Consider the following 125981-nt stretch of genomic DNA (forward strand, 5'->3'; position numbering starts at 1 on the left):
AGCTTCTTCCAGGTCTCCCACATGGGTGCAGGGGCCCAAACACTTTGGTCATCTGCTGCTGCTTTCCCAGGTGGGAGCTGGATCAGAAGTGGAACAGCCCGGACTAAAACTGCCGCCCATATGGGATGCTGGTGCTATAGGCCAGGGCTTTAACCTGCTGCACCACAGCACTGGCCCATTCCCAATGTAGAGTCCCTTCATGACATCTTGTGTCTGTGAGGTTGGGAGGGAGGTGGGGCAACACAGTCATGGCTCTCCACCCAATCCCCACAGCCTTTGATGCTGGGCTGAGGGTCACGGGGATGACTGCAGTGTGGGGCTTGGTCCTTGCCACCAGGCCTCCCCAGTGGACAGGGCCTCACAGCCTGTATGCACTAGGAGCTGGGGCTCAGCGAAGGGCTGCTCTTAAAGGGCCACTCTGCTGCTTGGATCTTAGTGTACAGGAGCCCTCTGCTGGCCTGGGCACTGCATGGCTGTGCCTCCCACGTCCATCTGAGGTTAGATGTGAATACGCCTGTTGTTCTTGTGTTCTTAGAAGCGGGCACTGTCCTGCACGCTTGCCAAGACTATTTCTACAGAGTGGTATGTGCTGGCTGAAGCTTAGCTGGGTCCCTGGTCCAGTGGAGGCTGTAGGCGGGAGTCTCCTGAGAAAGGCTGGGACAGCAGGGACTGTGGAAAGAACTTTCTGGTCCTGCTTCCTTTAAAACATCACAATTAGTACTTTTAAAAAACCAATCAGATTTTATTATGTAGTTATTTCCCAAGCAGAGAAATGAGTCAGATATCCCAATTAGTTGTATTGATTGGGGAAAATACTCATGACCACTTCAGAGAAATTGACAACATCTAGTACAGACAGATCATATCCACATACTTGAATCCATACACATGAAACTGAAGATCATCAGAAGCATTTCACTGAACTGGGTGATCTGTACAGGACTGGCACCCACCTGGCCCTCAGAAACCGGCAAGAAAGTCAAAGGTCCCGTCCCCTCCACCGACTCGGTTCCTCCCTTGCTGCCCAGGCCTCACTGTGGCTGCTGAGTCCTGAACCTGAAAGGCCTTACTAGATGAGTGCAGAGCCTCAGGGATCTGCACCTCTGCAGGGAGAAAGTGGTTTTCAAAGCAAGAGTCCAGAAGAGGACAATCTAACTGACAAATACTTTAGTGACAAAAAGGTCTTAAGAAATGAAAGGAGCCTCGGGCACTGCTCTCCCTCTGCCTGGCTCTCTGGCCCTGGCAGCTGGTGGAGCCGGGCCCTGGGTACAGATGTGCCATAGTCCAGAAGTGACCGCGTCAGTCCGCTGAGAAGAGGGCATCACCCGGAACTCCACGAGGCTGTCTTGGCTCTGATCCAAGTCTGCCCTTCAGCCTGGGCCGGAAGCACCAAACAGCAGTTCCTACTTTTCTGCCAGCCTCTTCCTCAAGAAGCAAAACGAAACTGCGTCACAGTCTGTGCAGGGAAGACGGGCAAGGGAAGGCCAGTGCCAGGCCGTAGCTAAAGGGCACAGTCCATGGGCAGCCCTCAGGACCGGGTGATCTTGTCAGGAGGCATGAACCCTGTGTCCCCAAGGGTCCTGAGCGCTACCCGGCCATTGGGTCGGATCACCAGGTGGGTGATGCTGCCGTTGTTGAGGGAGAGCCGGAGCCAGCCTTCGGGAGGGAACTGCAGCGCCCTGGGGGAAGGGGAGAGAAAGACCGTGCTGGAGCAAGGGCCGCCGGGCAGCACAGTGGGGTCTTGACAAAGCTCGCAGCTCCCCTGACACCGTCCCTGCCCTGAGGTGGGGAGCTGGCTAGGGTGGAGACTGACGGGGACAAGGGCTCAGCCTGTGAGATGCACTGGCTTTTCTCAGTGCATGTGGCCATTCCACAGGGCCGTTTCTGAGAACACCCAGTGGCTTCGCCCAGGACCACACAGCTGTAACCCACAGCCTGGCAGGACGTCCCACGAGCATGCTCTCATGGTGCCTTCCCATACAGCTGGTGTTCACTGAAGAGCGCAGTAGTGTGCTGCCTCCTCTGTCACTGCGCAGCCTTGGGCCTCAGGAAGCTGGTGTGGCCGCCTCCCAGCCCTTGCCAAGTCTGGCAACCGCCCTTGCGCCTCTTAGAGCCTCTTCAGGGTTATCCCCGAGCAGCTTGAACCACCACGGGCCTGAATGGCACCATCGCTTTCTTTATCACACGTGACAGGCAAGCTACAGTCCCAAATCCCCGTGATCTCTGGTGCACCTTCAGCGTTAGGACCACTTTCTACGGATAATGAGCTGTTGACATCAGTTCAGAAAGCATCGCATGGCTCCCTGTCAGAGGCACGGCGGAGCAGACAGCCCTGTAGCTACCCCCTCTAGCAGTACCTGTTCTTGTTGGGGGTGTGCCTGCACCTCTTTCCCACCAGCAGTTCTATCTGGTCTGCAGTAGCTGTGAGCTGAGCCAAGAATCCTGGCTCCCCAATATCCCTGCACTTCCGGGGGCTGCCAGTCTCCTGACCACACTTCCTGAGGGACCCCACACACAGTGCCCCACCAGACTTGTCTCACGAGGTATTAAACACACACACGCAGTGGGGGATAAGGTTCCACCTCATTTCAAATTTTGCATCTGGTGAGATCTGCCGGTTTCACAACGACCCCCGTGCATGGCGCCTGCAGCTGTGGCCGCTGCCCCAGCACTCCTCGAGAAGTGACCGACCAGGGCTACAGCCAGGAAAGGGCAAGCTGAGTTTAGAATGTTTTGCGGCACCATAAAGTGGCGAGTGGAGGCAGGTACAGGACACAGGCGTGCCCCTCCCTCCCCAGCGCCTGAACCACAGTGACAGTCTTGGGGAACGTGCCCACGGCAGAGGCACAGCCACACAGAGAAATGGGTGAGAGCCCCTGTGTGGCAGTTCAGTGCCCAGGCAGGACACAGGACCAACCAGCATCAGGCAAACTCCACCGCGATGGCTGCTGCCGGCAGATCCACCAACAGATGGTGATGGCACGGGGGTAAGCTGGGGACACATAAGCAGCTCACCCAGCCTCCTGAGGCATAACTACATCCTAGTGGCAGGTGGCAGCGCGCGCGGGGAAAATCCTTCAGAACCAGCTGCCCAGTCTGTCTGTGCTACTCTCAGCCCTAACACAAGATCCCAAGGGACTCCGAACAGACGACCAGGGCTCCTCACACACAGCCCAGCACGCGCCAGGCTAGCAGCTAGGCCCAGGGAAGGCTGCCTGTGAATGCTGTCCTATTCTCGCTAGGTCAGAAATGACCCTAGACTGAGCACAGCCTGGCGGTGCCTACCTGCACACGATATAGCGGATGACGTTGGCGTGACAGATGAAGATCTCGTAACTGTCCTCTTCCTGCCTGGCGTCTGCTCGGTGGATGTAGTTCCGGAACGCAGCCTCGATCCGGGCTCCGTCCTCATAATACTGCTGGGGGCAGAGCAGGGAACTGTCAGTGTGGACACACAGAGACGATGCTGGTATCAGGACAAACCCCTCAGAACCCAGGTGGGTCACGGCAGCTCATGGCCGGCAGGCATGCCCAAGAGGCAGAGACTCCTAGGTGGAGGGGCTGTGGGGCTGCTCGCTGGGGAGGTGTTTTTACCACAGCTTCTGGCTTCCAGTGAGACACGGGTGGGTCGGGCTCGATGGGGGCGCCTTCCCGAAGCAGGTCTGTGCTGACCCTGCAGACGCCTGAGGGAACCCAGGGAAGCTCAGGGTTAGTGACCCCTGCCGTGGCCAGCTCGGCTGGAGGGCCTGCTGCGAACCACCTGCTGCTGAAGCAAGCGCAGGCCCAGCTCCCAGCACTCACCTGGCAGGTGCTTACTGATGATCTCGGTGGTTTCTACTGCCCGAGTCATGGAGGAGTGGACAATTTTATTAAACTTCAACCCCAAGCTGGCCAGTCGGAGCCCAGTTAGTTCAGCCTGTTCACGACCTTCAAGGTGAAATTCAGAATTATGTGAGGCTGGGTACCTGCCTGTACTTACTGCACAAATCCTGAAGCCCTCATTAAACACGGACCCTAGAATGAAAAAACATGCATCTGATGACATGAATGACAGGAACCAGGCCAGGCAACGCAGCACAGCAAGTTACGCTGCTGCTTGGACGCCGGCATCCCATACCAGAGTGCCTGCTCCAGTCCTGGCTTCTCCACTTCTGATCCAGCTTCCTGCTAACGGACCTGGAGGCAGCAGGTGGTGGTTCAAGTACTTGGACGCCTGCCATGCATGTGGGAGACCTGGATGTTGTGCAGGGCTCCTGGCTCTGGCTTGGCCCAGCCCTGGCTAACGCAGGCAACTGGGGGACTACAGTGGCAGATGGAAGATGTTTCTCTCTTCCTTCCTCCCACCCGCCCTCTATCATTCTGCCTTTCAGGCAAATTAAAATAAACCAACTTCAAAAACAAAACAAGGCCCAAACGTGATGACTTGGAGTTTGGGCAGGCCCCACTGACTGTTTCTGGATCTCTAACACCATTCTTACTCAACTATGTCCAAAGTCTAGCTTCAGCTCCACCATGAGCCACCAGCTCTGCGACTCTGCAGCTGTCAGCGCTCAGGTTACTCCGCAGCTGTCAGCGCTCAGGTTACTCCGCAGGGACCAGGGCACACACTGAGGCTTCCTCTCTACCGTCCTCTAGCATCTAGTAAAACACCCTCGGAAGTCAGTTCCTGCCGCATGCTGTGACATCTGTGCAGGCCCTGCACTTCCTGTTTCTACTCAGGAACCAGAAACGCTTTTCAGGGGTGGAGCACAGTTTGTTGGAAGCAGACTTAAAGGTACACCAACAAGTAACATCCCATTCCCAGTTGTTTTTTTTTGACAGGCAGAGTGGACAGTGAGAGAGAGAGAGAGAGAAAAGTCTTCCTTTACCGTTGGTTCACCCCCCAATGGCCGCCGCGGCCGGCGCACCGCACTGATCCGAAGCCAGGAGCCGGGTACTTCTCCTGGTCTCCCATGGGGTGCAGGGCCCAAGCACTTGGGCCACCATCCACTGCACTCCCTGGCCACAGCAGAGAGCTGGCCTGGAAGAGGGGCAACCGGGACAGAATCCGGCGCCCCGACCGGGACTAGAACCCGGGGTGCCGGCGCCTCAGGTGGAGAATTAGCCTAGTGAGCCGCGGCGCTGGCCCCATTCCCAGTTTTTAAAACGTGCGCTCTACTCGGGCCACCCTGTGTCTCTGGAGCATTTCTCCTGCAGACACTTCCATGCGGGGCACACACATTCCTGGCAGCACCTCTGATAGCACAAAACCACAGCTACCGACCCACCCACTGGTGGGGACAGGTGAGGTGAGTCTTCCCCATTCAACCCACTTTATGACGCAGATGCACACAGACCTGTGAGTGCGGAATGGAAGGATCTTCGGCAGCGTGATCAGTCTAAGAAAATACAGAGGCACAAGGTGTGCGACTTTCAGACTACCAAGGGCAGGAAGGCAGAAGTTCCTGCTGGAATATGCATACACTGGACCCTGGGCAAGCAACACCAGCACAACACATTTTAAAAGGACATATGAAAAACTTGTTTCCTCTCCGAATTCAGCTTCTACTTACTGATACTGACTATATCAGAGTCTAGGTGATGGTTCTGGACACAGGTTTGAGGCAGCTGTGTCCTAGGCACCTTCAAGAAGGCCGGCCAAGGGTGGCTGGGAGGGGTCCTGGGGGCATCTGAGACCTGGCCACCTACCCAGCGCGGTCAGAGTGCGGTCCTTTTCCAGGGAGCCGTCCACATGATACTGAGAATGCCTGATGAGGAAGATGTGCCGCGTGGCCTTGGCTTTGTAGTGGTCCAGCCTGGACGCCAGTTCTTCTTCTCCAGACTCCACGTTCCTCTTCCGCAGGTTGATCAGAGACAGTGGTTCTCGCCTAATGTTGAAATACAAGATGATAGATCCTGGTGACCTCTACTCCTGAGATATCTATGAGTATTTCTGACAAGACAGTATCTCCAAGCCATCAGACTAATGGAGAAGAGTACAGAGGAGAACCCAAGGCCCTCAGGACCAACTGCAGAAAAGCCAGTTTGCAGAGCACAGCTCCACGCCTCACCCCGCAGAGCTGGCCAGGACAGGGTGATGCAGTGGTGGACAAAGCGATCGAGCAAGTCTCTTGTGCAGCTTATGTTTAGGAAAGAGGCTGACCCTCAGCTGCAAAAAGAAACAGAAAATGCCAGAACTTGATGACAGTAAACAAAGTGTCCACAGGGTGGGTGGTGGGGTGCTGAACAGCCTTGCTGCGATGTCCAGTGGCAGCCACTAGTTATCTGGCTACTTAAATTCAAAACACGTTCAGCCAGCTCAGGTTCTATACCCAAGTTCAAGTCACTGCAGATAAAAAATATTGACGGGGCCGGCGCTGTGGGTTAATGCCCTGGCCTGAAGCGCCGGCATCCCATATGGGAGCCAGTTCAAGCCCGGCTGCTCCACTTCCTGTCCAGCTCTCTGCTATGGCCTGAGAAAGCAGCAGCAGATGGCCCAAGTCCTTGGGTCCCTGCACCCACTTGAGAGACAGGGAGGAAGCTCCTGGCTTCGGATCGGCACAGCTCCGGCCATTGCGGCCATCTGGCAAGTGAACTATCGGATGGAGGACCTCTTTCTCTCTCTCTGCCTCTCCTCTCTCTGTGTAAATCTTTCAAATAAGTATTTCAAAAAAATCTCAGAAAAAATTGCTTCCGTACTGAGCACGCACAAAAATTTTTCTTGTCATTCTCAAAACACAGCGTAACTATTTACATAGCACAGATGTTATATTATGTATCACAAGCAACCAAGAGGGGAAGGCACTGAGGCATAGCAGATTAGCCGATTCGGGTGCCTACGTTCCCATCTTAGAATGCCTAGTTCAAGTCCCAACTCCTCTGCTTCGGATCCAGCTTCTTGCTAATGCAGATGATGGCTCAAGTGCTTGGGACCCTAGCACCCACACAGGAGACCCGGACGGAGTTCCAGGCTTCTGGCTTTAGCATGACCCAGTCCTGGCTGTCGCAGGCATTTGGAGAGTGAATCTTGTGGACGGAAGATCTCTCTCCCTGTCACTCTACCTTCCAAATAGATGAAAACAAACATTTGAAAAAAAACTGTTAAGTGTACAGTAGGATGTGTATAGATTATACTATAGCATTTTATATCAGGGACTCGAGCATCCTTACATTTAGGTACATGCGGGGCTTCCTGGACCTAACCCCCTGCAGGTAACTGCGGATCTGTGATCAAGATTCAACCGAATCAGAATTCTTTTCCTCAGCTGCGCTACTCCCACTTCAAATGCTCGGGGCCACACGTGGTGGCAGCCGTCACACTGGACAGACAGGAAGCATCTCCATCACCGTGGAGTTCTGATGGACTGAGCTACTGAGCTGTGAAGGAGCTGATCAGGTAAGGGTGGCTCTCGGCAGCGAGGCTAACAAAAGTGAAACAGGGGAGAGCTGAGAGTGTCACAAATCAAACCTGCCAGAATTCACTCGGCGGAGACGGCTGTGGGGCTTGGAGGTGTGCTGTGACTTCTGTTTGGGTTGTGCTAACCTGGCAAAATTCACACTGGCAGGGGAATCAGGGAGTCTGGGGTTAAGCCAGCGTCACTTAGGAGCTACAGGAGAGACGGAAGGCAAGGAACACATGAGATCGCCCTCCTCCAAGGGGCTGGAGACTTAACCAAACGAAGCTCTAGAACTTTCCAGCATGGCCAGGTGAGGCGAGACCAGCACTGTCCTTCTAGGACTTGCTGCAGCTGCTCTTCATCCGCACAGACGCCAGCTCGGCGCCGCAGGGCTGAGTTCTGCTGCTACTGCACCAAGTTCTCTTAACCTCATACGAACCTTTCCTTACAAAAGCCTAAGAAGTTCAGAACACTGGAGTGCCGTGTAATGACAAACGCAGACAAGTCCCCGCGGAGGGACCTTTTACAAAATACCTGGGCAGCACACACACAGTCACCAAGCCAGTCCGAGAAACCGTCCCGGCCAGGAGGGGACCCGAGGCCACTCAGGAAAGCCCGGCTTCAGTTAGCAGCCGGGTAGCAGCACCGCCTTGTGCGCCCCCCAACCCGAGGGGCGCGGGAGCAGCGGACAGCGGCAGCGGTGTGGGTCCGCTCACAGCCAGGCGTTCAGCGGCAGCCCCGCACCCCTCCCCTCAGAGCAGCACAGCGCGCTCGGCCGGCCCGTGACGCACCGCGCGCGTCCCGTCACGGGCCGATCCTGTCACAGCACCGCGCGCGTCCCGTCACGGGCCGATCCTGTCACAGCACCGCGCGCGTCCCGTCACGGGCCGAGCTGTCACGGCGCCGCGCGCGTCCCGTCACGGGCCGATCCTGTCACAGCACCGCGCGCGTCCCGTCACGGGCCGAGCTGTCACCGTGCTGTGCGCGTCCCGTCACGGGCAGAGCCTGTCACGGCGCCGCGCGCGTCCCGTCACGGGCCGAGCTGTCACGGCGCCGCGCGGGCTCCAGCCTCGGCGGCAGCAGCAACAGGTGAGGCGCGGCCCGCGCTGCGGCCGGCCCGATGGGCCCACAGGCTCCCCCAGCAGAACCGCCAGACACCGCTCTGGGTCTCTCAGCGGAAATGTTGAACGAAGCTCAGCAGCCGCGTCTCAAACGCCGGACGACCACGCACGGCCGCGGCGCCGCCGCCTCCACGCCGCGCCCGCCCTCGAGAGGCGGCCGCGGAGTCCCGGCGCCCACACCGGCCCTGCCCTCCCGCCGGCGGAAACCGAGAGCGAACCGCGCGGGGCAGCCGCGCCCAGAGGGACGGGGCCGCGACGCCGCCATCGCGCGCACCTGTCCCAGTTGGAGTCCCAGACGCCAGGGGGCCGCGCGGCCCCGGCCCACGCCGGCGGCTCGGCCGCGCGCGGCTCCGCGTCCCCGCCCGCCCGCGGCTTGCCCACCGCCACAGCCGAGAAGAGCACGGCAGCCGAGCCCCCGGCCAGCCCGCAGGCCGCCAGCTGCAGCGCCTGCCGGAACGCCATGCCGCTCCCGCGCCGCCGCGCAGACGCACACGGCCCCGGCGGCCCGCCGCGAGCCACTCGCTTCCGCGGGCGCCTACTTCCGGCTGGCGGGGCGAGCGGAAGTCCCGCCTCCGCGGCGTCGCGGGCGCGGACGCTGAGGCGCGAGGGAGGGCGCGGGCGCGGGCGCGGGAGCTGCCGCGCGGGCGCGCCCCCGCCGTTTGTAGCGAGCGCGCGCCCCGCGGCCCTGAGGCCGCCGCCTCTCCCACCGCGCGGCCTGGCGCTCGCGCTCCCCGGGCGTGCGGCTCCGGCGCCCTCCTTGACCCTTCCGCGCCGCGCGGCTCGGGTTCGCTCCGCGGGTGTCCGTGGCGGGGCGCCCCGAGGGGAGCAGACCCCGCCTGCGGCCGCCGCGCACTTGCTCCTCGCCGTCGCGGGCCGGGCTGCGGGCCGGGCTAACAGCGCATGGGGTCGCACCCAGCGGCGGGATTTTAGGTCATTCTGAACCGTTTTTAAGTTGGAAAGGGACAAGATGTGGTTCCCAGTGTAAGTGATTGAGTTTGAGGAATCTGTTCCACTTTAAACCCAGACTCTGTTTAAACATGGCGTCTGGGACTCACACGTTTAAGTCTTTTTCCAGAAGGTTGTTTACTAAGATGATAGTGAAAAGACGAAGCAAAGACACCTGAAAGGATGTGGTTGACTCCGCAAGAACGAAACACAGCAGAGATCGGGTAAGACTTTGAAAGCTGGAATCGGATACTTCTCGACCTGGACACAGAACACCAGTTGCAGGTGCCGGAGGAAGCAAGTTGGCTCCTGTGAGCCTGGGAGTCTTGGAGGAAAAGCGCAGCCCCACATCTGCGGAAGTCCGCACAGGAGGTTGCCCTCCATCGTGCACTGCACTAGAGACATTTCATTGCAGAATCAGAGGACCCTGGATTTGAGATGCAGTATTAAAGGTGGGATTGTATGCAGCTCACCTACTGAATAGTCAGTGTCCAGCCCCCCTCTGCCATTTAGCCAATAGAATGTCGGCCACCAGGCTTACGTCACACTTCATTATCACCATCATCCTTCCCTTGGCAGGAGCTTACACGAGCCCTTTCTGTGGAAACTGACAACCCCAAAGAGGAGAGCTCAAGTTGTGTGTGTGTGTGTGTGTGTGTGTGTGTGTGTGTAAGATTTATTTGAGAGGCAAAGTTACAGAGAGAGGGACAGGAAGAAAGGTCTTCCGTCTGCTGGAACACTCCCCAGATGGCCACAACGTCCAGACCTTGGCCAATCAGAGGCCAGGAGCTTCCTCTTGGTCTCCACATGGGTGCAGGGGCCCACACACTTGTGCCATCCTCTGCTGCTTTCTCAGGCCATAGCAGGGAGCTGGATCAGAGGAGGAGCAGCCGGGACTCAAACTGGTGCCCATATGGGATGCCAGCACCACAGTTTCATATCACTGATAGATATTCAAGTGGGGAAGACGGAAAACTGCTGTGCTCTGTGCTCTTCTATGTATCTGGCAACACTCAGTAACTGTGTTAAGCAAACTGAGTGAATGAAGATTGTGATAGGTCAGATACGTCAAGAATAAGAATTCACATTACTTAAAAAAAAAATCTGCCCTAGTTAACTGCATTTTTTAAGAAAGATTTATTGGCCGGCGCCGCAGCTCACTAGGCTAATCCTCCGCCTAGCGGCGCCATCACACCGGGTTCTAGTCCTGGTCGGGGCGCCGGGTTCTGTCCCGGTTGCCCCTCTTCCAGGCCAGCTCTCTGCTGTGGCCAGGGAGTGCAGTGGAGGATGGCCCAAGTGCTTGGGCCCTGCACCCCATGGGAGACCAGGATAAGTACCTGGCTTCTGCCATCGGATCAGCGTGGTGCGCCGGCTGCGGCAGCCACTGGAGGGTGAACCAACGGCAAAGGAAAGACCTTTCTCTCTGTCTCTCTCTCTCACTGTCTACTCTGCCTGTCAAAAAATAAAAAAATAATAATAAAAAAGAAAGATTTATTGATTTATTTGAAAGGCAAAGTTATAGAAAGAGAGATAGAGAGTGAGAGTGAAATTCCATCTGCTGGTTCACTCCCCAAACGGTCACAACAGCCAAACATGTCCCACAATGGGTGGCAGGGGCTCACGCACTTGGGCCACCTTCTGATTTCCCAGGTACCCACCTGCTGATTTTAAAGGCGCGGGATCAGAAGTGGAGCATATGCAGGAGACACAACCATTGGCAGTGACAGGCTACTCCAGCTCATAAAGCCAATTCATGAGAGAGACTTCCAGACCCAGGACAGGCAGGGCCTGTGCCTCTGGTAAGCAGGAAGTAGCTATAGAAGATACGATTCTATGCCTTTCAACGTCACCTGAAGATTAAGGTCTGGAATATCTGAGGGGGGAATGATACAGGCAGGCAGACAGGATGATATTGATTAGATTTGTGAGCTGGCACCACCCCTTCACCCTGCCCCTTTTCATGATCTCATGCTCCTCCCTGACCGCACCTGTACACCTACCTGCCAATCAGCCTGCATAACCACGCCCCTTTGGAAGTGAATAAAAGGCATGGAGCGCCTGGGCCCTCTCTCATTTGCTCCACGCCAAGAGGCCTGGGTGGCTTTTTGGCCGCCCCTGATGCCTGCTTCTCCACGCGGCCCATGTGCTCTCTCTCCCTCTGGTCTACTCCCTGGAAAAGCCTGGTAAACTTCTAAGCTCCTTCTCCCTCTTATAAAACCCTCACTTTCCTGTGTATTTCTTTCACTGAGTAAATTCTAAGAACTTAAAAAAATATAAGTGGAGCAGCCAGGACTCAAATTGGTGCTCATATGGGATACTGGCATTGCAGGCAGCAGCTTAACCCACTATGCCACCATGCTGGTCCCTAACTCTACATTTTTATGTTTTCAAAGTTTATTTGAAAGGCGGAGTTACAGAGAGAGGAAGAGGTCTTCTATTTGCTGGTTCACTCCTCAAATGGTCACAACAGTTGGGGCTGGGCTGCTCACATGGATACTAGCATTGGTGGTGGTGGCTTCACCCCATGTACCATGTTGGCCATGTACTGTGATAGTCTGAGAGGATATATGATTAGGTAGCGATGAGAGTGACTGAGGAACCCAACAGACTGTACCTGAACCCAAGAGCCATCTCTTACTAGCTGAGGTCTTGCCTCAGTTTCCCGATTTATGAAATGGGGAGAACAATAGCACCTGCCTCATAGGACTGTGGTAGGACCCAACAGTACTAAGTCGTGATAGTTTCAGGAGAGCTCCGGCACGAGTGCCCTCAGCAGGTGCTGGCACTGGCTGCTGTCTGGACTCCACTCTGCAATCTGCTTCTGAAACTCCTGAAACTTCTGAAACTCCTCCATGGCCACATGGGCGGGACCAATTGGAAAGTGATAAGTTAGAGGTACAGCTGGGCTTGCCTATATCAGCGCCAATTGTAGGAACATTGGTTATTATTATTATTTTTTTTTTGACAGGCAGAGTGGACAGTGAGAGAGAGAGAGACAGAGAGAAAGGTCTTCCTTTGCCGTTGGTTCACCCTCCAATGGCCGCCGTGGCTGGCGCACCGCGCTGATCCGCTGGCAGGAGCCAGGTGCTTTTCCTGGTCTCCCATGGGGTGCAGGGCCCAAGCACTTGGGCCATCCTCCACTGCACTCCCTGGCCACAGCAGAGAGCTGGCCTGGAAGAGGGGCAACCGGGACAGAATCCGGCGCCCCGACCAGGACTAGAACCCGGTGTGCCGGCGCCGCAAGGCGGAGGATTAGCCTAGTGAACCGCGGCGCCGGCCTGGAACATTGGTTATTTTTGCAAATGCCCTAAATTTGTTTTGGGAACTACCCCCCACCCTATCCTGGTGTATTCTAAACCAGAAAATCTTGAGTGATAGCAAGGACGTAGTATTTAGACATCCAATTCACAGCATCATCATTCATAACAGCCAAAACCTGCAAACAATGGTGTGTTGGCACAGAAGTTAAGATGCTGTGTGGGACACTTGTGTGTCATATGGGAGTGCCTGGGTCAAGTCCTGGCTCTGCATCCGACCCAGCTTTTCTACTAACGCACACCCTGCAAGGCAGCAGTGATGGGTCAAAAGCCAGTGACAGATGAACAGATAACAAGAATGTGGTATATATACACACTGGAGCATTCAGCCTTTTTAGAAGGAAGGAAATTCTGTCAAATGCCACAACATAAATAGACCTTTAGGATATTGTCCTTTATGCTGTTATAACAAAATACCACAGACTAGGAAGTTTATAAATAATAGCAATTTATTTCTCACAGTTCTGGAGACTGGGAAGTCCAAGATCAAGGTGCCACTGGGGAGGGCCTGGTCTCTGCCTCTAGGCTGGCACATTACTGCTGCATCCTTGAAGGGGAATGCTGTGTCCTCACAGGGTGGCAGGGATGGAAGGGCAAGACGGGAAATCTTTTCAAAGCCTCTTTTATAAGGGCATTAATCCATTCATAGGAGACTTAATAATGTCTCAGAGGAACTACCTCTTAAGACTCTGTGATGAGGATTATAGTTCAACATGAATTTTGGAAGGGACACTACCTTCAAACCATGACAGGATTATCTAAGGGAAATAAGCCAAGTCATGAAAGGGCAAACACTGGGATTCCACTCACAGGAGGTTTCTAGAGTCAAATTCATAAAGACAGAAGGTGAAATCGTGGGTACCGGGGCTGGGGCAGGGAGAGTAGGGAGTCTGTTTAATGGGACAGTTTTAGTTTGGGAAAGTGAAGAAGTCCTAGAAATGAAATGAATGGTAGTGATAGTTGCACATCATGGCAACTGTAGTTAATGCCACTGATGAGTGCAATTAGGTGGCAAATTTTATATGTATGTCACCACACACACAAATCTGGCTACTCTTTTCTCCCAAAGCAACAAATAACAATTGTTCTGAGAAGTTAAAATCACCACTGAAGAAGCGCCATTATAGTTTTGCGGTCCTAATTGGGTACTGTCGTGTTGTAAGTTTCTGATGTCAGCTACTCTCTTTTCAAAACACAAGATTCTAACACTGAGAAGCTTCTGCATCTGTGACTTTAGGGCATTCCAAATCACATGTAGTCAGATAAAGTCCTGACCAGGTGGGTTCATCCCTCTCCCACACTGTACATGATGTTCTCCCCAGGCCACTGTCACTTCCCCAGAGAGGCCAGGTAGGCGTACCAGAAGAGAGCCACCAGGTTGGCAAAGAGCACCCGGAGCTGCCAAAGAGAAGTCAGACAAGCTGGGTAAGTGGGAGCCACGCCCATGTTTGTCAAGCGCCAGTCACCCAGGACAGAGCTCATGGTTCAGTCTTGCACATTAGATGGCCCATCCACCTACCTACCCATCCACTGTTCTACTCACTGACCTTTGAGACTGCACCCAGCACTGAAGAGAAGTCCCTGGCCGGGAGGGGTAAGGGGTCAGTGTTTACAGGATCGTAGGGGAAACAGTGACACCAGGAATCACAAAAGCAATGCCTGCCCCTTTCCCTCCCAGCTCAGCCTCTCACCCCAGGCCTGGCCATCGCTCAGTGCTGCACCCTCCCCAGGGAGTGCACCTAACAGTAGCCCCTTCCAGACCCATCGCCAACCCACTGTGCGGTGTGCTGCTGCCAAGGTCTGACAGGCTTGGCCCACCTGCCGTCAGCTGAGTCAGTCTCGGCTTGAGTGTGGCAGCGCTGTTGGTCTCACCAGTCACTGTGTCCTCAGTCTACAGCAGTCAGGCACACACTAGGTACTCAGTAAACATCTGACGAATACATTCTGTGTGTGAAGCACTCACCTGCAGTTGTCCAGAATGGAAACTCTAACTGTAGCCCCCAGCTACTGAGACAAATTCTGTTCCCTTCTTCCACCCAGAGACCCATGTTTGCTCTCATTCTTTGTCTGCATGACTTGGAATCCATGGCCCCAGCCCCAGTTTCCTTACTCTGCTGCTAGGCAGTGGCACGCCCCTTCTCGATGGAAGAAGCTCTCTCCCTGCCTTCTCGCCTCCCCTGGGCGCTGACCACGTGCCCCAGACCCCTGTCCTTGAGGGTCTTCAGCCTTTGCCCAGAAGCCTTTCTGCACCCCCAGTCGGCGCATTCTCCCGTTCTCCACAGAACCACATTCACTCCTTTACTCCCCTCATCCCACAGGAGAGAGAAGTCTGCAAGTTCCTGTCAGCTCTCCTCTGTCACATGGAGGGAGGGCCTCTGTGTAAGCGCCACTGTGCACCAACGGAAGGAGTCCCACTTTCTCAGTGTCCTCGGGGGTCTCTACAGGACCACCTCTTCTGGACATACACGCCCGCCCATCACACTAGCAGGTGCACTTCTGTACATAATGTGGCTGCACTTCTAGACTTAAAACACCCTTTCTCCCCCGCCCCTCTCCTCTTCACAAACTTCTGGAGAATTGTCTAGACGTGTAATTTCTTGCACTTACTTCCCACTCAGGCTTCAGTTAGCAGCAAACTGGCTTCAGCCCCCACAGAGCCACTGAAATTGCTCATGGACAGTCACTGCTAAGGGTCCATGTTAAAGCGAGTAGAGTGAGGCCTGTGTTGTGGCAGAGAAGGTAAAGACGCCACCTGTGACCCGGCGTCTCATATGGACACCAGTTTGCATGTCTCTCATGTCCCAGCTACTCCACTTCCAATCCAGCTCCCTGTTAATGGCCTGGGCAAAGCAATGGAAGATGTCTCAAGTGTTTGGGCTCCTGAAACCCTCATGGAAGACCTGGAAGGAACTCCTGGCTCCAGCCTGGCCCAGCCGTAGCTGTTGCAGCCATCTGGGGAGTAAACCAGTGGATGGTAGATCTGTCTCTCCCTCTCTCTAACACTTTCAAAATAAATTAAAAAAAAAAAAAAGCAGTAGAGACCTCTCAGTTTCTATTTTTTTTTAATTTATTTATTTGACAAATAGAGTTAGATAGTGAGGGAGAAAGACAGAGAGAAAGGTCTTCCTTCCATTGGTTCACCCCCCAAATGGCCACTACGGCCAGAGCTACACTGATCCAAAGCCAGGAGCCAGATGCTTCTCCTGGTCTCCCATGCAGGTGCAGGCATCCAAGCACTTGGGCCATCCTCCACTGCCTTCCCAGGCCACAGTAGAGAGCTGGACTGGAAGAGGAGCAACCGGGACTAGAACCCAGCACCCATATAGGATGCTGGCGCCGCAGGCGGAGGATTAACCAAGTGAGCCATGGCACTGGCCCCGTCTATTTTGTTTTTAACTCCCTGCAACTCCTGCCACTGCTGACCAGCCCTCTTCTTCATACCAGTAGGTTCTCCTGGTCTGCTATTTCTTAGTATGTAATGGAATGCTGTGTCTGCGTGCATCGGTTTGTGTATACTAATGGGTGGTGTGTACAGTTGCCATAGTATATGTACACGTGGATATGTGTGCGTGATACACATGTATTGTGTCTGTGTATAGGTGGTGTGTGTGTACTTGTGTGTGTGGTGTACACAGGTACTACAGTGTATGTATTTGTGGCACATGTATATTGTCTGTGTGTACAGGTGGTTTGTATACTTGTGCAATATGTACAGGTGCTGTAGGACAAGTGTGTGCATGTGTGTCTACTCATGCATGTAGTTGTGTTGAGGTGCTTAGTGTACACATGTGTGATGTATGTGTGTTGTCTGCATAGGTGGTTTGTGTATACTTGTGTGTATGGTGTGTACAGGTGTCAGAGTATATGGATGTGTGTGTATGTGTATTTGTGGTGCATGTGTGTTGTATCTGTGTGTATGTGTGGTTTGTGTATACTCTGTGGTATAAACAGATGCTGTAGTGTATGTATGTGTACATGGGGATGTATGTGTGTACACATGCATTGTGTCAGTGTGTGTACAAGTGGCTTGTATATACTCGTGTGTGGTGTGTACAGCTGCTGTAGTACACGTATGCATGTATGTATGTGCACACTGGGTCGGCCTCTTCTTCCCATCCTTCCAATGAGTTCTTTGCCAAGCGACTGCTGCCCTGGGTTTCCTGTAAACCAGGCAGGTTGTTTCATGGTGTGCAGAAAGTGCTTGACACAGCAAGCTGAGGCTGCTGTCCATGGATAGCCCTGCCTGGAAGGGTGGCTCTGGGCTGGCTACGTGAATTTTGTGAGGCTCCCGGTTTCCCCCTAAGGGTAGCTCACTCTACCTAAACTGTGTACACAAACAATGTGGGAATCTGCAGCCTGTTTTTCCTGCAGTGAAGGAGGCTGAAATTGGGTAAGTGCAAGCAGAGATGCCTGCTATGCCGCTCCCAGTAGAACCCTAAGGGCTTCTCTGGCTGGAACCCAGCCTAGGTGCTGCCACAGGAAGACTATGTCTGTGCAATCCGTGTAGGAGGGCAGATTGGAGTCTCGACCCTGCCAGCCCTTCTCCTTAAGGGTCTACCAGTGTCTGAGCTGTGCAGAAACACTGGCCCCTGAACCTTTCCTGAATGGTAACACTACAGAACTTATGAGCTTGGTGTAAGGACAGGAGATGACGGTGAGGCTCATAGCAAACTGGGCACTAGGGGCAGCACCCACACAGGCCTTGGGGGTTCCTTTCAGAACCTACTTTCCTCTATTCTCCACTGGCCTGGGAACAGATCCTATCTAACGCTTCCTATCTGCCCTTCACCAGCCGCCTCCACAGTGGCCCCTTTGTACCCAGAACCCCTAAGAAGCTCTCAGGCCTTCAACCTCTCCAGACCAGGCTCTGTCTCCTTCGAGAGCCCTGGCCCCACTCTGCCCTAGAGCCCCTGCAGGCCCCTCCGGTGTGGCTTTGTGGCTGCAGGTGAGACATAGCATCTGCCCCTCCTTGGCTTCTGTCCTGTCTGTACCACACAACTCCTGCCTGTGTACCACGCTGGGATTTGCAAGCCCAGGGACCAAGAGGTATCCCCGGCCCAAGAGCTCTTTAGCAGAATTTGCTGAACCACTGAGTATTGTATGAGAAATGCTTAGGATACACCTGTTGTCATTGACTCATGGTTGTAAGCAAAGCCCGGGTATAGACCAGGAGTCTGGAAGTGGGGGTGAAAGCAAGGCTTAAGAAACATTACAGCTTGATGGAATAAAGCAAAAACATGGCTGATGGGAAACTAGCTCTAGTGGAGCTGATTCCTGGGCCCTCACTCACCTGCAGAGGGACGTAATTGATGTTAATGAACTGCAAGGGCGTCCACACTTTCCAGTTCATCAGCAGAGCTCGCCAGAAGCTGCTCCTCGTCTTGGCAGCAAAGGTGGACACATCCTTCCCCTGCAAACAAGGGGGAGTGCATGGTAAGCAATCTCAGAACTGCAGTCATGGGCACCAAGCCCTCACACAACGATTTTTCAACGGTAGCATTTGACTTTATTCCACTTGTATACAGACAGCACATACATGCACTTAATCAGCACGGAGCCATGAGGAAACAACCATCCAGTTGGAAAACCAACAGTAAGAACAGTGAGGCAGTAAATTGCTCCCACTGTCGTAGGTGATGTTTACCAAGTTTCATGCAACCAAACTGGTGGTGTGATTCATGGGATTTAAACAGTCCGATGGCCGGCGCCGCGGCTCACTAGGCTAATCCTCCACCTTGCGGTGCCGGCACACCGGGTTCTAGTCCTGGTCGGGGCGCCGGATTCTGTCCCGGTTGCCCCTCTTCCAGGCCAGCTCTCTGCTGTGGCCAGGAAAGTGCAGTGGAGGATGGCCCAAGTGCTTGGGCCCTGCACCCCATGGGAGACCAGGAGAACACCTGGCTCCTGCCATCGGATCAGCGCGGTGCACCGGCCGCGGCGGCCATTGGAGGGTGAACCAACAGCAAAGACCTTTCTCTCTGTCTCTCTCTCTCACTGTCCACTCTGTCAAAAAAAAAAAAAATAAATAAAAACAGTCTGGTAGCAAAAGCCAACCCCCCAGCCCCCAGCCCCCAAAAAAACAAAGGAAATGAACATAATCCATCGAAAAGCATGGGGTGAGAGCTGCAGCACAGGCTAGGCCACCGCTTGGGACGCCTCATCCCCTGCGGGCAGTGTTGGCTCGGATCAGCTCTCCAGTGATGCACATCCTAGACGCAGCAGGTGATGGCCAAGAACGTGCGTCCCTGCCACCCGCAGGGAGGACTGCATGGGATTCCTGTTCCTGGCCTCGGCCTGCCCTAGACCTGGCTGTTGTGGGCATTTAAGGGAGTGAATCACCAATGGGAGACATCTCTGTGTGTGTGTGTGTGTGTGTGTGTGTGTGTGTATGTCACTCTGCCTTTTAAGCAAAAAAAAAAATTCTTAAGACTTATTTTATTTGAAAGACAGAGTTAGAGGGTGAGACAAACTGAGAGATCCTCTATCTGCTGGTTCAGTCCTCAAATGGCTACAAATGGCCCAGGTCTGCCCTAGGCTAAACAAAGTAACCAGGACTCCAAACTTGTTTCCCACATGGGTAACAGGGGCCCACGTGATGGAGCCATCATCTACTGCCATCTCAAGCACATTACTAGGAATCTAGATGTAAAGTAGAGCAACCAGGACTTAATCCAGCACTCTGATGCAGGTACTGAAAGCAATGGCTTAATCTGCAGCACAAGGCCAGTATCCTCTACTTTTAGAAAGTATTTCTCTTTCAAATTTGAAAGAAAATATGAAAGTAATCATACTGGGGGTAGGCGCTGTGGCATAGCGGGTAAAGCCGCCACCTGCAGTACTGGAATCCCATACGGGTGCCAGTTCAAGTCCTGGCTGCTCCACTTCCGATCCAGCTCTCTGCTATGGTCTAGGATAGCAGTAGAGGATGGCCCAAGTCCTTGGGCCCCTGCAACCACATTGGAGACCCGGAGGAAGCTCTTGGCTCCCATCAGCACAGCTCCAGGCATTGAGGCCAACTGAGGGGTGAACCATCTGATGGAAGACCTCTCTCTCTCTGCCTCTCCTTCTCTCTGTGTAACTCTGAATTTCAAATAAATAAATAAACCCTAAAAAAAGTACCCATACCTCTTTGTTTAAAAGGATTTATTTATTTATTTGAAAGGCAGAATGAGAGAGAGCAAGCGAGTGAGCTCTTCCATTCCCTGGTAACATTCCCCAAATGGCCACAGTTGGGGCTGGGCCAAGAAAGCTGTCAGAAGCCTAGAACTCCATTCCATGTGAGTGGCAGGAGCCCAAGTACTTGGGCATCCTCTGCTGCTTTCCCAGGTACAAGTAGCAGGGAGCTGCATCAGAAATAGAGCAGCTGAGACTCAAATCTGCGTTCCAATACGGAATGCCCATGTCTCAAGCAATAGCTTAACCCAGTATACCATAACACTGGTTCCACACATTTCTTTTTAAAATTCTTTTGATTTTCATTTTATTTGAAAGGTAGAGAGACAAAGAGACCTGGCCGGGGAGGGGGGTGGGAATCTTCCATCCAATGGTTTACTCCCGTGCGGCAGCTTTAACTGCTATGCCAAACTCAATGTTATCCACAATTCTAACATGTGGAACCCTTTGCTTCCTCTTAATTTAGATTTGCTAAAGACTTATTAACCTGAGGCTGACGCTGTGGCATAGCAGGTAAAGCCGCCACCTGCAGTGCCAGCATCCCACATGTTCTGGTTTGAGTCCCAGCTGCTCTACTTCTGATCTGGCTCTCTGCTATGGCCTGGGAAAGCAGTGGAAGTTGGCGCAGGTCCTTGGGACTGTGCACCTGTTTCGGGGGCCAGAGGAAGCTTCTGGCTCCTGATGGGCGCAGCTCCGGCTGTTGCGGCCAGTTGGGGAATAAACCAGCGGATGGAAGATCTTTCTCTCTCTGCCTCTCCTCTCTCTGTGTAACTCTGACTTTCAAATAATCTTTAAAAGAAAAAAAAAAGACTTATTATCCTAGTCCCCTTAGGGTCACTTGAGACAATAATCACTGTTTTCCTTAAGTTACAAAAATTTAAGATGCTGTTTCAAAATAAAATCTGAGAAGCATTACTTGCTATGACTGGTAAAAACAAATTACTTTCAGGACTGAACATGACATGAACACTCTGGCCACTGCTCCTGGAGACAGTGAGGATTCAAAGGTGCAGTAAGGCAGGACGGCTGGACAGTTCAGAGTGGCCACGGCTGGTGACAAGTGAACATACCTCCAGTGCATCACAGCTGATTTCTAAGTTTATGCTCATAAATTATCCTCTTTAGAGCACTTACAGTGTTCCAGGAACTGAGTCTGGACAGACTTCTACAGCATCATGATAGGGGTCTTAACTCTGAGTGCTACAGATCATTTGGCAGTGTGGTTAAATCCATGAACCCTCTTCTCAGAATCATGCCTTACAATCTTTAAGATTAAATATATGGGACTACACAGGAATCAATTATACTGAAACAGTCATCAAAATATTCAGAAGACAATTTCATGACAGACTAATATAATGTTTCTTTATTAACATCCAGGGAGAAGACCTGGCAGGTCTTAGTATTAGTATTTCAAGGTATCTTAACAATTGATACATGCTATCAAAATATCTGTGATTTCCACTGGGGATAAACAGATACCGCTAATAATACTGTAGTTTGCCTCCTACATACATCAAGGAAAACATAAAATGGTTGAATGTAATGCAAAGTTCCCAGGCCCTCTGAATTCTACTGGGTGTCAGGCTAAGAATTCTCATGCTTAGTGAAGGAGCTGCAGTAATGCTGTCAGACACGAACCTCCAGAAAGTTCATGACGAGGAAGAACAGCAACAGAAAGGCTGGTGCAAAGAGCAGGCGGTCCAGGAGAAGCCTCTTGACCCCTGCCAGGGGAACCTCAGAAGGGATCCAGGATTCCATGAAGAGGTAGAAGAAATGGCTCACTGGTCCTGTGAAGAAGAACCTGAGGCCCCGATGTGGCATGAGCTTCCTGTGGGTCTCTGGCTGTGCCCCTCTCTGGAACAGTGTCACCCTCGAATCTCAGCTCCTACACCCTGCCTCCCTGGTGTTTCGCAATCCCCCCACCCCCACCCCCCGCAGGCTCCTATGGACTTTCTAGGACATGTTTTCTTTGAATCTGCTGCAGCATCCTTTTTTGTCTCTCACAGACCAGAGTTCTTCTTGCCAGGGTGCTGTCTCTCAGTGCTTTCCCATGAGACTTCACGAGCGCGGTCTGCTCCTTCTGAGCACTGCCCACTCCAGTGGCCTTTCTGACTGTCCTAGGCCAGCCGCTCTCCACTCTAGGCCTTGCTCCATTTTCTGCATACCATTGTCAGTACCTCATTTATTTGGTTATACAGTGCCCTCTTCAGCACTAGGAAGACTATGTCTTTTCATGGTTGTGGCCACAGGGCCTGGCTGCAAGAAGGCACTAAGAAATAAAATAAATGTACTTGGGGCCTGCCCTGTGGCGTAGTAGGCTAAGCCTATGCCTGTGGTGCTGGAATCCCACATGGGCACCAGTTCAAGTCCCGGCTGCTCCTCTTCAGATCCAGCTCTCTGCTATGGCCTGGGAAAGTAATGGAAGATGACCCAAGTGCTTGGGACCCTGCACCCATGTGGGAGACCTGGAGGAGGCTCCTGGCTTTGGATCCTCTCAGCTCCAGCCATTGTGACCATCTGGGGAGTGATGGAAGACCTTTCTGTCTGTAACTCTACCTCTCAAATAAATAAAACCTTTAAAAATAAGCTAACAAACAAAAAGGTGGATTTTATTTTTAAAAAAAAAAGAAGAAGAAGAAAGAAATGTACTTGTCCCTGGTTTTAGAGCTTTTCACCAAACTCTCCAGGGTAACAAGCAAGGGTAAAGCTTGCTGCTGTCCACTGATTTGTATGGATTGATACTCTTTCATTTTAAAGTGTCCTGGGAGAGAAAAGAACCCAGTAGACCTGCTGTTCTGAAAAACTAAGCAATACAAAGAGAGACGGAGACTCAGGCGTCTTTCAACTTCCAACACTGCAAGTTCTCAACAAGCAGTTCTCAGTTCTCACCTTGCTGTAGGACATTGCATGGCCTGTAGTGGGCACTGTTCAACAGGGAAGAGAAAGTCTGGGGAGAACAGTCTAACTGGATACGGCCTCCTAGGTGATCTTGTTTCACACACCCTCCAGTGAGGAATTACTGCTTCCAATGCATTTTGGAAAAAAACTGATGACTCAAAGCAGCATGCTTGTAAGTACAAAAAAAGTCTTTGTGAATTCTCAATTAAAAAAATATTCCAGTTGTAAAATACTTCAAAATAGCTCAGCTATAACACTAATATTGGCCAAAGGGCTCAGGGTAGACTAAATTGGCACAACTCAATGCTTTCGCAATTCAGAAAGTGGTTCAGAAACCGCACGGTTCTCAGGATCCGTGAGTATTTCTTTTCTGGATGTTTACAATATGAAAAGAACAAGCTAGTCATATCTGAATTGACCTCTTCCATAAACTCAACCTATGAGAGGCTTTTCAGAGTCTTTGATTTTTGATTCAGCTGAGAAATATGCCCTCAGATCTCTCTCTCAGCCCAACTAAGATGGCTATCCCTACAGACGCAATTCAACATAAAAACTAATTCTACTCACGGATATATATACTACATAAACCATACAAGCTGTTCTGACCCTCCCCCCATGATGATTCAATGCTGTTTTTAAAATTATTTTTCCAAATTAGATTATCCCAAACATTCGGTGTACTTAGTCTGTTACAGAGTAAACCTGCCTCTTTTATGGCACTCACCCATAAATTGCATATCTGAGAGGCCCAGTGACATCTAGATTTTGAGAGTTGTCTTTTTTTCGCTTCTTCTCAATCATCTGAGCCAAGAAGTTCGAAAATGCTGACAGAATAGCACTGTGGACAAGGACACAATCAGGAGACATGGACAGCTGGTCCTTTCCCACACGTGCTCTGAGGTCACGCTCTGGACTGAAGCCGCTGCAATGGCAAGTGCCTACATCAAAAGGCAGGGACAAAGATTCTCTCTCTCACACACACACAGGTGAGGGCAACCAGCTGGTGGACTGTATGTCAACATTCTGGTTATGCGAGATACCCCAATTTTCTAAAAAGTTTGCCATCCCAGGAGTCAGAAAGGCATGTGGTAACAGAAAGGGATCAGGAGGGACCCTGATGTGGACATTCTTCTGTTTTGCCTGTGGTGACAGATACAGAACCACGGGAGATAAAACTGCACGGAAGTAAACACCTTCACAAGGGTACAGGAGAAGTGAGGAAACCCAAATATGACCTGTGGACTAGCCGTGCGAGCTGTGACGCTGCGCTAAATTTTACAGAATGCAACCGACGGGAGAAACTGGGAAAAGGGTACAAGGCTCTCTCTTGCATAATTTCTTACAACTGAACCCGAATCTACAATTATGGCCCTAAGAATTTCCATCAGAAGCGGCGAGAGGCCCAGTGGCTCCCTCCAGGCCTTGGTCTGTTGCCTTCCGAGAGGCTCTGAGACACAAAACGCACACAGGGCCTTCCAGATCTGACCCCCGCTCCCCGCCCCAGGTCCTCCGCGCACGGCTCGCTCCTCCCTCGGACTTGGCACCCGCAGCTCCCTCTACGCGGACAGCGACTGCGTCCCTTCCACGCACGGCCTGTTCACTGTCGCCCCCCGCAGAGGAGCCCGCCCAGCCGCCCTCTCTCCGCCAGGCCCTCCGTCGAGTCCCTCGCCACGACACCGGCTGCGGGAGGCACCACACGCAGCCGGCACGGGCCGGCCGACGGCAGGCGGGGACGGCCTCCAGCGACACAGCCCGACAGCCCTCCGTCTGCCCGGGACCCGACCCACAACGCTGCGGGCCGCGACTTGGTCCTCCCTCTGCGCGGCGACGCGCCCACCTGGTGGCCGCTTTGGTGAGCACCGGGTACAGCCGCAGGAGGAGCAGGTAGCTGGCGAGTGCCCGCCGCGGGAGCGCCTCGGCCCGCAGCCTCGACGCCGCCGGCGCCATCGCCACCATGCTCTGCGCCGCCCCGGGCAGCCGCCCGCGCCTCGGGTCAGCCCGGGGCGGGGCGGCCCGACACTGCCCACAGCGCCGCCCCGGACGGACCCCGCGCTGCGCGGCGCGCGCCTCCGCACACCTTCTCCCGGGCCCTCGGGGACCGCCCCCTTCCACCGCCCCCCACGCGGCACCACCCATTGGAGCCCCGCGGGCGCCCGCGCCTGCTGATTGGACGGCGGGGCGCTTCCGGAATCTCGCGAGAGTAGGTGGGAGCGCGCCAAATTTCTCCCGGGAAACTGAGACGGTCCTGAGCCGGAGCGATGGTGCTGACGAACACCGGGCGGCGGCGCGCGGAGCCCAAGGCGGACGGCGAGGCCAGTCGGTGAGGGCGGACCCGGTCCTCCGGGGGTCATGCTGGAGGTAGCCGGTGTCTTCCGGCCTGAGCCCTCTGGCAGACGCCGGCCCCTTCCACGGGCTGCCGGGCGGTGTCCGCGCGGGTCGGGGCCGGCGGTCCCGGCGTGGAGGGCTGCGGGCGCCCCCCGCCCCCGGTGCGGGCCGAGGAGCGCTTTCCTGCGCGGCCCGGGTCCGCCGCCGCCGGGGCGACCCTTTCAGGCGCTGACCTCCGCGCTGACCTTCACCCTGTGCCCGCCTCCGCTAGCCGCGGCTGCGTTCGGGGAGGGTCGGGCTGGGGGCCGCGGGGCCGGGGCGACCCGGGCTGCTGTGCCCTGCGCGTCGGGGCCTCGGCACGGCCGGAGAGGCGGACGGCGCTGGGCGCTGGAACTGGGGCTTGTCTCCCCGACGCGCTCGTGGGCCTTGCAGCTCGCGGACGGCGCGGGGCTGCACGGTGGTGAGAACCCTGGCGACAGCCTCGGCTTCCGCCAGAGGTCTCGTGCTTCACACAGCCGCTGGCGGCGAGGGGCAGGGCTGTTAGCCGGGCCTGGGATCTGCTGTGAGGGGGCGATCGGAGCAGCCCCTGCGAGCGGTCTGCGGGGACCTGGAGCGCTGTCTGTGGCGATGCACTGGGACTGCGTTTTCAAATATTGCACTGTAGCTGGATAAAAAGCGAAATACAAAGCTTAGAGAACAGTCTTGAGAGGAGGTGTGGTCCAAGAGAGTGTTTATAGTCCCTTTAATCCAACGCACCTGATTTAAGGATATGTGGGGGACTGCAGTACACAGGACTGGTACTTCGTTCTGTCTTGATTTTTTTTTTTAAGATTTACTTATTTATTTGAAAGAATTACAGAGAGGAGAGGCAGAGAGAGGTCTTCCATCCGCTGGTTCACTCCCCAATTGGCCACAACGGCCAGAGCTGCACCAATCCGGAGCCAGGAGCTTCCTCCGGGTCTCCCATGCAGTTGCAGGGGCCCAAGGACTTGGCCATCTTCTTCTGCTTTCCCAGGCCATAGCAGAGAGCTGGATCCCAAGTGGAGCAGCCAGGACACGAACCGGCGTCCATATGGGATGCCAGCACTGCAGGCGGAGGCTTTACCCATTATGCCACAGTGACAGCCCCCTGTCTTGATTTCTTTTTTTATTTTATTTTATTTATTTATTTTTTGACAGTGAGAGAGAGAGACAGAGAGAAAGGTCTTCCTTTTGGCATTGGTTCACCCCCCCCCATGGCCGCCACGGCTGGCGCGCTGCGGCCGGCGCACTGCGCTGATCCGAAGGCAGGAGCCAGGTGCTTCTCCTGGTCTCCCATGGGGTGCAGGGCCCAAGCACTTGGGCCATCCTCCACTGCACTCCCTGGCCATAGCAGAGAGCTGGCCTGGAAGAGGGGCAACCGGGACTAGAACCCCGTGTGCCGGCACTGCTAGGTGGAGGATTAGCCTATTGAGCCGCAGCGCCGGCCTCCCTGTCTTGATTTCAAGAAAGATCTAGGCCTCAAGCTGAAGCCAAGTTCTCTACCAAGGCTTGGAATACAGTTTTCCTGTTTTTTTTTTGTTTTTTTTTTTTTTTTTTTTTTTTTGACAGGCAGAGTGGACAGTGAGAGAGAGAGACAGAGAGAAAGGTCTTCCTTTGCCGTTGGTTCACCTTCCAGTGGCCGCTGTGGCCTGTGCACCGCGCTGATCTGAAGCCAGGAGAAGAAGAAGTGAAGCCTGTGATTACAATGGGCCCACCCAGATAATCCCCATCTAAAGATCATATTTTTTTAAAAGATTTATTTATTTATTTGAAAGAGTTACACAGAGAGAGGTCTTCCATCCACTGGTTCACTCCCCAAATGGCTGCAATGGCAGGAGCTGTACCAATCCAAAGCCAAGAGCCAGGATATTCCTCCAGGTCTCGCACACGGGTGGAGCAGCCAGGTCTTGAACCAGCACCCATATGGGATGCCAGCTCTGCAGGCGGCGGCTTTACCAACTACACCACAGTGCCGGCCCCTAAAGATCATCTTAATTGCAAGTTATGTTTCTTCACTTATGGGAACATTCACAGGTTTTAGGAATTAGAACGTAGATCTCTTGAGAGATGATATTCTGCCTTCTATGAGTGGCTTTAAGATCCTAATATTGGAACATGGTCATTCTGTTCTTCAAATAGAGGTGGCCCAGGAAGACTCTGGCACAGGACGGATTTTTCCTGAACAGTTCTCTGTCCACTTCTGCATATAAATTAGGATTTGGTGAAATGTGGTAATTTAGGACCTGAATTCTGTATGGACTTGATTTACCTCTTTTAAATTTTTCTTTAGTCCTATTTTGGATATGTAGATGACTTCCTTTTTTCTCTTCCCCTTAAACCTGCGATGAACATCTGTATGTAAAAGATTGTTTCCTGAAAATAGGTTTAAATTCTTAGAAGTAGAATTGCAGGGCCAGATGATAAAGCAATATTTTAAAAACACCCACCTCATGGAGAAACCAAATACCATCAGAGAAGGGATAGTTGTGTAATTTTAAGAATTGTGATACCCTTGGGCCGGCACCGCGGCTCAATAGGCTAATCCTCCGCCTGCAGCGCCGGCACACTTGGTTCTAGTCCCGGTCGGGGTGCTGGATTCTGTCCCGGTTGCCCCTCTTCCAGGCCAGCTCTCTGCTGTGGCCAGGGAGTGCAGTGGAGGATGGCCCAGGTCCTTGGGTCCTGCACCCCATGGGAGACCAGGAGAAGCACCTGGCTCCTGCCATCGGATCAGTGCGGTGCGCCAGCCGTGGCGGCCATGGGGGGGTGAACCAACGGCAAAGGAAGACCTTTCTCTCTCTCTCACTGTCCAGTCTGCCTGTCAAAAAAAAAAAAAAAAAAAAAAAAAAGAATTGTGATGCCCCAGGAAATACATCAAGGAGCTAGAACCAGATGCTGAAAAGTGAGGGGTGGTGCGAGGGAATGACTGGCTCTGAGCAGCTGGGAAGGGAAGCGCTGTGAGACCTGGGGACTGATGCGGGACAGCTCACGTTGCTGTTGGGAAGAGTTCACGAGCAGGTTTTAGGGAAGCACTGCCCAGGAGCAGTCCACCGAGAACGAGAGCGAGTCTGGCTGAGGCCGAGTGAATCTGGTCACTTCTACATAGGAGTGCGTATTTATGTCTCTACACTGTCCACCTGCTTGTCAGTACCTCAACACTTGCATGTTTTGTCTGCTCACTACTTTATAAAGGTTATTGATTTGTACTGCAACAAAAAGACACTGGATCTTAGTTTTGTTTTGTTTTGTTTTTTTTAAAGATTTATTTATTTGAAAGTTACACAGAGAGAGAGAGGGAGAGGTCTTCCCCAGTTGGCCACAACAGCCAGAGCTGCACCGATCCGAAGCCAGGACCAGGAGCTTCTTCTGGGTCTCCCATGCAAGTTCAGGGGCCCAAGGACTTGGGCATCTTCTGCTTTCCCAGGCCATAGCAGAGAGTTGGATCCGAAGTGGAGCAGCCAGGACCTAAACCGGCGCCCATATGGGATGCTAGCACTGCAGGCGGCGGCTTTACCCGCTACACCACAGTATCGGCCCCATGATCTTATTTCTTAGCATGCTTTTTTTATATTTGAAAGGCATATAGACAGATCATCCATCCTCTGGATCACTCCTCGAATGCCCACAGCAACCTCAGCTAGGCTAGATTTATTTTGTTTATTTGAAAGAGTTACAGAGAGGCAGAGAGAGAGGTCTTCTATCTGCTGGTTCACTCCCCAAGATGGCCACAATAACTGGAGCAGAACCTATCTGAAGCAAGGAGCCAAGAGCTTCTTCTGGGTCTCCCATGCAGATGCAGGGGCCCAAGGACTTGGGCCATCCTCCGCTTGTTTTCCCAGGTGCATTAGCAGTGAGCTGGATCAAAAATGGAGTAGCCAGGACTTGCACTGGCACCCATATGGGATGCCAGCACTGCAGACTGAGGCTTTAACCTGGTATGCCACAGTGCCGGCCCCAACTGCAATCTTGACAATAGATAAATTATAATCTTAACATTCATCCAGGTGCAGCCTATCAGTTTTAAGCTTGGGTGTTCATGCCAGGGAGTTTCTGTTCTGCCAGGTGGAATGCAGTGTTATGTTATTGTCTGAATTTTGGACCATAGTTGAAGACCAGAGTCTCACAGAGTGGGGTGCTTTCTCAGGATGGAGTCTCAAGTGCTCTAAAATGGCGTCCCTGCTGTCCAGGGGCTGCTTCAGTAACACATTGCATAGCTAGAGAACAGTGTCACAACCTGGGAACTGACATTGGTTCACAACCAGATTGACATAGGTACAATCAGTTGACCTTATTATTAGGTTACAGATCTTATATATATATCAGTTTTATGTGCACTCTTATACACATGTATACATTTAGTTTTGTCAAAACACTACATATTGCATTACAAAGCATGTAATTTTGGGGATTGGATTTTTCACTCAACATAATTCACTTGAGATACATTCAGGTTTTTTGTATCAGTAAGTTTATTCCTCTTTTTTGCTCAGTGATATTCCAGGTATGGATATATCATAGTTAATTGTTTCCCTGCTGAAGAAGGTCTGTGTTCAGCTTTGGGCTATTATTAATGAAGGTGCTGTCAATGTTCACACACAGACTTTAATGAGAGCATGAGTTTAACTCTAGAATACATGACTGAATGCAGTGCTGGGTTTTGTACATTTTTAATATCCAGGAGGCAGTACTTAGCTGTGATTGCTGTTTTTGTTAGTGTTCTAGGTACAAAGTTGAGCTGATTTTAAGGGGCCTGCCCCAGTGTGTCTTTCCTGTAAGTCCTATAATTTAATGTGCCTCTTTTTGCCTAGTTTTCAAGCTTTTCAGGATTCATGTACCATATCATATCAGAAACATGTGTATCAGGTGGGTCGGCAGTTCAGAAGCAGTTGGCAACATGAGTGGTGAGATCCAGTTCTCTTCGCAGGGATGACGGCCCCTCTTCCTCAGTCTCCGCCCTCAAGCGCCTGGAACGGAGTCAGTGGACGGATAAGATGGATTTGCGGTTTGGTTTCGAGAGGCTGAAGGAGCCTGGTGAGAAGACAGGCTGGCTCATCAATATGCATCCGGTAAGCACTTGTGCGCTTCTTCAGCCTTCTCAGCAAAGCAGCTGCACCTGTGTGATTCCGTGTGTGCTTATGGTTTTCCAGTGCTTATCTGAGAGCAGGTAACCTGTTGTCTAGCTGATCCAGGTGCAAGAAATGATTGTAACTCCTCTTTAACATGATTAAGAGCTGCACAGAGACCACTGTGGGAAGACTGGAGCGAGGGGTGCCCTTGTGAGCTATCAAAGTAAAGCAGTCAAGGATTATGAAGGAGAACTTGAGAGAAATCTCTGAAGGCGGTAATATTATAGCTCTGATGAATGAAGCTAGTGGTATTTATGCAGGAGTGTAGTAGCAATCTATTTTTGAGGATTTTGTTTGGAATTTTTAAATCTATTAATATTTTCACTTTATTTGAAAGAGAGACAAAAAGAGCCATCCATTGGTTCACTCCTCCAGATGCCTACAACAACTGGGCCTGTGCCAGACCAAAGCTAGGAGCCAGGAACTCAATCTGGATCTCCCATGTGGGTGACAGGGACCCCAGTACTTGAGCTGTCATTTGCTGCCTCCAAGGTGTGTCAGCAGGGAGCTGGATCAGAAGCAGAGCCAGGTCTAAGCATTTCACCATGGAGTGTGGGCGTGCCAAGTGGTGTCTCAAGCATTGCACCAAATGTTCAAGCTAGATTTTATTTTCAAAGTGCTCAGCTTTCCAGAGTGGGAGGAAGGGGGTGGGGGCTCTTACACTGTGTAGAGGATAATCTTTTGCCTATTTTGGCTGATTCTCTTGTAGACTGAGATTTTAGATGAAGATAAACGCTTGATCAGTGCAGTGGATTACTACTTTATCCAAGACGATGGGAGCAGATTTAAGGTAAGCCACTGAACCCAAGAAGCTAAGACCAACTTGTGATGAGTTCTCTGGGTCTAAGATGACAGATGTTCATATAATTCTGCCACTGTCAGAAAAGGAGTGGAGGCTTCTAGCACACATCAGCCTATGGCCTGTCAGGAAATGTGGGCCTCTGGGAGAAAATCGGTCCTCATTGAAGATGTCCTGTGAGAAGTTAGCTCAGGAAATCTCTGCGAGGCAAGCAGTATAATGTCTCTTAGATTCTTGCTGCTGAGATATGTGCAGATCCCAGTTTCCTAGTGTGCCGTCTCACGGATCGTAACAGCACTGTCTTCGCTCTTCTCTCAGTTTTTTCTTTCTCATCACCTGGTTGGGTTGGTGTCTTGCAGGTGGCCTTGCCCTATAAACCTTACTTCTACATTGCAACCAGAAAGGTGAGTGTTTCATTGAACCAGGTCAGGTGATCTGTGCCTCCTGTTGTGGTAGATTTTGGGACTTGGGAATAGACAAGGAAGGAAATTGATCTTACTCATGGAAATTCTTTTCATTCTGATCCTGATTCAGGGTTGTGAGCGAGAAGTTTCTTCCTTTCTCTCCAAGAAGTTTCAGGGTAAAATTGCAAAAGTAGAGACTGTTCCTAAAGAGGATCTGGATTTGGTGAGTATCACCCAGATTTTCTGTGGGTAAACAAGGCCGGTATCCCATGTCCATGGCTTATCTGTGAGTCCTTATTCCCTTGTTTCTCTTACCAGTAGTCTTGTTTCTCTTGAACTCATGAGTGTGATCTCTTTACTTTATAGCCAAACCACTTAGTGGGTTTGAAGCGAAATTACATCAAGCTGTCCTTCCACACTGTGGAAGATCTTGTCAAAGTGAGGAAGGAGGTTTCCCCTGCTGTGAAGAAGAACCGGGAGCAGGACCATGCAAGCAATACGTATACAGCTATGCTTTCCAGGTGAACTGTTCTGTGAGCAAAGCAGCAGCTGGTCCAGAACGACAAGACGGATAGTCAGTGGGAAGCAATAAAGTGACTGTTTTTTTTTAAAAAGATTTATTTATTTATTTGAAAGTCAGAGTTATACAGAGAGAGAAGGAGAGGCAGAGAGAGAGAGGTCTTCCATACGCTGGTTCACTCCCCAATTGGCTGCAACAGCCAGAGCTGCACTGATTTGGAGCCAGGAGCTTCTTCTGGATCTCCCACACGGGTGCAGGGGCCCAAGCACTTGGGCCATCTTCTACTGCTTTCCCAGGCCACAGCAGAGAGCTGGATCGGAAGTGGAGCAGCCAGGACTTGAACTGGTACCCATATGGGATGTCAGCACTTCAGGTGGAGGCTTTACTGTGCCACAGCACCGGCCACAACAATAAAGTGACTTTAACAATGGACTCTGTTGCATGTGCACTTTTGAGCAAAAGGTGGCTTTCTCTTTTTTTTTCTATTTAAAAGAGTTACAGAGGGAAAGAAAGAGAGCTATCTTCAGTCTGCTGGTTTACTGCTCAAGTGGCCACAATGGCTTGGGGCTGATCCAGGCTGAAAGCCAGGAGCTCAGTGCCCCATCCGAGTCTCTCTCAGATGTGTGGCAGGGCCATGCACTTGGGCCATCTTCTGCTGCTTTCCCAGGCGCGTTAGCAGGAAGCTGAAAATTGGAGCTGGCACCTGTGGGATGTTGGCATCAGAGGGGGTGGCCTAACCCTCTATGTCATAATGCTAGCCTCCAGGTGGAAACTTTTATAGATTGTGTCATATAAGCAGTGGCATCCCATGTGGGTGCCAATTTGTGTCCTGGCTGCTCCATTTCTGATCCAGCTCCCTGCTGATGTCCTGGGAAGAGCAGTAGAAGATGGCCCAAATGTTTGGACCCCTGCCACCCACGTGGGAGACCCAGAAGTTCTTGGCTCCTGGCTTCAGCCTGGCCCACCCCTGGCTGTTGTGGCTGCCTGGAGAGTGAACCAGCGGATGAAAGATCTCCATCTCTCCTTCTCTGTAATTTTTTCCTGAAAATAAATAAATCTTTACAAAAGGTAATAAGACAAACTGTGGCTTCCCAGATTGTATTTTACATGTTAGCCCTCCTTTTATTACATAGAGGTTGGGTTTACAACAAAGAGATTTGAAAGAAGGAATGATTTAACCCTCATTCCACTGCTTAACACAGTTATCTACGAATTTGTTAAATGCTGAGATTTCCAGAGAACTTTGACTATTGTACAGAAGAATTTAGTGTGAACACCAAATACCATTAATCAAATGTTTAAGCATCATTGATAAACATAAGAGATTAAGAAGAGAAAACTGAATAATTGCTTGGGTGGCTTCAGAAGAACTAATGTATCTCTGGCAACAGAAGATGGGTGTGGGACCCTGAATGTTCCAGTAGTGCTTCCTCCACCCTCCCTCCGCACTGATGCTACTTCTCAGAATATTGTGAGTAGGAGGCTGGCGCTGCGCAGTGGGTGAAGCTGCCACCTGCACTGCCAGCACCCATATGAGCTCCAGTTTGAGTCCCAGCTGCCCTGCTTCCAATCCAGTCCCCTAATGTGCTTGAGAAAGCAGCAAAAGATGGCCCCAGTGCTTGGGCCCCTGCCACAGATGTGAAAGGCCTGGATGTTGCAGCCATCTGGGGAGTGAACCAGCATATGGATTCTAACTCTGCCTTTCAGATATATAAATAAATTCTGTAGTTCTTAAATTTTTGAAAAAGATTGTTTTAATTTACTTTAGAGTTACAGAGAGAGAAGGAGAGAGGGCTCTTCCATAGTTGGCTAACTCTCCAAATGGCCACAACAGCCGGGGCTGGGCCACACCAGAGCCAGGAGCTTCATCAAGGGCTCCCACACAGGTGCAGACCCAAGTACTTGAGCCATCCTCTGCTGCTGTACCAAGCATATTAGCAGGGAGCTGGGTAGGAGGTGGAGCAGCCGGGATTCAAACCATTTCCCGTATGGGATGCTGGCATCACACAAGGCAGCTTAACCCACTGGGCCACAACACCGGCCCCGATCAGTAAAATCTTCTAAAAAAGACATTGTAAGTCTGAGCAGAAACTGAGTCCCCAGAGGCCTTAGCGATCTGTAAAACTCATTGTCTACCTTTTTTTTTTTTTTAAGATTTTTGTTTTGTTTTGTTTTGTTTTGTTTTTTGACAGGCAGAGTGGACAGTGAGAGAGAGAGAGAGAGAGAGAGAGAGAGAGAGAGAGAGAAAGGTCTTCCTTTTGCCATTGGTTCACCCTCCAATGGCCGCCGCGGCCGGCGCGCTGTGGCCGGTGCACTGTGCTGATCCAATGGCAGAAGCCAGGTACTTATCCTGGTCTCCCATGGGGTGCAGGGCCCAAGCACTTGGGCCATCCTCCACTGCACTCCCTGGCCATAGCAGAGAGCTGGCCTGGAAGAGGGGCAACCGGGACAGAATCTGGCACCCCGACCGGGACTAGAACCCGGTGTGCTGGCGCCGCAAGGCGGAGGATTAGCCTAGTGAGCCGCGGCGCCGGCCTAAGATTTATTTTATTGTATTTATTTGAAAGACAGGGTTACAGAGAGAGGTAGAGACAGAGAGAGGTCTTCCATCCGCTGGTTCACTCCCCAATTGGCCACAACGGCTGGAGCTGTGCTGATTTGAAGCCAGGAGCCAGGAGCCTCCTCTGGGTCCTCCACGCTGGTGCAGGGGCCCAAAGACTTGGGTCATCTTCCACTGCTATCCCAGACCATAGCAGAGAGCTGGATCGGAAGAGGAGCAGCCAGGACTAGAACTGGTGCTCATATGGGATGCTGGTGCTTCAGGCCAGGGCATTAACCCGCTATGCCACAGCACCGGCCCCCATTGTCTACCTTTTTACCACCTTAATAATCCTTTTAATACTGTAGCTTAATGGGCTAATAGTAGAGTGAATAGTGACAGGTTTACTACTTGGATATAAGAAAAACCAATACAGAGATAGTTAATGGGGGCCGGCACTGTGGCGCAGCGGGTTAAAGCCCTAGCCTGAAGCGCCAGCATCCCATATGAGTGCTGGTTCTAGTCATGGCTGCTCCTCTTCTGATCCAGCTCTCTGCTATGGCCTGGAAAAGCAGTAGAAGATGGCCCAAGTCCTTGGGTCCCTGCACCCACGTGGGAGACCAAAGAAGCTCCTGGCTTCGGATCAGCGCAGCTCTGGCTATTGTGGCAATCTGGAGAGTGAACCAGCAGATGGAAGACCTCTCTTTCTGTCTTTACCTCTCTCTCTAACTCTTTCTTTCAAATAAATAAATCTTTAAATTTTTTTTTTTAAAAAAGAGATAGTTAATGTTTGTGTCATGTCACTGTATGCTGACATGAGAGCCATTCTTGTGGCTGTTAGCCTCACCTTGTCCTCCCTGCACATCTGCAGGGAGGGCCTGGTAATCATCTTCCTTGCTTTTGTGATCATGATGTGGAAGCTGTGGAAGGGTGAGCTACATCTCTGGACATGACAGAGACCCCTGCATGGGCTGAATAAAGCTGGGGTCTGCTCTCTTCAGCCCTACATGGCAAAGGCTCCTGAATGGGGCCAGTGCTGCAGTGTAGCGGGTTAAGCCACCTGCAATGCTGGCATCCCATATGGGTGCAGGTTCAATTCCAGCTGTTCCACTTCTATTTAGCTCTTTGCTAATGCGTGTGGAAAAGCAATGGAAGATGGCCCAAGTGCTTGGACCCTGCCATCCATATGGGAGACCTGGATGAAGCTCCTGGCTTCAGTCTGGCCCAGCACTGGGTGTTGCAGCCATTTGGATAGTGAATTAGCAGATGGAAGATCTGTCTCTCTTTCTCTCACTCTGATTCTCACTCTGTGACTGCCTTTCAAATAAAATACTCCTTGAAAAAAAATAAAAGCTGAGTAACAGTGGACCGTGGTGCACACAGGCTGTATTGGGTACTCTCCTGACTGGAGTATAACTTAGGTTCTGTAAAATGTGCCCATTTTGAATGTGCACCGAGTTTCCTCATGTCTGTGACCTGTTGCTCAAGCAGGATGATAATTCAGTGCCCTAACCACCTCTGTTTGCTGTTTGTGTTTACTCAGTGTGGACTCTGGTGCTCGAGTCTCTTAACAAAACAGTTGAGTTAGCTGCTCTGTTTCCTAGTGTGTTGCAAGGGGGTGGTGTGATTACTGATGAGGAGGAAACCTCTAAGAAGATAGCCAACCAGTTGGACAACATAGTGGACATGCGGGAGTACGACGTCCCCTACCACATCCGCCTCTCTATTGACCTCAAAATCCACGTGGTGAGTTGTCAGGGAGCAGGCTGCTGCTCACGCGAATTTCATAACAGCCGGGAAATGATACCTAGTGATAGTCCACAGAGAAACAGATCCCTGGATGTAGAATTCTGACCTACTACATGTTCTACAGGCCCATTGGTACAATGTCAGATACCGCGGAAACGCTTTTCCAGTGGAAATCACCCGCCGAGATGACCTTGTTGAACGACCCGTAAGTGCTGCTTACGTTGCCTCCATCTTAAAATTTCTCCTTGTTTTCTGGAGAGATCAGATTCAATGCTGAGAAGTAAATCTAATTCAAAGGTTTGTTTGCCTCTTTTTTTTCCGACCTAAATGGTTTATTAGGTATGAATTTTACAAACATTACTTGAGTTAGCGGTATTGGTACAGCTGGAGGGTATTGCGCCTTCTCCAGGCTGCGTGGCAAAAACCACCAAAAGGGTGGTGGAACTTGTGGCCCTTTCTAAGGCCATGACTCCTGTGGCCTGCAGATGCCAACCGATGCATTTCACTGACTTGGAATGGGCATCAGGATTTCTTCTGATGGCTTTATGGAATGGGTCAATGAGAATAACCTCAAAGAATTTGTACATGGAATCTTCACCAACCCAGCAAGAATTCAGGACTCTCAGAGCTCCCCAACTGCACCCAGCTTGTTCCTCAGCAACAGACTGAAGGCTTTGTGCAAACGTTAGCTGATTAACTCCCTGATGGTCAGGCTTGCCGTAGGTTGCACCCTTTAGAGCTGGGTGCTTGTGTCCACTGCAGCGCACACAAGTCCTGTAGATGGCATAACCTTGTTTGGCCTTGCAGCTCAGTCTGCGTGTCTTGTCGGGCCAGGTGGGGCGGGAGAGAGCTGGTGGTACTTGAAGGAGAATGTGCGTCATAGCCAGCTGCTCCTTTCTCCATAGCTCCTGGATGTACTTGGACGCACCCATCCTGGCTCACCGGATGGATGCCAGAAGACAGACAGGCTTCTTTTTCCTTAGATACTCTCTGGAAAAATTGTGGAGTTGGAATTATTTTTGTCAGTTTCTGACCTGAGAGTCTAATTTCCTTTTCCACCTGTGCTTTCCCTGTAACATCAGTATTTGAGCTGGGCTGGACTTGAGCAGTTGAGGGAAAGCTTTGACTTCTAATTAGGTAGATGATAGTGAAGTGACTTGCTGAAAAATAGATTTATAACTCAAAAGCCTCGACTCAAGTGTGGCTTCATGATCTTGGGAAAGTCTTTGTATTATTTTCTCATTTCCAAAGTGAGGATACCTGCTTTATGCCGCAGTTACCCATAGAGTTATCCTGATGGTTAAAATGAGGTAATGGGTTTTAAAGAGCTCTGGACCAAGGTGTTTTGTAATTCAAGCCTAGCCTATAGGGAACTGTTCTAGCCATTGTCTCTTATGCATTGATTTTTTTTTTTTTTTTTTAATTTAAAGATCTTCTACTGCTTTCCCAGGCCATAGCAGAGAGCTGGATCGGAAGTGGAGCAGCCAGGTCTCAAACCGGCATCCATATGGGATGCAGGCGCTTCAGGCCTGGGCGTTAACCCGCTGTGCCACAGCGCTGGCCCCAAGGGTTGGTGTTTTCATTCCAAGTCAATCCCACGACACCTGTCCTAGCTCTTTCAAATGGAGGCATTCAGCTCTTGCTTTTGGCAGCTGGAGGTAGAGAAGGCCAGTGGTGTGTGTCCAAACCTTAGCGTGACTTGTTGCCTGTTTAATGCTGTGTTCTGTTCTCTAGGACCCTGTGGTTTTGGCGTTTGACATTGAGACAACCAAACTGCCCCTCAAGTTTCCCGATGCTGAGACGGACCAGATTATGATGATTTCTTACATGATTGATGGCCAGGTGTGTTGGGCGGCTTTTGGGAAGTAGGCTTCCTGGGACGAGGACTCTGCCTAGTCCCCGACTGTAATGTGTACCCCATGGTTAGTGTTTGTTGGGTCAGGAGAGTTGGTGGCATCCAGGAAAGTTGACAAGCCAGTTGTGCCCTTTCCTTCCTGATAGAAACCTGACATTCCCAGGTCTCTTCCCGAGACACCCAGGGGCCTCACGCTGCCATGGAGCTCTTTGTAGCAAGAGTCCCAGGCAGTTGCTGGGCAGGTGTGTCCTAGCTCTGCTGTCTCTGACTTGTGTCTGTTGATGAACTTCACCAGGGCTACCTCATCACCAACAGGGAAATTGTTTCAGAAGACATTGAAGATTTCGAGTTCACTCCCAAGCAGGAGTATGAGGGGCCCTTTTGTGTCTTCAATGAACCTGATGAGGTAAAGAGACATTACTTGGGAAACTGTCCCCAAATTTTGAGACAGAGTGGGAAGAAAGGACGTGCTCACCCTTTAAGACCAGCCTTTGACTGAATCAGTCTGCAGCTCAGTGCGCTTCACCTCTTTCATGGTGGAGAGTGGGACAGCACAGGGCAATAAATGCTGACAGGAGGTTGCTTTTTCTGAGTTTTAGGAGAGGAATTAGGGAATGGCATGAAGAAGAGGGAAAACAAACCTCTGAATGCTCTGATTTGTTGACTTCAGGTTCATCTGATCCAGAGGTGGTTTGAACACGTCCAGGAGACCAAACCCACCATCATGGTCACCTACAATGGAGATTTCTTTGATTGGTGGGTCTTAAGTCTTGTTTGTGAGTAACTAAAAAGTGGTAGGCAAGGGATAGGAGGAGCTCTGGTGGCGTCAGCGGGTTTCTATTGTGATTGAGGGAAAGATTGGTATGGGGCTTCCTGGGTTTATTCTGGGGTATCCTGGGAACAGTCTTCCTTGTGTCCAAAAGAGGAATGAAAGAAGAATTCAAGACTAACTTGTCCCTGTTGCTTGTCTCTCCTCCTCCATCCCTAGGCCATTTGTGGAGGCCAGGGCAGCGGTCCACGGCCTGAGCATGTACCAGGAGATTGGTTTCCAGAAGGACAGCCAGGGAGAGTACAAGGCACCCCAGTGCATCCACATGGACTGTCTCAGGTAGATACCCAGGGTGCACCTGGCTGCTGTCATCGTGGTCTCGTGAGTGAGAACTGAAGACGTCCTTCTTGGGCAGGCCAGGGCTCTCGACATGTCTCATGGGGCAAGGGTGACCTCAGGAGCAGCTCTGGGTCACCTGAGAGGATGGCCACTACAGTCTGGCAGGGTGCAGACACGTGCTGTGTGGTTGGCAGCTAATCGTTCATTTAGTCAGCAGACACGTACTGAGCGTCAGCCTGTGGGGAGTGGGCAAGCCACACCAGAATGAAGCACTGCGGTGGGCTCGCCAGGCTGATCTCCCAGGACAAGTGGTTTGCAGACAAGCTAGGGCACTGCAGGAGGAGGGACAGTGTGTGAGTTACCTCGGGTGCCGGAGGTCATGGTTTCTGGGGTGCAGGCACCTCTGGCTGGGAGGAAGGATGGATGTGGCGATCTGGAAGGCTGCAGAGGGGCGTGTCTTGGATTACGTCTACCATGATGGGGTGCCATTGGAGCATCTGGAGCCTGACCACAGCTCTGGCATTACCAGCACAAGGGTTGGGTGGGGGGCCAGGAGGCCAGGACTGGGGAATGCTGGCGTGGACTGGGAGCTGAGGAGGCAGAGAGACGCTGGTTCTCAGGGCTGGGGTGGTTGTCTGAGGGTTTCGGTGCTGTCAGTAGAGACTGGGGATTGGCCAGAGGACAGGTTGGAGGTGCAAGGTGATTGTGCTGGGATCATGGTGGCCTGGAAGCCCCCACTCATGTTGAAGGACCCTCAAGACCAACTTTGGGCATGTGTTCTAGAATTGGAGTCACCGGCATGTGGGTCTTGGTACGAGGCCTGGTAGTCAGTGGACTCTCAAGGTGGGAAGTAGAATGACAGGGTCTGAGGGGCTGCAGGCCACAGATCCACAGGAGAGGGCACAGAGAGGCTGCAGGAGGTGGCCAGTGGGCAGCAAACGTGTCCTTCGTGGGGCTGACCATGAAGGCGGAAGGGTAGGGAGGAGTGGAGATGGGTTCCAAGTGGAGGAAGGCAGGCCTTCTGAAGAAGGGACGATCTTGAGTGTTTCTCTACTAAAAGAAGAGAAAAGGCCCAGTGTGGTTTATATGACAAGGCCTCAGGTTTCCTATCCACCTGTCATTTTGTTTCTATGGAACAAGAGGCCAAGTCCTTTCCTAGGGGGAGGGGAGTGAGTAGGAAGAGGCCCAAGAACAGACACTGACATTTCCTGGTTTTGTATGTGTGGATGCCTCTGTGAGATCAGCTGGATCCAGATGAGGGTTTTTCTTGAGGGCCTTTGTGTCAGGTCTTTGGGTACCTGTTAGGATCCTCTGTCCATTTGTGCCAGTTCCCTAGGGTTCTTGGTCCTTCATGTTAAAACCATCTCTGGGGGCTGGCACTGTGGCATAGAGGGTAAAGCTGCTGTCTGCAGTGCCATCATCCCATATGGGTGCCAGTTCAAGTCCCAGATGCTCCACTTCTGATTCCACTCCCTGCTGTGGCCTGGGAAAGCAGTTGAAGATGGCTCAAGTGCTTGGGCCCCTACACTCTTGTGGGAGACCCGGAAGAAGCCCCTGGCTCCTGGCTTCAGATCGGCACTGCTCTGGCAATTGGGACCATTTGGGGAGTGAACCAGTGGATGGAAGACACACACCCACCCCCGCCTCTGCCTCTTATTATTCAAATAAATAAAAAATAAATCTTTTAAAAAAAGAACCATCTCCCGACTTTGTTCTCATTCTCCTCCCAGGTGGGTGAAGAGGGACAGCTACCTTCCCGTGGGAAGTCATAATCTCAAGGCGGCAGCCAAGGCCAAGCTGGGCTATGACCCTGTGGAGCTGGACCCCGAGGACATGTGCCGAATGGCCACCGAGCAACCCCAGGCATGTGAGCCATGTCCCTACTCGTGCAGCTGCGAGGTCACCCAAGTGCTGGACAGTCACCTGGGACAGGGGTGCCAGTCTTCTACCCTTGGCCTGCTCCAGCCCATTTGGTCTGCATCTCCAGGTCACATTTGCTGTCCTGCACCTGCTACCTAGCTGTGAGCCTGCATCCGTGGCAACGCCCTGCCTCCTCACTGCTTCACTCACTTCCTTGGACTCGGGTTGATGGCCCTACTATCTGACGTTCTTTCCGCAGACTCTAGCCACGTATTCCGTGTCGGACGCTGTGGCCACCTACTACCTGTACATGAAGTACGTCCACCCCTTCATATTTGCCCTCTGCACTATTATTCCCATGGAGCCTGATGAGGTTGGTATCCTCCGGGCTGTGCTGTGCTTCTTGTGTCGGTGCCCCCTTCTCTGAGCCCCTGCACCCTTCTGAACAGGCAGGGCGGTTCCAAGAAGGCTGGTGCTGGAGGTGTGATGTCCTCCAGGGACCCAGGCTCTCTTGTTAGAACTGTAGACGGCAGAGCTTAGTGTTTGTTGTTGGCTTTTTCTTTCACATGCATTCAGGTTTCGGTGCCTTTCTGGGTCCTGGGCTTTGCTGCACACAAGACTCCGGCTGGGCTCTTGGAGAGGCAGCTGGATTTTGGTTGAAGCCTCGTTGTCTCCTGCAGGTGCTGCGGAAGGGCTCTGGCACGCTGTGTGAGGCCTTGTTGATGGTGCAGGCCTTCCACGCCAACATCATCTTCCCCAACAAGCAGGAGCAGGAGTTCAACAAGCTGACAGAGGATGGCCATGTGCTAGACGCCGAGACCTACGTGGGGGGCCACGTGGAAGCGCTGGAGTCGGGGGTCTTCCGCAGCGACATCCCCTGCCGGTTTAGGATGGTGTGCCTCCCTCCTGGGTCCTCTAGGGTTCTGCCTGTTCCCACTCTGGCTCTGTGGTGGGACCCAGAAGCCAGAGGGGCGGAAATAAAGTCCTCCTCCCCTTTGTTTCCTGGGGACCCTCGCACCCGGTGTGGTTTATCTGGCCCAGCCTTCCTTTGGGCTTATCTGGGTCAGGGCTCTGCTTTGTCCACTTCTCTGGCCCACGCCGCTCTGCATGTGAAGCAGGAGGTACAAGGTACATTTCCCCCTCTGACCCGTGTCTCGTTTGTGACAGAATCCTGCTGCCTTTGACTTCCTGCTGCAGCGTGTTGAGAAGACCTTGCGCCATGCCATTGAGGAGGAGGAGAAGGTGCCCATGGAGCAAGTCACCAATTTCCAAGAGGTAACCCTCAAGAGGCAAGGAGGGTGGTCTGCTCGTGCGCCTGTCCTCACAGACTGCTGCTTCCGTAAGGTGCTTATGTGCAACCCCATGGTGGTGCTGTGGATGTGGCATGGGTGACAGGCCTCTGGTGCAGCAGCCATTGTGGCTGTGCTGAGTAATGTTTCAGGTGCTGCTCTTGAAGGGCACTGACGGGGCCCCTGCCTTGTGGCGGAGCAGGTTAAGCCACCACTGTGATGCTGGCATCCCATGTGGGTGCAGATTGAAGTCTTGGCTGCTCCACTTCCAATCCAGCTTCGTACTAATGGCCTAGGAAAGCAGTGGAAGATGGCCCAAGTACTTGGGCTCCTGCACCCACATGGAAGGACCCAGGTGAAGCTCCTGGCTTTGACCTGGCCCAGTCCTGACCCTTGTGGCTATTTGGGGAGTAAACCAGCGCCATAAGACATCTCTCTGTCTCTGTTTCTCCTTCTCTCTGTGTAACTCTGTCTTTCAAATTAAAAGAAAAGAAAATGCACTGAGGGACACGTGGAACAGGAAGCGCAGCCTTGGCCTGTGTGGCTCAGGGCTTGCTCTCTGCTTCAAGGCTTGTGGATGGAGTTGCATACAGAGACGATAGCATCCATTCAAATGATAGTTAGAAAGCATTTACAAAGTCCTGTCATGACTGGAAACGCATGTTTTGTGATCTCCTCCTGGGGATGTGACACACCTCAGGTCTTGTTGGGCACTGCTCAACACTCCAGTATAGCATGTTCAGTGATTCTGGTTGTTTAATAACTGATGTTAAGAAACGTCGTGTGGGGCTGGTGCTATGGCGTAGTAGGTAAAGCTGCTGCCTGCAGGGCCGGCATCTCATATGGGCAGCAGTTCGAGTCCCAGCTGCTCTACATCTGATCCAGCTCTCTGCTATGGCCTGGGAAAGCAATAGAAGATGGCCCAAGTGCTTGGACCCCTGCACCCACATGGGAGACTCAGAAGAAGCTCCTAGCTTCGGATCAGCCCAGTTCCGGCTGTTGCAGCCATTTGGGGGGTGAACCAGCCGATGGAAGACCTCTCTCTTTCTGTCTCTGCCTCTCTGTAACTCTGCCTTCAAATAAATAAATGAATGAATAAATAAATAAATCTTGAAAAAAAAAAGGAAACGTCTTATAATAGATTCACTAGGCAGAATGCAAATAATGTATGTCCATGCTTTGCAAAGGTGGAGTTACAGAGGCAGAGAGAGAGAGAGATTCCATCTGCTGATTCACTCCCCAAATAGCTGCAACAGCCAGAGCTGAGCTAATCCAAAGCCAGGAGCTTCCTCCAAGTCTCCCACATGGGTGCAGGGACCCAAGGACTTGAGCCATCTTGCACTGCTTTCCTAGGCCATAGCAGAGAGCTGGATCGGAAATGAACAGCCGGGACTCGAACTGGCGCCCATATAGGATGCCAGCGCTGCAGGTGGCAGCTTTACTACACCACAGCACTGCCCCCCCCCATTTTTTTTTTTTTTTTTTTTTTTAAGATTTATTTTATTTGAAAGACAGTTACAGAGAGAGGTAGAGACAGAGAGACAGGACTTCCATCCGCTGGTTCACTCCCCAGATGGGTGCAATGGCCTGAGCTGTGCTGATCCAAAGCCGGGAGCCAAGAGCTTCTTCCAGGTCTCCCACGTAGGTTCAGGGGCCCAAGGACTTGGGCCATCTTCTACTTTCCCAGGCCATAGCAGAGAGCTAGATCGGATCAACTAGGACTAGACCCGGCGCCCATATGGGATGCCGGTGCTTCAGGCCGGGGCTTTAACTCACTGTGCCACGATCCATGCCCCCCCCCTTTTAAATTTTATTTATTTATTTGAAAGTCAGAGTTACACAGAGAGAGGAGATGCAGAGAGAGAGAGAGAGGTCTTCCACTCGATGGTTCAAAAGTGTGTTTTTTCTTCCTATTTTTAGATTTTTTTGTCTTCCTTATTTTTAAGTATGCTCATTTTTGTGTGTTTAATCCAGGGGTTTCTTTTTTATTTAAAGTTTCTCCTATGTCTGCTCCTCATCATAGTGAGTGCTTCTTCCCCGTGCTCTGGGTTTGTTGGAGTGTGAGCTCACGTCCAGCAAGGATCCTCCTGCAGACTCTTGGGGCCCTGAGTAGCTGTTTATGTGTTAGTACCTGGCTCCTCAGGAGCATTACCAACCGGCTGGGGGCCCTTTTTATTTCGTTCCTTGACTTGAGGGTTCGTAGACCAGGTGGAAATATCAAGTAAACAATAAACCTATCCAAGGGTCCCACAAGGAAGACTTTCTTCACCCTGACATGGTTCTTGGCAGACAAACTCATTCTAGGGTATCTTTTTTTTTTTTTTTAATATTTATTTGAAAGGCAGAGAGGGGGGTCTTCCGTCCACTGGTTCACTCCCCAGTTGGCAGCAACAGCTGGAGCTGGGCTGATCTAGAGCCAGGAGCTTGTTCCAGGTCTCCTACCTTGGGGACAGAGGCTCAAGGATTTGGGCCATCTTTGGCTGCTTTCTCAGGCCATGGCAGAGCGCTGGATCGGAAGTGGGGCAGCTAGGACTCAAACTGGCGCCCATATGGGATGCTGGCACTGCAGGCAGCAGCCTTACTTGCTACACCACAGCCCCAGCTCCTCTAGGGTATCTTTTAGGGACATGGCTTTTGAGAGTCCTGCCTTTATCAGGGGTCTGTGTTTTCTCTCCCTGTTGTGTGTCGCTTGTCTTCCTAAGCAGGCACAAGAAAGTGCAGAACAACAGTGCTTAGATTGCAAGCATAAGCTACTGTGCTCAGAAATGCTTGTCTGCAAGGCTGCCATCATGGGCTGGCACCTGGGAGCTTGGGTTTCAGGAGGTTTCCTACTATTCTCTACGAAGGTTCGCTATACTTGCGTTGTTTGTAGACACTGGGGTTTATGTTTTTTGTTTGTTTGTTTGTTTGTTTTTTGACAGGCAGAGTGGACAGTGAGAGAGAGAGACAGAGAGAAAGGTCTTCCTTTTGCTGTTGGTTCACTCTCCAAAGGCCGCCGTGGCCGGCGCGCTGTGCCTATCCAAATGCAGGAGCCAGGAGCCAGCTGCTTCTCCTGGTCTCCCATGGGGTGCAGGGCCCAAGCACTTGGGCCATCCTCCACTGCACTCCCGGGCTACAGCAGAGAGCTGGCCTGGAAGAGGGGCAACCGGGACAGAATCCGGTACCCTGACCGGGACTAGAACCTGGTGTACCGGCACCGCTAGGTAGAGGATTAGCCTATTGAGCCGCGGCGCCAGCCTGGGGTTTATGTTAAGCACCTGCTTTCCTGCTGGGAGTCTAGGTTTGGGTATGTGCAGGCTGAGGTGGCTCCATGACAGCCACCAATGAAAACTCTAGGCACTGAGTCTAGAAAGTTTCTCTTATGAAACATTTCACGTGTGTTGTCACAATTTGATAGTGGAAGAATTTAGGCATGTACTTTGTGACTGTGCAGAGGACTCTGGGAGCCTGTGCTGGCTCCCTCCTGACTTCACCCCTGTACCTCTTTGCTTTGCTGTTTCCTTCCCTGTGAGCCCTTCCAGTGAGGACTGCGAGCTGCCCTTCCCAGAGCCCAGGGTCCCACCAAGTCAGCTCCCTGCTCTCACTTTCATTCTGCTCATTGTATTTCCACGCTGGGCTTTTTCCCGCGTAGAGGATCCGTTCTCCATTTACAGGAGTAGTTTCCTATTTTCTGCAGCATTTTGAGATGTTCAATGTCAGGGAACAACTCAACCCCTGGCTGGGGACAAGAGTTCGTCACTGGTGTGTGAGATGTGCCGGAGAGTCTCCTGCAGTGTGTCAGAGCGTGGGCTTTGGGGTAGAAAGGCGAGTCTCAGGAGCCCATGTGAACCTCTCGAACTTTCTCGCCCATCAAGGACTGCCACAAGCACACACCAACACAAGGACAGTGACTGCTGACGCTCCGGCTGGGTCTCAGGCTTGCCAGCCCACAGCCACCACTCTGAGTGTAACCGTTACCCGTTGCAGGGGTCACAGGCTGGGACACATGGCTCCAAGCCTGTACACAGTTCTCTACCAACCTTGACCCCCCTGTTTGGGGGCTGAGGCACTGCTTCCATGGGTCTCTCCTTTGTCTAGGTGCTGCTTCTACAAACAGGTACCTGGGCCTGGAATGTGGCTGTCATCTCTCTGAGACCCCTGGTGCAGCTCCTCCTTGGTTCTTTCTTGTTCACTAACCTTTGTTTATTACCCCTTTCCCCATAGGTGTGCGATGAGATTAAGACCAAACTCACCTCCCTGAAAGATGTTCCTAACCGAATTGAGTGTCCCCTTATCTACCACCTGGATGTGGGGGCTATGTACCCCAACATCATCCTGACAAACCGTCTACAGGTGAGCCTTAGCTTCTCACATCGGAATCTATGTGAACCCTGATCGCTTTCTGACTCTCTGTCCTCAATTGTAGCCCTCTGCCATGGTGGATGAGGCCACCTGTGCTGCCTGTGACTTCAACAAACCTGGAGCAAACTGCCAGAGGAAGATGGCCTGGCAGTGGAGGGGCGAGTTCAGTGAGTATCAGCCACCCGGGCAGGTGCTTATCGGGAATGTGGCACATCTGTCCCATATTCATTTCACCTGAACTGCCGCCTCCTTCCAGTGCCTGCCAGTCGCAGTGAATATCATCGGATCCAGCACCAGCTGGAGTCAGAGAAGTTTCCCCCGTTGTTCCCAGAGGGACCTGCTCGGGCCTTTCATGAACTGTCCCGTGAGGAGCAAGCTAAGTATGAGAAGAGGAGGCTGGCAGGTGAGTGCTTGGGCAAGGCCACAGCTTTACAACATCACACCTGCTGCTTACCTGCTGCGCCCCACAGCCCGAGGTCAGCAAGGTAGTTGTCTGTTTTACTTATTTATTATTTATTTTGTTTGAAAGCAGAATAACAGCGAGAGGGAGATAGAGATGGGGATCTTTCATCCACTGGTTCATTCCCCCAAAAATGGCCACACAACAGCCAGGGCTGGGCTAGGCCAAAGGCGGGAACCTCGAACTCCGTCAGGATCTCCCATGTGGGTGGCAGGAGCCTCAGGACTTAAGTCATCGTCTGCTGCCTTCCCAGATGCATTAGCAGGAATTGAATCAGAAGCAGAGTGGCTGGGACTCGAACCAGTGCTCTGACAGTGGAATTCCAGGATGCCGTGTCACAAGAGGCAACTTAACCCACTGTGCCACACACTGGCCCCTGGTTGTCTGTTTTAGATTGCTGTAAATTATGTTCTTTCTGTAGGTTGTCCTTTAACAGGTCTTGCGAAACTAAGCTCTTTTTACAGGGTCTTGGTAATTCAACTCTTGGTATCCAGGGGCTGTCCTTTTGATATGATGTGAGAAACTAGCAGCACATCTGGGTTTTCTGTTCCTTTATGTTAATATGTGTCAGCAATCGTGTATCCCAGCTGGCTGTGTGTGTGGGAAGTCTCACATCCTCCTCCACCACTCTCAATTGTACTTAGATTACTGCCGGAAGGCTTACAAGAAGATCCACATCACCAAGGTGGAGGAGCGCCTCACCACCATCTGCCAGCGGGAAAACTCTTTCTACGTGGACACAGTGCGCGCCTTCCGGGACAGGCGCTATGAGTTCAAAGGACTTCATAAGGTGAGGTCTGAGTTGCTTCAAAAGGTGTACCTGTGAGGACAGAGCAGAGTTTAATATCTGAAGTGAGGATCTGCTCGGCTCTGTGTAGACGTCCTGCGCTCCCTGGCTGGGATGTGCTGGTTTCACTTCTCAGAGTTGGCATGTGTGCTCGTGCAAAGTGCATAAGTACTTGTAACTTTGAAAAGTCAGTGGCCAGAAAGGATGTAGGTCATCATCTGTTCTGAGTGATTGTTTTAGAAGTCGTCATTTAGAGCAAGGATCTGGGCACTACGTCTGGGTGGGCCATTTTAGTGACTGAGTTGGAACCTGGCTAGCCCCCGTGTTATCTAGTGCTTCCCTGCACTGCAGGAGGTGAGGCCATCCCACACCCTCCATGGCCCTCACACCTGCGGGATTCACTATCCTGCCTTTTTGTTTGCTGACCTCTGATTTAAATGAATGTCAAGGGACATGCTGCTTGCTGGTCAGAACTCCTGTGAGGGTCTCTGCCTTACGTACGGCAGTTCTGGGTAAAAGCGTATGATTCTGGACCATGCCTTGGTGGTTCGCAGGTGTGGAAAAAGAAACTGTCGGCAGCTGTGGAAGTGGGTGACGCAGCTGAGGTGAAGCGCTGCAAGAACATGGAGGTGCTGTATGACTCCCTGCAGCTGGCCCACAAGTGCATCCTCAACTCCTTCTATGGCTACGTCATGCGCAAAGGGTATGGGCTGCGGTGAACACTCACCGAGTGAAGGAATGGGGTGCATGGGGTAAGGGGGGGGCGCTGTTCATCTGGTTTTAGGAACACTGGAGAGTGCAGACTTTGACACAAGGGAAGATGATGAAGAGTGATGTGGGGCTTGAGTAGAGGGGGCCATGCTGACTTGGAGGGCCTGGGGCATGCAGGAGACATGAATCTCCAGAAACACCTACTCATCTGAGCTTTCTGGTTGCAGATGAAATTTGGTAATTTTCATTGAACCCTTTCAGCATTTTCCTGATCCAGGCCAGGAGCCCTGAAGTAGGGATGGAGACAGTTCTGTCTTAGCTCGTCCTGTTTGACGAGTTAATGGCCACTTCTGTCCCCTTTCTTTTTTCTTCTGATACCCTGCGGAGGGAGGCTCGCGTCAGCTCTGCCCATTATAGGCGGTGACTCTCCCCAGGGCTCGCTGGTACTCCATGGAGATGGCTGGCATCGTCTGCTTCACAGGGGCTAACCTCATCACTCAGGCCCGGGAGCTCATTGAACAGATCGGGTGAGTACCACGTGCAGAGTGGAAAGTCCCCGGGCTCAGGATTGATTGCTGGGTCCTATTTATGTTCGTGCCACGGATTTGACATTTTTTAAAGATTTATTTACTTATTTGAAAGGCAGAGTTACCAAGGGGGAGAGAGAGAGAATCTTCCATCCACTGGCTTATTCCCCAAATGACCATAATGGCTGGGGCTGGGCTGGGCCAGGCCAAAGCCAGGAGCAAGGAGCTTCATCCGGGTCTCCCACATGAATGGCAGAGTCCCAAGCACTTGGGCTGTGTTCTGCATTAGCAGGGATCTGGATCAGAAGTGGAGCAGCTAGGACTTGAACCAGCACTCAAATGGGATGCTGGTGTTGTAGGCAGACACTTAAACTGCTGTGCCACAACACTGGTCCCTGGATTTGACACTTGATTCTCATAGGGAACGATGTGAAGCCTATTTCTGTTTCTCTGAAGGAGGCCCTTGGAACTGGACACAGATGGAATATGGTGTGTCCTGCCCAATAGCTTCCCAGAAAATTTTGTCATCAAGACAACGAATATGAAGAAGCCCAAGGTGACCATTTCGTACCCTGGGGCCATGTTGAATATCATGGTCAAGGTGAGTCTGGGTCCCCAGCCAAGGGGTGTGATGGGGTGTGTCTCATCCTGACCTCTGCCTTGGCCCAGTACACACGCTCAGAATGGTGTCAGTAGCCCTGTGAGAATACCTCACACTTTATACTCACCTTCCTTGACCGTTCTGTCAGGATCTCCCCCTTCGGGAACTGGCCAGGTTACCACGAAGGAAGAGTCGAGGAGACTGAGGAAGGTCAAGCTAAACACACTTTCTTGATACTCTAGGCGACTAGGAGGAGAGATCGCTCAAGCCTACTCCCCGCGGGCACAAGGCACTACGGACCAGGGAGAGAGGCTGAGCAACCCCTGGTCTACAGCGTCTGAGGGTCCCCTTATATACAGTTTCTAGAGGCTAGCCCCACCCACATTCTGACCCCCCAGGGTCCCATCGTCATGGCAATGACAGTTTGTGGTTAGGCAGTCTGTTTTCAAATCTTACCAGCTACGGTGGTTACCTCTCTACTTTTCTTTCAAGCTGTCGTACTACTGCGCAGTTACTTTCTTTTTTTTCTTTTTCTTTTTTTTTTTTCTTTTTTTGACAGAGTGGACAGTGAGAGAGAGAGACAGAGAGAAAGGTCTTCCTTTGCCGTTGGTTCACCCTCCAATGGCCGCCGCGGCTGGCGCACTGTGCTGATCCGATGGCAGGAGCCAGGTGCTTCTCCTGGTCTCCCATGGGGTGCAGGGCCCAAGCACTTGGGCCATCCTCCACTGCACTCCCTGGCCACAGCAGAGAGCTGGCCTGGAAGAGGGGCAACCGGAACAGGATCCGGCGCCCCGATCAGGAATAGAACCCGGTGTGCTGGCGCTGCGGCTCACTACGCTAATCCGCGGCCAGTTACTTTCTTTCAAAGGGCGCTACAGTTACTTTGTTTCAAATGGCGCTACAGTTACTTTGTCCATGAATGGTTCCCTAACAGTTCCGACTGAGGATCTGGTCAGACGCCTTCTAGGGAGCAGCAGGCAAGTTCTGCTTTCTCCTGCAGCAGAGCCCCAGACTTGTCTTGCCTTATTTTTTTCAAAGATTATTTCTTTGTTTGAAAGCAGAGAAAGGGAGAGACTGGATCGCTCTCCAAGTGCCTATAGCAGCTAAAGCAGGACCAGGCCTAAAGCCAGGAGCCTGAGCTCAGTCCAGGTCCCCCATGTGGATTGCAGAGACACAGCTACTTGAACCAGGCAGTCCATCCCAGTGGCTTCTTGCTGCTGGGCCAGGTGCCCACTCCCCTTGCTTGTTATTCAGCTGAGGTTATTTGGGTGTTTTTGGAGACACACCAGAGGGCCTACCCACTCTTGTTTTGTTCTCAGGTGTAGGATGCGGGGACGTTGCTGGATCCGCAGGTAGAGGTGCCTCTGCACTGTGCAGTGCCTGTGTCTCCTCCACACTCTACTCTAGGCAGGAAATCCACACCCAAGGAGAAAGAACTAAGCTTCCTCTCCTGGAAGAAGGACTATCGGCAGTCTCTGAACATAAAGCCACCACAATAACTAATATTCTGAAGGAGATATTTTGAAACTATGCTAATAGCCAGTCAGTTGCTCCTTACACTCTAACCTACTGATTTTAGCATTTATTGGTGGCTCTCATTCACAGCAACTTTTTTCCCCTGTGGCAGTTTCTGTTCCCGCAGGCCTTCTGCTTGTATTAACTTGAATTCTGTAAGGAAGAGCTGTCACCCTTCTCCTGTCCCCTCACTTGTCTATTTGCTTATTCACAAGCATGGATTCATGGGTGCTCATTGTATCTTGGAGTTACAACTCAGTGCACTTGTGACGCCTGTTGTCACTCCAGTGGTTCCTGTGACCACTGAGGTTCCTTCCCATGTGTGCTCTTGGGACATACCTTGTTCTGTTTACTGCTTTTGTTTTTGGAGCACTTTCTTCTTTCCTGGTTTATAGGCTGTTGCAGCCCCAGAGTCAGGCAGCTCTCCATGGAGCCTGGGTTCCTTTTCCTGGAAGACAGCATCAGAAACCAGATGAGGTGCTGGCTGTGCTCACGGCTCCTGGGGGTTGTCATAGCTTCTGGTTGCTCACCGTAGTTTGAGCTGGGAAAGATGTGTCTAATTAATCCTCCCACACACAGACACTTTCTTTATATTTCTGAATATTTTGTGTGTGTATATCTGCAAATGTATTTTTTTTAAGATTTATTTATTTATTTCAGAGGCAGAGTTACAGAAAAAGGGAAAGACAGAGAGCCAGGAGCTTTTTCAGATCTCTCCTGTGGGTGCAGGGGTCCAAGCACTTGGGCCACCTTCCACTGCTTTCCCAGGTTACCAACAGGGAGCTGGATCAGAAGTGGAACAGCCAGGACTCGAACCCCGGACCTACGTGGGCATATGGGATGCTGGTGCCTTACAGGGACGCTTAACCTACTACACCACAGCTCCAGCTCCTGCAAATGTGATTTTTTTTTTAATATTTTATTTACTTATTTGTAAGAGTTATACAGAGAGAGGAGAGGCACAGAGAGAGAGAGAGAGAGAGAGAGAGAGAGGTCTTCCACCTGCTGGTTCTTTTTCCAGATGGCCACAACGGCCAGAGCTGCACTGATCCAAAGCCAGGATCTTCTTTCCAGGTCTCCCACGTGGGTGCAGGGTCTCAAGGACTTGGCCATCTTCTACTGCTTCCCCAGGTTACCAACAGGGAGCTGGATCGGAAGTGGAGCAGCCAGTCTTGAACCGATGCCCATATGGGATGCTGGTGCTTCAGGCCAGGGTATTAACCCACTGCGCCACAGCGCAGACCCTGCGAATGTGGGTTGTTTTTTTGTTTGTTTGTTTGTTTTGTTTTGTTTTTTTGACAGGCAGAGTGGACAGTGAGAGAGAGACAGAGAGAAAGGTCTTCCTTTGCCGTTGGTTCACCCTCCAATGGCCGCTGCGGCGGGCATGCTGGCCGGCGTATCGCGCTGATCTGAAGCCAGGAGCCAGGTGCTTCTCCTGGTCTCCCATGGGGTGCAGGGCCCAAGCACTTGGGCCATCCTCCTCTGCACTCCCAGGCCACAGCAGAGAGCTGGCCTGGAAGAGGGGCAACCGGGACAGAATCCGGCGCCCCGACTGGGACTAGAACCCAGTGTGCCAGCGCCACAAGGTAGAGGATTAGCCTATTGAGCCGCAGCACCGGCCACGAATGTGGTTTTAAACACATGAGTCTATTGACATATCTAGCCTAGTCTCCATTTCTTATTAAATTCTTTCTTCTACAGTGCTAAGCCTGTCACTGATTTTCTCAGTGCATTTATTTAACTCTAGTACACATGTGAAGTAGGAACAGAATCCCTGACAGGATGCCATCCCTCTGAGAAAAACATTTTCCAGCTGCTATACGGCATAGGCAGTTATTTTGGCTGTTAGACTTACACTGGCTGGCTGGGCTGGCTGGGACAATATACAAACCAGTTGGTTGGTTTGTAAAGTTGGCTATTCCCTTCCCTACCCTTTTCTACCTGGTTCTATATTCCACCCATGGATAATGCAGTTAGATTATTTTGTTCCCATGGCATCTCTCGTGGGAAACCCATTCCCCTTCCCTCCACATCCTGGTTGGCACCTAATTCATACATAGTAAAATTCACTCTTTATGGTGCACAGCTCAGCTTGGACAGACCCAGAGCGTCACGTTCTCCCGCTGCAGAGCAACACAGAACAGCTGCGTCCACCCAACATTTCTCATATGCCACCCATCAGCGCCTTTCCCCATCCCAACACCCAGCAACCTCCAGTGTGGCTTTTGTGCTGTAATACTCCCTTTCCAGAATGTCCTAAAATGGAAATGTAAAATATGTACCTTTTGGGTCTGGCTGCTTGGACTTAGCAAGATGCACTCAAGAGTCACCGTGTGGGTGTTTCAGAACTCACGCCCTTTCTGCTGCAGAGTCGTGCCCGTCGTGTGGAAGAGCCGCAGTCTGATGGTCTGTCCACTCTTGGGACTCAGGTGGTTTCCAGTGTGGGCCATCAGCAGTGACGCTGTCCCTTATCTCTTGTTTCTCAGGAAGGCTTCACCAATGACCAGTACCAGGAGCTGGCAGAACCTTCCTCTCTCACCTACGTCACCCGCTCTGAGAACAGTATCTTTTTTGAGGTTGATGGACCCTACCTTGCCATGATCCTTCCAGCCTCCAAGGAAGAAGGCAAGAAACTAAAGAAGAGGTAGGAGTCTTATAGCCTTAGTAGTCTAGCAAGGGTATAGATTAAGAGGGGACTCAATATCCCAGGCAGCAGAGTAGACCAGGAGCCAGGATAGAAACCAACTTGGGCTCTTCTCTTTCTTTTTTTATTATTACTATTTTTTTTTTTGTCTTTAATGACTCAATTTGGAAGATGTGCCAGCCCATTTTCTGCCTGCTGTATCCTGTCTGGTGGGCAGTCACTTTTCATTTTAAGAGGCATCAACTGGAGAGTGGAATGACCTTTGTTGCCTGATGGACAGTAGGAGGGAGGGTACGACATGTTGAGGAAGGCAGAAGACAAGACATCAAATGCCCCAGGCTTTGTGTCCCTGCCAACCTGTCTTCTTTTCTAGATATGCCGTGTTCAATGAAGATGGCTCCCTGGCTGAGCTAAAGGGCTTTGAGGTGAAACGCCGTGGGGAATTGCAGCTGATTAAAATCTTCCAGTCCTCCGTGTTTGAGGCCTTCCTCAAGGGCAGCACGCTGGAGGAGGTGTACAGCTCTGTAGCCAAGGTGGCCGACTACTGGCTGGATGTGCTGTATAGTAAGGTAAGGGCTCCTGGGGAGGATGGTGCCAGGTGGACTCCGGGTAAGCTTCCTTAGCCCCTGCACCCTTGGAGTTCTCCTTCAGTGTCTGTTTCAAGTGGTAACTCTGCGACAAAAACATTTTTTAAGGTAGCACGATTGGCCGGTGCCACAGCTCACTTGGCTAATCCTCCGCCTGCATCGCCAGCACCCCGGTTCTAGTCCCAGTTGGGGCGCCAGATTCTGTCCCAGTTGCTCCTCTTCCAGTCCAGCTCTCTGCTGTGGCCCGGGAAGGCAGTGGAGGATGGCCCAAGTGCTTGGGCCCTGCACCCGCATGGGAGACCAGGAGAAAGCACCTGGCTCCTGGCTTTGGGTCGGTGCAGCGCCAGCCATAGCGGCCATTTAGCAGGTGAACCAACGGAAGGAAGACCTTTCTCTCTGTCTCTCTCTCTCACTGTCTAACTCTGCCTGTCAAAAAAAAGTAGCACAATTAAAAATTATAAGCAGTGTCTTTTAACTGCTGTGCCAAATGCCAGCCCCTGACTGTTAAAGTCTTGCAGGTCCTATAAATGCACACACAGTTACACTGTAAATGGCAATGCTGGCTTAGCTTTCATGATACTTCCTCAGGATACTTGGTAATTCTTTTGCTATTCTGTGGCTGTGCTCTAAGGCTGCACGAGTCCATCAGTCGGCACAGCTTAGTTGATCGTGCAGTCTGCTGTTGATTATCAGTTAGCGTTGGGTTTCTGTCGTGAACAGTGTTGTGTTGGACATCTTGGCGCACAGGGCTTTTCCTGCTTGTGTGTGATTATCTAGGAGTAGGCTTTCCGGGTGAAAGGAGCACTGGAATATTCTGAGACTTTTCCTGGGTTTCTTTGCTTCATGGGCTTCTGTTTCTTGGCAAGTTGCCTTGCCCTGTTCGAATCAACCCAGACGAGGAAGGGCACACCGGGGGGATCTAGAGTCATCTCAGGATGCTGGGAGGCAGTCGGGAAGGGGTTGGCGAGGGGTGGGTGGCAGCTGCTCTGGGCCTCACTGTGAGCGCCACTGGGCACTCTGGTTAGTGTATCGCTCCTTTTCTGTGGCTTCTCCTGTCCCTTGTCTTCCTTTTAGAAGATAACAATCACCTGTTCCTCCTATCTTGTGCAGTGATTTCTCCCCTTTCTGTAGTATTAATGTTTTTGGTGTTTTTTTTTTTTTTTTTTTTAAGCACCAGACAATTATTTCTTAGTTCTGAAGGCTGGAGAATACAAGATCAAAGTGCCAGTCAGTTCAGTTGTTGGTAAGGGCTCTGCTCCAGTTGGAATGTTAGTTTAGATACCAGATGTTCCCCAAAAGCCCACTTGTTTAAGGCTTGGTCTCCTGGGAGCACTGTTGGGAGGTGGGCCTGGTCAGAGGTGCTTCTTGCAAGAGAATTGATTATGAAAGCCTGAGTTGGGCCCAGCTGCTCTCTCTGCTTCCTGGTTCACCGGGTCACCATGGGATCCTTTCTCTTGTCAAGCTCTGCCATTGCCATACACCAGCCTCAAATCAGTGGGGCTGCCCAGTCTGGAACTTAAGCCTCCAAAACTGAACTGAATGTAAATTCTCTCTCTCAAGATTTATTTTATTTGAAAGACAGAGGGGGAGGGGGAGAGAGAGAGAGAGAGAAAGGTCTTCCATCCACTGGTTCACTCCCCAAACAGTTGCGACGGCTGGAGCTGAGCCAATCTGAAGCCAGGAGCTTCTTCCAGGTCTCCCACATGAGTGCAGAGGCCTAAGGACTTGGGCCATTCTCTGCTGGTTTCCCAGGCTCATTAGCAGGGAACTGGATCAGAAATGGAGAGCCGGGATTCAAACCTGCCCCGGTATGGGATGCTAGTGCTGTAAGCTGGGGCTTTAACCCACTGCGCCACAGCACTGGCCCTAACTTTTCTCTTTCCAAAGTTGGCTGCCTCAGATGTTTCATTATAGTGATGCAAACCCAACTAGCATGGTCTCTTTTTCTGGCTTACAGACTGCTACTTTCCTACTGTATCCTCACATGGTGGTGGGGAAAAAAAACTTTGGCTTCTCTTCTACTTCTTAATGAAGACACTGTTCTTATAACAAGGTCTCCACCTTATACTTTATCTAAACCTAGTTATCTCCAAATACCAACTCATCGGTGGTTAGGGCTTCAAAATATGAGTTTTATGGGGATCTAAAGATTCAGTCTGCAACAGGAGGTTTTTTTTTTTTTTTTTTTTTCTTTTTTAAAAATATTTATTTATTTATTTATTTGAAAGTCAGAGTTACGCAGAGAGAGAGATCTTTCATCTGCTGGTCACTCCCCAACTGGCCGCAGTGGCCGCAGCTGCGCTGATCTGAAGCCAGGAGCCAGGAGCTGCTTCCGAGTTTCCCACATGGGTGCATAGGCCCAAGGACTTGGGCCATCTTGTACTGCTTTCCCAGGCCACAGCAGACAGCTGGATTGGAATTGGAGCAGCCGGGTTTCGAACCGGTGCCCATGTGAGATGCTGGCGCGTCAGGCCAGGGCGTTAACCTGCCATGCCACAGCGTCGGCCCCAAACAAGAGGCTTTAAAAAGTATTTTAGTTAGGGGCCAGTGCTGTGGCAATAGTAGGTTAAGCCTCTGCCTATGGCACCAGCATCCCATATTGGTGCCAGCTGCTCCACTTCCAATCCAGCTCTCTGCTGATGGCCTGGGAAAGCAGCAGAGGATGGCCCAAGTCCTTGGGTCCCTGCACCACATGGGAGACCTGGAAGAAGCTCCTGGCTCCTGACCTCAGATCAGCCCAGCTCTCGCCATTGTGGCCATTTGGGGAGTGAACCAACAGATGGAAGACCTCTCTCTCTCTGTCTCTCCCTCTCTGTCTGTAACTCTGCCTCTCAAATAAATAGATCTTTTTTTTTTTTTTAATCTTTCTCTTTAAAAATTTATTTTAATTAAATATAACAAAGTTTAACATTTTAATTCAGTAACATTTAAATATATTGACAATGATGTCTTGCCATCACCACCAACTTTTTTTATTTGAAAGTCAGAGTTACGCAGAGAGTGGAGAGGTAGAGAGAGAGAGAGGTCTTCCATCCGATGGTTCACACCCCAGTTGGCCACAACTGCACTGATCCGAAGCCAGGAGCTTCTTCTGGGTCTCCAACACCCAAGGAGTTGGGCTGTCTCCTTACTGCTTTCCTAGGCCATAGCAGAGAGCTGGATCAGCAGAGGAGCAGCCGGGTCGCGAACCAGTGCCCATATGGGATGGCAGCACTGCAGGCCAGGGCGTTAACCTGCTCTGCCACAGCTCTGGCCCCTCGGCTTGTTTCATTCTCACTTTCCATCCCTTAACCATTTTAATCAGTGGTCCCAGAAGACAGTATTTCTCTGAAAGACAAAAATTCTAACAGCCACAAAATGAACACATAACACTGGTAAACATCAACAACGATGACAACAGGAAGAACTACAATGATTGTCTGCTAGAGGTTTTGGGTAGTTATATTGTTTGATCTTTACATCAACATTGCTGGGGCCAGTGCTGTGGCACAGCGGGTTAAAGCCCCAGCCTGAAGTGCTGGCATCCTATATGGGCGCTGGTTCTGGTCCTGGTTGCTCCACTCTCTGCTCTCTGCTATGGCCTTGGAAAGCAGTAGAAGATAGCCCTACCTTTCTCTCTGTCTCTCTCTCTCACTGTCCACTCTGCCTGTCAAAAAATTAAAAAAAAAAAAAAAAAAAAAAAAAAAAGGCCAGCGCCGCGGCTCACTAGGCTAATCCTCCGCCTTGCGGCGCCGGCACACTGGGTTCTAGTCCCGGTCAGGGCGCCGGATTCTGTCCCAGTTGCCCCTCTTCCAGTCCAGCTCTCTGCTGTGGCCAGGGAGTGCAGTGGAAGATGGCCCAAGTGCTTGGGCCCTGCACCCCATGGGAGACCAGGATAAGTACCTGGCTCCTGCCATCGGGTCAGCGTGGCACACCGGCCGCGGCAGCCATTGGAGGGTGGACCAACAGCAAAGGAAGACCTTTCTCTCTCTCTCTCTCTCTCTCACTGTCCACTCTGCCTGTCAAAAAAAAAAAAAAAGAAGAAGAAGATGGCCCTAGTCTTTGGGGCCCTGCTCCTGGCTCCCGACTTCAGGTCAGCTCAGCTCCAGCTGTTGCAGCCATTTGGGGAGTGAACCAGCGGATGGAAGACCTCTCTCTCTGTCTCTACCTCTCTCTATAACCCTGTCTTTCAAATAAATAAAAAATAAATCTTAAAAAAAAAAAAAAAAGAACATTGCAGGAAAGATACCAGTCTAACTTTATAAGTGAGGAAATTTGATCTTGGAGGGATTGATTATGCCAGAATCGCACCTTTATTAAAATGATGGAGAACTGTAAGAACGCAGGAACAGTTAGTGTAAGAGCTCATGTACTTTCCTCTATGCAGAACTGGGCTGAACCCAGGAGCTCTGGTTTGGGAAGTGACAGGATATTCAGCTGTCCGAGATCTGAGAAGCAGGCTCTCAAACTTAACCCTGTGTTAGTTTGCTGTGATTATTGTAACAAAATGTCCCAGCTGATTGGCTTAAGCAAGAAAAATTTATTTTCTTACAGTCTGGGGAGTGGAAGTGCAAAGTCAGTATGCTGTCAGAGTTGGTGCCTCCTGAGGCCCCTTGCCCTAGCTGGCAGATGTCCACCTGCTCACCTGGTCTTTTCTCTCTACCAGTGCATACTTGGTGTCTCTTTGTGTCTTTCTTGTGACATCCGGCACATTGGCTTTAGGGCCACTCTAGTGTCAGATCTGAGTTTAATCAACTCTTTAAAGGCCCTGTCTCCAAATACAGCCACTTTCGGGCGTACTAGAAATCAGGACTTCAACACAGAAGTTTTGGGAAAATATAATTTGGTCCATAACAGGTCCTGATACAGTCTTTGATACAACATGAGTCAGTAGATCTCACCTTGACCTTAGTCTCAAATTCACTTTGTTCTTTTTTTGATTTATTTATTTGAAAGAGTGACACACAGAAATCTTCCATCCACTGGTTCACTCCCAAAATGGCCACAACAGCCAGGTCTGGGCCAGGCTGAAGCCAAGAGCCAGGACTCCGTCCGTGTCCCTCCTGTGGGTGGTGGGTACTCAAGTATTTGAGCCGTCATCAGGCATGTGAGCTGGGGCACTGTGTCAGAAGAGTAGGGGTTATGGGTGTCCCAAGCAGCAGCTTAACTGGCTGCACCACAACACCCACCCCACAGGTCCGCCTTCTGAGTTGCTGAGCCACAGCGGGTGACTGCCAGTCCTGGGAAATGTGGACTCTGCCTGGTCAGACGGTCCTTCTCTTCCTTGCTTCTTCATTTAAATCATTCCTCCTTCCGTCCTTCCCTGAGCATCCTCCTAGTCTCCTCCCTTGTTTGGCTGCTTCTCTGTGCTAGTATTGGCGCTTATTGCCTCATAAATGTTTCTTGACATTTTGTGCAGGTAATGAAAGCTAAAGTTTTCAAATATTGCCATGTGGTAGCATGAAATGGCCCTTTGAAAGTACAGAGCTTACTCTGACCAGCTGCATCCCTCCCTCAGGCTGCCAACATGCCTGACGCCGAGCTGTTTGAGCTGATCTCTGAGAACCGTTCCATGTCTCGGAAGCTGGAAGATTACGGAGAACAGAAGTCCACATCCATCAGCACAGCGAAGCGCCTGGCCGAGTTCCTGGGAGACCAGATGGTCAAGGATGCAGGGCTCAGCTGCCGCTATATCATCTCCCGCAAGCCCGAGGGCTCTCCTGTCACTGAGAGGTGAGAGCTTCCTTACGGATTTGGGTGCTGGTTTTGAAAACTTGTGCCTGTTGAAGGGCCTCTGGCGTCTTGCCACAGCGAGCAGTTTCCTTAGAAAGAATGTGGGAGAGTTAGATGTTGAGCCAAGGAAGGGTGGGTCTTCAACTCCTGCAGATCAAGTACTAGGAAGGCCTTGCTGGGGCCTCCAGTTGTTGCCTGGAGAGGAAACTGGCAGGGTGTGCAAGTGGAGGATGTGTGATTTACCCACCACGTGGCACTGCCCTGCACTGACCTCACACACTGCATTGTGTTTAGTACCAAGTTTGAGTCTAGCAGTCAAAAATCGATGAATGTGTTTGTAGGCAGTAAAATGCATGGGAGTTCAGAGTACTGAAATGCAGCTGAAGGTTCCAGCACTGATTGGCCTTGAAGGTACTGGGCCAGATAGCAGGCTGCAGGCTGACATGTAGAATTACATCTGTGTGGAATTTGAAACCATGGAACTGCTATCTTTTATGGTCACACACATGCTTGCCTGGGGCTAATATACATCAGAGTAAGGGTCATGTTTACTCGTTGAGGGGGGGACAGGTGGGAGGCTGTACAGGGCTTCAGTCACCCTCATCTTATTTTGCATAGGAAGTAAAAGGAGAACACTGGAGCTTGATGGAGCTTGGCAGATACACAGATTTTTGCTGTGTGCTCTCTAGGTTTCTTTATAATTTTTCACAATAAGAAAACATTTCCTGCAGTGAAACAAAGAAATATTGGCACTTGCCAGTTGCTTTGCTAGTGACATGAAAATTGACTCACTCTTCCAAGAATGCAGCCTGGCTCTTCTGTATTTTATGCAATGAATAGCATCTTAGAAATGGTTACTTACATATGTAAGTGAATATGTAATGTATATGAGGACATTTGTAAACCGCTGTTACCAGGGGCTAAACTCTAGACACAAAGTAAATGGCTAGCAGTGGAGGGACATGCATTAAATGACAGTGTTTTATTACGATAGAACATTGCATAGTTACTGAATGTTGCAAGGCACAGTTTGTACAGCACAACATTAAATTTAAATGTAGGTTACAAAACCTATGTCCATGTACAGTTAATAAGAATTGCAACTGGAGGCAGATGTTTGATGCAGTGGTTAGGACACTGCCTGGGATGCCCGTATCCTGGATTTGAGTCCTGTCTGCTTCCAGTTCCGGCTTCCTGATATGGGCACCTGGGCAGGCAGCAGGTGATGACTCAAGTACATGGGTCCCCACCACCCCTGTGGGAGACCGGATTGAGTTGCAGGCTCAGTTTCAGCTATTGTGGGCATTTGGGGTGTGAACCAGTAGATGAAACATCTGTGACTGTCTCTATCAGATAAATTAAAAACTAGCTTTTTTAAAAAACAAAATTATAATTGGATTTAGGGTGATTTTTTTAACGTGAGTTTTGTGCTGCTTTTCTCGTCCAGGGCCATCCCACTTGCCATTTTCCAAGCAGAGCCCACGGTGAGGAAGCACTTTCTCCGGAAGTGGCTTAGGAGCTCTTCCCTTCAGGACTTTGATATCCGGACAGTGAGTGCCAGCGTTCCTTCCTCCTCTGGGAATCTGGCAGTGGGTGGGCGTTTGGCCAGTGGGGGGACAAACCCATCCCATATTGGAACCCCTGGGTCCTTGCTCCACTTCCAGTTCCAGCTTCTTGCTAATGTGCACCCTGGCAGGCAGCAGATGGTGGCTCAAGAAATTGGGTCCTTGCCTCTGTTGTAGGAGACCTGGATGGAGTACCTGGCTCCCAGCTTCAGCGCCAGCCGGAGGCCATTGTAGGCATGTGGGGAGTAAACCAGAGGATGAGAATTTGGCTGCCTGTCGAGATCTCTCGCTGCCTCTCAGATGAATCAGGTTTTTTAAAACAGAAAGCTGTTTAACAAATTGAATACAGGTTTTTCGTTTGTTTTGTCTTAAGTTCAGGAGACAAGTTAGACCGAATATACCCGGCTCAAGTCACTTTGCTTGGAGTCTTCACTCTTGACTTCCTCCCTCCTAATACATTAAAGGGGAGGAAATCATAACATTTTAGGGCACAACTGAAAAAGCTGAACATCGGGGAGGCTCTTGGACTGACTACGACTAAGGTGCTGACTAAGCCAGCAGGGTGCTGGCTCAGCCACCTGCTGCTTGCGGTGCCCCTGGGAGTCACGTGTGTGCTCTGCCTGTTTCTTCCTCTCTGAAACAGGCACCTTGTTTCAAAAGTAAATAAAACACAAAGTGTTTAGCAATGCTCAGCATCAAGTTTTGATTTGTTTTGTTTGAAGATTTATTTGAAAGAGAGAGAGAGGGAGAGAACTCCATCCACCGGCTCACTCCTCAGATGCCTAGGACAGCCAGTGCTAAGCTAGGCCAAGGACAGGAGCCACGATCTCCATCCTGGTCTCCCATCAGAGTGGCAGGAACCCAAGCACCTGAGCCATTATCTGTTGCTTCCCAGGATGCATTAGATGGAAAACAAGTGGAGGAGCCAGGAATCGAAAGGCACTCTTATGTGGGACACAAGTGTACCAAGTGTCCACTTGACCCTCTGCCCTACAATGCGGCAGGCAGCTGCAGCACAAATCGTGGCTGCCATTGCTCTTTTCTCATTGCCCTTTCCTGCGCCCTCAGATTCTGGACTGGGACTACTACATCGAGCGGCTGGGAAGCGCCATCCAGAAGATCATCACAATCCCTGCGGCCTTGCAGCAGGTGAAGAACCCAGTGCCGCGTGTCAAGCACCCTGACTGGCTGCACAAGAAGCTGCTGGAGAAGACTGACGTCTACAAGCAGAAGAAGATCAGTGAGCTCTTTGTTCTTGAAGGCAAGAGACAGGTAATGGGGCTCAGTCCAGCAGAGACCACAGTGCTGGGCTGGGCGAATCCCCGAGGCACTCAGGGTGCTAAGGCCCTCGAGCCACGGTCTGTAGTTTTGTGAGATATTTAAGTCTATGAAATGATTTTTTAGAAGATTCATTGTTTATTTGAAAGTCAGTTACATTGAGAAAGGGAGAGAAAGAGCCCTGCCGTCTGCTAGTTCACCCCACAATGGCTGCAGTGGCCGCAGGAGCCAGCGCTGAGTCAAGCTGAAGCTGAAGCCAGGAGCCAGGAGCTTCTTCCAGGTCTTCCGTGGGTGCAGTGTTGATCACTGTGAAGGGTATCATTTACTTACTTGAAAGGCAGAATGACAGGAAGAGAGTGCGAGAGGCAGAAGTCTTCTAGTCACAGACTCACCCCCTAGGTGGCCACAGCAGCCAAGCTGAGCAGAAACTTCACCTGGGTCATCTCCCCACACAGATGACAGGGGCCCATGCATTAGCAGGAAGCAGTACAGTGCGGGATGCCAGTGTCACAGGTGTGGCTTGACCTGCTGTACCCGCCAATAACGGCTCCTGAGGTTGCGTTTCTGTTCCAGGGAGAACGTGTAGATCCAGGGTCCTAGGAAGTCTGTCATTCAGGGCAGGCCAGGTGGTGCCGCCCTAGCAGCAGCTGCCCATTCTGGGATCAGCCCCAGTCCAGGCTCACTCTGCTCACTGTCTCCCATCTTCCTGCACACCCCCGCTCTCCCACCTGCTCACCAGTCTCCATGACGCCTGCTGCTCGTCTCAGAAGGCAGACAGTGCGCTGCCCTGGCTCAGCCTCTGCTGGACACGGGGCGATGCTTGGGAAGAAATGGCAGAGGGCTCATCATGTAGAGCTGCTTGCAACGTGGCTTCTTCAGAAGAGACATTTGATGGGAGCCACAGAGTGCCAGGAGGCAGAAGTCAGATTTTATGACTGATATCAGAAATGACAGCCTGTCACTTTTGTTAGAAATCTGTTCCTCAAAGGCCAGTCACTGCATCCCACCCACAGTTGGTGGGGAAGTGGGACTCTCACAGGGTGTGAATGTCAGGAGGTGGGGGCATTGGACCATTTTGGAAGACTGTATGCGCAGGTGACCTCAGTAATACTTGACCTCAATAATTAGGTGAATACAACATGAAATATTTTAGATACCAAAACCAAGTAAGTTTGGTAACCTCAAATGTGGAAACACGGAGAAGTAGGAACTCTGCAGTGTGAGGTGGAAGTAACCAGGCAGGGCCAGAGCTGTGGCATAGTGGGTAAAGCCGCTGCCTGTGGTGCAGGCATCCCATGTGGGCGCCGATTCATATCCTGGCTGCTCCACTTACAATCCAGCTCTCTGCTATGGCCTGGGAAAGCAGAAGATGGTCCAAGTCCTTGGGCCCCTGCACCCTTGTGGGAGACCCAGAAGAAGCTCCTGGCTCCTGGCTTTGGATCGGCATAGCTCCGGCTGTTGTGGCTATCTGGGGAGTGAACCAGCAAATGGAAGACTTCTCTCTCTCTCTCTCTCTCTGCCTCTCCTCTCTCTGTGTAACTCTGACTTTCAAATAAGTAAATACATCTTTAAAGAACGTAACCAGGCATCTTTGGTGAGTAGGAGCTGTTCATCTGCAGAGACCCACACATCAGCTGGTTTGTGTGGAGGAATACCTCCTGGCAGCCGGGAGGCGTGGGCCTGGCAGAGATGCTGAAGGGACAAACAGGCTGCAGGAGGGTGTGCACGTGTGCTACTGCTTATGCAAGGTTGAGCTGGGCCTTGGTACGTGGATGTGCAGTAGAAATGTCGGGGATGGAGCTGCTCCCCAGCGCAGGGCTGTGCCTCCTGCGTACAGCCTTGTGCTTCTTATGAAAAGGGGCGCTAGGAACCAGTGCTGGCACAGAGGGTTAAGCCACTTCCTGCAGTGCTGGCATCCTGTGTAAGCACCAGTTTGAGTCCCAACCGCTCACCTTCTGATCCAGCTCCCTGCTAATGTGCCTGGGAAGGCAACAGAAGATGGCCCAGCTACTTGGGCCCCTGCACTCACGGGACAGATCCAGATGGAGTTCCAGGCTCCGGGCTTCAGCCTGGCCCAATCCCTACCGTTGCAGCCGTTTTGGGAGTGAACCACCAGATAGAAGACTTGGAGGAGGGGGTTTCTCTTATCTCTGTAACTATACCTTTCAAATAAATAAACTTAAAAATTAATGCATTTCAGGTGGTGTACTTACGTCGGATTTTTAGAAGTAGAATTCACAGGGACAAGAACTTGAGTTTTTTTGTTTTTTTTGTTTTTTTGGTTTTTTTTAAATTAATTTATTTATTTGAAAGGCAGAGAGAGAGAGAGAGAGGTATCCCATCTGTTGGTTCACTCCCCAAATGGCCGCAATGGCCGGAGCTGGGCCGAGCCAAAGCTAGGAGCTTCCTCCAGGTCTCCCACGTAGGTGCAGGGGCCCAAGCACTTGGGCCTTCTTCTACTGCTTTCCCAGGCCAAAGAGGAGAGCTGGATTGGAAGTGGAACAGCCAAGTCACGAACAGGTGCCCATATGGGATGCCAGCACTGCAGGCAACAGCTTTACCCACTAGCCACAGCACTGACCCCAAGAACCTGTGTTTTAAGGCTCAGTTGTGTCTTTCTAGGTTATAACAGCACAGGTTCCTGAAGGCAGTCCAAGGCCAGGTGCTCCTGACATGGAGGACTTTGGCCTCCCAAAACTGCCCCCTTCAGCTGTCCCTGTTGCCACCAAGAGGAAGCGAATCCTGTGGGAGAGCCAGGAGGAGTCCCAGGACCTTGCGCTGACTGTGCCCTGGCAGGAGGTCCTGGGGCAGCCACCTGCACTTGGAACCACCCAGGTAAGAAGCCGGGAGGCTGGGCTGGGGTGGAGGGTAGTGGTCTCTCCCAGGAACCCTCGCATGGGTCCTGAACCCTGGAGAGGTGGTCACAGAGCACTGGGAAGTGCAGAGGCTGAGAGAGCTGCTGTTGCACCATGTGCCATCCTTGTCTTCCTCTGTCCAGGAGGAGTGGCTGGTCTGGCTCCGCTTCCACAAGAAGAAGTGGCAGCTGCAGGCCCGGCAGCGCATGGCCCGCAGGAAGAGGCGGCGTTCAGAGCTGGAGGAAGGTGCTTCGAGGCTCACAGCCGTTCGAGACAGGTCTGCGACAGGGCTGGGGAGCTTCCTGCGAAGAACTGCCCGCAGTGTTCTGGACCTTCCATGGCAGATTGTACAGGTAGGACACCCTGAGAGCAGCATGTGTCCAGCTGGCCCTGGGCCTGCTGCCAGGGGGTGGGGGTGAGGAAGCGAGCTTTCTAGCTTTCTGCCCAACTGGGAGACCTGAGCACTTGTGCTTGGGACGGGGCTGATGTGTCGTGTGTTCTGCATTTCCTTCAGATCAGTGAGACCAGCCAGGCTGGCCTGTTTAGGCTGTGGGCTGTCGTTGGCAGTGACTTGCACTGCATCAAGCTGAGTATTCCCCGTGTGTTCTACGTGAACCAGCGAGTGGCCAAAGTGGAGGAGGGGCCTTCCTATCGAAAGGTAAGGAGGGCGTGGGTGTTGTAAGTCGCTGTAGTCCCCTGCCTGCAGCCCCTGAGGTGGTCTCTGCATGGCAGAGAGTTGGCCTGGAGGGCAGGCTTTGTAGACCCAAAGGTGGTGTTGTACAGCCTCGAGCCTCCATCTCCTGAGGATCATGGTGGGGTTTTTGTGAGAATTATTCGGAAGTGATGTCCTTGAGCACTGGGCACAGGGCCTGGGCTGGGGTGAATGCCCAGACATGGGAGCTGCTGGTGTTGTCCTAGGGAACTGGTGCATCTTTCTTTGTCTGATGTCATGCAGCTGGGAGTGGACTGGATAGACACTGTAGAAGCTACAGACTGTCTCCATAGCCCTTCTGTGGGGATATAAATAAATTTCTCTGTGGCCTTGCCAGGCTTCTTCCATATAACAGGGTGTTTTCTTTTTCTTTCTTTTTTTTAGTATTTATTTATTTATTTGAAAGGTGGAATTACAAGAGGTAGAAAGAGAGATGTCTTCCATCCACTGGTTCACTCCCCAGGTGGCCACAATGCCGGAGCCAGGCCAATCCAAAGCCAGGAGCTGGGAGCTTGTCTTTCTCCTGCAAATGGCCACAATGACCTGGGCTGGGCCCACGAGGGTGCAGGAGCCTAAGTACTTGGACTGCCCTCTGCTTCTTTCCCAGGCACATTATCAGGGAGATGGATCAAGAGTGGAGCAGCCATAGCTCAAACCGACACCCATATGGTATGTCGGTGCTATAGGCCGTGGCTTAACCTGCTGCACCACAGTGATGGCCCCAAGTGCAGGTTTTAAATGTGCGGTTCCGTTGGTTTTGATGGAGAAATAAGCCTGTGTCTCCCACACTCTGTCGACTCAGAGCGCTCTTCTCCCCCTCCCTCCATACAAGCAGTGGTCTGATGTCTGTGTTCCTAACTGAGATGCGCGTGGCTTCCTAGAGCTTCAGTTAGTAGCATCCCAGAGTGGACTCTTTGGGCAGTCAGCATGTTTTTTAGCTCAAATGGTCCCAAATGGCACTGCAGGATCCCTGCAAGCTGGCCCCCAACTCCTTGACGTGCTTCTGACAGTCAGCACTCCTTGGATTTTGGCCACTGAGATGTCCTAGGCTAGGTTCATGGAAAAATGGCATCAAGAGATAAGTTTATATTGGGGCAAAAACTTTAGAAACCGATGTGTAATATTTTCATAATACACGTTTTCCATTAACTTTTTGAAGACCTTGCGTACTTTGCCTTCCATAGACGTGGAATTTGCCATTCGTCAGGGAAGTCTCTGCCAGTCTCTGTTGGAGATTTTGCTGAAACCAAGAGCAGGACACAAGGGTGTTGCTTACCTTCAGTTCCTTCAGAGACAGGGCCAGGAAGCATCTATAAAAATCATAGTGTGGGGCCTGCACTGTGGCGTAGTGGGTAAAGCCACCGCCTGCAGTGCTGGCATCCCATTTGGGTGCCGGTTCAAGTCCTAGCTGCTCCACTTCCTATCCATCTCTCTGCTATGGCCTGGGAAAGCAGTAGAAGATGGCCAAGTCCTTGGGCCTCTGTGCCCATCTGAGAGACCCAGAAGAAGCTCCTGGTTCCTGGCTTTGGATTGGCAAAACCTCTTCCATTGCAGCCATCTCGGGAGTGAACCAGTGGATAGAAGACCTCTCTTTCTGCCTCTGCCTCTCTGTAACTCTGCCTTCCAAATAAAAGTAAATCTTAAAAAAAAATAGTGCATCTATACTAATTGTTCCCATTTGCCATTCTTTTCATTTTTTAAGATTTATTTGTTTGAAAGACAGAGTTACATAGAGGCAGAGAGAGAAGTCTTCCTTCCGCTAGGTCACTCCCCAGATGGTCACAATGGCCAGAGCTGGACCAATCAGAAGCCAGGAGCCTGGAGCTTCTTCCAGGTCTCCCATGTGGGTGCAGGGGCTCAAGGACTTAGGCCATCTTCTACTGCTTTCCCAGGCCATAGCAAAGAGCTGGGTCAAAGTGGAGCACCCGGGTCTCAAACCAGTACCTATATAGTATGCCAGCACTGCAGGTGGCAGTTTTGCCTGCTACACCATAGCACTGGCCCCTCCTTTGATTTTTATATCTACTCATTTCATATTACTAGAAAATCTGAAAGTCTTGATTATTATTAATGATAACATTTATATATAGGCTGGCACCACGGCTCAATAGGCTAATCCTCCCTCCGCCTGTGGCGCCGGCACACTGGGTTCTAGTCCCAGTCGGGGCGCCAGATTCTGTCCCGGTTGCTCCTCTTCCAGTCCAGCTCTCTGCTGTGGCCCGGGAGTGCAGTGGAGGATGGTCCAGGTCCTTGGGCCCTGCACCCACATGGGAGACCAGGAGAAGCACCTGGCTCCTGGCTTCAGATCAGCGCAGTACGCTGTCCGCAGCGGCCATTGAGGGGTGAACCAACGGAAAAGGAAGACCTTTCTCTGTCTCTCTCTCTCTCACTGTCCACTCTGCCCGTCGGGGGGGAAAAAAAAACACCTCCATATATATATGTATATATATATTTGCTTTATGTTGTATATAATAGTTTTTAAAATTATATCACATTACTAAAAACAATAAAACTAAGTTTTTTTTTTTTAATTTGACAATTAGCAGGGAGAGAGAGAGACAGAGAAAGGTCTTCTTTCCATTGGTTCACCCCCTAAATGGCCACTACAGCCGGAACTACGCCGATCCGAAGCCAGGAGCCAAGTGCTTCCTCCTGGGCTCCCATACAAGTGCAGGGGCCCAAGCACTTGGGCCATCCTCCAGTGCTTTCCCGGGCCAAGCAGAAAGCTGGACTGGAAGAGTAGCAACCAGAACTAGAACCCAGCACCCATATGGGATGCCGGCGCCACAGGCAGAGGATTAACCAAGTGAGCCACGGCACCGGTCCCTAAAACTGCTAAGTTAAACACTATTTTTGCTTTTGTTTGGGCCTTGAGTTCTCTTTTCAGAAGTATTCTGGAGGGGCTCGTGTTGTAGTACAGCAGGTTAAGCTGTAACTTACAGTGCCCGCGTATTGGAGCACCAGTTCAGCTCCCGGCTGCTCCACTTCTGATCCAGCGCCCTGCTAATACACCTGAGAAAGCAGCAGAAGACGGCCTCTGCCGCCCACTGGGACACCTTGCTCTTTTCTTCCACCTGACCCAACCTGGCTGTTCCAGTCATTTAGGGAGTGAACCAGTATATGGAATAGCTGTCTCTTCTTCTCCTCCCTCTCTGTCACTCTGCCTTTTGAATAAATAAATTTTTTAAAATAAGTATTGTGGAATTGCAGTATCACATTAATAAACAGCTAGGTTGGTTTTTTTTTTTTTTTTTTTTTTAACATTTGTTTATTTGAAAGAGTGACAGAGAGGTAGACACAGAGAGAAAAACCACTTTCTGTCCTCTGTCCTCTGGTTCACTTCCCAAATGGCTGCAACAGCTGGGGCTGGGCCAGACTGCAGTCAGAAGCCAGGAACTCCATCAGGGTTTCCCATGTGAGCGAACACCAAGAAGTTTCTATGTCTCACCCTGTTTCCCCACCCTGTACATATTGGTAACCATTTTCACTAGTTTCTGGTTTATCTTCTTAGCTGCTTCTGTAAAAAATGAGCAAATACAGCTATAAACTTTGTTACACATAGAAGTGTACTATATACATGATTCTGTACTGTGTATTTTTTGAACACAACAGTTTTATTGTACAAGTCACACCAAATCAGTGCATAGAAATGTAGACCTCAAGGTTTCGTGGCACTGCACTGTGAATGTGGCTAAGCTTACTCTGCTGCTCACCTACTGGTGGACACATTGTTTCTAAAACTTCGCCTGGCCCAGCCCCAGCTGTTGAAGGCATTTTGGGAGTGGAACCAGCAGATGGAATCCATTAATCTCCCAACCTCTCTCTTTCTCTTTCAAATAATTTTTTAAAAACTTAAATAGGAGCCAACACTGTGGCATAGAAGGTTAAGCCACCATCTGTAGTGTCAGCGTCCCATATGGGAGCCAGTTTGAGTCCCTGCTAATGCACCTGGGAAAATAGTGGAAGATGACCCAAGTGCTTGGGCCCCTGTACTCATGTGAGAGACCTGGATGAAGCTCCTGGCTCCTAGCTTTGGCCCCAGACCAGAGGCTCTCTCTCTCTCCCCCCACTTCTCTGTATTTATGCTTTTCAAATAAATAAATCTTACGAAAATAAATACTAAAATAGAAAATAAAATGTGGGGGCTGGCGCCATGGTATAGTGGATAAAGCTGTGGCCTGCGATGCTGGCATCCCTTATGGTCGCCAGTTCAGGTCCCAGCTGCTCCACTTCCAATCCAGTTCTCTGCTATGGCCTGGGAAATCAGTGGAAGATGACCTAAGTCCTTGGGCCCCTGCGCCCTTATGGGAGACCCGGAAGAGGCTTCTGGCTCCTGGCTTCAGATTGGCATAGCTCTGGCCATTGCGGCCATCTGAGGAATAAACCAGCAGATGGAAGACTCTCTGTCTTTTTCTGCTCTCTGTAACTCTGCCTTTCAAGTAAATAAATAAATCTTTGGGGAAAAAAAAGTGTCCTAGGGTCAGGTATTATGGCACAGTGGTTAACATTCCACTTGGAATGCCCACATCCCATATCGGAGTGCCTGGCTTCAAGTTCCTGTTCCACTTCCAATCCAGCTTCTTGCTAAAATGCACTCTGGGGTGGGGGTGGGGGCAGCAGGTGATGGCTCAAGTATTTGGGTCCTTGCCAACCACATGGGTGACCTGGATGGAGTTCTGGGCTCTTTGCTTCAGTGTGTCCCAGTGAGCATTTGGGGAGTTTCTCTCTCTCTCTCTCTCTCTTTCTCTCTCTCTCTCTCTCTGCCATTCAAGTAAATAATAAATAAAATAATAAAAACTATAAAACTATGTCCAGAGGTTTTAGCTGAGCTGGCCTTCAGTGGACAGTGGAATTGCTGAGGGCAGCGGAATGCCGGTAGACAAGGCATTTACCTGAACACAGTACACCACTCAAGCTGTGTAATGAGGTCAGATCACTGCGTTGTCACCAGGTGAACCGAGTCCTTCCTCGTTCCAACGTGGTCTATAATCTCTATGAGTATTCGGTGCCAGAGGAGCTGTACCAGGAACACATCAACGAGATCAATACTGAGCTGTCAGCACCAGATATTGAGGGTGTATACGAGACTCAGGTAACTTTCCCCAGCCACACTCAGCACTGAGGCAGGAGAAGAGAAACCCACATGAGGGATGGGCTGGGGGGCTCCACCCTACAGGTAATCTGCCAGGGGTGACCTGGGGGAGGGGACTGTGCCAAGAGGACACAGCCTCCTGTCCCAGGACCAGCCGGCAGCGCTACAGGCCTTCCCCCAGTCAGCCCGTGCTGCTGTCCGCCCCCCTCTTTTAGGTCCCGTTGTTGTTCCGGGCCATTGTGCAGCTGGGCTGTGTGTGTGTGGTCAACAAGCAACTGGTGAGGCACCTTTCAGGCTGGGAAGCCGAAACTTTTGGTCTGGAGCACCTGGAGATGCGTTCCCTGGCCCAGTTCAGCTACCTGGAGCCAGGTACAGCCCACCTCAGCTGCCCCAGCATGAGACTGCCTCGGGGCCTCTCAGGTGACCAGCCGCCTTCCTTCCGTAGGGAGTATCCGCCACATCTACCTGTACCACCGCTCGCAGGGCCATAAGGCGCTCTTTGGGATCTTCGTCCCCTCACAGCGCAGAGCGTCAGTGTTTGTGCTGGACACAGTGAGTCTGGCCCAGGGGCTGCGGGAGTGCAAGGGTTGGGGCAGGGTCTGGGGAAGCAGGACGCTTCCTCCTAGCAGGCTGCCCAGCTCTCCTGGCCTTGTTCCCGTGAGTCCCTGAAGTCACTGAATCAGGAGTGGAATGGCACAGGTGGGAAATCACCCCTGCTTCATCCTGAGTGGGGCGGGAGCTGACACAGCTGCGTTCTTCCAGGTGCGCAGCAACCAGATGCCAAATCTCAGTGCCCTGTATTCAGCGGAACACAGCCTCCTGCTGGAGAAGGTAGGCCCCGAGCTCCTGCCGCCCCCTAAACACACCTTTGAGGTGCGTGCGGAAACCGACTTGAAGACCATCTGCAGAGCCGTCCAGCGCTTCCTGCTTGCCTACAAGGTGAGAGCCGTTGGGGTCCTGCTGCCTCAGGACACACACATCCCCAGGGCTGGATCCACCCAAGTCCTCTCTTCCCTTTTGTCCCTTCCCAGGAGGAGCGCCGAGGGCCCACCCTGGTGGCCATCCAGTCTAGCTGGGAGCTAAGGCGGCTGACAGGTGAAATTCCCGTCTTGGAGGAATTCCCGCTGGTACCTGTCCGCGTGGCTGACAAGATCAGCTATGGAGTCCTGGACTGGCAGCGCCATGGCGCCCGGCGAATGATCCGACACTACCTCAACCTAGACACCTGTCTGTCGCAGGCCTTTGAGATGAGCAGGTGAGCTCAGAGACCAGGCACCAGGCTTGTCTGGCCCTGGTCAGCCCCATTGTGGCGGGTGAGTGGTTTTTGGGTAGGGCAAGCCTGAGCAGTCTGTGGCATGTGGGCCAGGCTGACCCTGTGCCCCTGCCTAGGTACTTCCACATTCCCATCGGGAATCTGCCAGAGGACATCTCCACCTTTGGCTCTGACCTCTTCTTTGCCCGCCACCTCCAGCGCCACAACCACCTGCTCTGGCTGTCTCCTACAGCCCGTCCTGACCTGGGCGGGAAGGAGGCTGACGACAGCCGCCTCGTTATGGAGTTCGATGATCAAGCCACCGTGGAGATCAACAGCTCAGGCTGTTACTCCACAGGTGAGTGTGCAGTGGAGGGCGAGGCACGGAGCCGTAGCTGGTGTTTCTATCATTTAGTGACATTCTCTTGAGGCAAGAGCAGCCAGGGACTGGCTTAGCTCAATTTGTGGGTCAGAACCTGAGGCTGCAGGGGTTCTGGAATCAGAGAGCCAGGGCCCTGGGGGAGCCGGGAGGCCAGCGCACTTGGGGAATGAGTGCCTTCCCCTGACCCTCCTTGGTCGTACTCACTGTTCTTGGGGCGCTGTTGGCTGGGATCAAGACCTGGGAGATGATACCACTGGAGGAGGCCCAGGTGTGTGGCTGAAGTGTGTCCCTTGCAGTGTGTGTGGAGCTGGACGTGCAGAACCTGGCCGTCAACACCATCCTTCAGTCTCACCACGTCAACGACATGGAGGGGGCCGACAGCCTGGGTGTCAGCTTCGACACGGTCCCCCAGGCCTCCTTGGAGGAAATGGTCACGGGCAATCAGGCCACCAGCACCCCAGCCAGCTACGACGAGACAACTCTCCGCCCCAGCACGTTCAGGTGCTGCCCAAGCCCTCTTATTCTCCCCAGCACCTCCCTGGAAGGCACGGGAAGCAATCCTGTTCCTGCTGTTGTTTCAGAAGCTGTCTCCCAAAATAGTCACTGCAGCTTGAAACTGCCAACCGGCCAGGTTTCCCCCCTTTAGTCCTTGTTTTTGTGGCCCTACACACATGTCCTTCCTCGTTACAGGCAAAATCAATCTAGGTCCCACCTCTGACCATCCAACAACCAGCGGTATAACCCATGGTTACTTCTTGGTGTGGCCAGAGGTGTGTTCTCAGGCTCTCTCCAGTGAGCTGAGCTTGTTGTCAGTACCTGCTGCTTGGGGCATAGCCAGGGGCGATCCTGCTGACACTAGTGGCGGTGTGAGCGGTGGAGTTTACGGGAATGCTGGACACACTCGTGCTCTCAGTCCGCACAACAGCCCTGCAAGTGGTGCCATGATGCCCCATTTTAGAGATGAGGAAACTGACGTCTGAGGGTAACCTGGTTGTGATCATGCCTCAGTTGAGAGTGGAGGTTGGCATTCACTCAAGTCTGTGAGTCTAGAACATTCCTCAGTCATTGCTCTCCAAGAGGAAGGAGGGGACTCAGCAGAGCCTGGGTGTTCAAACAGGCAGGGAGGTGGTCGGGGCCAGCAGAAGGTCTTGGCGTAAGAGCAGGTAGTTCAGGGTGGCGCAGTGGCAGAACAGGTGAAGCTGCTGCCTGTGGTGCTGGCATCCCGTATGGGCGCTAGTTCGAGTCCTGGCTGCTCCACTTCTGATCCAGCTCTCTGCTAAGGCCTGGGAAAGCAGGGGAAGATGGCCCAAGTCCTCACCTGTGCAGGAGACCCAGAAAACGCTCCTGGCTCCTGGCTTCAGATTGGCCTGTTTCTGGCCGTTGCTGCCGTTTAGGGAGTGAACCAGTATAGGGAAGACCTCTCTCTGCCTCTGTAACTCTTTCAAATAAATAAAGAAATCTTGGGGGTGGGGGGGGGCAGGTAGTTCAGTCCTGAAAGGTAGACAGAGTCGGGAGTGTATGGCAAAATGAGGAAAGGGACTTCCTAGTATGGGTGAGGCGTCCTCCCAGGCGATTTACCCAGGGTGTTTATGAAGAAAGTTTTAGGGATGTGGCGCTGGCCTCTGTGCTGCCAGTCCCAGTAAAGTTCCCAGCTCTCCACCAAAGACCAGTGAGAGGCAGTGAACTGGGCTGCAGTTCCAGAACACCTAGCAGCTCTGCCTGCTGAGAGATGCAGGGGCCTGGATAAAGGTGTCTACTTGTGTTGTTTGTTTGTTTGTTTGTTTTGTTTTGTTTTTGCTTTTGTTTTTTTGACAGGCAGAGTGGACAGTGAGAGAGAGACAGAGAGAAAGGTCTTCCTTTTGCCATTGGTTCACCCTCCAATGGCCGCCGCGGCTGGCGCACTGTGCTGATCCGATGGCAGGAGCCAGGTGCTTCTCCTGGTCTCCCATGGGGTGCAGGGCCCAAGCACCTGGACCATCCTCCACTGCACTCCCGGGCCACAGCAGAGAGCTGGCCTGGAAGAGGGGCAACCGGGACAGAATCCGGCGCCCCGACCGGGACTAGAACCTGGTGTGCCGGCGCCGCAAGGCGAAGGATTAGCCTAGTGAGCCGCGGCGCCGGTGTGCCATTTTTTTTTTAAGAAGTCTCCATTTATTTATTCTATTTTCATTTGAAAGACAGAATTACAAAGAGAGGGAAAGACAGAGAGGTCTTCCACACTGGTTCACTCCCCAAATGGCCTCAATGGCCAGAGCTGGACCAGGCTAAAGCCAAGAGTTTCATCTGGAACTCCCACGTGGATGCAGAGCACTTGGGCCATCTTCCCCTGCTTTCCCAGGCACATTAGCAGAAGCTGGATCAGAAGTGGGGCAGCCGAGACTCGAATAGGAGCCCATGCGGATGCCCGTGTGGCAGGCAGACGCTTAGCATTCTACACCATACTGCCGGCCCTACATGTGCCTTTCACAGGATACTTTCACCTGGTGGGAAGGCCCAGTCATCTGACTTGAGACCAGAGTGCCCTCAAATAGGGAACTTGGTTATCCTGGGAGATGGACCTTGCGCTTTAGTCGGGCCGTGTCCAGTGTGTGCTGCATGGCTGCTCTTGTGTTCCTGATATTCTGGATTCTTCAGAGGCAGGCAGTTCAGTAGCTCACTGCAACAGGAAACAGGTGCAAGGATCCTTACTTAGAGACCCGGGGCAGGGAGGGCAGTCCTCGGTCTCTGGGCCACACAAGACAGGAATGAGGGAGGGGGAGGTACAGCTGGCAGGCTGAGGGAATGGTGGGGCCCAGTCTGTAAGGTGGGTGAGGGGCTGCTCGGTCCTCCTGAGGGTTCGGGTGCCGTGTTCCTCGCTGTGCACCTCGCCCTGTGCTCCACCCACAGGGCAAGAGTGCCCAGCGTGCAGTGAAGTTTCATGGAGTTGCGTTGAGGCCCAGGCTAGTTTGGGGTGAAGGGATGGGCTTTGGGGGGCAGCTGTTGGGCTGGTGGAGATTCCTCCTGCCTGCCTTTCAGGATTCTGAAGAGCATGGTGGTGGGCTGGGTCAAGGAGATCACACAGTACCACAACGTCTACGCCGACAACCAGGTGATGCACTTTTACCGCTGGATCCGCTCGCCGTCCTCCCTGCTCCATGACCCTGCCCTGCACCGGACACTGCACAACATGATGAAGAAACTCTTCCTGCAGTGAGTGTGCCTCCCCCGGGCTGGGTGCTAAGTGGATCTGCCCCTGGATTCATGGCGCCTGGCAGTTGAGAGGACCGGGGAGAACTTTGCCTCCACTGTTGCCTTGCCTGTGCGTCCTTTCAGAGTGAGGCCACATCATGGTTTGTTCTTTTTTGCACAAGTCATGGAACAGTATTGTCATGCACCTTGCTTGTTGTGTTAATCGAGTATCTTGGGATTTGTTTCTGGCTGTTCCACAATAATGGACGTTTAGGCTGTGTCTGGCTTGTGCTCTTGGAAATGACACATCAGCAAAGGGCCTTGCGCATAACGTCATGTGGGTATAGAAGTATCACGGTTGCCAGGCTGATGGAGATGGTGATGCAGCAGACCAGTGCCAGTTAGAGCACAGAGGCTTGTCACTGTCCCACCCCAGCCTCACGTGGCTCACTGCCCACCTGCTGGAAAGAGCCAATTTACTCTTCCTGTCCTTGACCCATGTTTCTGTAGTTTTGTTGGTTTTTTCTGGTTAAAAATTGAATGAAAAGTAGCTATCTTTCTGTGATAAGAACTTGCATTTTTTCTTCTCAGTTTTTTATTACCCTTTTGCCTTCATTTATGGCGTGTTTTTTTTTTAAGACAAATCTACCTTGTTTTTGTTTCGTTTTATTAGATTTGTTTATTTATTTTGAAAAGCAGAGAGAGATAAGGAGAGACAGAGATCTTCCGTGTGCTGGTTCACTGCCCAAATGGCTTGAACAGCCAAGTGTGGGCCAGGCTGAAGCCAGGAGATCCATCCTAGTCTCACATGGGTGATGGGCCCACATAATTGGGCCATGTTCCACTGTTTTCCCAGGCATATCAGCAGGAAGCTGAGTCAGAGGCAGAGCAGCCAGGACTCCAGCTGGCACCCCAATATGGGATGCCAGTGTCGCAAGCAGTGGCCTAAGCTACTGCCCACAACATCAGCCCTCATGGTGGTTTTCTGCCACATAGAGCTTTGTTTTTCTTTACCACTAGTGGTTTCTAGCTGTATTTGGGAGGTTTTTCTACTTAGGAATCTTTGGATTTTTTTCCTCCCGGTGTTCTCTGGCTTCATGTGCATCATGGCCCCTCCATGCTCCACAGGCTCGTCGCTGAGTTCAAGCGTCTGGGGTCTTCAGTCGTCTATGCCAACTTCAACCGCATCATCCTCTGCACAAAAAAGCGCCGGATTGAAGATGCGATTGCCTACGTGGAGTACATCACCAACAGGTGGAGTGAGGGACAGCCCTGGCAACGCAGCCTGCCATGACTTTGGAGAGATGCCAGAGTGTCCCTGTAGCTAGACCGGGGAGGCCCTTAGGAGCACAGCGGGTATCAAGGACAGCGCGACAACAGCGTAGGAAAGCGTGACTACCGCTGCCCGAGCGTGGTAGCGAGTTGCAGACTGCAGATGTGTTGCTTCAGCTCAGAAGATTTAGGGCACTGCCTTGGGCGAGAGGGCTCCGTCACATGTCCGTGTACACCGTGTGCTGGGCACCGGTAACAGCAGTGCAGGGTGCTCGGTCTATGTAAAGCTGCAGCTATAGCAGCTGGGTGTTGTGGTTTCGACTTTTACACAGCAGCCACTGCCTGCTTCCCCAAGCCACGTTCCTGAGACTTCTTCTTGGGCTGGCCGTGCTCATCGTACGCCAGGTACTCCCATTTGTGAATAGGAGACAAAGCAATAGCAGAGTTTCTTTTCCTTTTGTAGTTTGTAACGGGAAGTTCACACACCCAAGGTGCATTTACACTGACCGTGAACGAAGCCCTTTTCTAAGAGAGAAATTAGGAATTTTTTTTATTAAAGATTTTATTTATTCACTTGAGAGGTAGAGTTACAGAGGGAGAGACAGAAAGGTCTTCCATCTGCTGGTTTATTCTCCAAATGGCCGCAACAGCTGGAGCAGGGCCGATCTCAAGCCAGAGCCCGGAGCTTCCAGGTCTCCCACATGGGTGCAGGGGCCCAAGCCCTTGTGCTGTCCTCTTAGGACACAGGCCACAACAGAAAGCCGGATCAGGAGAGGAGTAACCGGGACATGAACCGTTGCCCATATGGATTGCCAGCACCGCCAGCAGAGGCTTAGCCCACCACACCACAGCATTAGCCCCGAAGAGGGAAATTTCTAATGGAGGCACAGAGAATCTGGATAGACACAGTCTGCATGTGAGTGCAGGAGCAGCATAGGAGCTGCAGACACAAACCAGCGATAAAGCATGAAGCACACTACTGAATGGGAATGGGGGTAGGAGGGAGATTCTTATCCCTCATCAAAGCACATGTGGTGGAGTAATTTGAACACAGACCACCATTGTCCTCAGGCCTGCTGCTGCCTTGTGTCCAGAGTGTGGTCCTTGGATTCCAAGATGAGCCTTTGCTTGTGTCAGTATTGCCCCGGCTGTCTAACAGGCTGGCTTCCCCAAAATAGTGTCTTCCACATAGCACGGGGCTGAGAGCGGTGGGAAGGGTGGCCTCGTGTGCACGTGGGCTGTGGGCACAGCTCCAGGAGGGCCCAGGTTGTGGCACTGAGAAGCAGGCTGCTGCTCAGGGCAGGGTCAGGGAGAATTTTAAAGCTTTCTTGGAGGAACCTGGTTTGAGTTACTTAGCTGCATTTTAAAATTTCTGTTATTAAGGCTTTTTCATTCCTTCTTCCATTTCTTGTTTGTTTTCCTTTTTAAAAAGTGAGCCTGAGGTGCAGTGCAGAGGATTGGGTTAATCATAGGAAGGCTGCCTTGACTGAGGAGTGGTAAGAGTGAAGTAGCTAAGAGTTTGATGATAGGGACCAATGTTACTAATGTCACCTGTGGCTGATGAGTGTGTAAGGCCACAAAGCAGGGGCTGTTAACCCACTACCCTCCACCCACCCCCACCAGAATATGTCCAGGGCAGACGTTTGGCCTAGTGGCTAAGACACCTGCATCTCATCAGAGAGCTTGAGTGCTGGCTGCACTCCCAGTTCCAGCTTCTTGTGGGAGACTGATGGTGGTTCAGATGAACAGGTTGTTCCTACCACATGGGAAACCCAGATTGAATTCCTGTCTCCTGGTTTCACCCAACCCGGGGTGTTACAGGCATCTGGGGAATGAACCAGTGGATAAGAGATTTCTGTCTGTGACTCTTGAATAGTTTTAAAAAAAAAAAGAATGTGTCCAGTTTTCCATTGTAATGCTCAACTCTGCTGGTACAACTGGTGCCCTCGTGATCGTGGCCAACCGCTTGGTGTTATGTTTGCTTTCGCTGAATCCACCTCAAGCTCACTCTCAAGTGGGGGTAAATTAGAGGCACGAAAGAACTGGAGAGCAGGGGGGGTGTTGATTTCACTCGGGCCATTTCTGTGTGCTTCTTTGTAGTATCCATTCCAAAGAGATCTTCCATTCCCTGACAATCTCCTTCTCTCGATGCTGGGAGTTTCTACTCTGGATGGATCCATCCAACTATGGTGGAATCAAGGGGAAAGTGTCGTCCCGTGTTCACTGTGGACAGGTGAGAGCTGGAGGTGGGATTTGAGACAGGGCCTGCGCTCTGAGTTCTCGGGCCCTGGCCAGGTACAGGTAAGCCTGATTGTGCAAGAGCAGGTGGTGCCACCTGTCTCCTTCTCTCATTAGCTGATCAGGGGAGAATGGGGTGACAAGAAAGTGAGAAGTCTGAATAAAGCTGATAATGTGACCAGAGGAGGCTTGGCCCAGGTGGATGAGGCCAGAGTAAGTGTAGACTGAGAGGTTCTGGCTTCCCTTGACTGCTAGGAGGACAACATGCACACACTTAGAAAGAGGGGGAGGGACAGTCCCTGAGAGGCACCTGCCTGGGACTGGGCTGTGCCTGGGGTCCAGTGGAACTGTAGCTGAGAGCAGGGGCGGCATTGAATTTGGTGGGATGCGTGCATTGTGAGGTCAACACATCAGCCAGCTCATATCACATCGTCCATGAGCAGCAAGGGTGGGGCAGGAAGTCAGGTAAGTGCCCTCCACAGGAGCCCTCACCGGGACCAAGAGGAGGCTGCAGACAGGCAGGGTGTGATGGGCACCTGGGCCTAAGGGTCCGAGAGCTTTCCCGGAGCTGCTGAGAACTGTGGGACAAGGCTGAGTCTGCCAGGCGCCAGCCGATCCACAGGCTGTGCTTGGTTGAGCACAGCTACTGATGGAAGGAAGGAAGCACAGGCTGTGAAGACAGCAGCCCTGGGCAGGGGCCTGGCAGCTGGCAGTGTGCATGTGAGAAGGGGATGCCCCCAGCAGGAACACGGAGCTCACAGGAAGGACGTCGGCAGTAACCGTGGGTCAGTGATAGGATGGGAGCCTCCCAGAAGAGGTTCCTAAACCAGGGGAGTTCTGGTTCTGGTTGATTTTTCCCGCCTTAGGAGGTGGAGTTGAATTGTATAGTGCGTCCCTGTAAAAGCAGAGAGAGTCACCGTCACCCATGTTCTGAGCATTTTTGAGCACTAGGCGCCTCCCTTGGTTTTTTTGTTGTTGTTGTTTTGTTTTGTTTTGTTTGTTTGTTTTGTTTTTGACAGGCAGAGTGGACAGAGAGAGAGACAGAGAGAAAGGTCTTTCTTTGCCATTGGTTCACCCTCCAATGGCTGCCGCGGCCGGTGCACCGCGCTGATCCAATGGCAGGAGCCAGGTACTTATCCTGGTCTCCTGTGGGGTACAGGGCCCAAGCATTTGGGCCATCCTCCACTGCACTCCCGGGCCACAGCAGAGAGCTGGCCTGGAAGAGGGGCAACCGGGACAGAATCCAGCGCCCTGACCGGGACTAGAACCCCGTATGCCGGCGCCGCAAAGCAGAGGATTAGCCTAGTGAGCTGCAGTGCCGGCCCTCCCTTGGTTCTTGGAGCAGCCTGCAGGATTTACTTAGGTCCAGGAAAATGCAGCGCTGGTGAGACAGACACATGGTGCAGTGCTGTGTGCCAAAAACAGCCAGGATTGTCTGTGTTGTAGGAAGACGCTCAGGAAGGGGAGACAGTGGAGGACGACGAGGAAGACGACTCACATGAGGAGGACGGTGTGGAGGAGTCTGACGTGGAGGACTTACTGGAAAACAACTGGAATATTGTACAGTTTTTGCCCCAGGCAGCCTCCTGCCAAAGCTACTTCCTCATGATTGTCTCAGGTGAGCCTTGCGCACTGGGAAGAACAGCTTGTACTCTGTCTCAGCAGAGCCCCTGATGGTTAATAACTGGCTCCGGTACAGTGTGTCACAAGAAGGGACGGCTGGAAGTCAGGTCTGGGACTACCCCGCAGACGAGAGCTCAGGAGGCTCAGCCCAGGGCCCCTGCAGCCACTGTGCCTTCTCCCTCCCCTGATGCCTCTCACCCTCGGGGCGGAGAGGAGTCACTGTGCCCCCTGACAGCCTCTCAGCTGCTTTAGTAATGTAACCACGTGCATTCCTGAACACCCATGTGTGCGTACGCAAAGTGACAAAGGACAAACCCAGGATGCTGAGTCAACTGCCCACTGACTGGTCTTTTTTTTCTTCTGCCAAATAATTCCTTCCACGTCGCCTTTTTTTTTCTTTGAAAGACACGAAGACAGAAAGAGCATGCTTCCGTCTGCTAGTTCACTTCCCACGTGTGTACAGCAGAGGCCGGTGCTGTAATGTAGTGGGTAAATCTGCTGCCTGCTTTGCTGGCATCCCATCTGGGTGCCAGTTTATGTCCTGGCTCTCCACTTCCAATCCGGCTCCCTGATAATGGCCTGGGAAAAGCGGCGGAGGATGTCCCAAGTGCTTGGGCCCCTGCACCTACGTGAGAGACCAGATGAAGCTTCTGCCTTCTGTCTGGCCCAGTGCTGGCTGTTGCTGCTATCTGGGGAATGAACCAGCAGATGGAAGATCTCCCTCTCTCTCTCACTCTCACTCTTCCAAAATAAGTAAATAAATCTTTTTTTTAAAAAAGGGGGCCAGCGCTGTGGCGTAGCGTGTTAATGCCCTGGCCTGAAGTGCCAGCATCCCATATGGGCGCCGATTCGAGACCCGGCTGCTCCACTTTCAATCCAGCTCTCTGCTGTGGCCTGGGATAGCAGTAGAAGATGGCCCATGTCCTTGGGCCTCTGCACCCACACGGGAGACCCGAAGAAGCTCCTGGCTTCAGATCAGCGCAGCTCTGGCTGTTACAGCCATCTGAGGAGTGAACCATCTGAGGGAAGACCTCTCTCTCTCTCTCTCTCTCTCTCTCTCTCTCTCTCTCTCTCTGCCTCTCCTCTCTCTGTGTAACTCTGACTTTCAAATAAATAAATAAATCTTTAAAAAAAAATCTCCCTCATAGTTGGTAGTGACCCTAGCATCTGAGCCATCACCTGCTGCGTCTCAGGCTGTGTTTTCGCAGGAAGCTGGATCAGAAGCAGAGGAAGCACTCCAGTATTGGTTGTGGGTGTCCCAAGTGGTGGCCTAGTGGCTGTGCCAGTCACCAGCCCCTGATTATATTTTTATTTGGGGCTCCTTGAGTCTTTTTTGAAGATTTATTTATTTATTTAAAAGGCAGAGTTACAGAGAGGCAGAGAGAGAGGTCTTCCGTCCACTGGTTTACTCCCCAAATGGCTGCAATGGCCAGAGCTGCACCAATCCACAAAGCCAGGAGCCAGAAGCTTCTTCTGGGTCTCCCACGCAGGTGCAGGGGCCCAAGGACCTGGACCATCTTCCCAGGCCATAGCAGAGAGCTGGATCAGAAGTGGAGCAGCCAGGACTCAAACCGGCGTCCATATGGGATGTCAGCATTACAGGCAGCAGATTTACAGATTTACCCACTGTGCCACAGCACTGGCCCCTGCTCCTTGAGTCTTAACTTTCCAAGTTATCTTCTGAAATGTTGTGGGCCTCTGAGCATGGGATAGATTTCTTTTTAAAAGATGTATTATATTTATTTGAAAGAGTTACAGAGAGAGGTAAAGACAGAGAAAGAGGTCTTCCATCCACTGGTTCATTCCCCAGATGGCCACAACGGCCGGAGCTGTGCCTATCTGGAGCCAGGAGCTTCCTTCGGGTCTCCCACGTGGGTGCTGGGGTCCAAGGACTTGGGCTATCTTCCCTGCTTTCCTAGACCATAGCAGAGAGCTGGATCAGAAGAGGAGCAGCTAGGACTTGAACTGGCGCCCATATGGAATGCCGGCGCTTCAGGCTAGGGCTTTAACCCGCTGCGCCACAGCACTGGCCCTGGGATAGATTTTTGAGAAGTTTGCTAATGCCAGGAGTCCGGCTGTGGCTTTTGTGGGGAGCCATTGTTTCACTTGCTGTCCATCATGGAGGTTCCTATTCTCTAGCAGTGAACCCTGTCATTCCCATGTCTCTAATTGTGGGCTCATCCAGTGGCATCACTAATGGGGTATCTCAGCCCAGTCTGTCTGGTGGCCTGAGCAGCCACAAGTTCCCCCCAGAATTGTCTGGGCAGAGGGGCCAGTTAACATAGCTCAGGGGCTGGCGCTGTGGCTCAGTAGGCTAATCCTCCACCTGTGGTGCCAGCACCCCGGGTTCTAGTCCTGCTCGGGGAGCTGGATTCTGTCCCGGTTGCTCCTCTTCCAGTCCAGCGCTCTGCTGTGGCCCGGGAGGGCAGTGGAGGATGGCCCAAATTCTTGGGCCCTGCACCCACATGGGAGACCAGGAGAAGCACCTGGCTCCTGGCTTCGGATCAGCGCAGTGCGCCAGCCACAGTGCACTGGCCGCAGCAGCCATTGAGGAGGTGAACCAACAGAAAAGGAAGACTTTTCTCTCTGTCTCTTTCTCACTGTCCACTCTGCCTGCCATTCATAAATAAATAAATAAAAACATAGCTCAGGGCCTGTGGCTTCTGCCTGCCTCTCTCCACAGCATACATCGTGGCTGTGTACCACAGCATGAAGGATGAGTTGAGGCGCACTGCTCCAGGGAGCACCCCCGTGAAGAGGAGGGGGTCCAGCCAGTTCTCCCAGGACACTGAAGGGGCCGCTGGAGCCCTTCCTGGTGAGCAGCCCTTGTCTCAGGAGGCCCCTCTGTGTGCCACAGACCCGGTCCCACTGTGCGCCCTTCATGTGCGAGTGAGCAGGGGCGTTCCACAGCACCGGCTGGGGACCCAGTTCCTCCCCTTGGCATTCTTACCCCTTTCCAGGAATGATCACATTCTCTCAGGATTATGTGGCAAACGAGCTGACTCAGAGCTTTTTCACCATCACCCAGAAGATCCAAAAGAAAGTCACGGGATCTCGGAACTCCACCGAGCCTTCAGACATGTTCCCTCTCCTCCCTGGTTCTCACCTGCTGCTCAATAACCCTGCTCTGGAGTTCATCAAATGCGTGTGCAAGGTGAGGATGCCGGCATGTGTGTAAAGTATGAGTCACTCATACTTTCTTACATTTACCGTGTCGCTGTCGTGTAGCCCCAGTTGAGGCGTTAGCTCACAGATGAACAAGACAGGAGAGTCCCTACCCTTATGGGAGCCTCAGTTACTGTGGGACACACATTCACCAAGCAAAAGGACCCATTAGCTCAGAGAGCAGGTGTTGTGAGGACAGAGGCCTCTGAGGGTGATCAACGGGAAGAAAGTCAGGGCAGAGGGCCCCGCACAATCCTAGCAGCCTTGGTGTTGGGCGTCATGAGCTCGCTGAGTCGGGAAACAGCCCCGGAGGGCGGAAGGTGCTCAGAGGTCACATGACGCTCGTGGGCCAGGCCCAGACCCAGAGACCAAGTGAGACGAGATAAGAGCTTGCTGGGCTGCTGATGTGTGTGGGAGCAGCTAAGTCCACGGAGGGGATCGTGTTACCAGATAGCCGCCCTGCACTTTACTGCCCATTCTGTTGCCTAACCTTCCCGCCAGCAGCGCCGTAACGCCCAGATCAAGTGGCGGCCTAAGATCTGATGGTGGTGAAGAAATGCTTTTAGTTTACTATTTCAGTTCCTCTGTTGACTTTAAAGTGTTTTAAAATTTGTTTTCCTTATGGCATAAAGGGCTGTACAGTTAACTCTTAATGCAATTGTACGAGTTTTCCTAGTGGCTGGAGCTGTATCCACCCCGACATTTCCCCCACGCTGCCCGTGTGGTCAGCCCTGCTGCAAGGCTCATATTTTTTTTTTTTTCTTATCAATTAGGTCTTATTTATTTATCTTACATTTATCATGCCATGATTTCATAAGGAATGGGTTCCAGCAACTCAGGCTCCTTTCCATTGGTTCTGACAAAGTGGGCTTCTCTGGGTGGAGCAGGTTGACGCTTTAGTTGAACCCAGGTACCCTTCTCTTTGGCTTCCTTCTTTTTCTGGTCATTTTCCTTCACACGTTTCAAGAAGCTATCTCGGCTCTTACAGTGCTTAATGTGTTCAATACGCACATTTATTCTCTTGGCAAGAATCTTGCCCTTCACTTGTTTGTTTACAACAATGCCAACAGCATGCTGGGTAACATTGTGGACTCTTCCAGTTTTTCCATGGGGACATTTATGGGGCATTCCTTTTTGAACAGTACCCATTCCCTTGATGTCCACAATGTCACCTTTCTTGTAAATGCGCCTGTGTGTGGCCAAAGGAACAACTCCATGTTTTCTGAAAGGCCTGGAGAACATGTACCGGGTACCTCGCCTCTTTACCTTTGTGTTCGTCATTTGGCGAATTACTGAAAGGTGGCGGCTCCGGCCGAAAGGAAGGCAAGGCTCATATTTCTGCATGAGGACCTCCAGTTATTCCAGAAATATTTGTTGCAAAGATCATCCCTTTTCCATTAGATCATCTTGGTGTCTCTTTCAAAGCTTAATTGGCTGTGTCTGTGCAGGCCTATTTCTGGATATGTATTCTTTATATTTGGAGAGTTTAGTCTGTACTATTTTGCTGAGGATTTTTGTGTGTCTGCTCATGATAATACCAGGGTGACGCTGACTCGTAGGGTGAGCTGGGTGTCCTCCCTGTGGTTTGCAGGAAGATCTCACATAGAGTCTTGTTCCTTCCTTAAATGTGTGGTGAACTCCTCACTGGAACCTAGTGGGATACTCTCACTGTAGAGAAGTCCACTCTCCCCAGGCCTTGTTGACTGAAATAGTAAGTCTGGTTGGAAAATCAAAATAGTTCACTCAGCTGCACACACTGAAATCTTAACCTAGGGATAACCAGTCAGTTGCCTGAGTTGGCTATTCCATAACCAGAGTTTGGTTATAGGATTTTTTTTTTTTAAGATTCAGTTATTTGAAAGAGTGATGACAGAAGTACAGATCTTCCATCCACTGATTCACTCCCCAAATGTCTTCAACAGCCAGGTCTGGGCCAGGCTAAAACCGGGAGCCAAGAACTCCATTCTGGTTTCTTCCGTGGGTGGCAGGGGCCCAAGCACTTGGTCCATCTTCTGCTGCCTGCATTAACAGAAAGCCAGATTGAAACTGGCACTCCAGTACGGGATGCAGGTGTTGTAAGCGGCAGCTTAACCTGCTACACACCTTAATGCCTGCCCCATGTTTTGTACGTTTCTTGTAGGGTGAATACATGCATTGAACCAGGTTTAGATAGATGGATTTGTGTGATTATTAATCACATGGGAAGTTAAATACCTGGTACTAGTTTTTTGTTTTTTGTTTTTTGTTTTTTTAAGATTTATTTTATTTATTTGAAAGATAGAGTTAAAGAGAGAGAGAGAGAGAGGTCTTCCATCCGCTGGTTCACTCCCCAGATAGCCACAACGGCCGGAGCTGCGCCGATCCAAAGCTAGGAGCCAGGAGCTTCCTTTGGGTCTCCCATGTAGGTGCAGAGGCCCAAGGACTTGGACCATCTTCTGCTGCTATCCCAGACCATAGCAGAGAGCTGCATTGGAAGAGGAGCAGCCGGATCTCAAACCGGTGCCCATATGGGATACCAGCGCTTCAGGCCAGGGCTTTAACCCACTGTGCCATAGCACCGGCCCCATACCTGGTACTAGTTAACAGTTTTGCTAACGGATGAAGGAGGTACTTCACATTTCTACCATGTTACCTATATGCAGGGAGAGGCAGACAATGTGGTCATTCATCGCTGTTCCTGTGGTGTCCCAAGACACAAAGCTCACTCTTTTTTTTTTTTTTTTTTTTTTGGACAGGCAGAGTGGACAGTGAGAGAGAGACAGAGAGAAAGGTCTTCCTTTGCCGTTGGTTCACCCTCCAATGGCCGCTGCAGCCAGCGCGCTGCGGCCGGCGCACCGCGCTGATCCAATGGCAGAAGCCAGGTGCTTCTCCTGGTCTCCCATGGGGTGCAGGGCCCAAGCACTTGGGCCATCCTCCACTGCACTTCCCTGGCCACAGCAGAGAGCTGGCCTGGAAGAGGGGCAACCGGGACAGAATCCGGCGCCCCGACCGGGACTAGAACCTGGTGTGCCGGCGCCGCAAGGCGGAGGATTAGCCTAGTGAGCCGTGGCACCGGCCCAACGCTCACTCTTAAGGTGCAGTAGCTGCTTCCTTGGTCTTGGTTAGAACTTGCTGAAAAGTTGCGTTACCTGGGAATCACCTACTGGTGTTTCACAGCACAGGGCAGTGGCCTGACTGACTTTGGCCTCAGATCACCAATCTATTCTCTCTGTTTTCCAAAGAGCGATTGATTTATTTGAAAGGCAGAGCTATAGAGAGAGGGAGAAACAGAGGGATCTTATGTCCATGGTTCACTCCTCAGATGGCTGCAATGGCTAGTGCTGGGCCAGGCCAAAGCCCAGTGCTTCCTCTGGGTTTCCCACGTGGATGGCAGGGGCCCAGACACTTGGGCCACGTTCTGCTGCTTTTCCCAGGCCATTAGCAGGGAGCTGGATCAGAAGTGGGGCAGCCAGGAGATGAACTTGTTCCCATATAGGATGTCTGTGTCTCGGGCAGGGGGCTTAGCCTGCTGCATCACAGCACTGTCTCACAGCTTCTAAAGGGGTGAAGAAGCAATGAGTGGGGCTGGCGTCAGGGAATAGAAGGTGGAGCACTGCTTGCATGCCACCTTCCCATAGGAGGGTGCTGGTGTGAGTCTTGGCTGTTCTTCAAATTTAGTCTCCTGCTAATGCGCCTGGGGTGATGGATCAGGTGCTTGGGCCCCTAGCACCCACTTGGGAGACTTAGATGGAAGATCTCTGTCACTCTGCCTTTAGAAATAAATAAAATCCTAAAAAAGACTGAACGAGCAGTTTCTGGTTCAGACGGAACGGCAGGGAGTGCTCGGTGCTCCTTCCTGATGGGCCAAAACCTCTGCAGGTGCTGTCCCTGGACACGAACGTCACGAACCAGGTGAATAAACTGAACCGAGACCTGCTTCGCCTGGTGGACGTTGGCGAATTCTCCGAGGAAGCCCAGTTCAGAGACCCCTGCCGCTCCTACGTGCTCCCTGAGGTCATCTGCCGCAGCTGTAATTTCTGCCGAGACCTGGACCTGTGCAAAGACTCCTCTTTCTCTCAGGTGGGACTCGGCCCCAGCGGGCCCTTCCTGGTGGGGTCAAAGCATCCCGGGAATGAGCACTGCTGATAGTGTCAGGCATTCAGATGTCTGAGGCAGAGTGGTTCCGTGGCTCCTGCTGTCCCCACTTTGTGGTTTGCCCTGCTGGTTCCTACGTGGATTAGAAAGTGGCTCCTCCTGCATGGCCCAAGCTGCTGGTAAATGTATGAGTGCAGGTGGGAAGCGGGGCCGTGCACACTGCAGCCCTTCACCCCGGAGCACGTCTCTCCACAGCCTCTCCTCTGTGCCGAGGCCTTGCCGTGGAAACGCTGCCGACAGCACTGCTGCTGGGGGGCCGTGGCCTGGGGTGACCACTCCCCTTCTGCTCCTCTCCCCAGGACGGGGCTGTCTTGCCTCAGTGGCTCTGCTCCAACTGTCAGGTCGCCTATGACTCGTCTGCCATTGAGATGGCCCTGGTGGAAGCTTTGCAGAGGAAGCTGATGGCCTTCACCCTGCAGGACCTGGTGAGCACCCCCCCTGCAGTCGGCTCAGGGGCGTCAGGGTGCTGATTTGCACTCTTGGTTGTGTGTGGTCCCAAGTCTTGCCCCAGTGTGCACTAAGGTGGATCAGTCCATGTCCAGGAACCCAGTCTGCTTGTTCTGTCAGTATCTGTGGGGCCAAAAGCTGGCTTTGTTGAGCTTTCTGTAGAAGCAGACATCACAGTCAGTACAGTGTGTGAGTGGTGAGGATATGAAGGAAACAAGAGAAAGGGGGTCGGCCACAGGAGGGTACCACCGAGAGGGTGTCTGAGCCAAGACCTCAGGGATGTTCCCAGATGGCCATGGGGGTGGTGTCTAAGCATGGCAGAGCCAGGGATGTGGAGGAAGTCCCCAGGATTGGGGCAGGGTGCCCATGGTGAGGGGCTGTCAGATGCAGGCAAGGTTTGGATAGTCTTCCGTGATATCCACAGCAGGCCTGGTGTGCACACATGGGTTTGCTGAAGTCCCACAGTTGTGCCTTTCTTGGGCAAAGCCACTGGGAGGCCACAGGTCGGGGTTCAGCGTGAGTGAGTGGTCCAGCGCCCAATGGGCTGCTCCCTCATTTCAGATCTGCTTGAAGTGTCGTGGAGTGAAAGAGGCCCACATGCCCGTGTACTGCAGCTGCGCGGGAGACTTTGCCCTCACCATCCGCACTCAGGTGGGGGCTCTCGGATCCTCTTGTCGCATCCCAGCTCAGCCTCAGCTGGGCCTTGCCTCCTTTTATGGGTGGGGGGAGGGGAGGACCAGGTGTCACTGCGTCTCCTTATTCCTCAGGTCTTCACAGAACAGATTGGAATCTTCCAGAACATTGCCCAGCATTATAACATGTCGTATCTCAAGGAGACCCTGGAGTGGCTGATGGAGAAAAGCCCTCGGCTGGGCCCTTAGCAAACCAGACACTCTGTGCTCCAGACATATGTGCGTCCCCAACCCCAAGGGGCCACACCACTGACCCATCTTCCCACAGTCCAGGGAAGAGGCAAACCAAGGTGGTGCGAGCACACAGGAACAGGAAGTGGCTCCATCCTGGCATGCACCTGCTGAAACAGGTTGTCGTTCCCATCAATAAATGTGTTTCGTGGCCTGTGTTGCTTTCTGTACCCTGCCGGGTGGGGTGGGAAAGTCCTTCCTGAGACACACACCCCACCCAAGCTGGGGCATCAGACTGCTTGAGACTGGGCTCTGAGTGCAGTGGGGCTGTTGGCAGAGGGTGGAGAAACAGGCCCTCCCCACAGCCTCACGGGATTTCAGCTGGTTTCCAGGAAATCAAACCTGTGGGGCCCTGGCCTTCACTTCCCTTTGTGAACCCTTCCATTTGAGAGCAGGGTCTGGAGGCAGCATCCAGGTCACTGGGTCTTGGCAGTGAGGCTCAGAATCCAGGCAGCAGAGGAGGATCCCAGTCCAGGACTGGCCCCACCGTGGACCTGCAGGTGACAGCATCTCCTGCCACCAGCCCACCCAGTCCCTGCAGCGGGCCTGCCCAGCTCACACAGGTAAGGGAGGAAAGATAGCAACAGCTTTGAGGACGAGCCAGACACTTTTGTCTCTCCTTTCTCAACTTCAGTGGGGTCTGTGGGGACCCTGGACTCCAACAAGCCACTCCAAGTTCCTGATGGTCAGGGGGCATCACCATCTCCTCACAGTGGGTGCCCAAGGTACAGAGGCCCAAGCGCTGTGGCCTCCATTAGAACAGGGACTTAGCATGGCCTTAAGAGCACAGCACACATGCCCGTTTGCACAGGGTGGGTGGGTCTTGTCAGGGTGGAGAGCCACTGTCTTCAGTGGTGCTGACCTGGGCCTAGGGGGGGCTGGGGGCAGGGGGATGGGAAAGGAAGGCCCCCGCAGATGTGGACTCTCAGCATCTTGAGAAGCCTCGGGTGAGTGACTAGGGGCCCTCAGCAGTTTCAGGAAAACAAGGTCCACTTCACCCACCTCACTTTTAAGCTCAGTGTGACCTCACTGCCTGGCACAGGACTAACCAGAAGCAGGAAAAAACCCAGCCAGTTCAGCAGGCAGCAAACCAGTGTTAGGTGCATTCCAGAAACCCCAAGAGACGTGTGCCTCACAGGAAGGGGACAGTGCAAGGGCTTCTCGGGCAGCTCAGGGCCTGCTCTAAGTTCACCCTTGCTGTCCAGGAACTCTGGGGCCACTCAGCTATACGCTGTAGTTTCACCTGTCAGTCTCTTCAGATGGTTCTTGCAGTGTGTTTTTATGCTCTGGAAGGCAGGCGGGCCCAGCTCTGTCCATCTGTCTGTGGGCATGCAGGCTGCCTGCTGGGAGAAACCTAACACCCACTTTGAGTGTGGACTGAGCCAGGTCTGAGCAGGGTGGAGATAAAATCAAATTAGGGCAGATGAGGGCGGGGGGTGGGGGGTGAGCTAACTAGGCTTCCTGGAAGCAATGAGAGAGATCAGCCCAGGGGACAACTGTTTGTCCCCAGCAAGGCAATCCTACAGTGGGGCAGGTTGCTGGGACAGCCAGGAGCACCAGCCAGGCTGGGGTTCATTGTGAGGCCAGCTTAGGGGCTAGGGCCATTTGAGGAGGCCGAGGGCTTCACCCTGGTTTCTAAGATATGACCAGGGACCCAAGTGGAATCCAGTTTCTCCCAAACTAAAACTGGACGCCTTGTGAACCAGGTACAGTTGTTGTAGGCTTTTGGGTAGCCGTGGAGGGAGGGCTTTGTGTGTTAGCTGAAACGAACAGGAATGGCCAAACAACCTGTAGATGGCAGTAGGTATGAGGACTGGCTCAGGCTACAGCCAGACAGCCTGGGGTCTCCCCTCGGCAGCTCTCTGACAGCTGGCCTGAAATGGGTTAGCACCTGCCACAGTCACAAATAAGGTCTGCCTGGCCATGATCAGCTGCCATAGAGCCAGGTTCTGGTCTCCAAGCAGGATCAGGGCAGGGAGGCGCCAGTCTGACAGTAGCATCCAAGGGTACAGTAACCGGATTAGCCGCAGGCTGATGCTGTTAGTGCTGGGTCCCAGGGCTCTGTCGTCGCCACCGCTGCCCTGCCCTGCGTCCCTCTTCCCATCACCATCCATCTGCCTGCCCACCCGCTGTTCCCATTTCAAGTACAGTGGAATCAGCTTTCATTTTCCTGTGTACGACAGCTGCAGGCTCCTCCCATCCTCATGCCCTGTCTCAGTCACCATCCTTTCCTTGCAGTTTGAGATGAGCAGATCTGAGGTCTTTGGCAACCCTGCAGGAAGGTGGCAGGTGCACTAACGAGTAATCGAGGAGCAGCCCCAGGGTTCCAGTGCACTTGGCCTGGCCCCCTGAGCAGCCCTGAGTGATGTAGCTGGGTATGTGCCCTGCACCTTGTGTGTCCAGGCTGCAGCGCCACAGCCCAGCTTGGACCAGCAGGGCCCAGGCAGGGGACTGCCTGCCTCTATTGTGTTTATGGGTCAGGTTTCCCCAGGAACAAGGCCAGGAGGTTCTGGTCACAGGTTTATTGGACTATAAGCACATCATGACTTAAAGGCTCAAGTTGCAAGGCTTGCAGGCAGAGGCTGGGGGACAGAAGCATGGCCCCCGCCATTTTGTGCAGGGGTGCCTTTGGTTCTCAGTTGCAGCTATTGAGGGGCTCAGGACCCTGGGAAGGTCCCCAACATGGTTTCCAGGGCAGTTGGTGGCTGTCTGCGACCCCACTGACCCAGTTCTGCAGTACAGCATGGCAGGAAGCTCAGAGTTGGGCCAAACCTTTGGGGTCCGTGGGCATGGAGTCCTGTTGGGGAGGCTCGGAGGCGGGGACCCTTTTCCCTGCACTCTGGTCAAGACTGTCCATCTGCTCAGATGGGGCAGAGAAGGGGCAAGGCCATGGGGCGGGGTGGGGTGGGGGAGGGGCCTGGCCCAACACGAGGGCAAGGGTTACAGGCCAGCTACTTGGGTGCCTTGGTGTACACACCTTGTCAAATTTCTTATGGCTGTAGACTTTGTTTTTGTTCATGAACGTTAGCAAGATCCAGTCACACAGGAAGGAGCCCTGGGACCAGCAGATCAGGGCATAAGGGCCTGGCAGACCCTCCACAACCCCCAAGATCCCTGAGTGGGTTTCTTACCACCCCGATGGAGGTCAGCGCAGTGGCCAGGTTAATGATGGTGGGAATCAGGCTGAACTTCCCTGCCTGGGGAGATCAAGTTTGTCCTCAGACATCCTCACATGGGGCTCAAGGGAGGGGTGAGGGAAATGGGTGGAGCCCCCAGTCCCAGGCAGGCTGGGATTACCTGTCCGTGCACGATGATGTCAATGCGAATCCCATAGGCTTTGATGAGTGTGCGGGTGGTGGTGCCGTTCACCTTGTAATACTTGGCAAACCTGGAGTAGAAGGACCCAGGAGCCCACACCTGAGCCGCCCAGCCTGTGGAGCACGTGCTCCGGGTGGGGACATCCCAGCATCCCGAGGACAAGCGACCTGAAGTTGTAGCCTGATGAGGCAGGGACGTGCTTGGGGTCGAGCCTCCGGAAGGAATACTTGGGGTTGCAGGCTGAGGCAGACAGGTCCAGATCACAGTCCCAGTTGATGATGACCCCAATGACACCGCCCTGCCAAGCAGTGAGCACAGAAAAGGGGCGCTCGGGGGGACAACAGGACCACCAGGAGCGAGGGAGGGGCAGCCTTGAGCCACGTGTGGGGTATGTCCAAGGCCCACAGGGCACTTGGTCAAGACAGGAGGGTGCGCGGGTGTCCAGCCTCAGCAGCCGGCTTGTGACGAGGTGTCAGTAACTGAGCAGGCACACACAGGAGACCAGCCCGGTCATGTTTCCTCCACCTAAGCAGGGCCAAGCTGGCCAAGCCGGGGCCAGCTCAGCTGCAGCAGGGGCTCCTGGTCCCTCACCTTGTGTGCGAGCTCCGAGAAGTTCTCCCCAGCCTGCTCCACGATGAAGCCCAGCTTGAAGATGGGGCAGTAGAGGTCGGAGACCTCGTTGAAGGTGCAGCGCTTCAGGTAGTTGTCCTTGCGGTTGGCGATGTTGCCCCTGAGGACAGAGGGCAGGGGCCCGCCCCTGAAGCCCATTCCTGGGCACAGCTGCCCACCCTGTCCCTGCGGCCACCTGCTGGCTCTTACTTGGAGAACTGGAATTTGGGGTAGTGGATGCTGTTTTTGATGAGGATGGTGAAGTTTGGTGCCATTTTACCCAGAAATTGGCTGAGGAGGCAGAGACGAGAGTTGTTTAGTCCTGCAGGGTCCACTCCGCTCAGGGGTCTACCTCTTCCCCACCCCTCTCCCAGCGTGGGGGACCTGCGAGCTGCACACCTGACAGAGGCACCATCTTCCACTGGGCACCAGCCAGACACCTCGCAGGTCTTGGCTGACCCGTGGTAATAGGGCAGGCAGCGGCCAGTGCGCAGCCCTGTGGAAGAGACGCAGCTAAGGTGGAGGCGGGGGCACAGCTCCGCCCCTGCCCCCTCCAGCTGGCGCACACTGACCGTTCCCCAGCATGTCCAGCTCCCCAGCAGTGCAGTCGTCATCCGAGCGGCAGGCGGCGTTGGGGACCCTGATGCTCTAGAGCAGAGATGCCTGTCAGGACCCCCTGCAGCTCATCAGGGCCTCCCGCTGTGCTTGGACCTGGCCTCACCTCGGGACAGGTGCCCAGGGTCTGGAAAGGGGTGGCCTCGATCCTGGTGATGATGCTGAACACGCTGCCCCCCTGGGCTCAGAGAGAGGGGCAGTCAGCTGACAGCCGCCACCGTTACCTCTACCGCGCGCCTGGGCCAGGCGGGTGGGCCGCACCTCCGGGGGCTTCACATACTCCTCCACGTCCCACACTTTGTGCTCCGACGTGGTGATGCCCTTGACCTTGCTGATGATGGAGCTCTCGGGCCCCGTCTCGCTCTCCTGGTAGCTTTTCTGCACAAGAAAAACGTACCTGCGGGGTGGGGGCGCCGGCTTCGGGAGGGCTGCTGGCCCTGGACAGAACCCGCCCCTCGGGACCTTGGGCACTCTGCCGGCGCCGCGAGGCCTGCTCCGGGATCACCTAGTCCTGGGTCCCCGTCCCCCTCCACACCCCAGCCCCCAGGGACCTCCGCCGCCCGGGGTCCCGTCCCTCGCCAAGGCCCCCGGGAGGGCGGTCCCAGCCCCTGCGCACCACACAAAGTAGAGCAAGATGAGCAGCTGCACGGTGCGGTACAGGACCCCCAGGCGCCGATTCCTCACCACCACCACCTTGGGCGTCTCGTAGTCCCAGAACGCGGACCAGCAGCCCCGGGCCAGGCGCCGGACTGCGGCCGCCCCTGCGAGGGGCTTGGGCTGGGCTGCGGCCATGGGCGCAGACCCCACTGCGCGCCCCTGCCGGCCAGGAGCCGCCCAAGCTCTGCTGGTCTTGAGGGTCGGCGCCGCTTGGCTCGAGGGGCGCGGGGCGGGGAGAGGGGGAGCTCCGGGGGCGTGGCCTGGGTGCTCCGCCCCTCCCCTCGCTCCCTGCACCCAGCCGGTGTCGCCAGGCTCTGCCAGCGGCTCCTCGGGCAACTCCGAAGTAGCAGGGATTCCCAGGGGCTTTCACAGGCCAAGGAAGGGGCTCCAAGGGACCCAGCCTGGTCCCTGCCTGCGGCAGAGGCACCCCAGCCAATGCCTGCATGAGACCCCTAGCCCTTGTCGCCACCCCAGCACCTTGCAGCCCCACACCCACCCTGCTCTCGCCCTCCGAGGCTCACAGAGCAGCTACGGTGGTTCTTAGCCCGTCTTTTGTCTGCCTCCTATCCATTATTTTTCTTTTCCAAACCAAAAATGGTTTCTTGTCACTTATTTGAAAGGCAGAGAGAGAGATCTTCCCTCTGCTTCACCCAGAAGCCAGGAACTCCATGCAGCTCTCTCACTTGGGTGACTGGAACCCAAGAACTCGGACCACCATCTGCTGCCTGACAGAGTTGGGTAGGAAGCAGCGGAACTGGGATTGGAACCAGCACTCTGATTGGACACCACAACACCCACCCCTCTTGTAACTTTTTATATCCCCACTTCATCCACGTTATTTTGAAGCAAATTTCAAACTTTTTTTTTTTAGTATTTATTTTTATTTGAAAGGCAGAGTCACAGAGAGAGAGGGAGAGACAGAGATTTTCCATCCAATGATTCACTCCCCAAATGCCTGCAATGGCTGGAGCTGGGCTGATCCAAAGGCAGGAGCCAAGAGCTTCTTCTGGGTCTCTCATGTGGGTGCAGGGGCCCAAGGACTTGGGCCATCTTCTACTGCTTTCGCAGGCCACAGCAGAGAGCTGGATCAAAAATGGAGCAGCCAGGTCTCAAAACAGCACCCATATAGGATGCCAGTACTGCAGATGGCAGCGCTGGCCCCCACACCACAGTATTTCACAGTAGGCTATTTTTTATTTATTTTTTATTTATTTATTTTTTTGACAGGCAGAGTGGACAGTGAGAGAGAGAGACAGAGAGAAAGGTCTTCCTTTGCCGTTGGTTCACCCTCCAATGGCCGCCGCGGCCGGCACGCTGCGCACCGCGCTGATCCGATGGCAGGAGCCAGGAGCCAGGTGCTTTTCCTGGTCTCCCATGGGGTGCAGGGCCCAAGCACCTGGGCCATCCTCCACTGCACTCCCTGGCCACAGCAGAGAGCTGGCCTGGAAGGGGGGCAACCGGGACAGAATCTGGCGCCCCAACCGGGACTAGAACCCAGTGTGCCGGCGCCGCTAGGCGGAGGATTAGCCTAGTGAGCCGCAGCGCCGGCCACAGTAGGCTATTTTACACTTTATTCCTTCAATGAGGTAAAATCCATGCAGCATGTAATTAGCTATTTTACAGTGAACAATTCGAGACATTCAGTACATGAGCAATATTGTCCCTCCACCACCTCTACAGAATTTCTAAACATTTTCACCACCCCAGAGGAAAACCGTGCCTTCTGAGCCCAGGAAGCACTGCTAGGCAGGCAGTGCCAGGAGTTCTACCTGTTCTGGAGGCACCTGTGAACCCCGCCACACAGCAGACCCTTCGCGCCTGGCTGCGTTCACTCCGCAGTGTCAGGTTCGTCCACGCTGCGGCAGTGGGTGCTTCACTCCCGGGGTGGCTGGACGGTGTTCTGATGCACGCGCACACCTGGACGTTAGGTTACTTCCACACTTGGCTACTTCCAGTGGGTCCTTGAGGAGCGTTTGTGTCCAGGTGTCGGTCCACACTGTTAAGTCTGGCCTGTGGCATCTGCCTACCTTGAGCCCCTAGGTAGTGGCGTGAGACCTAATTTACCCACAAGCAAACTGAAAGCCTGATTTGGGAGTGTGCAACGGCTGGATCTCAGCCCGTCGTAGGGTGCCAACAGCCAGAGCACAGGCGAACAAGCCAGCTGCTGCTGCCTCGCTGGTTTTCTGCCTGTGCCTCCACAGCTTCTGGATGCTGTCTGATTCGTAACTCCTTCTTGCTCATCTGAACTCTTAAATCTAATTTGTCTGAAGTCTTTGTTTTAATAGACTATCTAGTCTCAATTGTTTTGCCTGTAGACCTGGAATGGAATGGAATTTCTGGCTCAGATGGTTGTTTGATGTGGAGTTGTTGGCCCAACCATGTTACATGCTGCCCAACAGTGCACAAGTGTTTGAACCTCTGCACGTCCTTGCCAGCACTTGTTATTTTCCGCTCATGGGAGTCCCAGCTGTCCTAGTGGATGTAAAGTGGTATCTTGTGGTTCCAGTGTGGTTTCCCTCCTGATTAAAGATGCTGACCGTCTTTCCACACTCCCTGGCCATTTGTGTAAAATCTTGGGAGGAAAGTCTCTATTCAAGTCCTTGGCCCACTTTTAAATTTGACTATCTTTTTAAAAATTATTTTTTGTGGGGGCCAGTGCTGTGGCATAGTAGGATAAGCCTCCGCCTGTGGTGCCAGCATCTCATATGGGTGCCGGTTCATGTCCCAACTGCTGCTCTTCCAATCCAGCTCTGCTATGGCCTGGAAAAGCAGTGGAAGATGGCCCAAGTGCTTGGGCCCCTGCATCCATGTGGGAGACCTGGAAGAAGCTCCTGGCTCCTGGCTTTGGATAGGCCCAGCTCCGGCTGTTGGGGTAGTTTGGGGAGTGAACCGGCGGATGCAAGACCTCTCTCCATGTCTCTCTCTGTTAACTCTGCCTCTCAAATAATCTTTTTTAAAAAAGACCATTGGAATTTTGATAGGGATTACATTGAATCCATTCTTTGCTTAGAATGATTTTGTCTTACCAGTGTCATCACCATCTTGTTTTAATACTAAGTGTTCCAACCCATGAATGTGGGATATGAGTCTGAATATGTAAGTTCTTGGATTTCTATCAGCAATATTTACGGTTTTCAGTGTACAACTCTCACCTTGTGGTTAAATTCATTCCTGTTCTATTGGATGCTATAGAATTATTTGCTCAATTTCCTTTTTGGATTATTCATTGCTTATATGTAGAAATAGGTTTTTTATGTTGATCTCCTACATTGAAATTTTGCTGAATTAATTTTTAACTGTAATACTTCTTGTAATTAACTAACATATTTGAAAGACCATTACAATGAGAGTGAGGGAGATCTTCCATCTGCTGGTTCACTCTCCAAATGGCTGCAACAGCTGGAGCTGTACCAAGCTGAAGCCAGGAGCCAGGAACTCCATCGAGGTCTCACATGTGCAGGGGCCCAAGCCCTTGAGCCATCCTCTGCTGCCTTCCCAGGTGCATTGGCAGGGAGCTGGATTGGAAGGAAAGGAGCTGGGACTTCAGTGGGCGCTCTGATACAGGTTCAATCCACTGCACACCACCAGCCCCTCTCGCAGTTTTCTTAGAGATTTGTTTTGGGGGGAGTGGGTGTCTGTATACATTGTGAATGTAGTTTTACTTCTCCATTTCCAGTTCTGATGATTTTCTTGCATATTTGCTCTGGATGGATTTCCAGTGCAGTGTTGGACAGCAGTGGTGAGAGTGGGCATCCTTGTCCTAATTCCTTCTCCTAGGAAGAAAACCTTCAGTCTCTCAACACTGTATGTGTTTGTTTGTTTGTTTGTTCGTTTTGACAGGCAGAGTGGACAGTGAGAGAGAGAGACAGAGAGAAAGGTCTTCCTTTGCCATTGGTTCACCCTCCAATGGCACCGCGCTGATCTGATGGCAGGAGCCAGGTGCTTCTCCTGGTCTCCCATGGGGTGCAGGGCCCAAGCACTTGGGCCATCCTCCGCTGCACTCCCTGGCCACAGCAGAGAGCTGGCCTGGAAGAGGGGCAACCGGGACAGAATCCGGCGCCCCGACCGGGACTAGAACCCGGTGTGCCGGCGCCATAAGGTGGAGGATTAGCCTAGTGAGCCGCGGTGCCAGCCACTGTGTGTGTTGTTAGGGTTGGCTTCTTCATACGTGCCCTTTATGCTAAAAAATTACTACCTATTCCTAGTTTTCTGAATGTTACTATCATACAAGGATGTTAGATTTTGTTAATTTTTTTAAAGATTTATTTATTTGAAAGATAGAGTTACAGAGAGAGGTAGAGAAAGAGAGAGGTCTTCCATCCGCTGGTTCACTCCTCAGATGGCCACAATGGCTGGAGCTGTGCCGATCTGGAGCCAGGAGCCAGGAGCCAGGAGCTTCCTCTGGGTCTCCCATGTGGGTACAAAGGCCCAAGGATTTGGGCCATCTTCTGCTTTCCCAGGCCATAGCAGAGAGCTGGACCGGAAGTGGAGCAGCCAGGACAGAACCAGTGCCCATATGGGATGCAGGCGCTTCAGGCCAGGGCTTTAAACTGTTGAGCCACTGCACCAGCCCCAGATTTTGTTAATTTTTAATGCATCAATTAAAACAATCCTGTGTTGTATTCTAATTCTATTATTGTGGTGTATTACGTGGGATTCATTGTTTATTGTTGAGCCATCCTGGCATTTTTTTACTAAAATAAGCTCTACTTGACCATGGTGAATGACCCTTGTAATACACTTGGATTCAGCTTGGCATTCATTGAGAATTTTTTGCATCTATATTCTTAAGTGATATTTGTTGTATTCTATTCTTACATCTTTGCCTTGCTATCAGGAAACACTTATAGAATGAGTTATAAAGTTTTTTCCTCAATTTCTTTGGGAAAGCTTGAGAATAATTGGTGCTAATTTTTCTTTAAATGTTAACTTTTAAGTTTTTAATTTTCAGAAGCCAGGTGAGGGAAGCAGTAGTCAGCTCTCACCCGACCTGCTTGCCTGCTTCGTCCCGGTAGTGCTCTGCTCAAAGGCTGCGCAACAGGGGCTCCAGAGGGAGACCCTAAGCACGAGCGCACCAGTAATGGGGGGTGCGGGGGCCTCTGATTTCAGCAAAGCTGGCGTCCGTGCTTCCAGGGCTCCTGGGAATCCCAGGTAGGACGACTTAAAAAGTTGGCGTCGCCGCAGCTCACTAGGCTAATCCTCCGCCTGCGGCGCCAGCACCCCGGGTTCTAGTTCCAGTTGGGGCACCGGATTCTGTCCCGGTTGCCCCTCTTCCAGGCCAGCTCTCTGCTGTGGCCCGGGAAGACAGTGGAGGATGCCCAAGTGCTTGGGCCCTGCACCTGCATGAGAGACCAGGAGGAAGCACCTGGCTCCTGGCTTCGGATCAGCGCAACTCTGGCCGAAGTGGCCATTTTGGGGGTGAACCAATGGAAAAAGGAAGACCTTTCTCTCTGTCTCTCTCTCTCACTGTCCACATTGCCTGTCCAAAAAAAAAAAAAAAAAAAAAAAATGCACACCTAGGGGCCGGCGCTGTGGCATAGCAGGTAAAGCCATTGCCTGCAGTGCTGGCATCCCGTATGAGCACTGGTTCGAGTCCTGGCTGCTCCTCCTCTGATCCAGCTCTCTGCTGTGGCCTGGGAAAGCAATAGAAGATGGCCCAAGTCCTTGGGCCCCTGCACCCACGTGGGAAGACCTGAAAGAAACTCCTGGATCCTGGCTTCAGACCTGCACAGCTCTGGCCATTGCGGCCAATTGGGGAGTGAACCAGCGGATGGAAGACCTCTCTCTCTCTGCCTCTCCTTCTTTCTCTGTGTAACTCTGCCTTTCAGATAAATAAATAAATCTTAAAAAAAAAAAAATGTACACCTAACAAGTCTGCGCAAAGCAGGCGATTCCAGGGACTCGCAAGCAGATGTCTCCTGCCTGCAGCCCCTCCCTCACTGCTGGTGTCCAGAGTGCACTCTAGGTGCCACATGTGTTGTATGTGCCCTGTGCGTCACGTGTGCCTTGTGTGTCGCGTGTGACGCAGCAGCTGCCATGAGGTTCTGTCATTCTCAGCACGTGTGCTGCCTGTAGTAGTTATTGCTCCTCTCTCCTTGGCAGAAAAGCTCGGCCATCCAGCCTCCAGCTTGTCCAAGGAGTCAACGTCCAGTGCTTAGCAAGGAACACACGGCTCTGTTTTGCAGGCACCTCCTAGACAGCAGAGCTTAGTCACTCCGGCTCACTGAGGCACCACCGGCGTGGCTGGTCTCATCACACGCACTTGCCACGGGTTTTGGACAAGTGTCACAAAGTCTCCAGGGAGGAAAATTAATCAAACAAGAACTCCAAGGTAAACTCTCCAGGCCATGTTTGGGGACCCATTTGGCATCTCTTGTTGATGCTGAGTTGGAAAAAAAAAAAAAAAAAAAAAGAGGGTCTCTGCAGCCACAGCCAGGTCTGAGCACCTGGTCGCCTGGCTGGGGAGGTTGTGGGTGGCCCGGCGTCTTCTGTGGCCAGAATCCTGCTGTCGGCTGTGGTTGGCCACCTCCTACGGGCACACTCCGTCTCTCCTGCTGATGAGCGACTTCTGTAGGGCTGATGGCAGCCACAGGAAGGAGGACGTGCCCTGGGCTGCCTGGGACATGCTCCTGTGCACGTGTCTGCCTTGGGGGTTTTTCCTGAAGCTTCAGCCTGGCTGGGCGCGCTTCTGCACAGTCAGCTCTGAAGGACCCCAGCCTCGGGGGCTGACGTGCTCTGACGTCCTGGGCACAGGCACAGGCACCAGGAGTCCCACAGAACCCACTGAGCCTGCCAGAGGCACCTCTGAGCAGTGACCCCACCTTCTCTCATGCTGCCAGAGGTCCAGCCTGGCCACTCTGATGAGGTGTGTGCAGCACAGATGGCGGACTTGTGCTCAAAACCAGCACAAGGAGTGGGAGGCTGGTGGTGTCAGCGGAGGTGAGGGGGACTCGGGGTCTTCACGCGAGGCAGAACCCGGGCGCGGGGCGGACAGCAGTGGGGAGCGAGGGAGCGAGGGTCAGGGGGGCTGAGAGAGCCTGGCCACTGGGGCTGAGATGAGCAAGGGCCCCCCGACGGGCCAGACGGGCGGCAGGAGAGCGCTGAGCCGCAGCCTGGGGCCAGACTGGGGCCAGTAAGGAAGTGGGGTCCAGGTCTCCCCGCCTCCCTCTTCTGGAGGAAGGGTTTGGTGGGAGTGAAGTCGGTAACACTCCTGCCTGGTGGGGGCCTGCTTGGCTGTGGGCAGAGGGTTCTCCTAGGGAGCCTCCCTGGTGGGGAAGGCGGGGCCAGCTCGACCGTGGTCTGGGTGCAGGCAGGACTTTGTAGTGTGAAATCCTGGGCTGCTTCCAAGGTGAGCCTCCCAGGCTGCCAGGGGCCACTGCTTCCTGTCCACAGGTGCTAGGGCCCCTCCCCCACTCACAGGCTAAGCTCTAACTTCCTGCCCACGAGTGCAGCAGGTTAAGCTGCCCTTGGGATGTCCACATCCCAAATTGCTTCCAGTCCCTGCCGCTGCATTTCTGATCCAGCTCCCTGCTAATGCACTTGGAACGTCAGCAGATGATGACTGGAGCGCTTGAGTCCCTGCCACCCAGGGGAGACCCGGATGAAGCTCCCAGCTCCTGGCTGCAGCCTCACTCAGGACTGGCTGTTGCAGCCATCTGGGGAGTAAACCAGCAGATAGAAGATCTCTCTCTCTCTCTCTCTCTCTCTCTCTCCTACCTCCTTCTGTCACACCTTTCAAATAAACAATCTTTCCAAAAATGGCAGCTAGGATTTAGGGAATCATTTACTGAATTTGTGATGTCTTTGGGAGATGCTGGTAGCTTTGGGATCCGCAAGGAGGGAAGGCATACACTTCAGGGAATGGAGAAGTCCTTACCTGTACTTGCGGGGAAGAAAGTCCTTGTCAAGGTCCCCGCAGGTGCCGAAAGGTCAACCAATGAGGATCAGACCCGCCTCAACCTTTAACCCCCAAGCCCTAATCTATAAAAGGAGCACTCCCAACTTGTGATGTGTGACTTCCCCGGCCCGCTCTGTTGCTCTGCTGGGACCGGGGAACCTCGCCCGGGAGCGGAACCCCAATAAAAGCCTGTGAATTAATTGATAATTGATTCGTCTGCCTGGGAAGATTTGTTACGCGCCAGACACCTTACAGATGGTGCCGAAACCCGGGACCTGAGGGTACGTGCCTCCCCTTTCTGGGTTCGAGGCCCCCTCGCTCCTTAAACCTGTCTGGTGCCCCAGGCTAACTATGGACCACGCTCGACCAACTGTAAATAACTCCTCCCTTGCTCTCCCTCCCTCCTCTGGGTTGGCCCAGTCTCTGTGATCTCTGGCTAGCTCTCCGTCCGGACAGAGACCTCCAAATCGTACGCACATGGGCTCTGTTCTCCGCTGTTTAGCCTCCCAGTGGCTGTTGGAGACGTCCCGCCGCTGGCTTGGCCCCGTAGAGGACTGACCTCTGCTGAAGACCGGGACAGGGGATGCCTTGACCGAATTTCAGTAGATCTGGGCTACCGGGGAGACCATGGGCTCTGGCCAATCCCGAGGGTGGGACTAAAAATGCCCCCTGGTCTGCCTCCTAAAGAACTTGAAGAAACTGGGACTGGCCAAGGACCTATGGAGTAAACGCCTAATCTTCTACTCCACCCAGGCATGGCCTAATTACCTTGAGAATTTCTGCCGCAGGGAGAGAAGATGGTCAGAGGTCCCTATGTCCAGGCTTTCTGAGACCTCCGCTTCTGTCCTACCCTCTTCTCCTGTAATTTCCTCTCTGCCTGCTCCATGGCCCAGGTCTTGCTGGCCAAGATCTGGCCCCCACCTCCTAAGGGCTCCTCTTCTGTGTTTCTGCCACCTTCCACCTTTTCGGACCCTCTGGAGTTCCTGGGGACCCCACAGCTAGCCAGAAACCTCCCGCCCCCATAGGTGCATTCTTCCACCCTGCCCCACCCCATGTCCTGCCTCTCCCCGCCGCCATTGCTGGAAGCCAGGTAGCCATGTGGCCCAACCACCAGTGTCAAGCTCCCTACCCCCATCCTAATGGGATTCGCTGCTCCTGCTTCCCTGGCCGCCCTCCAGCAAAGTTTTAAAAGGACCTGTTCCTGAACACGTGGCTCTCTAGCCTCCTCCTCTGGTTTCCTTTCTTTGAATCTAGGAAGATCACTACCTTTGAGAATATCGCCTTGTAACTTGCTGAGCTTATTTTTGCAATTTATTTTAACAGGTTTCCAGGTAATCAGTACTCAATGAAACAGCAATGGGTAATTAGTACTTGTTTTAGATGAATGCAATTTTAATTTCAATTGAATTCAAGTAGAGATATATCATTTCAGCATCTTAAGTCATTTAGGTGTAACTTCTAATTTATTGTAAACTCTTGTACACTCAGTGTGGGGAGCAACTGGGAGCGACTCGGACTAGACTAAGTTACTGGAATTAAGACTTATTCTATGCATCTGCTCTCCCACAATATGGCACTGAGAAGGGAGTAACAGCTTCTACACAGCTGCCTCCAGTTCAACCAATAAACTGTAGCAGCTGCTCCTGATTGGAGGAGAGCAGCGTACTCGGCGTGTGGGTAGCAGAGTTGGGATTGGTGGAAGAGGACTATAAAGGAGGAGAGAGACAACATGCACCAGGAACATCTAAGGGGAACACCTGTGCAGCCCCCGAGAGAGCCGGCTGGCGGTGTGCCGCTCCCCCGCGGAAGTGGGGAAAGTGGCAGGGGGAACTGCCCTTCCACGGAGGTGGAAGGGTCGGTAGCCAACCCGGGAAGAACCAGCAGCAAACCCGGGGAGGGCCAAGCAGACAAAAGAACAGTGCAGGGTCCTGTGTCGTTCCTCCACGAAGAGGGGGAGCGACATAATGGTGCCGTGACTCGGATAGGAAACCCAGGAGGGAAGAAGCGGGAAAAAGTGGGAAAATACCAGAGAGAGATTAGAGAGAGCCTAGGGGAAAGCCAGACGGAAAAGGTGCCGGAAGAAGCTATTGAAAGCCTAGGCATAGACTCGGATACGGACTGTGGGAAAGAAGTTAGGATTTAAAGTGAAAGCAAGAAGAAACTTAGACTCAGATACGGACTGCAGGTTGAAAGTGAAAGTGAAACCTAGAAGAAACTTAGACTCGGATACAGACTGTGGGGAGAAGCCAGGAGAAATGAGAGGGGAATATTGTTGGAAGAAAGCCACCGTGGGCAAGGCGCCGAGAAGCCGCCTCGGGGCGGGCGCTGGGAAGCCACGCAGATGAGAGAAGCGCGGGCTGAAGCCGCACAGAGCTGGGAAGCCGCCGTGGGGGAGGCACCGGGAAGCCACGGAGATAAGAGAAACAGAAGTTTAGAAGTAAAATGAGAGAAATAGGAATGCTGGCAGATAGAAGTAAAATAGGAGAAATAGGAATGCCCGGAGATAGAGAAATAGAGAAAAATAAGGCCTCCCCACAACATGGCAATGAGAGGGCTTGGATTCGGTTTGCCTGATTGGTAGGGCTTGTAAGCACCTGCAGGCAGTTCTAGCAGAGCAGAGCATGCGCTGCAGGGCGCCGCACACAGGCACGCATCAGCGCCTAAAAACCTCCTCACAACATGGCGAAGAGAGGACCCGGATTCGGTTTGCCTGATTGGTAGGCTTGTAAGCACCTATGGGCAACTCTAGCAAGCAGAGCAGAGTGTGTGCCGCGGGGCACCGAAGACAGGTGCATATCAACGCCAAAAATAAAAAGAAAGGGGGATCTGTGGGGAGCAACTCGGACTAGACTAAGTTACTGGAATTAAGACTTATTCTATGCATCTGCTCTCCCACAATATGGTGCTGGGAGAGGAGGAAACAGCTTCTACACAGCTGCCTCCAGTTCAACCAATAAACTGTAGGACCTGCTCCTGATTGGAGGAGAGCAGTGTACTCGGCGTGTGGGTAGCAGAGTTGGGATTGGTGGAGGAGGACTATAAAGGAGGAGAGAGACAACATGCACCAGGAACATCTATCTGAATAACACCTGTGCAGCCCCCGAGAGAGCCGGCTGGCGGTGTGCCGCTCCCCCGCGGAAGTGGGGAAAGTGGCAGGGGGAACCGCCCTTCCACGGAGGTGGAAGGGATGGTAGCCAACCCGGGAAGAACCAGCAGCAAACCTGGGGAGGGCCGAGCAGACAAAAGAACAGCGCAGGGTCCTGTGTCATTCCTCCATGAAGAGGGGGAGCGACATAATGGTGCCGTGACTCGGATATGAAGCCTAGGCAGGGTTTAGTGTTGTTCCTCCACGAAGAGGGGGAGCGACAACTCAGCATGTTAAATTTGTGTTTAAAATGTTATAGAAATGTGCATTTGGTAAGGAAGGTTAAAATGAAAGAGTTATTTTGAATAAATAAAGGACAAGGTTTGTAAGATTGACTTCATCCTGATGGCTAGTTTACTCTAGACTGGAATGGAAATGATGGAATGTTTCAAGTAAGTTGAAGAGGGTGTGTGGAAGTCACAGAAGGTTATGAAAGAAATCTTGGATCTTAATGAGAAAGCCACAGAGGCCTAAAGAGTTAAATGTTCTGTAAAATCCTACAGATGCTTTCAAAAATGCTATGTGAAGTAAGCAAGTGCCTCTTGTTTATAATAAGTTTATAATTTTAAACGTGGCAACTGAAAGTCTTTTGTCATCCACAGTTTTATATATCAGATTTGCTGCTCATAAAACTAAAGCGTTGTTGGTTCTGTGCTTAGCTGTCCTCCTATAGGTTCTGATGGACTTTTTCCAGCCACATCTATTGTATTCAGTACTTTGGGATGGCGCTGTAAACAGATGAAGCCAATAATGTATTATAGGTACCAACTGAAAGTATGGTTAGCTGAGGTTACTAAGCGCAGAAAGTAATTCGAATCAATTGGTAAATTAAAAAACAGTTAAAGTTTAATTGAAACTGCTGTATTTGTTATATAATGATTGAAATTGCTTTCTAAATTTTCATTTGATATTACTATTGTCAGTAAGTGATTTGGGACTGGCACCCCCATTTCTCTATTCTAAATCCAACTTGTTCTCTGATTTCTCTATTCTCTTCGAGGTAGGAAACTAATTCTATTCTGAAGGACTCTCCAAGGTGCACAGTTTGATTTTTAGAGATGGGACTTGAGCACCCCCTTGACTTGCATCCTCTGGTCTGCTTTAACAAAACCAGGAGGAAGAAAAAGCTAGGCATCAGAAATGAAGAGACAGGTGGCAGACCTTTTAAAGGCTGGTCTATACAGTGGTCTGCCATCAGGGAGACCCAACAGGCCAGTCCACTGCAGTGGCTTTCAATGTGGCAAGTCTGGGCTTCAGCAGAAATCAGCTTGTGAAGAGCCCTGGCAGCTCTGCCAGCCAAGAGTTGCATCACTGGAAATGGACCTGCCCTGGAGTCGAAGGACTTCAGGTCAGAGCCACAGATCTTATTGGCTCTAAGCCGAAGAGCCCTTCACTCAGCCCAGCTTCCAAAGTGACCACCGCTGCTGAGAAGAGGTGGCCAAGTAGGGTCAGCAACACTGCAGGCAGAGCTGTAAATTTCCTGTTAGAGATGCCACCTGCCTTCACCTGGCCAGCTCTCCTCCCAGGCCAGCTGGTAACGGAAGTCAACAGGGTGCCTTCCCCAAGGAGCTTCACACCTCCCTTAGGATGTACCCCATGTGAAGAGATAGGTCTGGGCCTCTTAACTTACAAGGCCTAAAGCCCACCAGATTATTTTCAAGCCCCTTCTGTCAGGTTCTATTTGCCTCTCAATCAGCAAACTTATTCGTGGCTTAGACAGCACCTTTCTTGGGTTCTCTAATAATGACTCTGTCCTTTGTTCTAGACCCTGTCTAGCCCACTTGGGTCTCATTCCTTTGTAACCATAGCCTCTACTCTACCACCAATGGCTCTACTCCCGACCTGTGTGTACTGATGGTCCTCTCCCACACCTAATGTTGTATGATTATTCAGAATTTCTCTACAGACAAACCCCTCTACCTGCAAAAGTTGAGTGGCCTTTCTCCCAGTCTTGGCTGGGATCAGATTTAAGCCACATCCATCAAACAATCCTCACAAGGGTCCAGAGACCCCCTCATTTCCTCTCCTCTATGAAATCCTCTCATTACCAGGTTAATGCCACTCTTAGGATCATTGGTTGCTACTCTCACCCTGACTTGTATACTACAGCGTCTGTTTAAGTGTTTACAGCAGGTGATAATGGAATGAACTGAGGCCTTCAGCAACCAGGCAGTCAACCAGATGCTTCTCCACCCATACATGCCTGCCCTGTGGAGCCCCAAGACACCCCCAGCGGGCCCCTGTAGACGATGTCCCCATCAGCAGGAAGTAGCCAGAGAGACTCATCGTCGCCCCCTTTCCTGTCATCAAAAGGTCGGGATGGTAGCTTTGGGATCCGCAAGGAGGAAGGCCTATACTTCCGGGAATGGAGAAGTACTTGTGGGGGAGAAGGTCCTTGTCAAGGTCCCCGCGGGTGCCTAAAGGTCAACCAGTGAGGGTCAGACCCGCCTCAACCTTTAACCCCCACGCCCTAATCTGTAAGGAGCCCTCCCAACCTCTGATGCGCGACTTCCCCGGCCCCGCTCTGTTGCTCTGTTGGGACCAGGGAACCTCGCCCGGGAGCGGAACCCCAATAAAAGCCTGTGAATTAATTGATTCTGCCTGGGAAGATTCGTTACGCGCCGGACACCTTGCGGATACGGCATTAGCTTTAGTTTAGTGGATTAAGGCGCTGTGGAATCAGACCTGAAGCTGACACTAGGCAGGAAAGACTGGAGCTACCTGAGAGGCCGGCTCTGTGGTGCAGCGGTAAAGCCGCCGCCTGCAGTGCCGGCATCCCATGTGGGTGTCGGTTTGAGTCCCGGCTGTTCCTCTTCCAACCCAGCTCTCTGCTGTGGCCTGGGAAAGCAGTGGAAGATGGCCAAGTCCTTGGGCCCCTGCACCCGCATGGGAGACCCAGAGGAAGCTCCTGGCTTCGGATTGGTGCAGCTCTGGCCGTTGTGGCCAATTGGAGAGTGAACCAGCGGGTGGAAGACCTCTCTCTCTGCCTCTCCTTCTCTCTCTGTGTAACTCTGACTTTCAAATAAATAAACAAATAAATCTTAAAAAACAATGAGCCAGTGTCCAGGAAATGGGACTCCACGGGCAGAGGTTGTGAGCGTGCCCAGAACCAGCTTTGCCTCAGCACTGTGGGGCCTGCCTGTGACCTTGGCTTTCACCGTGATGAAATATACTGCCCCTGTGGGGAGCAACTCGGACTAGACTGTTACTGGAATTAAGACTTATTCTATGCATCTGCTCTCCCACAATATGGCGCTGGGAGAGGAGGAAACAGCTTCTACACAGCTGCCTCCAGTTCAACCAATAAACTGTAGGACCTGCTCCTGAAGGAGGAGAGCAGTGTACTCGGCGTGTGGGTAGCAGAGTTGGGATTGGCGGAAGAGGACTATAAAGGAGGAGAGAGACAACATGCACCAGGAACATCTATCTGAATAACACCTGTGCAGCCCCCGAGAGAGCCGGCCGGCGGTGTGCCGCTCCCCCGCGGAAGTGGGGAAAGTGGCAGGGGGAACTGCCCTTCCACGGAGGTGGAGGATCGGTAGCCAACCCGGGAAGAACCAGCAGCAAACCCGGGGAGGGCCGAGCAGACAAAAGAACAGCGCAGGGTCTTGTGTCGTTCCTCTACGAAGAGGGGGAGCGACATAATGGTGCCGTGACTCGGATATGAAGCCTAGGCAGGGTCCTGTGTCGTTCCTCCACGAAGAGGGGGAGCGACAGCCCCCAACACACACACCCCACCCTGGTCCATGGGCCTCTTGTCAGGGTGCAGGGCAGTGGCACTGAGCGGTAGCACTGTGGTGTAGCCACTGCCACCACCCCTCAGCAGGACTTCCCCATCTTCCCACACCGAAACCCTGACCCCACACCAGCCCCTGGAGACTCCATTCCACTCTGTCTCTATGGTTGGACAGGGAGGGACCTCGTGTTTGTCCTGTGGTGTGTGGGTTTCCTCACTGAGATGACACCTGCAGAGTATCAGGTGTCCCATGGCGTAGAATGGCTGCGCTAGGCCGGCGCCGTGGCTCACTAGGCTAATCCTCCGCCTGCGGCACCGGCACACCGGGTTCTAGTCCCGGGCGGGGCGCCGGATTCTGTCCCGGTTGCCCCTTTTCCAGGCCAGCTCTCTGCTGTGGCCAGGGAGTGCAGTGGAGGATGGCCCAAGTACTTGGGCCCTGCACCCCATGGGAGACCAGGATAAGTACCTGGCTCCTGCCATCAGATCAGCGCGGTGCGCCAGCCACAGCACACCAGCCGTGGCGGCCATTGGAGGGTGAACCAACAGCAAAGGAAGACCTTTCTCTCTGTCTCTCTCTCTCACTGTCTACTCTGCCTGTCAAAAAAAAAAAAAAAAAAAAAGAATGGCTGCGCTGTGCTCACCCACCCATCTGTGGGTGGACACTGGGGTCACTCCCACCTCCCTGAGGTTGTGCATGAGTGACCTATGACCTTCTGTGAACTGGAGCTGCTCCACATGGCCACGGCGTGCTCTTGCGCTGTGTGGGCTGCTGGGTCAACCAAGCACATCGTGCCCAGTCTGGAACCTGGCCCTTGATCTTTTTGATGGCCCAGGAAAAGGTTTGAGGTCAGAAAAACGTTTTTTTCTCATTTCAAAGCAGAGCAGAAAGGAGCGCTGCAGGTGTGGAATTTGATAGGACCCAGGAACAGGCTTTTCTCGTCTGGGCAGTGGCTGTGGACTGGGACTGTTGGTGTCTCCAGAGTCAGTGGTGGGGGTGTCTGAGACATGTGCCCATCACTGTCCTGTCAGTTTCCCACTTCAGGGCTGCTGTGGCTGTGGGGCTGTTTGCCCAGAGCAGCCACAGCCAGAGCCCAGCCCTGCAACCGGCAGACTCACAGGCAGACCAGTGGGGGTGCGGACTGGAGGGGCGGACAGCCCCTAGACTGGTTAGGGGCATACTTGGCATCTCCGGTTGGCCCTGCATTGGAGGTGGGGCAAAGACTCGGGCGTCCTGACCACCCAAAGCTCCGCTGTTAGGCTGTGGGTGCTGCCAGCTTATTCTCCTGGGGTCCAACCTCACCCTAAAAGCAAAGCCCGAGGAGAATGTGTTTGGTGCAGGGGTGAGCTGCTACTCTGGGCTCCCTCAGCCTATGTCAGAGGGCCTGGGCTGGGTAGCTTTCTCATCCCGATTCCAGCCCCTGCTAATGCACACATTGGGAGGCAGCAGGTACGGCTCAAGTACCTGGGCCCCTGCCATCCACATGAGAAATCTAGTTCTGGGCTCCTGGCTACGACCTGGCCCAGCCCTGGCTGCTGCAGGAATTTGGCGAGTAAACTAGTGGATGGAAGATCTGTTTCTCTCTGCCTTTTTTTAAAATATTTATTTATTTATTTGAAAGAGTTATACAGAGAGAGGAGAGGCCGAGAGAGAGAGAGAGAGAGAGAGAGAGAGGTCTTCCATCCGACGGCTCACTCTCCAATTGGCTGCAACCGCCGGAGCTGCGCCGATGGGAAGCCAGGAGCCAGGGGCTTCTTCCGGGTCTCCCATGTGGGTGCAGGGGCCCAAGGACTTGAGTCATCTTCTACTGCTTTCCCAGGCTACAGCAGAGAGCTGGACTGGAAGTGGAGCAGCTGGGACTCGAACCGGTGCCCACATGGGATGCCGGCACTTCAGGCCAGAGTGTTAAACCGCTGTGCCATAGCACCGGCCCCTCCCTCTGCCTTTCAAAAAAATATTAATTGAATTTTTAAAATTAAAAGAAAATCTTGAGACAAAATAAATTCAGGCATTTATTTGAGCAAGGAACAATCTAGGAGTTGGACACAGTCAGAGCCAGGGCAGCTCAGCTGAGCCCTGAGCTCGCTCCTGAGTGCTGTGCCCCCCAGCTCTGCAGGGCGCGTTCAGAGGAAACTGCCTGGGCGTGGCGGCCGCCATCTGCTGCTGCAGCAGGCTGTGCCGTGCCTCTGTGACGCGTGGCAGCTGCCAGTTCTCTTGCTTTTCTCCACATCTTCACTTGTTTATGACAGCAGAGAAAATAGGGCTCTGGATTTCTATTACTGTGTCCTCTTTTGAAATCAATTCGCAAAATTCTTTTTTTTTTTTTTTTTTTTTGACAGGCAGAGTGGACAGTAAGAGAGAGAGACAGAGAGAAAGGTCTTCTTTGCCGTTGGTTCACCCTCCAATGGCCACCGCGGCCAGCGCACCGCGCTGATCTGATGGCAGGAGCCAGGTGCTTCTCCTGGTCTCCCATGGGGTGCAGGGCCCAAGCACTTGGGCCATCCTCCACTGCCTTCCCGGGCCACAGCAGAGAGCTGGCCTGGAAGAGGAGCAACCGGGACAGAATCCGGCGCCCTGACCGGGACTAGAACCCGGTGTGCCGGCGCTGCAAGGCGGAGGATTAGCCTAGTGAGCCGCGGCACCGGCAATTCGCAAAACTCTTGAACACAAGTCTCGGCTGCTCCACTTCTGATCCAGCTCCCTGCTGATGGCTGGGAGAGCAGCCCAAGGAGACACACGTGGGAGACCCAGAAATCCTGGCTCCTGGCTTCCGCCTGGCATTGCAGCCACCTGGGGAATGAGCCAGCGCATGGAAGATAGATGTCCATCTCTCTCTCTTTTCTTCTCTGCAACACTTTAAAACATAAATCTTTTAAAAATCAACATTTAAAATCAAATCGATCAATTTTCTTTAAAAATCCATTTTGCAAAACAAAGACAGTGGGCGGGGGGCGGGCCAGCCGTGGGAGGCAGTCCCAGGACTGCAGGGCGCCATGGCGGGCGCTCTCCGGGCACTGCTGCTGCCGCTGCCGCTGCTGCTGCTGCTGCCCGCGCCCGCGTGGGAGGAGATTTCATCTCACAAGGTGAGCCTGGGCCCCACGGACCCCCACCAACACGTCCCCCCCCCCAGACTTCCGGGCAGGAAATGCAATTCCTGCGTGACAGACGGTGGCTTCCGAGCCCGGGTAGGCGGTGGGCGCCTCCCTGTGGGGGCTGGACGCAGGGGACAGCACAGCCCTGTGGCTCAGGTGGGGCCCAGCTGGGAGTGATCTGGGTGAGTGGCTTCAGCAGTGAGGGTGGCGTCTGCTGCCCCCACCCACCCAGCAGCGAGTCTCGATGCTCCCCGACATCAACCAGGGTCAGTCCTGAGGGTGCAGGGCTCCGAGACCCCCAGGGCCTGCCCGCCCCCAGGTCTGCTCAAGCTTCAGCCGGAGAGGTCGCGTTTAGAAATGCGCTGGGCGGACGCCTCCCTGGGTCACTACCACCCGGAAACCAGCTCCCCAGCGGCGCAGGGTGACGGCCTCCTTGCTGGCCCGATGGCGCGTGGAGCGTGGCTGCCCCGCACGCTCACCTCCGGGGCGCAGCGGCCGCCCGGGCTGCCTCAGAGCTGGGTGAGCACAGGGCGCAGAGCCCCTCGGCACACAGTCGGGGGCTGCGGCTTCTGCTGGCGCCACGTGCGTGGTTAGCGCTGCTTCCGGGACCCAGGGGCCGTGTGCTGCCGTCCAGGGCCGCGCTTGCTGGGCCACCTCCTGGTGGGGACGGGTGTCAGGTGTCCCGCCTGTGGGCAGGCGCTGGGCAGCAGCGTGGTCCCGGTGAGTCCCCGCCCTGGGCCTCAGTTTCTGCTGTGCGATGTGAGACTGGGGGGGGGGGGGGTCCGGCACAGCAGCTAAGGCCCCAGTACCCCAGGTCGGAACACCGGCCGAGGCCCAGCTCCACCAATGCGCGCCCTTGGAGGCCGCACTCCATGGCGGTCCCTGCCCGCCCCCCCCCCCCCCCCCCCCCGTGGGAGACCTGGCTGCAGCCCTTGGGGGAGTGAGCTGGGGCGGGAGCTCGCTGCGTCTCTGTCTTCTAAGGAGATGAGGCCTTAAAGAACGGCAGCGGCAGCTTGCAGCGCTCCTTGTCCATGCCCTCTGCACTGCCACACACACACTCACACCACCACACCACACACCACACCACACATACACACCATACACACACCAACCACACATCACACACCACACCACACACACACCACACCACACACACACCACACCACACACACACCACACCACACACACCATAACACACCCACCACACACACCATACACACCACATCATATCACACACACAGACCATACACACACCAACCACACACCACACATACCACACACACACACCACACACACATATACCACACACACACCATATCATACCACACACACACACACCACATACACACCATACACACACCAACCACACATCACACACCACACCACACACACACCACACCACACACACCATACCACACACACCATACACACCACATCATATCACACACACAGACCATACACACACCAACCACACACCACACATACCACACACACACACCACACACACATATACCACACACACACCATATCATACCACACACACACACACCACATACACACCATACACACACCAACCACACATCACACACCACACCACACACACACCACACCACACACACCATACCACACACACCATACCACACCCACCACACCATAACACACCCACCACACACACCATACACACCATACCACACACACCATACACACCACATCATATCACACACACAGACCATACACACACCAACCACACACCACACATACCACACACACACACCACACACACATATACCACACACACACCATATCATACCACACACACACACACCACATACACACCATACACACACCAACCACACATCACACACCACACCACATCATACCACACCAAACACCACACCACACCACACCACACACCACACACACACCACACCATACCACACACACCACACACACACCACACTACACACGACTCAGTTTCCCTTCTGGGCACTGGCTCCTGCTCGCAGCCGCGCCGCTGGGCCTCTGGCCAACCAGGCCGTCCCGGGTCGTCTCAGCAGCCTGTGCGGGAGGAGGGCGAGGCGGGCCCGGCCTGGGCGGGAACCAGGGCCCGCTGTTTCAGAGCATCGGGGAGTCCTGCGAGAAACACGCCGAGTGCCAGAGCACCTGCTGCGCCACCAACAGCCTGAACCCCCAGAAGTTCTGCACCCCCAAGACCATCTTCCTCCAGTGCCTCCCTTGGCGCAAGGTGGGTCCCACCCCTCAGCAGGCAGGCACGTGCGGGGGTGGGGTCCTCCCCACGCTCCCCCCTGCTTCTGGAAGAACCAAGGCCGGGGGTGGCCCGGGGGACGGGGCAGCCAGGGCAGTCTCTGCACGCAGCCCGAGGGGCACAACTGCTCGGACCGCACAGAGTGCCGGAGCGACTGCTGCGTCAGGAGCAGCCACAGCCCGCAGAGGCTCTGCACCGTCAAGACCATCTTCCTGCAGTGCGTGCCCTGGCGCAAGGTGAGCCCCGGGCCGGCCCGGGAAGGGGGCGGCTGCGGCGGGGGCAGCGCTGACATGTGTCTCCGCAGCCCAACGGCAGCCTGTGCCGCAGCCGCGGCGAGTGCCGGAGCCAGTGCTGCATCCAGCTGGCCGAGGACAGCCCCAACCGCTGCGTCCCCCGGAGCGGGATCCTGGCGCAGTGCCTGCCCCTGGTGAGCTCCCCGGGCGGATGGGGCTCAGCCTCGAGTCCCTCCCCGGGGAACTGGGGCCCACAGATGACATCGGTTTGCCCACGGTCCTGCAAACCTGAGGTGGCAGCAGAGCTGGCCGTGCCCCTGCGAGGAGCAGCCGCTGCCCCGAGCCCAGGGGAGCTTGTGGGGGGCTCAGAAGAAGAGACAGGCTCTGACCTGGGCCTTCTGGGCTGGGCACTGCACCTGCACAGGGACCGACAGCCGGTGGCGCCGAGGCGTGGCAGGACCCCAGGGCGGGGGCCCCTGTGGGTGGAGAGGCCGACTGAGGGACCTGGTTCTGGAACTGGCGAGGACTGGAGAGGGCAGGTCCAGGCACACTCATGCATGTGTGCGTGCATGTACACACGTGTGTGTGTCTTTGTGCATGTGCACACGCGTGCACTTTTGTTGTGTGTGGTTGGTGGAGGAAACCAGGGCCTCCCAAACTCCCTCCTATGTCTGGTCCCTTCCCTCCCCCACTGGAGTCACTGGCAGTCCAGGGGCAGCCCTAGGGGCTCAGATGTGTGGGCAGGGAGAGGCCCGCAGGGCCTCGGGTTCTCACTGCAGGCCTGGGAGTGCTGTGTGGGGTCCTGTTTCGACACAAAAATCTCTAACTTCCATCTGGAGCGGGAGGAATCTGATACCCAGAGATGTGTGTTTATGTGTCCACCAGGCCAACAGACCGCAAGTGTGTGTGTTTGTGCCTGGTCTGGGGCTCAGGTGCCCGTTTGCTGAGAGGACCAACCAGGTCCAGCCCCTACCTCTTGACCCTGTCAGTGCCTGAGAGACCTGCGGTGGGGGCCGCCTCCCTCTGAACACTTCCTGATTCTGAGATTTTCTTCAGTGACGTGCGCTCGCATCCAGGGAGACGACCCGGCCTGGACCGTGGCAGCGCACGCCTGGGCTGGATGCCAAGGAAAACTGGTCCCAGGCAGGCGGCTGGAGAGCAGCAGGCTTCATGTCCTAAATAAACGGCGCCCGCCACATGAGCACGCTTTGTCACCGCCGTTCCCTTCAGTGAGCCGCTGTGGGTGACCCGGCCTGCTCCCCGGAGCCCGTGCAGCCCGGAGTCAGGCCCGGGAGAGCAGGGCACAGCTCCCCTCCCCCGCTGCCGGCACTTCCACAGCAAGGGAGCCAGTGTGCGTCTGGTAGAAACACCGAGCTGGCGTCTACACCGAGAGACGCTCCCCAGGGTGTCCCACAGCCGCCACAGCCGCCACGGCCCCCACAGCACAAGTGCCCAGGTTCAGGACGTGCGAGTGTCAGAGGAGATGGGTGGAACTCGGGGTCTCCATGCGAGGCAGACCCGGGCGCGAGGCAGACAGCAGTGGGGAGCGAGGGCCACTGGGGCCGAGAGAGCCCGGCCGTTAGGGCTGGGGTGAGCGAGGGCCCCCGACGGGCCGGGCGGGCGGCAGGAGAGCGCTGAGCCGCAGCCTGGGGCCAGCCTGGGCCAGTAAGGAAGTGGGGTCCAGGTCTCCCCGCCTCCCTCTTCTCCTGGAGAAGGGTTTGCTGGGAGTGAAGTTGGTAACACTCCTGCCTGGTGGGGTGTCGCGAGCTCCTACTGTCCCACAGCTGGACAGTAGCGAGTACGACGTGCCACTTGTCAGCCATGGGGAAGAAAGGAACACACGGACACAAGACTCTTTCCGATGAGAGGTTTTATGGCTTACGCACCAGGGTTTCTTGTCACACTACTCATCAGCACGCTCACTGAGCTCAGTACACTTATCAGTACCAATATACTCATCAATCTACACTAATCAATACACTTATCAATAAACTCAACACCACTACTTAATGTGACTTAACTACTGAACTTAGCTACCTAGCTTAACATAACTACTCAGCTTAACTACTTGGCCTAATCACCTAACTTAACATAATTACTTAACACACTTATCAATTTCACTATCAATAATGTCAATAATATCACTTATCATAGCTTATAGCTGACTTAACACACTTACTGAATCACTTAGCTTAACATAACTACTTATCATCTACTTAACTCACTTACTATAATACTTAACTACCAGAGTAACACTATCTCCTTAATGACTAGAGGCTACTGGAATCAACACCATTAATATCAATAGCAATGAGAGTACTAGAACTTATTCATTAATCCACAGATCACAGTGTACAGTGTTAGAGTAATTTTGAGGGCTATCCAGTTTTAATAGTATATGTACATCAAGGTCTCCAGCATTATTTGCAGATACCTCGCATAGGGTCAAAGCATAGTTCTATTATATTACACATGACTACCATTATTTGTAACAGCTGCGTTTTCAAGGCACGTATCACGGTCACGAAAAAGAGTGTCAGTGTTCAAGGGCCAGAGCTCCATGTCTCGGCAGAGGCGGATCTCGGATCAGTCACTCACAGCAGGAAGTCGTGGGAAGGCTGTCACTCTGGGCAGCAGGCTCAAGGTTCCAGGAGGACAGCCAGGCGAGAAGTTGGAGAGGTCCCCTGCTGAGAGGCCTGGTCCAGCTCTGTAGTCAGGTCTGGCAGCGGGCTGAGAAGGACTCCAGGCAGGGCGGCGAGGTGGCGTCTCAGCTGGAGTTTTGATCCCGGAGTCGCCTTGTGTCACTTAGCAAGTGGCTAGCGGGCTGGCTCTTTGGCTCCAAGTGCGAGGAGACCCAGAGGTTCGCACGCACTGGGCCAACGCGCGCGCGCACACACACACACACACACACACACAGCGGGGCTACAGCTCAGGGACAGCTCTGCAGGTCGGCTTGTGCCGCTCCCTGCTCCCTGCAGAGTAGCGGCTGCCTCTTCCGCTCCGGATGTGTGGAGATGCAGGTTCACACACACCGGGCCATGATCCCCGAGAGGACGGAGAGCGATGCGAGGGAGGGCTCCCTTTTTATCCTCACTTCCGGCCGTCCTCCAGCTCGCCATCCTCCGACGGGTCCAGTCAATGCCTGTTCCTCCTTGCTTGCAGTTGAGCAGTCCAGTCAATACTGCTCCCCGCCTTACTCATGTTTGAACTGTCCAGTCGGCGTGGGTAGGAGGGCATTGTCCACAGCACTGTCATCTGACTGACCAGAGACGTCTGCCTGCTATGGTTAGGAGCGTCTCCCTAGAGCCCTTAGACATTGCTCGGGCTCCCGACTTCTAACTCCACTTTACTTTCATTTGGTGGCAGTGGTGACTTCTTAACTCAGTGTTTTACTGGGTTTCCACAGTTCATCTCCTGTTCAGGTAAGCGGTGACCCGTGACTCTTGTTAGATTCCTGTGGGATTCTCTGCATGGGGGCCTGCCTGGCTGTGGGCAGAGGGTTCTCCTAGGGAGCCTGCCTGGTGGGGAAGGCGGGGCCAGCTCGACCGTGGTCTGGGTGCGGGCAGGACTTTATAGTGTGAAATCCTGGGCTGCTTCCAAGGTGAGCCTCCCAGGCTGCCAGGGGCTAGGGCCCCTCCCCCACTCATAGGCTGAGCGTTAACTTCCTGCCTGACACCTACAGCCCCTATCAGAGAGCCTGACTCAAGTCCTGGCTGCTCCATTTCCGATCCAGCTCTCTGCTGTGGCCTGGGAAGGCAGGATGACCCAAGAGGAGGATGACCCAAGTCCTTGGGCCCCTGCGCCCACGTGGGAGACCTGGATGGAGCTCCTGGCTCCTGGCTTTGGCCTGGCCCAGTCCTGGCTGTTGTGGTCATCTGGGGAGGGAACCAGTGGGTGGAAGATCTCTCTCTCTCTCTCTCTCTCTCTCTCTGTCACTCTGTCTTTTCCAGAGTGGCTGCTACCACTGTATTCTCAGCTTCCCCCGCCCAGAGTGACACTGCAGCCGTCCTCCTGGGTGTGGCGCTGTGTCCCCTTCCCGACACCTTCATGGGGCCTGGCTCCCCTCCCTGCCCACTGCCGTCCTGTCTCGTTGGCCTGCCCCGTGGAGCTCAGCAGGCTGGCTCCTGCCTCCGGGCTGTGCCCTGCGCCTGCCAGGAATGCCTACTCCCACCCCACAGGCCCCGTGCCCCCTCCAGGCCTGCAGGGAGCCCCCTCACCCCTTCTGCTCCTTGTCCCTCATGCACTGCACAGTTTTCCTCTGATATCTTTTTATTTTTTTAAAAGATTTATTTATTTATTTGAAAGTCAGAGTTACACAGAGAGAGGAGAGGCAGAGAGAGAGAGAGGTCCTCCATCCGCTGGTTCACTCCCCAATTGGCCGCAACAGCCGAAGCTGAGCCAGGAGCCAGGAGCCTCCTCTGGGTCTCCCACACAGGTGCAGAGGCCCACAGACTTGGGGACATATTCTACTGCTTTCCCAGGCCACAGCAGAGAGCTGGATGGGAAGTGGAGCAGCCGGGACTAGAACTGGCGCCCATATGGGATGCCGGCACTGCAGGCCAGAGCATTAAGCCGATGAGCCACAGCGACAGCCCCTCTGATATCTTTTAAAGAAAGATTTATTTGAAAGAGTTGCACGGACAGAAGAAACACCACACACACACACACACACACACACACACCCCTACCTTCCATCGCTGGTTCCCTCCCAAGTTGACTGCAATGGCCAGGATTGAGCCAGGCTGAAGCCAGGAGCGTCATCAGACTCCCACATGGCTGCAGGGGTCCAAGCACTTGGGCCTTCTTCCACTGCTTTCCCAGGCCATTAGCAAGGAGCTGGATTGAAAGTGGAACAGCTGGGGGAAGGGGGGGGGGGCAACGCTATGACGCAGGGCGTTAATGCCCTGGCCTGAAGCACCGGCTTCCCATATGGGCACTGGTTCTAGACCCAGCTCCTCCTCCGAACCAGCTCTCTGCTGTGGCCTGGGAAAGCAGTGGAGGATGGCCCAAGTTCTTGGGCCCTGCACCCATGTGGGAGACTCAGAAGAAGCTCTTGGCTCCTTGCTTTGGACTGGCGCAGCTCCAGCCATTGTGGCCAACTTGGGAGTGAACCAGCGGATGGAAGACCTCCCTTTCTCTCTCTCTCTCTGTCTCTGTCTCTCTCTCTCTCCCTTTCCCACTCCCTCTCCCTCTCCTTCTCTCTCTGTGTAACTCTGACTTTCAAATAAATAAATCTTTAAACAAACAAACAAAAACAAATTAACTACTCCTGTAGATCAAGTCTGTAATCCTGACATTTAAAAAAAAAAAAAAAAAAAGGAAAAAGAAAGTGGAGCAGCCGGTACATGAACCAGCAGCCATACGGGATGCCAGCATTGCAGGTGGCAGATTTACCCATTACGCCACAGTGCCATCCCTCCACGATGCCTTGTGAGGAACAGGGCCACATGGCTGGTGTCGTCCCCATTTGGCTCCTCCTCATGTCCCCAGCAAGGAGAACCCAGGAGCTAGTGGGCAGGGCCCCTGCAGTTTCAGAGGTGGCCACCTGGTGGCGACATGGCCTCAGCTGAGAACTCAGGGCTCCGACCTCCCCAGCCAGCCCAGGGGAGATGCCAGGTGCAGTCACAGGGCTGCACAGGACCCAGGGACTGCATCCCATGGGCACCTCCCGCCCAGGAGGGCCAAAGCCAGAGACCATGGGGCCCTGGGCCATGGGAGGAAGCAGGCGGCCAAGTTCTCCAAGCTCCAGGTATTGCCACACCCAGTTCTGGGGGTCATCGCCTCTGTGTCCCCGGGTACCAGGGCCGGCCTAGACTCTGTCCCAGCCCCTCCCCACTGGCGATCTGCGGGGCTCCTGGTTCCCTGGAGGCATCTGATGCTCCGCCCAGGAGCCGCTCCCTCCAGCGCAGCACAGCCGGGCTTTCGTTCCCAGAAAGTATGACAGCTGTGCTTCTGGGAAGAGGAGCAAGGGGGTGCCCTGACACAGCTGGTGGGCTTGCAGGGGCAGGGGAGGGGCTGCAGACCCCAGCCCCACTCCCTCTCACCTCCCGCCAGCCCTAGAAAGGCAGGGGAGCAACCCCAACCCAGGATTAAGAACCTGTATCCTGGGGCCGGTGCCGTGGCTCACTGGGCTAATCCTTCACCTGTGGTGCCAGCATCCCATGTGGGTGCTGGGTTCTAGTCCCAGTTGCTCCTCTTCCAGTCCAGCTCTCTGCTGTGGCCCGGGAAGGCAGTGGAGGATGGCCCAAGTCCTTGGGCCCTGCACCCGCATGGGAGACAGGGAAGAAGCACCTGGCTCCTGGCTTTGGATTGGTGTAGCGCCGGCCATGGCGGCCATTTGGGGAGTGAACCAACGGAAGGAAGACCTTTCTTTCTGTCTCTCTCTCTCACTGTCTAACTCTACCTGTCAAAATTAAAAAAAAAAAAAAACAACAAACAACCAGAAACCACAAAGAACCTGTATCCTGTGGGGCCCCCAGCTTCTCCATGCAGCCCTGGGCCTCAGGGGAGCCGCTGCCCAGGCCCAGCGGCCGCCGGGCCTCACTGGGAACCCCCAGGGAGAAACCCAGAAGCCTGCTCAGAGCCGAGCCGGCACGCACGTCCCCTGCCTGGCCTCTCGTGTCGTCTTTCTTCCTGGTCACCTTGATCAGAAGTCATCGCTTTTAACGATCTTCACAAAGAACCTTGGCTCTTTCCTGTTGCCAGTGCACTTTCTCGGCTGTATTATGTCCTTCCTGCTGTCTGCTTTGGATTGACTTCCTTTTATTTTCAAGGGTTTTTTTTTTTTTAAAGATTTATTTTATTTATTTGAAAAACAAAGTTACAGAGAGACGTAGAGAGAGAGAGAGGTCTTCCATCCACTGGTTCACTCCCCAGTTGGCCGCAACACCCGGAGCTGTGCCGATCTGAAACCAGGAGCCAGGAGCTTCCTCCAGGTCTCCCACATGGGTGCAGGGACCCAAAGACTTGGGCCATCTTCTGCTTTATCAGGCCGTAGCAGAGAGCTGGATTGGAAGAGGAGCAGCCGGGACTCGAACCAGCGCCCACATGGGATGCCGGCACTTCAGGCAGTGGCTTGACCGGCCAGCACCGGCCCCCAGAACACTTGTTTGGTTTTTTTTTTTGTTGTTTGTTTGGTTTTTTTTTTTTTTTTTTGACAGGCAGAGTGAACAGTGAGAGAGAGAGACAGAGAGAAAGGTCTTCCTTTTGCGGTTGGTTCATCCTCCAATGGCTGCCATGGCTGGCGCGCTGCGGCCGGCGCACCGTGCTGATCCGAAGCCAGGAGCCAGGTGCTTCTCCTGGTCTCCCATGGGGTGCAGGGCCCAAGTACTTGGGCCATCCTCCACTGCCTTCCCTGGCCACAGCAGAGAGCTGGCCTGGAAGAGGGGCAACCGGGACAGAATCCGGCGCCCCGACCGGGACTAGAACCTGGTGTGCCGGCGCCGCAGGTGGAGGATTAGCCTAGTGAGCCGTGGCGCCGGCCAGCACTTGTTTTATGAGACAAATTGCACACCTTTGTGGTCAAGTTCTCTGTCCCCTGCAACACACCCTCCCCGTGCCTCGCTCAGTCCTTGACACAGAAGCACCAGGCACTAAGCCCCACCAGCAGGTCCTTGGCCCTGGAGAGGACTAGCTGTGCCCGGGACAGAGGTGTCCGGTTTCACCTGGGACTCCTGGAACTACGGCGATAAGCCCGCAGGGGACACAATGGCCCACAGGGAGCCACAGGGCAGGCCGCCTGCCGCTCACCTCCACCTCTCCCTGCACAGGCCTCGCAAGTGCGGGCACTGCCTGCTTCCAGCCAGAGGAGGCGGGCGGCCCCTGGAAGTGTAGAGAAACCTGCACTGGAAGACAGCTCAGGGCGCTGATGGCGCGCTGGCCGCTGGCCAGGCACAACCTCCCAGGCTGCCTTGGGGACACGGGCTGGGTGGCAGGTGCAGGGGTTGATGCCTCTGTGGGTGTCTTCAGAGTCGTGCTAGCTGGGAAGTCAGAACTGACCTCCGTGTGTGACAAGGGCCTAAGGAATTGACCTCTACAGCAGTCCAGCTTCCGCATCTCAGTCACCCCATATCTGTGCTTCCAAGTCCTGCCCGGACCCTGATGACCTTGGCGGGGGGGGGGTCTGGTGGGGGGGTCCCAGGGGGGTCCCGCCCCTTCTACCTGGCCTGATAAGCATCCTTCCTCTAAGGCGGGCACCCCAGAGGGGAGCCCCTTGGCCAACGCCAGCCAGGCTTCCCCTGTCTGACAGCTTCAGGGGGAAACTCAGAAAGGAATTTTTCCTACTTACACCCAAGAATCCTCTGTTCTGGAGGAGGGGGAGGGAAAAGGCGGGAGGCAAGACCCAGCCCCTTAGAAACCCAGCCTAACTGAACTGGGCACTCTCTCAGGTCCTGTCTGGAGCGGAGCCCGTCCCTACCCTAATAAACCTTGCTTTCCGCGGCTCTCTGTCTCACGCCTGAATTCTTTCTTGTGCGAAGACAAGGACCCTCAGCTTCTCTCCAGTGACGGCAGGTGCAGTGGTGCGCCTTCATCTCATCATCAGAGTGCCCGGTTCAAGTCCCAGCTCTGCTTCCAATCAAGCTTCCAGCCAACGCACACCCTGGCAGGCGGCAGGTGACGGCCCAAGTGCTTGCGCACCTGCTGCCTACACTCTCAGAGAGGGTGCTCCCAGGACAATGCCTCCTCAGAGAGAGAGGTCCTGGGCTGGTCCCCCCACCCGAGAGGATGATCTGTCACTGGAGGAAAGGCTGTGGGAGCCTGGGGTTCTTGTCTTCACACAAGAAAGAATTCAGGCGTGAGACAGAGAGCAGAGTGATAAGGCTTTACTGGGGACAGACATCCTCAGAACGGAAAGGAAGGGACAGAGTGTCCGGTCGCTCGGACTGGGGGAGAGCGAGGTTACAGGGTTGAGTGGAGAGAACACACCTGGGCAGGCCAGGCGGGCGGCTCAGCAGAGAGCAGAGGGCTGAGCGCGCAGTCTGTTTGGACTCCCTGGGTTTTTAAGGGAGTCTGTTTACCCACCTGCCCCTCTCCTCCAGGACAAAGGATGGGGAGTCCTGGCGGAAGGGTTTGTTGGGTGAAAATTAGCAAATTCTTCCCCAGATTTGCTGGTACCAGGCTTCCCTTAGGGGCCTGTGAAGCTTTTACTGCCCCGTGCTATCAGGTCAGGTCCTGAGAGAGAATTCTGGGAGCTTTCCTTGGGAGAAGGGCTGGGGCCACCTGGGAGGGGTGGGGTGGGGCAGGACTTTGGGGTGCAGGCTTCCAGAGCTGGTGCTGGTCTCTTCAGGCCCCTCTCACACACACAGGCTGATTTCTAACTTCCTGCCTAACGGCTGCTGGGTGGTGTTGCCGGGCACCGTGGGCGGGGCACTCCTACACAGGAAACCCAGCAGTGACCTTCGGCGGTCAGGGCCCACGTGACACCTGGAGGGCCCAGTGGGCATCACAACCAGCCACTGCCGGCCACGTGTGTGCATGGGCAGCCCACAGTCCCGGGGTGGGGACGTGGCGTGGGGCCTGGGCTGGGCACACGCGATATTCACTGGCCTCAACAAACACTGGACCACAGCTTCATCCCAAATCAAGGCTGGTTCATCTTCCTAACAGACTGCAAAACCAGCCGAGTCCACAGGCGTGACCAGGCTCAGCAGCCACAGAGCCGGGAGGGCAACACCAAGCCCTCTTCCGTCATCAACCTCCGATGTGTACTTCTAGAACTCTCCCTGCCTGGAACTCAGAACACACAGGTGCCCCAGAGCTCGCCGGGGAAGTCATGGGCACCTTCTCCCACAGAGGGCGTGTGCATAGTTGAGGCAGGTTTTGTGCATGTTGAACCAACCAGGAGGGTTCTGCAAGGACGACCTTGGTCAAGAGCTCATGACCTTGAGGGAATTACATCCACACACTGCACTTTTTTTTTTTTTTTTAAAGACAAATCCCCAGGGCCGGCGCCGCAGCTCACTAGGCTAATCCTCCGCCTTGTGGCGCCGGCACACCGGGTTC

General features: G+C 53.1%; 6 protein-coding genes and 1 pseudogene across 10 annotated transcripts; 2 read left to right on the forward strand and 5 right to left on the reverse strand.

The window, feature by feature from the left end:
• Nucleotides 1–718: 718 nt before the first annotated feature.
• PGAM5 (PGAM family member 5, mitochondrial serine/threonine protein phosphatase) lies at nt 719–9013 on the reverse strand. 2 transcript variants are annotated; one of them, XM_051836857.2, is made up of 6 exons: nt 8772–9013; nt 5689–5867; nt 3802–3927; nt 3595–3683; nt 3286–3416; nt 719–1679 (listed from the first exon to the last, which is right to left on the reverse strand). In XM_051836857.2, the coding sequence occupies exons 1-6, from the start codon at nt 8957–8959 to the stop codon at nt 1529–1531; spliced, it is 864 nt and encodes a 287-aa protein (XP_051692817.1). In that variant the 5' UTR covers nt 8960–9013; the 3' UTR covers nt 719–1528. The 2 variants fall into 2 exon arrangements, with proteins under 2 accessions (XP_051692817.1, XP_051692816.1); XM_051836856.2 differs by having other exon boundaries at nt 3286–3419; nt 8772–9011.
• Nucleotides 9014–11180: 2167 nt separating this feature from the next.
• Nucleotides 11181–24928, reverse strand: PXMP2 (peroxisomal membrane protein 2). Of its 2 annotated transcripts, none has more exons than XM_070065714.1 (5): nt 24668–24904; nt 23555–23668; nt 21571–21733; nt 18050–18169; nt 11181–11315 (listed from the first exon to the last, which is right to left on the reverse strand). In XM_070065714.1, the coding sequence occupies exons 1-5, from the start codon at nt 24784–24786 to the stop codon at nt 11289–11291; spliced, it is 543 nt and encodes a 180-aa protein (XP_069921815.1). In that variant the 5' UTR covers nt 24787–24904; the 3' UTR covers nt 11181–11288. The 2 variants fall into 2 exon arrangements, with proteins under 2 accessions (XP_069921815.1, XP_051692818.1); XM_051836858.2 differs by lacking the exon at nt 11181–11315 and adding an exon at nt 13191–14157 and having other exon boundaries at nt 24668–24928.
• Nucleotides 24929–24991: 63 nt separating this feature from the next.
• On the forward strand, nt 24992–90567 carry POLE (DNA polymerase epsilon, catalytic subunit). The gene is made up of 48 exons (XM_051836853.2): nt 24992–25150; nt 30098–30239; nt 31009–31089; nt 31458–31502; nt 31633–31725; nt 31869–32023; nt 36166–36307; nt 36435–36515; nt 38045–38152; nt 38461–38571; nt 38836–38921; nt 39154–39273; nt 41004–41136; nt 41393–41506; nt 41814–42026; nt 42301–42408; nt 46626–46754; nt 46828–46930; nt 47020–47166; nt 47868–48013; nt 48565–48713; nt 49156–49248; nt 49705–49849; nt 53851–54008; nt 54382–54577; nt 60093–60307; nt 61755–61857; nt 62941–63144; nt 65773–65985; nt 66149–66358; nt 66520–66663; nt 71669–71809; nt 72025–72178; nt 72255–72361; nt 72572–72748; nt 72841–73064; nt 73199–73419; nt 73740–73944; nt 76459–76632; nt 77740–77865; nt 79984–80116; nt 81568–81739; nt 84428–84559; nt 84705–84898; nt 88768–88968; nt 89343–89468; nt 90052–90141; nt 90258–90567. The coding sequence occupies exons 1-48, from the start codon at nt 25089–25091 to the stop codon at nt 90369–90371; spliced, it is 6840 nt and encodes a 2279-aa protein (XP_051692813.1). The 5' UTR covers nt 24992–25088; the 3' UTR covers nt 90372–90567.
• LOC100356410 (large ribosomal subunit protein eL15-like) lies at nt 36550–37349 on the reverse strand (annotated as a pseudogene).
• Nucleotides 85658–86190, reverse strand: LOC108175792 (large ribosomal subunit protein eL21-like). The gene has a single exon (XM_051836859.2). It carries the CDS (start codon nt 86188–86190, stop codon nt 85708–85710), a length of 483 nt encoding a protein of 160 aa, XP_051692819.2. The 3' UTR covers nt 85658–85707.
• A 2359-nt stretch (nt 90568–92926) lies between the features above and the next one.
• P2RX2 (purinergic receptor P2X 2) lies at nt 92927–95834 on the reverse strand. Of its 3 annotated transcripts, XM_008250030.4 has the most exons (12): nt 95572–95834; nt 95217–95352; nt 95062–95133; nt 94913–94988; nt 94740–94836; nt 94551–94631; nt 94323–94461; nt 93899–94029; nt 93711–93801; nt 93545–93610; nt 93391–93468; nt 92927–93270 (listed from the first exon to the last, which is right to left on the reverse strand). In XM_008250030.4, the coding sequence occupies exons 1-12, from the start codon at nt 95745–95747 to the stop codon at nt 93169–93171; spliced, it is 1245 nt and encodes a 414-aa protein (XP_008248252.1). In that variant the 5' UTR covers nt 95748–95834; the 3' UTR covers nt 92927–93168. The 3 variants fall into 3 exon arrangements, with proteins under 3 accessions (XP_008248252.1, XP_008248250.1, XP_008248253.1); XM_008250028.4 differs by having other exon boundaries at nt 92927–93468; XM_008250031.4 differs by lacking the exons at nt 94913–94988; nt 95062–95133 and having other exon boundaries at nt 92927–93468; nt 95640–95834.
• A 17522-nt stretch (nt 95835–113356) lies between these two features.
• On the forward strand, nt 113357–117183 carry LRCOL1 (leucine rich colipase like 1). The gene is made up of 5 exons (XM_051836852.2): nt 113357–113471; nt 115600–115725; nt 115857–115982; nt 116051–116173; nt 117036–117183. The coding sequence occupies exons 1-5, from the start codon at nt 113382–113384 to the stop codon at nt 117036–117038; spliced, it is 468 nt and encodes a 155-aa protein (XP_051692812.1). The 5' UTR covers nt 113357–113381; the 3' UTR covers nt 117039–117183.
• Nucleotides 117184–125981: the final 8798 nt, after the last annotated feature.

Source organism: Oryctolagus cuniculus, chromosome 21 (assembly GCF_964237555.1).
Source record: "Oryctolagus cuniculus chromosome 21, mOryCun1.1, whole genome shotgun sequence".
In the NCBI taxonomy this organism is placed as follows: domain Eukaryota; kingdom Metazoa; phylum Chordata; class Mammalia; order Lagomorpha; family Leporidae; genus Oryctolagus; species Oryctolagus cuniculus.

Bases quoted from the DNA above. Each gene is read 5' to 3' on its own strand.
- PXMP2 (XM_051836858.2), bottom strand. From the start codon at position 24,786: ATGGTGGCGATGGCGCCGGCGGCGTCGAGGCTGCGGGCCGAGGCGCTC. The intron at 21,734-23,554 runs GTGAGTGCCATA...TCGGGGCCTCAG, and splicing joins CTCAGATATGCAATTTATGG to GTTCTTCTTCACAGGACCAG. The intron at 18,170-21,570 runs GTTCGTGTCTGA...CCTTGTTTGCAG, and splicing joins TCGTCATGAACTTTCTGGAG to GGGAAGGATGTGTCCACCTT.
- LRCOL1 (XM_051836852.2), top strand. From the start codon at position 113,382: ATGGCGGGCGCTCTCCGGGCACTGCTGCTGCCGCTGCCGCTGCTGCTG. The intron at 113,472-115,599 runs GTGAGCCTGGGC...CCGCTGTTTCAG, and splicing joins AGGAGATTTCATCTCACAAG to AGCATCGGGGAGTCCTGCGA. The intron at 115,726-115,856 runs GTGGGTCCCACC...CTCTGCACGCAG, and splicing joins AGTGCCTCCCTTGGCGCAAG to CCCGAGGGGCACAACTGCTC.
- POLE (XM_051836853.2), top strand. From the start codon at position 25,089: ATGGTGCTGACGAACACCGGGCGGCGGCGCGCGGAGCCCAAGGCGGAC. The intron at 73,945-76,458 runs GTGCTGCCCAAG...CCTGCCTTTCAG, and splicing joins CTCCGCCCCAGCACGTTCAG to GATTCTGAAGAGCATGGTGG. The intron at 84,560-84,704 runs GTGAGCAGCCCT...ACCCCTTTCCAG, and splicing joins GGCCGCTGGAGCCCTTCCTG to GAATGATCACATTCTCTCAG.
- P2RX2 (XM_008250028.4), bottom strand. From the start codon at position 95,747: ATGGCCGCAGCCCAGCCCAAGCCCCTCGCAGGGGCGGCCGCAGTCCGG. The intron at 95,134-95,216 runs GTGCGGCCCACC...CTCTGAGCCCAG, and splicing joins AGTATGTGAAGCCCCCGGAG to GGGGGCAGCGTGTTCAGCAT. The intron at 93,802-93,898 runs GTCGCTTGTCCT...CTTCTACTCCAG, and splicing joins TCATCAGGCTACAACTTCAG to GTTTGCCAAGTATTACAAGG.
- PGAM5 (XM_051836856.2), bottom strand. From the start codon at position 8,959: ATGGCGTTCCGGCAGGCGCTGCAGCTGGCGGCCTGCGGGCTGGCCGGG. The intron at 3,684-3,801 runs GTGAGTGCTGGG...GGGTTCCCTCAG, and splicing joins CATCAGTAAGCACCTGCCAG to GCGTCTGCAGGGTCAGCACA. The intron at 1,680-3,285 runs GTAGGCACCGCC...CCCTTCCCCCAG, and splicing joins ATCCGCTATATCGTGTGCAG to GGCGCTGCAGTTCCCTCCCG.
- LOC108175792 (XM_051836859.2), bottom strand. From the start codon at position 86,190: ATGACGAACACAAAGGTAAAGAGGCGAGGTACCCGGTACATGTTCTCC.